General features: G+C 39.6%; 4 protein-coding genes and 2 long non-coding RNA genes across 7 annotated transcripts; 3 read left to right on the forward strand and 3 right to left on the reverse strand.

Moving 5' to 3' along the window:
- The first annotated feature begins 9219 nt into the window (after positions 1 to 9219).
- On the forward strand, positions 9220 to 44003 carry HMGA1 (high mobility group AT-hook 1). Its single transcript, XM_032218868.1, has 5 exons — positions 9220 to 9630; positions 20102 to 20210; positions 25225 to 25308; positions 35159 to 35212; positions 42684 to 44003. The coding sequence occupies exons 2-5, from the start codon at positions 20109 to 20111 to the stop codon at positions 42738 to 42740; spliced, it is 297 nt and encodes a 98-aa protein (XP_032074759.1). The 5' UTR covers positions 9220 to 9630; positions 20102 to 20108; the 3' UTR covers positions 42741 to 44003.
- Positions 44004 to 48810: 4807 nt separating this feature from the next.
- Positions 48811 to 67345, reverse strand: SMIM29 (small integral membrane protein 29). Of its 2 annotated transcripts, XM_032217288.1 has the most exons (7): positions 67253 to 67345; positions 67045 to 67134; positions 62880 to 63016; positions 60811 to 60981; positions 57974 to 57999; positions 52321 to 52426; positions 48811 to 49484 (listed from the first exon to the last, which is right to left on the reverse strand). In XM_032217288.1, the coding sequence occupies exons 4-7, from the start codon at positions 60919 to 60921 to the stop codon at positions 49422 to 49424; spliced, it is 306 nt and encodes a 101-aa protein (XP_032073179.1). In that variant the 5' UTR covers positions 60922 to 60981; positions 62880 to 63016; positions 67045 to 67134; positions 67253 to 67345; the 3' UTR covers positions 48811 to 49421. The 2 variants fall into 2 exon arrangements, with proteins under 2 accessions (XP_032073179.1, XP_032073178.1); XM_032217287.1 differs by lacking the exon at positions 62880 to 63016.
- A 396-nt stretch (positions 67346 to 67741) lies between these two features.
- LOC116508653 lies at positions 67742 to 74150 on the forward strand. The gene is made up of 2 exons (XR_004255392.1): positions 67742 to 67817; positions 68249 to 74150. It is a non-coding gene; the product is annotated as an uncharacterized LOC116508653 (long non-coding RNA).
- Positions 73590 to 114948, reverse strand: NUDT3 (nudix hydrolase 3). Its single transcript, XM_032217285.1, has 5 exons — positions 113651 to 114948; positions 91424 to 91534; positions 87797 to 87841; positions 87370 to 87454; positions 73590 to 77981 (listed from the first exon to the last, which is right to left on the reverse strand). The coding sequence occupies exons 1-5, from the start codon at positions 113747 to 113749 to the stop codon at positions 77809 to 77811; spliced, it is 513 nt and encodes a 170-aa protein (XP_032073176.1). The 5' UTR covers positions 113750 to 114948; the 3' UTR covers positions 73590 to 77808.
- On the forward strand, positions 114174 to 118028 carry LOC116508654. The gene is made up of 2 exons (XR_004255393.1): positions 114174 to 114260; positions 114942 to 118028. It is a non-coding gene; the product is annotated as an uncharacterized LOC116508654 (long non-coding RNA).
- Positions 118029 to 123527: 5499 nt separating this feature from the next.
- Positions 123528 to 129762, reverse strand: RPS10 (ribosomal protein S10). Its single transcript, XM_032217286.1, is given in 6 exon segments — positions 123528 to 123612; positions 124380 to 124435; positions 124809 to 124886; positions 128184 to 128355; positions 129614 to 129720; positions 129723 to 129762. Coding segments are annotated over 6 exon segments (495 nt in total). The 3' UTR covers positions 123528 to 123570.
- Positions 129763 to 142754: the final 12992 nt, after the last annotated feature.

Genomic DNA, 142754 nt, shown 5'->3' on the forward strand with positions numbered 1-142754 from the left:
GATGGAAGCAGTTAGCTTCCTCCCATAATTGGGGCTTACCAGGGGTTGTAAAAATCTAATAGATACTTTTCACCCTGGCTTCGCTGATAAACGGATAAGAGCCTGTGGCCTAATGGTTAAGATCTTTGCCTAGTGTGCCTAGTATGCCATATAGCCCAGGTTCAAATCCCAGTAAGGGTATGGCTAGCTGATGAGAGCTAAATAGCTTGAAATAGATCTATACTAGTCTCCCTTTATTTATTTATCAGCACAAATAAAAAAACATATATATATATATGTGTGTGTGTGTGTGTGTGTGTGTGTGTGTGTGTGTGTTATTTGTGCTGATAAATAAATAAAGGGAGACTAGTATAGATCTATTTCAAGCTATTTAGTCCAAGACTCCAAGAGTCTTGGACTCTTGTGACGAGCCGATTGACAGATTATGGAAGCAGTTAGCTTCCTCCCATAATTGGGGCTTACCAGGGGTTGTGACAATATATATATATATATATACATACATACATACATACATACATACATACATACATACATACATATATATATATATATATGGAAAGCAGGCTTTCTCCAGTATATTGGCCTTTAGATATACTTGACTAAAATTTCCATTATGTCCTGAATCCGAAACTCTTAGCCAATGTAAGTTTGGAGGATTCTAACTTAGGGACAATGATATGACAAATTACACTTTGTAATTCACTACTTCCCAATACTTATTATAGGTGTTAGAATAAATATATTAATGACTCTCCTTGTCCCATCTAAACAACTAATTGTGTTATAGAATTTGCTGATTTACAACAATGGAGAGGAGGCATTTGCAAACAGGTATTATTTTGGTGCATTATATTAAGTCAGGTCACAAATAAAATCAGGAGAATTGGATGAGTTGCATATTTTAGAACTAAAACATGCTCTAAATTCAAACATACGGTATTCATGATTCTGAAACAATCTACTGTTTAATAAATATCTAAAAGGCCTGTTTTGTTTTTGTAAAAATGAAGTAAGAAATTCTCATCAGTTTGTCAAAGACTTGCCATGTTTTTAAAAAGTGGCATAATGAGTAGAGCAATTAAAAAAACATGCCAAAACATGAAAGCAGACAATGACAAAATATGATAATCTACCAGTGTTAAACAATGCCTATCCCAATAACACCTTCAGAAATATGACGTTCTTTCCCAGGAGAAATTCCTACAAGGGAGCACACAGGTGTTAAATGGCAAACCATGGCTCCTGAGTAAACAAGCATCTTTGCCAGCAGCATTTGATCTTCACAAGATCCACATGAGACTGGAGATTTATCTAGCATGTTTGTGCATGAGAGACTGGCAAGGAAACAAAAAAGATAAACATGTTTTAAGGCGTAGTTTGCTGGGTTTACTTTTTTTTAAAAAAGATTCCCTTTACAAATTACCATTGCTCTAGTAATGGAAAACAACCCAGTCAATGACTTTTTATTTTTACCCCTTCTCACAATCTCCATGCCTTGCTTTAAATCAATTGTCTTTTGACCTACGGGAATATTAGAGAATTATTGGTACTCAGCTGTGCTTGACAGAAGGTCTACTAAAGTGCTGAACAACAATTTTATGTAGTTATAGGACAAATCTGCGAACTAGTACCCCCAACAGGACAAACTTATTCAAGTTCAGCATGAATGTATGTACGGTGAATGTGCTACAACGATAAAAGCCAGATATTATATAAAGATGCAGCTATTCAAATCTTCCATGCCATTCTCGCTATATAATACCATGGACATGATTGATGGGAGATTTATGCTCCATGGCCATAAAGCTACCCACTTACTTGCTATTCGTGCATCAACCAAGATTGAATTAAGTCCTTGGGGAAGTAGTTGTGTGAATGATTTTTAATGAGGTTCACCGACACATGCGCGATAGACTTTTCCGCGCCGACAGAACCGCAACAGACAAATGCGCGCCATCAAAATCGCTAATTGATTTCTGACAGTAGCGCGTCGACAGATGCACGCCGACAAAATTGTGTGCTGGGCCTTTAACCAGTGGAACAGGAGGAACGCATATGTTATAACGTATGTTATAATGCAGTCAGCACTCACCAACTGAATAATACGCTTTAGTTATACTGAAGCCATGGATATTATTAAGTCACAGAAAGGAAAACAACAACTGCTGTATGAAGGATATTGATATCGACGCGACAAGTTAAACCAAGATGGATCATCTTCGTGGAGGTGCATTAAAAGAGAGTGTGCAGGCAGACTTAAGAAGAGAACAGACGGGACGTTACAAAGAAGTACAGAACACAATATATCAGAATAATACCAGAAAAATCAGAAAGTCTTTTATTTATTTTTTTAAAAAATAAAAACATAAATTATCCTTATATATATTTATTTTTGCATATTACTAGACCAAAATCCTAAACATCAGTAACTTTTGAGCTACATGAATTAATAAGAAAAAAATAACATCATTCCCTAGGAGTCATACCAAATTCATGACCAAAAAATTAGAAATTATTCTGTCTTCTGCTAAGAGGGAACTAAAAACAACAGAGTACCACTGCTACTCTGCTATACAGTTGTTAGCAGGTAAAGCTTTTTCAGTTAAGAATGCTGGCTGATAGTTTGAGACAAAGTAAAAATCACAATGAAACTGTAATGATTATTTAATATGGGTTCTTTCTCTTGTACAGTAAGTCTATGTTTATAGTTTAACAGTGTACTCACATGAGGCATATTTGATAAATGACAAATGTTTTGGTGCACCAATTTCTGTTTTAGTACATACATTCTCAAAGTTTGCTGAGATAACTAACGTAATCTATTTCACAGTATTAACATAAAATTCCTGAAACAAAATAATGACTATAAATTAGCTGACAAGAGATGCTATTATCATCATAAGCAATTCTCCAATTCTGCATTTCACAAGCTTCAATTCTGAAATCTCATAGAGGAAGACTAAAATGATCCACATGATAATGAAAAAATATCCTTAAGATATACAGAGGCAAATTTACCTACACAGCTGTTTCTTTTGGCATCTTTTATTTGTTACCCAAAGTACATAAACCAAACAGTTCTGGGGGCTGTATAGTAACAGTACAACAGTGCAGACAATAACACTATAATTGACTAATCTGATTCTATGGGTATTATTACTGGACAAATGCCCCAAAACTCTAATTATAAATTAAGTATCACTGTTATCCAGGAAAAAGAAAATATAACATAGTTGCTCAAAATCCTCCTTTAGTTGTTATGGTTGTGAAAACCCTGTATTCCAGTGTGTACAACAAGATGTATTGCATTACATTAGAAACATATGCTCCTACTCCTACCATCAGGTTCTACCACTTTGTATTCACTCTATTGTCCCAGATTTCATACATAGTATGAGAGCAATCACACAGTTCTAGATAAAAACCATTGAAGACAATGCAATAGTTAAGTTCCAGTCTAGTTTTCAAATCAGGAAGATCCAATATTGATATCAAACAACCTTGCGATCCTGTCAAATTATAGAATTTATTTTTTTAATGCTAAGTTTTGAATTATGAAATTAAAGTAATCTAACATAAATATTGTTTTAGTATTTATTCTCAGTCAGATAATTAATGCTGACCATGGTTAGCAATAGCAATAGCACTTAGAATAATATACCGCTCCATAGTGTAGAAAATTTTGGTGTCCACAGAAAAATATTTGCATTTTTGCATTTTTTTATATTGTACTAAATCAGGGATCCTCAAACTACGGCCCCTGAGTCGGATACGGCCCGCCGAAGCAATTACTCCCGCTCGCTGACAGGATGGGGTCCTTCAGGCACTTAGCTTGGCTGCCTGTTTAGCAGCTCCAGCCCTTCTGTCCCTCCCTCCCTGGAGGTCCAGACGCTTCAGTGAGTGGTGCGTGAAACTTCAGCCAGGCTCCTCGAAAGAGTTTGCAGGGGGGCGATCTAGATCCGGGGCTGCCTGCAAGACAAACATTCATTCTTGGCCGTATTTGAGATTCCGAGCTGCAATGGGTAGCAAACCTAGGGTTGACCCCGGGCACTTCTCTCCAGTAACAGGTGGCCAAGCTAAGTGCCTGAAGGACCCCATCCCATCATTAATTCATATTAGTGGTCCACGGGATTTAAAATTATAAATTTAGTGGTCCCTGAGATCCAAAAGGTTGGTGACCCCTGCCTTAATCCACAAGTAGACTCTCATTCCCAAAATGCTCTTCCAAACAGTCTTGCATATCACTCTTTTCTTTCTCATATATTTTGCTCTTGATGTAGAGCTTAGAAGCCCTGTTTCTGTATCAGAATCAAAATCTAGATTTGAATTGTCAGAGTAAGTAGAACATGGCTCTACTAAAAACTTAGTACCAGGCTCCAGCATTTTGGAATGAAGTTGCCAGGCCCTTTACCTAGCTTCTATTCTTTCCCCGCCTTTTCTCAAGCCCACTTTAAAACACAAATGTGACATTTCAGAACTAAAAATACCTGGAAACCAGTGAGGTTCCCTCTCTACATTCTCCCAAATGAGACTCTTTGTTTATAATACACACTTTGTGGTTTCCAGAACAATGAGTGAAATATTAGCTTTAGTCAAAATGATTTTTACTCTCTGTGATATACTTTACCCAATTTGTACACCCTGTATTAAAATAGCAATTGCTGTGTAAGGTTTCCTTTTTTTTTTCATTTTGTCTTCCCAATATATCCACACGGAGGTTTTGTTGAAAGACAAGCGTCTATTTATATATCTCCAAGGCCAATATCCATCTCTGATGCCAATAGAAGCACTTGGCAAAAGCCTGCATGCCTTCTGGCCAGTATCTTTTTTCTTCTTACCCTCTCACACTACTTATGTCTTCTATTTTATATACAGCTATATTACATGCCCTCTAGCATAACAGCTGTTGGTTTGAATCATAGTTTTATTTTACCTTGCACAGAAGGACTCTTAAGAGATAATAGGATGCTACTGTAATGTTAGTGATGAACCAGTAAGTTATTAATTGCTGTGGCTAGGTACATCTGGGCAGTACATTGGAATAAACCCAAAAGCAGTTGCATTGTTTCCAAAAACTAGTCAACAGTAACACTCCAGGGATCTTAAGAAGTTTTTTCTAGTCAGCATTACATGCAAGAAAAAACTCAAAACTTATTAGGTCATTCCTTTGTTACCTAATAGTCAGGATATCTAATGTATTTACTAATGAGGAAAGGGGGGGAAAACCTGCCAGTAAAGAAAACATAAAGATCTACTTGTACCTACTCTATAACATTTTTTAATATAAGTTTTATCTCAGATATATTAAGTCTAAAGAAAATCCTTAGCACTCTAATAACAACAACACAGTTGTTTAAAGGGAAAATAAGAAATCTGAAGAGTTGTTTTTCTTATCCAAAAATCACCTATAAAGGACAAAGGGGAAGCCATACATACAGAAGGTCCTGCCTTCAATCTATGTCATCTGACTGATGAGCTTCAATAACCCTTCTGCAGGACTGCCTCTTCCCATCTAGCCACAGGTCTCCATACCCTACAGCCATTTCTGTTTTAACAGCTGCAGAGAACGTATTCTCACTTGATAGCCAAAGTGTTCCCTTTTTTTAGGGGTGGTAGAAATAACAATGAAGCATGTCCTCGGTTTATGACAGACCTTCCTACAGTCACACAACCACATTTTGCACAGGAAGCAAATGCCAGTTTTCCACAAAACCAGCCCACAGCATGGTTCCATTAATGATCACGGCATTTGCTTAATGACCACCACAGAAAAGGTTGTAAAATCAGGTCAGTCACTGGTGACCCAATTCACAACTGTCACAAGTTACAACTGCAGGCTGCATTAGGATTGTAACTCAATAACTATCTGTGTATCAGTCAGCAACATTCCAGGTTGCTATCCCACTCCCTCTGCCATTAAGGAGTTTTGGATGTTCCCCCCCTCCCCCCAGCAGTACTCAGAAACATCCAGGCCATTTTAAAACTCATTCTTTTATTTCACCAGCTTCTTTGACTATGCCAAACATAATTCCAGTGTGTTTGACAGATGGATGGATGGATAGGTCCCTATCACGTAAGCTTTTCTTAAACTCCATTGGGTTAAAAGTATACAAATATAATTTGCTTACAAAAGCCCTCCTGCACAACGCAGCATATTGCTCTATGGCCATATTGACTTTTCTTCAGTTGTCAACACCTCATTCAACGAATCAAATGATACAGTACTTTTCACCTTGTTGTTTTTCCATAGAAATAAGTGCCTCTATAACTACCAGGATGCTAAAAATATTAAAGATAAAGGAGAGGCAAGGCCCTAAACTCCATCAAAAGAATAGGTGAATTCCATTCAAACATTCCAAGTCTAGAATGGGTTACAGACCCCTTGCAGAGACTGTGAGAATTGTTATTTTCAGATGCTTGCTTTTGTATTGTTTGTATTCTATTGTTTTATATTATAAAGTCATAATGGAATGGAGGTACCTAAAATTTTAATAAACAAATATATTAATGAATATTTCATATGTTTATGAAAGCTAAGGGCTTAAATATACTTACTTGCATATTAGACATATTGGATTGGATGAAAATTGTTCAGGAGTGTACATCTATAGACCTGTGACGTAAAAACAGTAATTTAGTCACATTTACTCAAAAGCAAAATTATTAGTATCACTCATTTTAATTTAAAAAAAGGTAGACTTGGCACACATACTCGTTTTCCAGAATAAGTATAGTGAAGGATTTGTTTTCGATTATATATTACCATCCAGCTGCATTCATTAAATCACAAGCCAGTTCACATTTATTTAGAATTAATGGGAAATTTATTTTAATTAGCTTCAATCAGCACTTATTTTGCATTTATGGGATTCTTTTGATCCTATTTGATTCAAATCTTCCACCTGTATACTTTATTCTGTCAATTAATTTAGACTGTTCCTTAATCTTATTAGTACATATGAAGTCCCTGAAAGCTTTTGAAAGCTAGCTGAAAGAGTTCAAATGGCCTGTAAGTCTGAATGAGAAAATTATGAAATGTATCATCCTCCTCCTAGTGTTACTCCTACAGGTGCAGAATCCTCTTTTTGGATCCAAAAATGCCATCTTGCACAGCATCAGGGTCATCTCTGCATTTTGACAGAGATGGCTGTAGATCCATTGGTTGCAACAAAAAACTTGTCACATAGGCCTAATATCGGTTTGATTTATGTTTAGCTCAGCACTGTCCTGGCAGACTGGCAGGCAGGCAGGCAGTATCCACCGGCAGCACTAGAGGAGCAGACCTCACCACAGAAATTATATGAAATAATAAATTTATGATTTGGAGTAAAAATCCTGTTAACTATCACTTAAAAATTAAAACTTCTGGCCCACGCACATTTTTGTAGTGCAGCCTTCAATGTTCAAATCCACTAGTCACGAGTATGTGAAAATGTGTAGACTTCTAATAAAACTTATTTTTTATTTGTAAGAAAACCAGGGGGGGGGACTACATGGTTCTTGTCATCTCTTCAGTGCTATCAATAAAGTTCTTGCTTTCCTTTGCTCCAGATGTTTTCATAAAACCTGATGGATGTCACCCTATTTATTTACTTGTAAATTAACCCCATTATATTTAATGTAGATTCCAAAATACAGCATTTGTCTGAAGATATAGATTATGAAAACATGTTACATCCTCAAGGATTCTATTTAGAATGATGTAATATGTTGATATGTTGATGATATATGTTGGCCTTCCTAAACTGATCTGCACTTGTAGAATATGAAGGTAGGTATGGTAAAAACGTGGCCTTTATTTTTGTTAGAAAAATGGAATATAACATCTTGATAAAGGAACCTTTGGGAAGTTCTACATAAAGTACATGACCTAGGAAAAGTTAGTTTCTTAATACTTCATAATAACAAAGCATAATAACAATTATGCAATGAGTTGGCAGGCACATTTGGACTTTTCCAAGCTTGTGGTAGAACTCTCTCAAAATGGCTGACATCAAGGTCAGTTCATTACAAGAGCCACCTTATTGCTCTCCCCATACTCCCTACCAATAAAATACTCTGGGGTGCAGTTAGGCATCCATCATTTTATCTTCTAAGAAAGACCCAAGATTATTCCTGGAAATAAAATGTCAGAATGGCATTTTGCTCTGCTGCAGGCCATTTTTTTTTATTTCTCTTTCTCTACAGATAAACCAATCCCACTCCCAAAAATTAACAGCACAAGCTGCACCAAATGAGGTGCTCTATATTAGGCACAGAATTCAATCACATGCATTTGTGTGATACATGTGCAAGAAAGTATCCTTGCACATGTATCTCACAAAGATAAATCTTCTCTTTGATAGGTTTTAGATATTTTGCAAGTTGAAATACATTCAGAAATGTGTGGCAAGCAGGAACAGTATTGTTTACACTAATACCTCACTATTCCTGAGACTCATGGCATTAGGACTAGGTGAAGACTCAGGACCCTGAAATTTTAAAATCAAATACAAATATTTTTTTTAAAGCCAGTAAACTTAAAGATAAGACTCCTGGAAATCTGTAATTTTCTTCTTAGGGCGCCTGCAATGAACACATATCTCCAACCTAGAGTAGTTATTACCTCTCAATTTCTTATTTGAAATAAAAGATGCATCAGAAGTTGGGGGAGGGGAGATTATAGCTTAACCACGTTTATATCCCAAACTAAACGTGGAGTTCATCGCATTATACATTCCCACAAACAAGGAAAACCAGGACTTTTGACTCCCAAAACCTTAACACACCAATCGCCAACACGTACATCGTGTGGCACAATCTCGGCTAGATTTGGGCCGGCCCTAAATTATATTCCAAAGAAATCCTGTTAAATCAGCTTCAACCCTATTTAGGGTCATTGAGCTACTCAAATCACAAACTTATTCGCCCCCCGCCCCCGCCTTCAAATGAAGGAACAAAACAAGGGGGCAGGGATTTTTTTTTTTTTTTTTTAGTTTTGCAAAGCGTTCCCTCCCATTTGTTCCTCATCTTTTGGCGCGAGGGGAAAGGCAACAGCTACGGTAGCGCTCCCGCCGTTGTTTTCCTTTTGTTCTTCGCAGTTCAGCGCAGCCGCTGCTTCTCTTCCCCCCCCCCCCCCGAGCCCTCTAAGCAGCCTTTTAAAATCACCCTTGCGGCTTTCTTTTATATTTCCTCCACCCACAGGTGATGATGCAGACGCCAAATGGCTCCTCCTTCTTCCCCTTTACCCTCCCTCCCCCTCTTTCTCTCTTCCACTGGAAAGGCTAAGCTCCCCTTAGCCAGTCAGCCTGCCCTTATTTAATTTGGAGTGTGATTTTGCTATTTTTAGCTTCTGGGTTCTCTCCAGTAAGATTTAGAGGAGGCTTTTTTCCCCCTCTTACTTTTTTAATTCAGCAATTGATTTTGACCCAGCTTCCTTCCTCCTGGAACATTTTTTTAAAAAATTTATATAAATAAGAGGGGGCCTGTCTGCTTATACGCTGTTTCTCTCTCTTTTTTTCCATTGCAAGTCTCCCAGCCTTCTGCTTCAGATCTGCAATTGCAACCATCAGCAACCAGAAGGGGGGATTATTTTCATTTCATCACAACACACAAGGAAAAACGTATACAGATTCGCGAATAAGAGTAATTGTAAGTTGGTGATTTCTTTAAAAAAAAAGTTCCGTTAATCTTATTTTGCATTTGCAGAATTTAGAACCGGATTTTGCAAAGTCATTTCAGTTTGCAAAAAAAATGTATCTGTGCTCGGAATTTACAATAGGAAGCAAGTAAGGCATGCGGAATAAAATACTCTCCAGCCTTTTATTCTCAGCGTGCATGCAAGTAAGAGAAGGGTTATATGTGCGGGAAGGGAGGTCTTAGTAGAGCTCACTGGATTGGGGAAGGCGGAATGGCCTTGTAATTTGTGGCTAAGTAGATATGGTTTTTCTCAAGCACTTCGCCTTTAATGTTAAATTCTAATACACTTGATCCGGATTTTATTCAGGGTGGGAAAACTGATGGATGTTTTTATACAGATCATGGTTAGATGGTTAGAATTCCTTATCTTGTCTCTTTTATTTTTTTTAATTATTTTTTTAACGCCAGAAGAGAGTAGGTAGCGGTTGGAATTGCTTTGCTTATTGCAACTTGCTCCTTTTTGCGAGACTCCCATAACATTGGAGCTCTGGCGGCTGGTGTTTCAGGTTTCCCTGCCCCCCCCCCTTCTCGAGATCCTTACAAATACATGCACGCTGGGGCTGTATTCATTTTCAAATCGCGCGACACTACTTTCGTCCACTTATTATTTTTTTCAGTGGGTTTCTTCCAATAGACATGCAGATCTGGGGGGAAAATGTGTGTGTGTGTGTGTGCAAATAGCAGGTGCATTTGGTTTTCTAGAAACACCCCCTTCCGTTCTTTTAAAGGGGAAGATGCCAGAGCTTTCGTTTTCTTTTAAAGGAAATTGGTATAAGCTGAGCTATAGCTTTTCAGATGTTGAAATGATTGGTAAATTTAACTAGATTTTGTTAGCGGGTTTACTTTATTCATTTATTTGTAAAGCCTGTGTATCGTTTCTGGCTTACATTTTTGAGCAAAACTTTTGGCTGCTGTTGGGGGGAGGGTCCCACACTATTGCCCAAGATATGTATATTTAGTTTGTGAGCTGCAGCTACTGATTTTGAATGTTGGTTTTTTTCATTAAAGGCTCTGATTAGGCAGATTTAGATTCCAGTCTTGAGGTAGTGAATTGCTCAATTTGAAAATATTGGAGAACTTAAATAGAAAATATGTTCAGACATGAAAGTAATGCACCTAGCCTGCATATTATTAATACTTGGCTAACTGATGTTGTTAGAATTGGGGAAGTGTCTTGAAGAGGCATCTCAACCTATTTACTAATGGTTGGAAGAGAGAGTTTGGTTATTTTCCTCTTTCTAGTGATCAGGAGGGTTAGTTTTAGTGGAAAAGGAAAAGATGGAGTGTATAACTTTCCCCAACAGTGTTCTCTTATATAAAGCTGCTTGCTAACTTGAAAAAAAAAAGTCATTTATTATTTTTCCTGTTCATAAGGAGGATCATACTCTCCCTCCCCCCACAAATCAAGGCCTTGTGGGGACTGAACATTTGTGTCCTGTAGGACAGCTCTTCAAAAGTTTCCAGTTCTGTTAACCTTCCTGTGTGGCCCTCCAGCCTTCCTTATCACTTCCTTTTGTTATGTGCACTTCAAGTGGACTGGCTGTTTTTAATAGCCCATCTTCTGGGGCTTCAAAAGAATCCCGCTGGAATGCTCCATTAAGGGATCTCCCAAGCCAGCCTTATTTTCAAACAGCCTCTTCAAATTTATGATTTGGTGTTTATGTGTTTTCCTCCAGCATATTGTAAGCAAACCCAAGCATTTGCCCAGAAGGTGCCCCAGCTCTTGGGAGAACACTGTGCTGCTTGGATTTAGGCCAGCCATTTTGGATTGAGCAACCTGTTGTCTTTCAAAATTTAATTTGTTATTAATCAGATAGAAGCAAACAGTTGTGGTGCAAGCAGAGTGTGGGAACATGGAAGAAGAATTGGCAGAGTTCTGTATTTGAGGAGAAAAATAACCCCCGAAAATTGCTGTTTCTAAGGGTGACAGGTTGTGACTGCTGGCATTTAACTTCATTTTGAGGAATGAGTGATCTCTCTCACCCTAATAGCTGTCTAAAATAATATGTAATGATGGAGGGATGCTGCATAAGCATTTCTTCAGCCAGTATTTTAAAAAGCATTTTCCTTTTTTCCATTCTCAGTCTTCCCGCATTCACTATTTTAGGATGTAAACACATTATGATATACATTTTCCTGCATTCATTTAAAACTGGAGATTAACTTTCATTGTTGTATCATAGTGTTGGTTTTTTTGGTTTCTTCATGTTGGGATAAGACTTTCCAAAGTCTGAATTAATTGTTTATCAATTTGGAAGTAATTCTTGATGTACAACAGTTCATTTAGTGACCATTTGAAGTTACAACGCTACTGAAAAAAGTGACTTTTTCACAATTATGACCATTGCAGCATCCCCATGGTCATATGATTTACATTCAGATGTTTGACAACTGGTTCACATTTATGACTGTTGCTGTGTCCAAAGATCATCTGATCACCTTTTGCAACCTTCTGACAAGCAAGTCAATGTGGAAACCAGATTCACTTAGCACAGTGGTTCTCAACCTTTTCAATGTTGCGACCCTTTAATACAGTTTCTCAAATTGTGGTGACCCCCAACCATAAAATTGGTGTCTCGGTTCCTAAGACCATCGAAAATATGTGTTTTCCGATGGTCTTAGGCGACCCACAAGTTGAGAACCGCTGACTTAGCAACTGTATTACTAATTTAAAAACTAATGATTCACTGAAGAAATGGGGCAAAACTCTCTTACAAATTTTTCATTTAGCAACATACATTTTGGGTTCAATTGTAGTTGTAAATCAACATTTACAGCTTGAAAATCAATGAGTAGTTATGATCACCTCTCTCCCCTTCTCTCCCTCAGGATTTCCCCATAGAGGCCTCTCCTATCTTATCCCCTTTTCTCCCTCAGCCTTGCGCCACAGAAACCTATCCTATCCCCCTTCTCTCCCTCAGCCTTGCCCCACAGAAACCTATTCTGTCCCCCTTCTCTCCCTCAGGGTGGCCCCATTGATCCTCTCCAAATTCCCAGCCGGCAGGCCGGATGAGTCACACACGGGCCTTGCCCAAATGGCAGTTGGAACAGAGATCTTTTCAGATAGGCAGGTGGAGTAGAATTCCTTATCAGAGCGTGTTAATAATACCGTGTTTCCCCAAAAATAAGACAGGGTCTTATTTTCTTTTGACCCCAAAAAATATTGGTTGTGCCTTATTATCGGGGTGGGGTTAATGTTTTGGGGCTGCTGGGTGGCTGCTCTCTTGCAAGTGGGCACCTGTAGAGCCAGGCACAGCCTCACGGGCAAATGGTTGTGTTGCACTGTCGTAGCAGCCCAACACACTAGCCATGAGGTGACCACGCTCATGAGAAGCCACCTGGCAACCTCTCTTTCCAGCCAGGCAGAGTGCCACTCACTAATCCAGTGATATCCCAAAGGCGCTAAGCTGCGTGGTTCTCTGCCCTCCCCCCAGCCCCCACGGCTTGGCGCGCTCGGGATAGCCTTCTCAGTGCATGGCACTCTGCATGGCGGGAAAGGGAAGTTGCGCGAATGCCTGTTCCGCCCCCAGCTCGTGTGCCTCCCAGCCTCACCATGCCCTGGGCCAGCTCTCCCTGCAGGGCTAGGGTGCCACCACCATCGCGGCGTTCCGAGCATAACCTATTCTCCGGCTTCCAAACTCCGGAGATTCGCAGCCAAGTCTTTCGGCAGCGACTGCTCTGGGAGTACGCTCTATGGTTGTGGGCTGGCTGCCAGCAGAGCATACTCCCAGAGCGTACAACCATAGAGTGTATTCCCAGAGTGGCAACTTCCGGAAAACTCGGCATTCAACCTCCGTGCTTTGGAAGCCGCAGAAAAACCATGCGGCAACGTCAAGCAACAGGGAGAGTTAGGCAAGGGCATCGTGAGGCTGGGAGGCGCACGAGCAGGGAGCAGAAAAGCTGCTCGCGCAACCCCCCTCTCCAGCCAGCAGAGCCACATTCACTGACCTAGGAGCATTCCGAAGGCGCCAAGCCACGGGAGTCGGAGGGGGGCGAACAGGCGTTCACAGGGCTTGGCGATACCCCTAGCTCAGTGAATGGTGCTGTGCCTGGCTGAAAAGGGGGTTTGCTGGGTGGCAGCTCACCTGTGCAACAGCGCAACACAGCTGTTTGACCCTGAAGTTATTACCGAAAAAGGAAAACGGTGACTTGCAACCAGTTTTTACACTTACAACCATTGCAGCATCCCCATGGTCATGTGATTGGAATGTGTGTACTTGGCATCTGGCATATATTTATGATGGTTGCACTGTCCTGGGGTCATGTGATCATTTACAACCTTCCCAGCCAGCTTCCAATAAGCAAAGTCAATGGGAGAAGCCAGATTTGCTTAATGACATGATTCGTTAATTGGAGTGGTTCGCTTAACAACTGTAGCAAAATGCTTATAAAATGGGGCATAACATACTTAACAACTGTCTTGCTTAGCAACAGACATTTTTGGCTCCTTGTCATAAATGAAAGACTACCTGTATAAAGCATAATTCCTAAAAGTAAAAGAGCTACAGGCCAAACTATTTCTGAGTTTGAATGGTAGAATGACATATACATTGCAATTTATAAAATGCACTATAAGTTTCTCAGAACAAACATAATGTTCAATTCATGTCAATCTCTCTCAAGCTAGTATCTTCTACAGATATTAGACTGTAATTTCTGTCATTAGTAGGCAAGCTGTCTGAAGTTACACATCTGGATGGCACCAGATGGGGAAGAAGCCTAGTTTATAATCATAACTCCAAAAAGAGATTCACAACATAATAAAGCTATTGCCTTTATCTTCTTAAGTGTTTTCACCAATGAATTTCTTTTTGCATGCTGTTTATGAGATCTCACAATTTGTGTTATTTTAAATTATTTTAAATTATTTTCCTGTTCCCCTCTTCACATCTATTTCTCCCTCCCTCCCTGTGCCTCTGCCTCCCCCCCTGAGTTCCCCCCTCCCTCCACATTCCTGTTTGTAGATGATAATTTATCTACTGAATTGATAAGGCTTCCCAACTCAAAACAGTATGATTTTCCAATGATGTCATGTACAGTTTTCCCTTCTACAGTCTATTTTTGGTCTGATGGAAATTTGAATTAAAACTTGGATTGATAAAAATATTGTCTCAATGTAGATTTCACATTTTGTTAATAACTTGGTGAGGATGATTGCTTTTACATCCTCAATCATTGTGCATGAGAGTTTTCCAGTGATCAGAACTCAGAACCAGCTCTGGAATTCACAACCTTCTGCATTTTCCTCAGTGCATTGTGACAGGTTTTTAGAAGGGAAATGTATAATATTTCTTGAAAGTGTGTTGATTCTGTATTGGTTATGTTATATCCTGAGTGATTATTGGTACCAGTGACGTGCGGTGAGGTTGATACCTGGTGAGGCTCAGCAGGGCAGCGGTCAGCCTCGGCGGGGGGGGGATTTGCATCGCGGGAGCAACCAAGCACCCGGGTCTGCAGCAAAGGCGCTTGGTGGCTCCCGCGATGCAAAGTGCCCCACTGTCCCGGCCTGCGTCCACTGCTTCTCCATGTTCCGCCGCTGGAAGTCCCGGATCACCTCTGGGGGAAGGCTGAGTGAAAAACGGAGCGAAGCTTCTCTGCGGCCTCCCGGCGCTGCCCAGAGGCTCTTGCAGGAGCACGTGTCAGCGGCCAGCGGCCTGGAGCAGCCCCTGCTGTGAGACAAGGGAGCACTTATAGTAGCCGCTGCCGCCACCACCGCCCCGCTGGGTGAAGGAGGGGCGGTGGTGGCAGCGGCTGCTTTAAGTGCTCCCTTGTCTCACAGCCGGGGCCGCTCCAGGCCGCCAGCCACTGACACGTGCTCCTGCAAGAGCCTCTGCGCAGCGCCGGGAGGCCACAGAGAAGCTTCGCTCCGCTTCTCACCCAGCCTTCCCCCAGAGACGATCCGGGACTTCCAGCGGCAAAGCCTGGAGAAGCAGGTCGGGGCAGCGGGCGGCAGCATCGAGGATGGTGGGGCACTTTGCATCGCGGGAGCCGCCAAGCGCCCAGGTCTGCAGCAAAGAGGCAGCCTCCTCCTTCTCGCCCACTCCTCTCTCCTCTGAAGCACGCCCCGCCCAACGTAAGCATGCTCAAGAAGACACGATTGGCTGCTTCCAAATCAGGAGGCGGGAGAATTGGTGCCTTTTTTCCATCTGAACTTCTTTGCCTTTTAACTCTTTATTAACTTTTAGAAGGCGAAAAATTCCTTATGGAAAAGAGGCCCCGAGTTCTCTCGCCTCCTGCTTTGGTTAACACTAAGCAGACACCAAGCCACTGTGAGCTGGAATCTGGTAGCAACTATCTTGGCTTTAATTATTTAATAAAATATATTTAAATTTCTTTCTTTTTCCTGAGGAGACTGGTGAGGCTCCGCCTCCCTTGCCTCTAGTGACAGCACGTCCCTGATTGGTACATTCATATATTTTCTAGTTTGTGAGGTGAAGGCAACAATGTGCGCACAAGGTCGTTTCTAGCATTGAGATCCTAGCTAGCTTGGAGTAGCATTTCTTCCTCTTCCTTACTCATGAGGAGTAAGACTGATTTTGCCCAAAGTCTTGTTGCAGCAGGAATGCTACATGTGAGTGAGAATAGAAAAACTAGAGGTAAATTTGGGGAAATGGAACACCCTGAATAAAATACAATCTTAGTGGAATAAATTGTTCTGCTAGATGATATGAATGAGTGGGAATGAGATGAGAGAGTACAGAAAAGTGATTAGGCCATTTGGAGACTCAAGAATAATTGAGAACAATATTGTATATTCAATATTTGTTTAGAAAAGGGTCTGCTTTGAATTTGTGAATTGTATATTCATACATATTACAAAGAAACATAAATCTAAAAATATGGCTGGTTTGATTGTATATAATGAAAATTGGGAGAAATATACAAAACCCTGATTATTAAGAAATGGGCAACCATTTCTTAACTGGGACTACTGGGATGAAACTCAAGTGATGATGGTATGTTAGAAAGAATATTTGAGAAGTATACATGGAATAAAAGTGATATGTCAAAGATTGGAGTTGAAATGTTCTTAGTGTCCAAGAAACACTAATGAAATGGAAATAAATGTGAGAATCTTAGACTGAGAAGTAATAGCTGGTATCACTAAAGAAACATTAAAATATGGATGTGGATCACATGTATGAAGCCAACACCTGTGCCTGATATCTGGAAGAATGCCATAATGTTCTCCCACAGAAAAAGAAAGATAGCAAAAGTGAATGCTAAAACCACAAGGAGGATTAGAAGTGGCCCTAGGAACAAGTTTGTCAGAATTCTGATTCAAGGAAGAGGAGAATATAGCACAGTTACAGTCTGGACATGGGGTAGGCAGCCCATCTTTATTCTTCAACATATTATTGAAAAAGTAAAAGTATATGAGTTTATTTGGAGAAAACCTATGATTAAGTAAATATGTATGAGTTATGGGATATTTTGCAAGAGTGTGTTGAAAGTTGGTTTGCTGAATGCAGTGGGCATTATACAGCTGAAGTAAAATCTGTGTGAAAATGAATGTTTGCCAAAAGAAGCAAAAAATGGCTGTGAATAACAGCATGCTTTTTTGCCCATTTAGTTGTATGGAAGCGAGAGCTGGATATGTGAAGAGGAACATAACAATCACTTGAATGCAATAGGAACAGGATATTTAAGTGTGTGGCTACATCAAAAAGAGATGGGGTCAAGAATGAATGAGTGATGGATGACTGTATTGAATTCAAAAGTGAGTGACCAATATGAAAAAAAAACATTGGAAGTGGTTTGAACATACAGAGAGTAAATGAGGATTGAATTACAAAACAAATATATGAAGAACAAACAAATGACTTGAGAGGAAGGGGAAGACCAAGAAAGTTATGCTTGGGTGGAGCTGATGAGGTCTAAAGAACAAAAAGCAATATATGAATCAGAGTATGGGAGAGGCAGGGATGGTTTTCAAGGATAGGAAAATATGTTGAGTATAGTGAATAGTGTTAGTGTAATATAATTTTAGCTATGTTTTTTTCTATTCCATGTTAATTTCTTCAGCTTCTTTTCTTTTGCATAATTGTATTCTACCACAAAAGGGAATAATGTAATATGTATGTATGTGAAGATGTATTGATGGCTTCAGAATGTGGTTTGTGATGGTGGATTTTTAATCTTAGGTGAGTAGATCTATTTATGTCATTCATAAGGAATTGATTGGCAGAATGCATCTTTCTCAGCACCTCTTTGCAACCGCAAATTGAATGGGACCATTTTCCCTCTTTTTTTATTTTGATTGATTCAAGGGATGAAATATTTATTTATTTATTTATTTATTTATTTATTTATTTATTTATTTATACCCCACTAAATTCTCAAATATGGGCTTGAAAATTCTGACTGCACTTTGCAGTGGTAATACAACATTACTGAATATGCTTCATATAGCAGAAAGAACAGGTTTGATACCAAGATTGAAAAAGATTGGCCACCTTTAATCCTTATTGAAACTTGTGGCATGGGGACCATAATTTCATAGCAGTTCCTTAAAGACTACTATTCAGTCCTTAATACATTTATTCCAAAGTAAATCCACACTAAATTCAGTAAGTTCAACTCCACAGTAAGCATTTCTGAATATTATTTATAAGTGTCTGGCTCTTTAAAAAAAAGCATGAGTCACTTCCATAATTGAGTATGAGTCAAATTTTGTAAAAAAAGACTAGTACTCTCTGTGTTCAAAGTTCATAAATCTGTCTGGAGTATATATTTTTAAACAATGTTCCTAGAAATATCTACATCCTGCAGGCAGCTAATTCCAAGTCCAAAACAATCTCCTTTGGTCATCTCATAAAAACTCTCATAATTTTGTTTTCTTGGCTGAGTTTGTTTTATTAGAAAAAGTGATCCTTTCTCAACTTTTTGAATTTATAAGCTTTGAAGAAAAATTATTTAGATAATGTTGTAATCTAAAAAATGTGGACCTTTTAAACTGTATGCTAGGAATAAGGATAAAAACAGGCTTTGCTACTGGCAATATTTGTAAATAATGAAGCTTTATCAAGTATTGTATCTTAAAAATGCCTGATCCTATGAACTGTATTCTTCAGAACTTTGCATATGGGAAGCTTCAAGATGTCTATTTCTAATTGTCAATGCCACAGACTAAACTTCTAATGGTGTACGTAAGAGAAGGGGAAGGCACATTTTTTTAAATCTTTGGTCACATTTGGAAATTAAGTGGAAATTGTGGCAATATTAAGAAAATGTCTATCATGGGATGGGAGGGCCGTCATGTACAAAGGCAATCCATGTACATGGTGGCATTAGCTGGTCACCAAAACACCTATTGCCAGAAGAACAATTAGTGAAGTTGCTGCTCACTAATCCTCATAATACACTTGTCTACCACTTCACCTTATTTTTTTCATGGCAGGTAAGAAACGCATTTACCCCTCTTTTTTATTTTTGTATAAATATATAAGCTATATGGGCCACTAAAATGTTATTGTAATTGTAATTGGTATTAATTTCTCTTCATTGTAATTTTAACCCTGGCAGTGCTATGGTAGTTATAAGACTTAGACTCAAAACGATCTTCAGAGAATTCACCTTAAAATACAAGGGCTTACTATACAAAAAATGCCTGTGAACACAGCCCTCTTTTCCATAGCAGGGAACACTTTTTGCTCTGAGGCATCATTTAAAACAAACCGTATTCTTTTTTCATTCAGAACTTAGGTTATTCTTCTATCGTTCAATGATAAATTAATGAATTCATGGACTAAAGCTAATAACTAATTGCATATTTAATTTGGTATCAATTATTAAAAAAAATATTGTAAAAGCTGGATGATAATCTGTTGGTACCACAATAAATGTGAAGTGAGTTTGATTAACTTCTAAGAAGCACTGATATTCTTAGCCCAGTAAAACATGTAGCCTTTAATAAAAATCGGAAGTGTTCTAATTTCAGGCTTGGCAGGATGACGGAGTAGTGCAGCCAACTCTTCTAATAATGGTCATTCATGATATTTGTGTTAGCCTATATGTTGTACTGCAGTGAAGCAGACAGACACACATACATACACACACACACACACACACACACACACACACACAAATAAATTTAGAACAGGGGGCCCTTTGGATGCCTTTGGAGCATGCTGATCTGAATAGATCCATTTTTCAAAGCACTCTGCTTTTCCCTACTGAGGCAAATAGAGGGCATTCGCTCTTTGCTTGGTTAAGAGCACCTCTTGAAAGTGTAGACTGGGCTTTTCTTTTGCTCTCTGAGCAGGGAGAGGACCAAACCTTAAAGACACTCTGCATTATTCATACCCTTTCCTAAGGTTTGATATTGTAATAGCCAGAATGAAATCTACTTTTAAATCTACATATGTTGACATTGGAGAGAAATGAATTAACAGAATCATTTTATATCTGTCCTTTTTAAAAGAGAGAAGATGAGTGAATCCAGTGCAAAATCAAGCCAGCCCCTGTCTGCTAAACAAGACAAGGATGTTTCAGAGAAGAGAGGACGAGGTCGGCCCAGGAAGCAACCCCAGGTTTGTACAATATTCAGCTGCCCTTGTGTTATTAGGGGAAGCTTTTGCAAGATGTACTATGAATCTTGCCTCTGACTGGTTATTGCTTAAAGCAACTGAGTCATAGTCAAAGGGAAATGCAAAGCAGTATTACTATGGTGCAACCAAAGCTATTGATGATACACAGCGAAAGTTAAACATTAGTAGGTCATTTACTTTGCATATTTAATGAAAGCAACTCCTCTGGGAATCAGGGCATCCTGCTTTATGATGCTGGCAGTAATTGTGACAATATAACTCCTTTGTTTCTGGGACAAACACAGTTCTGTAGAGGAGTACTGAAGCAAATTCTGAATCTCTGCCCATTTTCATAATTCAGAAGTAACATATTTTCCTTCCTAAACTATCTAGAAAGTACTTCAGTAGCATCTAAAAAAGTTCAATGACTGGAGTAGCCTGGTATACCAGGACTAGTAGTTCAGCAATATTGCCTTAGAGTGGCTTATTTTGATCCCAGAAAGAATAGAGATTGTTTCAACTGAAAGTTTGGGAACTCTGTAGAATTGTATGCAACTCTGCAATATTGTCATCTGTAATACGACCAGAGCTTCAGTTAAGTCCTATTAATAAGTAGAGGTTCTCAAGCAGTTAATACAGTGTATTGTGTCATTGAACACACTGAGCACATATTGGGTTTCTAAAGAGTTTATGTTTTTTGTCTCACTACTATTGATCGTCAAAGGATTTTGAATCACATCCTTTATAATATGATCCAACAGAACATTTTGATAGGGAATCACTTCACAATTACTAGAACTTTAACCTCTGTCCTGATCTCTTTGCTCTGAATTTTCCTTTACAGTGAAAATTCATTTCAGTGAACTAATTATGGGAAGGACATGCCGTATTTTTTGGAGTATAAGACGTACTCTCCCCCACTTCTTAAAAGAGGCTGAAAATTTGGGTGCATGTTATACTCTGAATGTAGCTTTTTCGAAACTTTTTTCAGCCCTAATGAGGTGCTAACTGCGTTTCTCATTGCTGCTCCCTCCAACAATCAGCTGTGCTTTAGAAGCTATTTTTTATCCCCAACCAGGGGATAAAAAGCGCACATGCGCACTCAAAACCAGCAAACTTATGTGCTGAAGCTGACCAGAATAAGGACACTAGCCAGATGAATACCTGGTAGGCAGATTTTTTTTTTCCTATTTTCCTCCCCCAAAGCTAAGGTACATCTTATACTCCAGTACATCTTATATTCCGAAAAATATGGTACCTGTTTTTGAAGGCAGTACATTCAGCTGGAAAGTAGGGTATCATGGAAATTTATGTTATTTGCATTTTGTCATTACGCAGATGTCATCATTTACATCATTTCTGTAATGACATTTTAAAAAAACAAATCCATTGCACTGTAGTTTACAGCAACAGCACAGACTTAGGTTTATGAAAATGAGGCTTCTCTGCCCTACAATAGTTTTGTTCTTCATATGTTTAATGTCTATAACAGCGGTTCTTAACCTGTGAGTCGCGACCCCTTTGAGGGTCGAACCACCCTTTCACAGGGGCCACCTAATACCATCGGAAAAGACATATTTTCGATGGTCTTAGGAACCGAGAAACCTGCGTGCCAGTGTTTGGAGCCAGGGGAGTGGCAGCAATGGTGGTGGCAGCCTCTGCCTTGTGAAAAGGAGGGGCTACCTGACAGGAGCGGCGGCGCGAAGACAGCAGGCGCCCAGCCAATTGCGACATGAGGCACAGATGCGTTTGATGAGGGAAGGGGGGCGAATGGAGCGCCTGAGTGCCAGCAAGGCAGTGCCCTGAGAGGTGGCCGGGTCGGTCTCGGTCTCCCAGCAGCGAGGGGAGGGGACACCAGGAAGAAGGAGCCGAAAACCAAGGCAGGAAGGATAGTGACTATGTCCCTTCAGTCCACAGCCGCCGCCTCCTCGGAGGCTCGGAAGTTCATGCGGGCTCTGTGCAGCAGCTGGCTCCAGACGTTCAGGTTTTCCCTTTTCTGTAAAAACTTCTGTCCATTCACAAGGAGACCGCCTTTGTTTTCTTCCCGCGATATCAATGAATGAGTGGTTGGAAAACTTGGGAGCGAGAGGATTCCAGGAGCTTAGGGGCAGAGGCGAAAAAAGATAGCCGTTACAAAACATCTTCAGCAGCCGCTTTGAAAAAAAATAAAGCACTAAACCTTTTTAGTTTTAAGTTTCCATGCTTAGAATAGAATGGAATGGAATAGGAAAATGGAATGGGAATAGGAAAATGGGATGGGAATAGGAAAATGGAATGGGAATAGGAATAGGAATGGAATAGGAATAGGATGGAATAGAAATGTTTATTGGTGAAGTGTGATAAGACACACAAGGAATTTGTCTCCAGTGCACCAAATCATACTGTACATATAAACCGCAAGTAATAGGTCATAGGTCATAATAATAGTTACAATCATTAGCTACAAACAACAATTGATAAATCATAAAGAACCAGTAGGACAAGATGAAAAATAGGAGGGGATATCCAATCTAGTACTGTATTTCTCTTTGACCCATTTTTTTTTACTGTCTTCTCCATTTTATTTTTATTTTGTTACCAACTGAAATGTTTCATGGACTTTTTGTAACAAGGTTAGAGGTTATATTATATTATATATATTATTTCCATTAGCAAACCATTTCACAATATATAATTACATACTGTTTTTGTGATTAATCACTATGCTTTAATTATGTTCAATTTGTAATAATGAAAATACATCCTGCATATCAGATATTTATATTACGATTCATAACAGTAGCAAAATTACAGTTATGAAGTAGCAACGAAAATAATTTTATGGTTGGGGGTCACAACAACATGAGGAACTGTATTAAAGGGTCGCAGCATTGGGAAGGTTGAGAACCACTGGTCTATAAGCAACTAAGAAACAGATTCCATACAGTCTGTTCTACAAATGTGTTGGCCATGATCCTTTGTAAAGACAAAGTATATTTGTCTTTAGTGATATAGGCTCACTAAATAAGAGAGAAAATGCAGCTGTGCATTTGCAGTAACATTCTCACTATAGTACATTTGAAAAACATTGATTTTCCAAATGTACACTATTAATAGTTGAGTCAGTTAACATTTCTTTCCATATGTATAACTTAAAAGCATATAATCTGAGTAAATATAGGCCCGGATTATAGACATAACTATTTATCCAAGATACTGAAGTATAATTTTGATTTTGGATGACAGCTTCATGGTATATAATCTATTTTACCAAAAGCAAATATATGTGCCATTATTTTTAATTTTTTCTATATAAACTGGAATGCTATTTGAACCTCAAATCCACCTCCCAATGTAATGGAGCAGAAGCGTCAAAATGGGGGCTTGCGGGCTGGATGCATCACGCACAGGCTACACCCAACCCAGCTCCACAAAGAGAAAAATTGTCTCAATACATCACATGATGGCAATGTGACTCTGTGAGTTTGACACCCGTGTTATGGAGCATCACATGAGGCTCTCTAGTGATAGTGATGTCATTGAACAAGACTAGTTAATTTGAAGGAACTGTTTGTAGCATTTTAAGGACCTAAGGGTAAAACTAAAACTGTGAAGCCTTTCTTTCAAACTATTTTCATTCACATCCTTAAAGCCACCAACCCAAATAAAAATGGATCAAACTTGAAAATGGATCAAACCAAAATTTGGTAATTTTTATGCTTTTTGTTACATTTGGTCAAAGTGCTAAGGGGCTGCAAATGGGAGGCTGGGCTGTGGGTTTATAGTCACTGATCAAAGTCTTGGGAACCCTGATCCTTTGTACATGTATAAAATTTCTTTTACTTCTACAAGAAAAAGATCCAAGATCAGACCAGTCTAGGGGTTTTTGCTGACGTGAAGTATCAACTGACATCACCTCCATCTGCCTGAAGTAGTACAGTGACAATCTTTTTGGAGAAAGACTAATTGTGTTAGATCATTGGCTTCTACATACTACTACAATTTTTGTGTCTGTAATCTTTTAACTTGTTGAAACAGTGCATTATAGGGTAAAATTTCAGTCAAGATACTCAAGTTGACTAATTTGCAAAATGCTGGGACCTATTTCTCCTGAGGCATTGAAATTTGGGGAAGTTGTGGGTTCTTCAGCACAACTGCTTCAGAGTTGCCACAATCACTCACAGTGATCCTCATTTTCAACAAGTCCATAGGAGCACACCACACCATGCTCCCTTGTTCCATTCTCCACCCGGCCTGGGAAAAAGGGGAAAGGAAAGGAAGAAAGGATGGGAGAGAAGGAGAAAAGGAAGTGAGGAAGGAAGAAAGAGGGAGAGGAACAAGAAGGAGGGAGAAAAGGAAAGGGAACAAGGGAAGAAGAAAAGAGAAGAAATGAATGAGGGAGGGAAAGAACAGAAATAGGGGGGGAAAGAAGCAAGATAAGAGGGAGGAACAGAAGGAAAAGAATAGGAAAATGGGAGGGAGAGAGTAATGAAAGAATAGGCAGTAAGGAAGGTTGTCAAGGTTCACTGGCAGCTTTCCATAAAGAAACTCAGTGGGGAAGCCAGAAGCAAGCCAGAAGTCACTCCCACTATCACTTTTTTGCCCACCTGTCATCATTCTGTTTCTGTGTTTGAGTAAGGAAATATCTATCTAATGGGTCATGGATCGTCTAGTTTACAGCTATAAGTGGAATGTTATAGGAAATGTGAAACACTAGCTGTAGTATATATAACACTTGAACATTGTGTTTTATCTATATGATAAAATGAGTATAAGGAAAATGTGTAGACTACCACTAAACATATGTCATGGTGTTACATCTTTGAAATTTGTACTTTAATCACTATAGACTGTATTATGAACCTCTGTCAGAAATTAATGTTTCTGCATATCAAATTTTTAAATTGGCTGTATTGGTGGAACTCTTTTATTTCTTTCATTGTACCTTCCGGGTACAGAGCAAAATGCCCTGAGAGGATGTGCAAGCATTAACTACATTTATTTCTCTGTCACTCATTGTAATACTCTTTGTTTATAGCAAGAACCCAGTGAGGCACCAACACCCAAGAGACCACGTGGTAGACCAAAGGGAAGCAAAAACAAGGCCACTTCAAAGGGAAGGGTAGGTATTCTGGCTGCTGGATAATGAATTGGAAATCTTAGTCAATCACATGAACTCTTTCTTTCCTGTTATTTTTATGCACATGTACCAATTGACAGTGATTGTTAAGACTGATCTGGAAAATTGCTTCAACAGAAATAGCTATCCATGGAAGAATGAACCAGCTGTAGGTTAAATGAGTTTTGCCCCATTTTACAACCTAAACTGCCACAGTTGTTAAGTGAATCATTGCATTTTCAAAAGGCAACTGGATTTCCTTGGGTTTTCTTGAGGAGGTGTTGCTGACAGTCAGAAGTGAAAAAGCTTGGATGAGAAGCAACACATCTTCAAGGGGAAAAAAGTTGCCTTGTGAAAAAAAACACCTTGGGAATAACCATGACCTAGGTGACTGAGAATCTGGTTAGATGTGAAACTGCACTTGTTAAGTTAGTAATATGATTGTTAAGTGAATCTGGCTTCCCTATTGACTTTGCCCATCAGAGGGTTGCAAATAGGCCTGGAGCACTGCAACCATCATAAATACATGCTAGTTGCCAAGCATCTGAATTTTGATCACGTAACCATGGGGATGCTGTCGTAAGTGTGAAAAATGGTCATTCAGTGCTGTAACTTCAAACTGTCACTCAACAAATGGTTATAGGTCAGGGATGGCAAACTTTTTTGGCATCGAGTGCCCAAACCGGAACATGTGTGCATGTGTGTGTGCCAGAGCACTGGAAACCAGAAGACCAGCTAGCTGGCGTGCGCATGCCTGTTTTTTGCCCGTTTTTCGGGCCCTTTTTGGCCAGAAAAACAGCTTGCTTTTGGGGCAATTTTCATGCTGCTTTTCAGGTTGTTTTTCAGGCCATTTTTGGGTCAAAATGGCTCAAAAATGACCTGAAAATGCCCCCCCAAAACGACCTGTTTTGGCTGCTTTTCAGGCCCTTTTCCGATGCTCTGGCACCTGCAAAAACCAACTGGCCAGCGTGTTGGAAACCAGAAGAGTAGCTGGCAATGGTGCATGTGCCCACGGAGAGGGCTCTGTGTCGCATCTCTGGCACACATGCCACAGGTTCACCATCACAGTTATAGGTCAAGGAGTATCTGCAGGAAAGAACTGTAATAGTATGGGGGCTGCAGCCATGTCAGCAGTTGGTTAAAAGGCAGCTTAGTCTCATAATAAAAATGTGGGTGTAGCAAACTTCTCAGAAGTGATTCTCCGTAGTTTGGGGGCTGTGAAGACAATATGGGGAGGGGGATGTACTTTCAGATTAGGAAGATTGAAGTCAGCCTTGAAAAGTAATCCAGACAGAATAAAAGAATTGGAAGAGACCTTGGAGGTCTTCTAGTCTAACCCCTGGTTCAAGCTGAAAACCCTATAGCATTTCAGATAAATAGTTGTCCAATCTCTTCTTTAAAACCTCCAGTGTTGAAGCACATCCAAAAATATTTGCTCTGTCATTTGTAAGTTACATCAACAGAATCTTGCAAGTATGAAAGTACATTCTCCCGTCACCTTTACAGCCCAAAAAACTAGGGAGAATCGCTTATGAGAATTTTGCTACACTCAAATGTCCTTCTGCTGGCTAAGATGCTTTTATCCAACTGCAGCTTTTTCCTCCCTCTCAAGGTCATTTCTACCTACCATTATAAGATGAGTTAGGACGCTAGAAAAGTTTATTTTTGTAAGCCGCCCAGAGTCCTTCGGGATTGGGAAGCATATAAATGTGTATAATAATAATACTAATAATAATAATAAAAACTCCACCGTTGCCAGTCCCAAGCCCGGATGAGAAAGGAGGAGGGTTGGGGTCAGGTTGGCAACTGGCTCCATTAAAAAAAAACCCCGCCAACCCATACAATATGGTGAAAGAAACGAATAAAACTTTTATACTGCATCGGTCGTCGCGCAGGTTAACAAGGGCCGCGGCAGATGTTGGAGTCCCTGGACATCCGTCGACAAGTGGGCTACAAGTGGACCAGCCAACAAAACGACAAAAATATAGTGCAGATGAAAACCGTGCCATAATGGCCTGTTACTACAACTCAGAGCCAGAAAAAAGAGGTTATTTAAAGCGAATGTATGAATTATGGAAAGAACAATATCCAGATTCAAATGTTAGTGAACAACGACTAGCAGATCAAAGGCGATTTATTATACGGAATAAAGTGTTTAGTGAAGTTGAACTTGAGGAAATTCAGGCAAATTGCAAAACCAAAAAAACAATATCACAAGCAGAAATAACTGATATTCAAGACACAACTAAAGACATTATAGTAGAACTCCCAGAAGAAGCTCTCGGGGAGGAAATAACACCACCACCACTAGAACCAGTTATCACTGAACCAACTGATGAACTAACTCAAAAACAAAAAGAATTGAAGGATAAGATCATGGAGCATTTTCTGCTTAATGAGGAAAGGCAGCGTTTACCATCACTAAAAACTGTGCCTAAGAAAATTTTGGCCCCTATCATGAAAATGGTTAATGCAGTGTTTTCAACAATTGAATCGGGATCCATCTTGGAAACGAACCAGTTAATGTACAGCGCAGCTGTAATAATCACTAATGAACTAGGCATTAAAATCAAAGTACCTAGTCACACAACGGAAAAAGCATCAAAGTCAAAGTGGAAAATCCGATTAGAACAAAAAGTCAAAAAATTAAGGGCAGATGCTAGTAACTTAAAGAACATGCATGAGCAACGGCTTAAAAACAACAAAACCATAGATCGGCTAATCAGAAGATATAGATTGGATACAAGAAACATCAATGAAGCTGTAGAGATTTTAAAACAGCGGATAACAGCAACAGCTAGAAAAATTGAAAGATATGAGGCACGAATCATCCAATATAAACAAAATCAGCAATTTCGATCAAACCAACGGCATTTTTATCAAAGTCTTAATGTGAATGGTGACACCAAAAGTGAAAAACCAGAAAAGCAGGCCACAGTTGAATTCTGGAAAGAATTGTGGGAAAATGCAAAGGACTACAATAAGGAAGCAAAGTGGATACATGACTTTGAGAAAAGCATTGGCAACAAACAAATGCAAGTATTAGAAATAACAACTGAGATGGTCAAAAATCGAGTTAAAAAGGTAAAGAATTGGACATCACCTGGAAAGGACCAATTACATGGTTTCTGGCTCAAATATCTGACCAGTTTACATGCAATATTGGCCAGGCAACTGAATGAAATTTTACAAAAGGGCCAAATTGATGAATGGTTGACAACTGGAAAAACATACTTGATTCAGAAAGATGCAACTAAAGGAACAACACCTGAAAACTACAGACCAATAACATGCTTGCCAACAACCTTCAAATTACTCACAGGCATTATTGCAGATAACATGATGGATTATTTGGAAACAAACAACATCTTGCCAGTAGAGCAAAAAGGCAACAAAAGAAGGAGCAGGGGCACAAAAGATCAGCTCCTAATTGATAAAATGAGATTAGAAAATTGTAAGAACAGAAAAACGAACTTGAATATGGTCTGGATTGATTACAAAAAGGCATTTGACTCACTGCCACATAGTTGGATCATAAAATGCTTAGGAACAACTGGCATTAGCAAAAATATTACATCCTTTACTGAAAAGGCAATGAAACAATGGAGAACTGAGTTGGCAGTAGGGAATGAGATCTACGGAATGGTTAATATCAAGCGAGGAATTTTCCAGGGTGATTCACTTTCATCTCTTCTCTTCATCATCGCAATGATCCCACTATCAGTAATCTTTAAAAAAAATGAAATTAGGCTACCAAACAGCCAAAGAAGCTGGAAAAAATTCGCATTTACTATATATGGATGATTTGAAACTCTATGGAAAGTCAGAAATAGAAATCCAATCATTGACAAACACAGTCCGAGTATTCAGCACCGATATTTCAATGCAGTTTGGCATGGAAAAATGCGCCACTGTATCCATAAAAAGGGGCAAAATCACTGCATGTGAGGGAATTGAAATGCCCAATGGCCAATTAATTAAATGCAACAAAAATGAAGCCTACAAATACTTAGGCATTCTGCAGTTGGATAACATCAAGCATGGAGAAGTAAAAACTATTGTCAGGCGAGAGTACACCAACAGAGTTAGGAAAATTTTGAAATCTAAATTGAATGGTGGAAATACAATCAAGGCCATAAATACCTGGGCAATACCAGTTATAAGATACACAGCTGGTATAGTTAACTGGACACAAGCTGATTTGGACATTTTGGACTGAAAAACCAGGAAACTAATGACAATGCACTACAGTTTACATCCGCGTGGTGATACTGATAGACTATACCTGCCACGAAAATCAGGTGGCAGAGGATTATTACAAGTGAAGCAAACAGTTGAAGAAGAAAAACATGCACTGGCTGATTATTTAAAAGAAAGTCAAGAACATCTATTAATTGAAGTAAAGAACAAAAAATTACTGAAGGCCCAACAGACGAAACAAGAATACAGAAAACATGTGATAAAATCAAGAATGGAGAGTTGGCAGAACAAAGCACTGCATGGCCAATTTCTGGAAAAAATAAAAGATAAAGTGGACAGTGAACAAACTTGGTTATGGTTAACAACAGGTACATTAAAGAAAGAAACAGAGTCACTAATCCTGGCTGCCCAAGAACAAGCTATCCGCACAAATGCCATTAAGGCCAAAATCGAAAAATCCTCTGATGATGCCAAATGCAGACTTTGCAAACAAGCTGATGAAACTGTTGATCACATCCTCAGCTGCTGTAAAAAAATTGCTCAGACTGATTATAAATTGCGGCACAATTCAATAGCACAAATGATCCATTGGAATTTGTGCAAAAATTATAATATTAAAACAGCAACAAACTGGTGGGAACATCAGCCTGAAAAAGTCACCGAAAATCAGATGGTCAAGATCTTGTGGGATTTCCGTATACAAACGGACAAAATACTGGCGCATAATACACCAGACATCACACTGGTTGAGAAAAATAAGGTCACAATCATAGACATCGCAATACCAGGTGATAGCAGGGTCGCCGAGAAGGAACATGAAAAAATCACAAAATACCAGGACTTAAAAATTGAAATTCAACGACTATGGCACAAACCAGCAGTGGTAATTCCGGTGGTAATTGGCACACTGGGTGCTATTCCAAAAGCACTGGGATTACATTTAAAACAGTTAAAAATTGACAAAATCACCATCAGTCAAATGCAAAAAGCCTCACTGCTTGGATCTGCACGCATGTTACGACGTCCTAGGCCCCTGGATGGGGCCCAACTAGTAACCAATGCCAAATCTGGCGAAACAACTGGCCACTGTGATACAATTGTATAATAATAATAAGTTACGTATTTTCTCTTTTTTTCTCAAATGAACTATTGTATCTTCCATTTTGGTTTTTTTTCTCTTTTAAATATAACATTTTCCAATTCTTTATCTATTTGTGCATATCAGTTTGATATTTTTTAACATTCTAGGATAAAACTGGATAGCACAAGAAGAATATAAGAATTCTAGGTCTGGTTTTTCATCTGATAATAAAATAGGACCTAAAGTACCATAGGACGTGGAGGCTAAGATGCTGAACTTGCCGATTAGAAGGTCGCCAGTTCAGCGGTTCAAATCCCTAGTGCTGCATAACGGGGTGAGCTCCTGTTACTTGTCCCAGTTTCTGCCAACCTAGCAGTTTGAAAGCACATAAAAAAATATAAGTAGAAAAATAGGGACCACTTTGGTGGGAAGGGAACAGTGCTCCGTGCGCCTTCGGCATTGAGTCATGCCGACCACATGACCACAGAGACATCTTCGGACAGCGCTGGCTCTTCGGCTTAGAAACAGAGATGAGCACTGCCCTTAGAGGCAGAAACGACCAGCACGCATGTGCAGGGGAACTTCCCATGGGGTTTTGTCTCCTAATATTTGGAAAGTTTTTGAAAGGTAGAATTTGTAAATATGGGTGGAAAGGAGCACCCTTCTATTGATGTGAATTCTGCCTTATATGTTTTCCTCTTATCAATTTTACTAGTATCCTGTGAAATATTCAGATGACAGAGACACCATTTTCTGAAATAACATCTGCTTTAAACCTATATGAATACATATGTTAGGAAACAACAGTATTGAGGATCTCCAGATTTCATCACCACTCTTGTTAACTGTTAACTGAGAATGAGAAATCTGCAAAAAAACCAAACAAACCCACCACTTGTCGGCGTTTTCCCGAAAATATAACCTACCCCGAAAGTAAGTCCTAACTTGATTTTTTTAAACATGTGCCCAAAATAAGCCCTACCCCCCAAATAAGACCTAATTAAGACACCACGCAATCCAAGGTGCACAGGTAAAAATTAAAGCTAGGGTCCCAGCCCTACTCCTTACCTTCAAACAGTTGCAGCCAGGCCTCTATTGAGTTCTATTGACATCCAAATCTACGATTTTGAGTGAAAGATACTTGAATTAGCTGGACAGCTGGTGACATTTGCTTGTGAGTGTGTGTCTGTGTGCATGCATGCAAGTCTGTCTCCGAGCAGCTGGAGTTCGTAAATCTGTAAAGAATAGAAAGGGATATGTCCCACTCACAGAAGGAAGATTATAGTTTTCTGGATTGGGTAGCTTCTCTCTCTCCCATCCCCCTGAATATGGAAACCTTGACGATCTAGCTTTCTCTGTTATATGATTGCCAATCCTTAATGGCACATTGACTGTGCCATTTGCATGCTGGTTAGGAAGGAAGGCTTGATGTATATCAGGTGCTGTATGGCTGAAACTGAGTGAAGGTTGGGAATAAAGCAAGGAAATGAATAAATGATCCCAGAGCTGATAACCTGGCAGCTATTTACATATGCAATCAGAAATACTAGGCCTGATCCATACAGGGGATGGTCTTTCTTCACCCGCTCGCTCTCCAAGTTGTTCAAGTAGATACCAAAAAGAATCTTCATTGTTCCAGATGCTTTGGAGCAACAGATGCTTGATCCTGATTTGGCAGCCAAGCTGCCAAGGTTATTTCAGTGAACACCTCAGCTTAGCCCAAGCCTATCACCATCTGTTCAAATTATAAAATGTAGCAAGAAGAGATCATGAACCAAGTTCTGGAGACATTTGCTTCTGTTTGTTATGCATCTGGCTCCCTGCAGCCATTGTGTTTTCTTTTTCAAGAGTAACAGCAAGACCTTATTAAAAAGGGGCTTCCAGTTCCTACCGATATATGAATTACAAATGTTCTGTTCCGATTCTGAAGTGACCATAACGAGCCTATTCTGTGATTTGGAGAAAACATTAGATATATTTGCATACAACAATAGTACTCAGCATCATGCAGGAATATTTTTTAGCCTTTGCTAATGGGCAACCTCCTCCTAGCAGTCAGCTCTTTAACATTGTTGCTGTTACTATACAGAACAAGTATGTTCCTGGGGCCTTTTGAATCCAAAATAGCTATAACCATGCTCTTCAGTAAGTACAGGTTATTGTGAATACCAAGCTTTTGCTCTTGGCCTGACAGTGTCTCCTACAGCTGCCTCTCTATAGTTAAATGGGATTGCAACATGCCATGGACATAATGGATCTACTTCCCAAAGCACTTTTCTACTCCAGTATCCAAATGATCCAGTATCCAAGTGATAGTTCCTTATCTGGTGTTTGGAACTATTTCAGACAAGATGTTTGGCATGTGGAATAACCTGGCACTTAAATAACCTTCTGCTTTGAACTACACATCCAGAGTTTGCCTTACTGCAATTAAAGCAGAAAAATGGAACTGGGCTGTATACAGAGTAAGAATGTTTTGGGATGCTGTAACCAAAAGCAAAGACCTGGCAGTCTACTAACTATCTAAAAGGCCAGTCAGATTATGGTAAGAGGGCAGATGTTGGTCCTCTTCCTGACCCCTGCCTAGTATATAAAAATGCTAGGAAAGACTTTTAGTAGGAAAGAGATTTGTAGGTTTCATGAACACAAGTGTGTATTTGTATTTGGTTTCAAACCTCTCTTGAAAATATACGACTCATATCCTGCATACTCTGAGTCATGGTACTAGAACCCAGATGGCTCCTGTTGAAAGTAGCAGTGATGGTGAAGAATAACAAGGGAGGGACTAGTGGCTCTGATGCCAAAAGACAGGACCAAGGCCAACTGAAAAATATTTTTGCCAACCCAAGTATTCAAGTTTATGAATCACATCCTCAGATTATAATTTATATATATTTAAATATATATCAGCACAAATACAACACTATATATATATATATATATATATATATATATATATATATATATATATATATATATATATATATACACACACACACACACACACACACACACACACACACATACATACATACGTGTGTGTGTGTTTTCTGAGGTTTTCGCGGGTGTTAGTATGTAGGTCTCTAGTTATTTGGGTTTTCTCCCGCGTAAAATTGGAGGTGTCTTGGCGACGTTTCGACGAAGTCTCATTTGTCATCTTCAGGCTTGGTGCTTCCAGGAGCAATGTGAGATCTCGGCTGTTTCTTCCTTTTAATGTATGTATATGTGTATATATATACATATATATACATATATATACATATATACATATATACATATATACATATATACATATATACATATATACATATATACATATATATATATATATATATATATATATATATATATATATATATATATACACACACATACATACACATATACATATACATACATACATACATACATACATACATACATACACACGAACACAAACAAACACCTTAAAATCATCTTCCATTACAAATTGTAGAAAGTGTGTCAATTGGTTACAAAGAACGTTTGTGCATTTCTTCCACAATCATCACCTATGATTCATATCAAGTTATATATTTTACATCAAATATATTTATATATACAGCTATCATCATACCTCACCCTTCATATGACTATAGTTGTTTTAACGTCCCTTTATAACAAACATTCCAAAATTTAAAACAAAACCACATAATGGCATTCCCTTATCTATTTTCAGTATGATCCAGCCACATTATATCTTTGTAACACATTCAAAATAAAAATTAATTATGTTTAATAGACCACTTTTCTTAATCATTGTTTACAATTTATACCCAATTTCCCTTTTATCACATCAATACAAATTATTACATTATTATCATTATCAGTCATTTATTTAACAATAGTTTGAGTAAGTTTAACTTACTTTTCCCCCTTTTTTCACCATTTAAAATTTATACCAAATTTCCTCTTATCAAACCAATACATTTGTATACATTATCATTATCAATTATTTATCTAACTTTATCCATTATCACTACATTTTTAACATAATGCTCTAATTTTAACTAAATTTAACTAGTGTTTTATTATTATTTTTCATATCTCAACCTCTGTATTTCCAGTAATAGTGTAGTCCTATTTCTTTTGCCATTTGTGGAATTAGTCTTCTGGTTATTTCCTTAATCAAATTTGTTTGGACTTCTCTTTGTAACTTAATAGCCAAAGCTCTAGTATTTATATACTATAGTACCATATATAAAATAGTACCAAATGGTCACCAGTTCTATGACTTTTTCCTGCTACTCTCACACACTCAGATTGTGATAGTGGGGTTCATCCTACACATCTGGAACTTGCTAAGTTAAAACACTCTATTTTAAAATGAATGGTTTCATTTAAAATTTATTATTTTAAAAGAAACATTGCCAGCTACTGGTATTGATTTTTCATGGACTCCTTCTGAACAAAAGTGTTCCAATATCACAACAACCTTTTAATTAATAAAAAAATACAAACCAGTCTTAAAACCAATGTCAGTTTCATGTGGATGGCGATAGCTTGAAATGTTGGCCTTCTTTTAAAGATAATCTTTATGTCTTCCTTTTCCAGAAAGCTGCTGTAACAACACCTGGAAGGAAGCCTCGAGGTCGACCGAAAAAAACAGTAAGTTGATTTTGAAAAGAGGATCTATATAAAGGGGGGAGAGAGGTTGTTTTATTCTCTTGAATATCTATCTGTTTGCAACCAGTGGGTTACATTGGATGGGGGAAATTATTAGATTAAGAGAGATGAATGTAATTAATATTGTCATATTTAGGTTTGTGTATTGTTTATAGCTTTTGTTCACAAATCTGGAATTTTGCTAATGGAATTTTCTGACCCAAGCCTTTTATAAACTATGTCTTAGCTTTTCCACTAGTAAAATGTAATATAACCATAGATTTTTTTCCACCATTACTAGGCTGAAAAGTAATGCATTTTGGCCTACTTTGGTAGGGCTTGCACCTGGTGATGGAAATGGTGCATGTAGGAATAGGGACCAGGTCTGAAGAACAAATTGGTGGTATCATTCCCTAACACCAACTTTTAGTGCCATCTCAGAATATGAGTTGACAGTGCTTTTGATTCTTCTCCAATAGCCACTTTACCAAAATGTTCAACAGGAGACAGGTTTACCATGTCAGGTGAAAAATATATGATAAAAAGACAGATAAGAGGACTGAGACATTTTGTTGGGTTTATTCTAATTTTTGAATCTTTCTGTAACAGTATCCATTGAGATGCAATTCTCTTATGGATCTGATGAGTTTTTGAAACTCTTCCAGAAATGATTGATGCAACATAAAGAAACCTAATGCTTCTTTATTGGAAATTTCAAGAGTATGTTGCCTATCAAAGCCAAATCTGATTGCTTAGGTTTTCTGAGGTTTATTTTGATTTTAATCCTATGTTTTCAACATATTATACATGTTGTGTTTCAGTTTATAATTATTCCTCCTTGCCCTGAAGTGAGTAACAGGAAGTGGCTTGTTCTGTTAACTAGCACAGTGGCATTCTTGCAGAGTGAGTTTCAGTCAGTTTCATCTGGCCTTGATTGCTTAAAGCAATTGTTCTTTTTGATAATCCCTGAAGAGATTCTGGTCTACATTCAAGAATTTACCACCCAAAAATAAGGTTTTCCAATTGATCCTAATAAAATCATGTGCTCCATCTTTTGTGTTACATTTATACACCACAAGGCAAGATTGTCTGACTTTGCTATAATTGCTGATTATTTTTTCTTTCTGATGATGATTATGTTCCATTATACCCTCTTCATGCAGACAGAAGTATATCTTCTTAATGTTTATCTCTATGCGTCTTATAATAAAAGTTACAACAACAAAAAAGGCTAGATGTTCTTTGGAGAAATATTTGGCAAGTCCCTTTAAATCAGTGACTCACCAAGATTGGGATTTACCTTACAGGTGGCCATTTTAAATTTCCTATAGAGACCCAGATAAAATTCGACTTTGAAATGAGGACATCGTGTTAAATTAAAGTGGGAAAGCCAAATATACTTTGTACCAGATTAATTACTAAATTAGTTTGTCAAATATCACAAATTTGTGCTCAGAAATAATAGTAAATGAACCATTTCTGAAAGAATTGACATTTTTGATATTTTGATGTTTGGGGGGGAGTCATAAAATGGCTGTCAAGGAAGGTTTGCCCAATCACAAAGAGCACTTCATTGCATATGGCCTGTCACAAAACAGTCATTTATCACAAGACAAACTGAGACAAAAGCTTTTATCACACTTTTAAGCCCCTAAGACGTAGTCCATCAGTTTATTATTGTGTTATTTCTAGTCAGAGCTCGTGTTTCGAGGCACAGGTCTGAACTTCAGATTTCAACTATTCCGGTTTCTTTTCAGTTCAGATACAATATTTATATTTTTCTATTTTATTTTTGGGAATGTCCGGTTAAGCTATTCATAGAAATAAACATAATATTGGAAGCTGATAATCTGCTTTATAGGATGCTTGCCATATATTTTGATGGGAATTTCCCTCAATTTTAACAAAATAGTAGTGCATCCACAGGTGCATTCAGAATGACATTGCCAATAGTAGACTTCCATTCTTGAGGTCGCTCTAGGAAATTTATCTGGGACCTTATGGATGAGGTGAGTTGTGGAGAAAAATAGTCAGATATCAGTGTTACTGGATCTTGCCCAGGAATGCTGGATGTTGGCATTACATTTGTAGCCCAGCTATAAAGAGAATAGATTCCCTTTAAAATAAGCTAAACTATATCTGCAAAAGATTCCTGGCTGGGTAGAGCCCTTGAAAAGAGCATTTATTGAAGGAGTTGGGGATATAACAAATGTTTTTGTTACAATCCCATTTATTCTTACAAACAAATTGAAAATATTCAAAACAGGTTGTGCCATTAATTTAGAATGTGATGCATGCTGCTCACTCCATATCGGTCTGAATATCAAAAGTGGCTGATGGCTTTGCAGTTCACATTTGTCACCAGTTGTCAAAGTATAAGGAGCAATCCTTGCCAGAAACAGCTAATTGCAAGCTTTCTTAATAAGTAGATAGGCAGCATTTCAAAATGGGGTATCAGATTTGCAATGATCACTTTAAAAACCATTTCTTTTAAATCATGACATAGACAAATACAAAAAAATGTAATAAATTGCATATTTTGTCCTTAATTTTTTAAAACTTGGATGTTTGGCAATAAGAAACCTTATGCTTTCTGCAACAATTGCTAAAATGTCACACTTGCTACATTATGCTTGCCTTTCTGCTAACATTGATATTCAGCCAGAATATACATGAGTTCAACTATACAAATTATGCTGTTATTTTTGAAGCCCCTTCCTTAGAAGTAGGGTATGTGGGAAAGAACAATAATAAAGTATTCTTTGAAGAAAACTGCAGCAGGGCAGTTCATGAAAATTAAAATAGTAAACCAAAGAATATGGTCATTTTCTCTTTAACACTGACATTGGGTTACTTCCAAGAACTGTTAACTAATTTAGGATTTAATCTGCTCTGCCTCTATCTATAATATCATGTGGATGTATTAAATTCCACTAAAATAATATTTCCATTTAAATTGCAAACTTTCAAATGTTTCATGATCCATTCCACTTGTCTTTTGAGCTTGAGTGGAAATGAAGCCTTTATTTGTGTGTCGTCTTTTAGCAAGGAGAGAGGTTAAGTAGAGTTGATTATTTCCTTCCTTTGCTAAATGATCTCTCTTGCCCTACAAGTTGCTGAACAGACTTGGCAGGCACATTCCACAGTGGTTTAAATGTGTGTTTTTATGAATGAAACACAAGGAAGTCAAGATTGCTGACTCACACATGCACTCAAGTGTGACTCATCTCATTCCAATAGCATTTGTTTTAATTTTAAAAGAGCAGGCCAGAGAGACCTCCAGAAAGAAATCTTTCCCCTCATATACAAATAGTTGTTTATTTAGGCCTAGAAGAGTGTGGATATTAGGAATTTACTTGCTGGGTAGGATAAACTTTTAAGGAGACCGCAGAGGGAGCTTAAACCTTATTTTTTTGTTTCGTTTTTAATGCTGCTCTATCCCTCTTGTGGCAGCTTGAATATATGACAGCTCAAAAGTCCAAGATGAATTCTGTGTTTGAAGCAGCTCACTTTGTTAGGGGTTTGAGTGGAACATTATTTTATGCCAACCTCCTATCCATATGATCATTAGGTTTGTTTCACTAGTTCCATTGTGTGTTAATGTTGGTTAGGTCTTTCCTGAATACCTTTTGTCCAGGTCTAGGCCCTGCACTTAGGCAGAGACACAAAAAAGCTGGAGTAGCTTCAGAAAAGAGAGTATAAAAATGTTGCAAGATGCAAGAATTTGAGGTGGATTTGGATTACCAAATTGGGAATTGTATTATTAAGCAGTGAGATTAGCTTGGATGAAAGAATGGATTCTACTGAGTAATACAAGATTATTGACATTGGAAGGTCACAATTTGCAACTAGGTTGGCATGCTTTTTTGTGGTATGGTTAAAGTAAGGTATATGGCTATTTTCAAACACATTATGTAAGGAATGGATTGTTAATAATATGGGATAGAGTGAAAGGGAAATACTGTTTAGAAATACCAATATGGCTTTCAACAATGGAAGCATTGACACATCCAAATATTAGTAGTACGAAAAATATCATTACATATAAAGATATTTTATCAGAATGGGGGAATTAAAACACAAACAAGAATTAGAAAAAAAGGGATTGATATAGGATGGTTTCCACAATTGCAAATACAAGCAAGATATGAAAAAGATAAAAAGAAATACGGTTTTAAATTAGGAACTTCGGAGCTGGATGAGATATTTATGGGAATGAAAGAAAAAATAATTAAGAAACTATATAGCTACCTATTAAGAACTAGCTTAGAAGAAGAAGTGGTTAAAGATTTAATGTTAACTTGAGCAAAGAATTTTAGCCACACGATTCAGCTAGAAAAGTGGCAACAACTATGGGAAAGGAACTATAAATTAACCATGTCAACGGCCTATAAAGAAAACTTATACAAAATGTTTTATAGATGGCACATGACACCCAGAAAATTAGCAAAGATGTCTAAAGACAAATCAGTGAATTGTTAGAAGTGTCAACAAGCAATAGGTTCCTATTATCATATGTGGTAGACATGTGCAGAAGCAAGGGGATATTGGACTAAGATAAAAGTATGGTTAAAGAAAATGTTACAAGAAGAAATAGAATTTAAACCAGAGATATTTTTATTAGGTATTATCCCAGAGAAATTCAAGAAAGAGGATACCTATTTGATTATATATGTAACTACAGCAACAAGAATTGTATTTGCTCAAAATTGCAAATCAAATAAGCTACCAACAGATGAAGAGATAATAAAAAAGATATTAGATTATGCAGAGATGAATAGGTGGACAATGAAAATAAAGGATAAAGAGGAATCAGAGTACTTCAAGACATGGAGAAGATTCTATGATTGGCTAGAGAAAGGAAACTAGAAAAGAAAATAGGGAGAAGATATAGAACCCAGACGAGGCACTGTTAAATGGAAAGGGGGGGGGAGAAGGGGAAAACAGAAAAGAAAATATTAAATATATAAGTATACATCCAAAAGCGAGATATAAAGTGTAGGAAAATATAGCAAGGATAGATTAGCGAAGGTAAGGCAATAAGAAATTATATCAAATTATATTTGGGTCTGCGGAAATATCATCCCAAGGAAATATAAACTGAGGCCGGAAAGAGACACCGACAATAATAAGAAAGAAAGAAAGGAAAGAAAGAAAGAAAGAAAGAAAGATGGGGTAAAGAAGAAAGAGGAGAGGAGGATGGAAGGGAGGAGAAGAGAAGGAGAGAGGGTAGGAAGGGGAAGGGGAGTGGGAGAAAGGCAAGGGAAGAAGGAAGGGGAAGAGCGATTGTGGGTGCGCCTCGGTTCACCCACGTAACACCTATCCTCCGCGAGCTGCACTGGCTGCCTGTTGATCTCCGGGTACGCTTCAGGGTGCTAGTTGTCACCTACAAAGCCCTCCATGGTATTGGACCTGGGTACTTGAGAGACCGCCTACTGCCAATTACCTCCACTAGACCAATTAGATCCCACAGACTAGGCCTCCTCCGAATTCCATCAGCCGGCCAGTGTCGACGGGCGACTACCCGGAGGAGAGCCTTCTCTGTGGCTGCTCCGACCCTCTGGAACGAACTCCCCGTGGAGATTCGTACCCTCACCACCCTCCAGGCCTTCCGCATAGCCCTTAAAACCTGGCTGTTCTGACAGGCCTGGGGCTAAAGACTTGCTGCCCCACCTCGAATGGTATGATTGTTGTGCTTTTAACTATGTATGGTTTTTATGTTTTTTGTAACTCTGTTTGTATTTCCCCTCCCTTTTGAGTTGTGAGCCGCCCTGAGTCCCTTCAGGGAAAAGGGCGGCATACAAATAAATTAAACCTAAACCTAAGGAGAGGAAGAAGGAAGAAAGTAGGGGAGGGAGGGAGAAAAGAAAGGGAAAATGAGGTGGTGTTACAACAGGAAGAAGGGATGGTAAATAAAACAACCCAAACTGTATATTATAACCTATTGTTAAATGAAATAACAAATGTATAAGAATGATAAATGTATAGAAGAAGAATAACTATGTGAATGTATACTTAAAATGCTATGTAAGAGAGTAAAAAATAAAAAAAATTCTGGGGAAAAAAAAGAATAAGAGAGTCTGAAAACAAGCTCCTGAGGTAATCCTCAACTTATCACCACAATTGAGCCCAAAATTTACATTGCCGAGCAAGACAGTTGTTAAGTTGTTAATTTTGCCCCATTTTATCACCTTTCTTGCCACTGTTCTTAAATGAACTCGCAGTTATTATTGTATTTTTCGGAGTATAAGCCGGACTTTTTTCCCTCAAAAAAGAGGCTGAAAATATGGGTGCATCTTAAATACTGAATACAGCATTTTTTGCCTCCTGAAACCCTGCCCCCTTCACCAAAATGGCTGTGCATAGCCTTTAGGAGTCTTGCAGAGTGCTCCTGGGGAGGACAGAAATGAACGAAAAACTGGCCGTTTTTCACTCTGAACATTAGAAGGTATTTCCAAAGGGAACGAATTATATGCAGTCGAACTACTTGTCTAGAACAGTGAATGGACTCCCCCTTGCTGCAGGTTTTCAAATGTAGACTGGATGGTCACTTAGTGAGAATAGTTTTGGGAAATCCGGTTTGAACTTAATGGTTAGGGTTTAAGATGACTTCAGAGTCCCACATTCTGAGAAATTGATAATTTCAATTTCTGAAATGATCCCAATTAGTTATAAAATAAATTGCCTGTGTTCTGGAGTACAGTTATCCTCAACTTAACAACTGGTCATTTAACTATCGTTCAAAGTTATAGGAAACTCTTAAAAAGCTCTTTATGATCCATTCTCAGAATTAAAATTGCCATTACATGCATGTCCCTCCAGTCACATGATAGCATTTTGCATGCATTGCAGTTTGCTCACATTTCCAATCAGTTGCAGTGTCCCATGGTCAGGTGACAACAAATGCAATATGTTTTTGCCAGTTTTGGGCAAAAAACACGCATTTGGAAGAATGGATTTGTTTAATGACCACATGATTCATTTAACAATGTGGTTTGCTTAATCACATTGTTTTATGGCCACGGTAACATGCTTTAAGACTGACGTTGAAATGGTCATCAAATTGATTCCAGTCATATGATGCATTGATTTACAACTGCAACTGCTGACAATTGAAATTCCAGGCTCCATCGTGATCGTAATGGGAATAGACTTCAAAAGCAAACACTCTAGAACTTGGATGTTTCTCATTTTGTAAGCGCTTTGATGATGACATTATACAACAAATGAAGGCTAACAAAGAAACAGGTTTTTGCTTGGGCATACTGGTCTGCATTACAAAGGGAAGAGCAAAACCATTCCTTGAAATCAAAATCTTCTTTTGATTTCCACCTTCCTCCTTCTATAATTGTCAGTTGCCTCTGTGCAGCAATGAGGAATGGTGTTTCTCACTCCTGCTACAGTATAAGGATTAGTCTTAAAACAAGAACAATATAGCAGCAGATTTTCCCAATGCTATTTTCTTCCTGTGTAGGAGAAAGATGAAGAAGAGGTCAACATCTCCCAAGAATCTTCAGAAGAGGAACAATGAGAACAGCCAACTGATTCTACCTCACAGCTCAGTTTTCCTATTTCTTGTTGAGTTCTGGGACTGAGGAAAGAGCGAAGAATCCTCACCCTTTTCCTGACCTGATCTCTCCAACGTTCTCACAGTCAAAACAGCAACACTAGGGTACAGTGTAAAACAGATCAACCATCATATTTGATGTGTAATGTTTAATGGGAGAACTTTATATTTTGTTTTCCCCTCTCATTTGACAGGGTTAAGAGTTTAGCCTACCAATTCATGTAGTTCTCTATTATACCTGTTTTTTGATCTATTTCTCCAGAACACTCCTTATCGAGGAAGGGGTTTATAAATCTTTATAGTGACCACTTATTCATGTTGAAAAGAGTGGACAGCCTAGTTCTTCCTTATCAGTCCTAATTTCCACTTCAGAGAGACCATAATACTCTCCAAAAGGATAACTTGGCACTGGCAGAAAGTTTGCCGAGGAGGAAGATTTGAGAGCATTGGGATGGTTTGTTTTTTTTTCCGGGGAAATGAGTATAGTGTGATAAAGGCCACAACATTAAAATGATGGATACATTATTTTTCCCCTACTGTTAAGGTATTTGCAAGAATTATTGAAAGGAAGTTATCCTACCCTTTTCACCCAATTTCCAGTAGTTCAAAAATAATCTAGTGCTTTGCAATGGGTCTGTGTATTCTTGTTGACAACACGCTGCCCTCCCCCAATCAGCTGCCTTAAGGCCAGAGCAATTACAATTGCATAGCGGAGGTGTTTGAGGTGAATCTGACCTAAATTCTCATATTTTCCCCAATAACCAGAGATCCTTCCCCCCACCTTTTTTTTTTGCCCCCAACTCCATCTGTCCCCTTCTGCCAGTGCACAAATGGAGCGTACAACTGAAATGTTTTTTCACTTGGTGCTCAGTCATTCTGCACAGAAATTATATTGAACAAGACTTTGCCATGACCAAGGAAAGCAGGATGGCAAAATTCTCTCCCTTCGTGGTCTCTTTGGGTTTTTGTGATTTTTCTCCTTTCGAAATAGCACAGTTAGCAGTTGACAGTTGTTTTTCCAATATATATTGTCTGTCAAGGTTTTCCTTCTTCATTCACAACTACCTCTGGATACGTTTTGAGTTTCATTCTCTTAAAACATAGATTGCTGCTGTTTTGTTGCTGCTGTACTGATTACAAAGTTTTATTTCAACAGGTTCTGTCTGGTTTTTCTCTGAAACTGACATTTTACACTATATTGTGCTATTAAAAAGGGATATAAAATCTCTTATTTGTCAGACTGATGAATGATTGGGGAGAGGGAGTTTCTGTGAAAGTGGGCACTATTTTAAGTCAGCTATAAATACTAAACTCTACTGTGGAAACCCCAAATGACGAATAACATTTGTTTCTATCAGGGATGTGTGTGTGTGTGTGTGTGTGTTTTCGTAGATTTTCACAGGTGTAGGTATGCTGGTCTTGTTGTATTCGGGTCTTTTCCTATGTAAGATTGAGATTGTCTTGGCAACATTTCAGCGAGGTCTCACTCGCCATCTTCAGGCTGGGTTTTGGGCTTCATGCCGCCAGCCTGAAGATGGCAAGTGGGACCTCGTCGAAACGTCGCCAAGATACTCTTCAATCTTACACGGGAAAAGACCCGAATACGCCAAGACTTGCATGGATGGATAGATGGATGGATAGATAGATTGGGGTGGGGGGGAGAGCACTGTATATTAGCTATAAGAATTTCAAGACCTCATGGTAAGCACTCCCTAGTTAACAATTTAGCAGAAAGCAAACTGGTCAGAATGCTTCTCACCAACTCATTTTATACCATTCTAGCTTAGCTGTTCTTTATTCTTTGAAAAGCGAAAACTTACAAATCAAGCATTGAACTACAGTTACCCTTTGTTACTTTACCTTAGAATGCTGATATGGGATCAACAAACATTTCTAGAAATATTTTTGCATTTTTAAAAATATGAGGTGCTTGCAGAAGGTATCAAAGGAGACATTTACACACACGCTGTGCTCGTTGAAACTATATAGCCTACCCTACTGCCCATTCGCATTCTTTTGCTGCATCTATTTCATAAAACACACTCTTAAAAGGGAACACAATTGAGCTGGTTCATTGAATATTCAATATATTATGTAGGCAGTAACTGTTCTTCATTCAGTAAAAGACACAAACATTTTAAATAATGATTGCAATAATTCCTGAACTGTTCACTAAATTAAAATCATCAATCGGTCTTTAGCATCTGCCCAATGGATTGACATCTGTTCATCTTCCAAGATTATTACCACTCTGCCTTTTTACAAATATGCAATAGTGATTCGTTTTGAAACACTCAACTTTCTAGCATGAATAGCATAATTTGCACAACACCCGAACAATTAGTTTCAAATTTAAGGATTATTTTAGGCAATGATTAATAAAACCACAGGAATTTGTATTAATATTGATCCATCTAGCCCAATGTTGCCAAAGGATGACTGGAAATAAGATTTCAGCCCATTTTTCATTTGGATATGCCAAACACTGAAACCGGAGTTGTTGGGTTTTTTGTATGCATTACATGTCATGTACCCAGAGGCAAAAGATTTAACTTTGTTTGCCTGCAAATAAAGCAAACTTTGTTTATTAAATAGGCACATTTTTTTAGTCTTTATCAGGGCAATAGCAGAGTGTGAATTTTTCCTTCTCAAAAGGTTAGAGGAAATGTCCTTTCTGTAATGCTTGATAATTTTAATTATCAATAGTGTAGCTCTTTAAAGTGATATATGGCTTTGTTAAGTTGCAATGCAAAAGGATAGTATGATCAGTAGCTTAATAGTATATAAATTTATTACTAAAGATTGTGGTTTACTTGAATAAAACAAGTGATGTTTTAAACTTCCTTTCATAGCAGTAGACCAAAAATAATTAAACATGAACTCATAAGGACCTCATAAGGCACAAAGAGAATTCTTCTTAAACTTGCCACATCTGCCTTTGCTCCATTTTTAATGCAGCAGGCAATATTTTCCTTATAACATAAAGGTAAAGGTTCTCCTCACACATATGTGCTAGTCGTTCCCGACTCTAGGGGGCAGTGCTCATCTCCATTTTAAAGCGGAAGAGTCAGTGCTGTTGGAAGATGTCTCTGTGGTCATGTGGCCAGCATGACTAAACGCCAAAGGCGCATGGAACACTGTTACCTTCCCACCAAGGTGGTCCCTATTTTTCTACTTGTATTTTTACATGCTTTCGAACTGCTAGGTTGGCAGAAGCGGGGACAAGTAACAGGAGCTCGCTCTGTTACGTGGTGCTAGGGATTTGAACCACCAAACTGCCAACCATTCTGATCGACAAGCTCAGCATCTTAGCCACTGAGCCACCACCTCCCCTCATACTGTATGCTTAAACCTAAATAACATACTGTATGCTTAAACCTAAATGACATTTAGCATATATTTAAATGATATACTTAGATGGCATTCTTTTTCCTCTTCTCTTCCTTATCATGTTGGGTGTCGGGGGAAAATACAAAATTCTGGTTCTTGCACTTATGGCGACTTCAACCATTATTTGATGCTATTGTGTGTATTTGATGTCCTCCTGGGTCTGCCTCTTTGGCCTGCTCTTTTTATAGCAATAGCAATAGCAGTTAGACTTATATACCGCTTCATAGGGCTTGCAGCCCTCTCTAAGCGGTTTACAGAGTCAGCATATCGCCCCCACAGTCTGGGTCCTCATTTCACCCACCTCGGAAGGATGGAAGGCTGAGTCAACCTTGAGCCAGTGAGATTAGAACCGCTGAACTGCAGATAACAGTCAGCTGAAATGGCCTGCAGTACTGCACCCTACCACTGCGCCACCTCGGCTCTTTTTGTACATGCCTTGCATGATATAGAATCTCAAGACATTTAGTGGTATAACTGGAATTAAAGTTCTAAATATTGAACCAAGGGCTAGTCAGTCTTGCCATTTTCTGAAGCAGTTCCCCCCCCCCATGCTTTTGCTTCAAGCATGGGTTTTCTGGGAGGGGAAAAATCTTATTTGTCTATTCATTCCAATAACCACACACTCCACAAGTATTTGGGCCACAATATTTAATTAAAGAGCTTTACAATCCCTGCTTTCCACTGTGTTTAGAATTTTTAGATCTATCACCAGAAAAACAGCATTAAAAAATTGAAATTGCCAAACCTGCCTGAATATATTCAATTCCTACTGTGTGATGAAAGTTCATGAGCAGCAGTCTTGGAAATGGAGATACTGGGAAGGCTGCATTTGTATGTAAGTTTCAATAGTTGCATAGAGAAGTACAGCTGATGCAGTTTATTATGACATTACAGTATATTAACATAAAATAGTCTGACTTTATTAGGTCGGGTGTCATGGCTTTTATATCCTAAACAAAAAAAAAGATCTACATTTTAAAGAATTTAGTGGATACCTAACTCCTAATAATTGTAAGAATAATCAAATTTAAGGTACTTCTTTTAAGATATGTAGCCTATATTCAACAGAGACCCCTTCCCAATAAATAGCACCTGAATCCCCAGATGTTCTTTTTGTTTCTGAATTCCTGTTATCAAATAATGGACCACTAATACAGCCAATTCTAGAATTTTAATTTTTGCATCCAATGGATATTTACCAAAAAAGCACTTTTTGTTTTCCAAAAACAATTTGCCTCTCAAATGCTGCTCTGGGGAGACCTCAACTGTCTAGATAGAACAGGCTTGTTTGGGCAAAAACATCCTGACCTGATGCTCCTGGCGCTAGCTGATATCAACCAATTATATATCTAAATACAAATAGTGTACTGCATTTGAGTTATTTTTTTAGAAAGATCAAAACAGGAACTTTCATTTTGCCCAGCAGAAAATTAACTTCATCCAAAGGACAAATGAAAGTAGCAATCTAAGACTCAGAATGCTTCCAGATGAAGGTTACTCTTAAATCTATTCTTCAGTTGCTGTAGGGATGGAAATACATAATTAATCCGTATTTGGGAAATTTGTTTCTATTTTGAGACAGACAACTAGCAGTGTGGAAGTAAATGCAGTACATAAAGGAAAGAACAAGCATTCAGTACATTTAGGAACTAAATTCATGACTGGATGTAAATCATGACATTGCAGTTTTTTTGCCTGCAGACCCATAACAAAGCAAGGAGTTAATAGCAATGAGATATAAACCAAAGGCATACAGATGGGGACAACATAAAACAAACTACAGGGCACAGTACATATTGATTTCATTGGAAGATGATGCAGGGAATGGCAGAAGAATGCTTTTCTTCACGGTGGCATCAAACCACCATTCAGCCCATGCAGCTGCACCACCAGTTTATTAATCGTGTGTTTAGGAAGAGAAGTGATGGTTGCAATGTGCATTGTCGTGTGCATTCAGTCTTGTCATGGAAAAATAACTTTATTTCCAGAACCATAATCGTCACATTTTTCCCATTGCATTAGGAATACATTGTCAACCTCAAAAGGCATCCGATGTATGCAGTGTAAATTGCATCCCAATGTTCTTAAAATGTGTGGAACACCTCCAACTTTGCTAAAAATCAAAACTTTTTTTGGGGTGGGATACATTAAGACACTTTCTCAAAGTTACCAGTACAGCCTTCTACATTAAGTGCATAATCTGTGTCCATTAGCCAAGTTCAGCAAGCAATGAGTAGCACAAATTTTTCAGCAAAGCAGCAATAACATTGCTGCACCAAAATGTCCATCACAGATATAGCAATGGTAACAAGCTGTATTCACAAAGACAGGCATAACAGGTCATAGTACTGTAAAAGCTTGATGTTTTGCCACAGGTACTCCTAGTTGGGTTCAGTTTTATTTACAAAACAGAGATGATTTCTCAAATACCAAATAACACTGTCTGTCCCTGTTGAGCTCAAACAGGTCACCAAAGAAAATAGTTCTCATAACGATGGTCCTTTCTGATAGACATGCTAAGCATCTATACAAACTTCCTAGCTAAACTGCATCCTCCCAGCATGTAGCACACAAAATAATTCCAAAGCTGATGTCATGTAACCGTTATCCCTATTTCAAGAAGTATACCATCACTCCTCAAGCACCAAGTTACGCATTTGGCGATTTTATTCACTTTGCTCGCATCTGTTCAGCAGTATGTTACAGGAATCCAACAGCTTTAAATAATACACCCTTTTACATTCTTAGGCAAGTAAGGAGAGAAGGCAGCAAGCAATGTGCTGGGATATCACAGCAGCTGCATTCTGATGCTCTTTGTTCACAAAAGGAAATGGAGGTTGACTGCTTTGCTTTTTTTTTTAAACGAAGCCGAGCTTTTGAGGATTGATGCCCGTAATGCAAGAGCTATTCAGTGATATTTTACTCAAAATTTCATAAACTCCTGCATCTCATCATCCACATAAAATGCAAATTAGGAGATGGTTGATACGAAGAATGATGCCACATAGCAAGCTGTCCTAGTTCCAAACACAATTCTCCAACCCCCCCTGGGCTACTCTGTACCAGGTGCTCAGTGCCAATCTCCTCGACACGGCTGGCATCCATCACACCTTCTGTTACTGGAAGTCACGTCAAGAGGCTGTAGTACTGAAGTGTAAAGAAAGGCAGCAACGTTAATGGCATTCAAGTTGGCACACATGCCAGGTAGAAGAGGTCATCCATCTACCCTCTGTGATCAGTCCGAGATGAGTACCATCAAGCTTTCACATCCATAAATGAATTACGATAGGGCTGGTATCCTCCCCAACCTCGCATCATCTGTAATACACAGCACACATTTAATATTGCCTTCAGACATTTAGCAAGAGCATCTTTTCAAAGAATGGACATCTTCCACAGCTTATTTTGACAGAATAACCTGGCAGTTTTCATTACAATTAAGAGTACAGGTAGGCCTCAACTTTCAGCAGTTCATTTAATGATAGTTCAAAGTTACAATGGCACTGAAAAAAATGACTTACGACCATTTTTCACACAATCTTTGCAGCACCCCCATGGTCATGTGATCTACATTTGGATGATTGTCAACTGACTCACATTTATGACGGCTGCAGTGTCCTGGAGTCATGTGATCCTTTTACGACCTTCCGACAAGCAAAGTCAAGCAATGGGGAAATTGGGTTCACTTAACAACCATGTTACTAATTTAATAACAGTGGTTCACTTAACAACTATAGGACGAAAGGTCATAAAATGGAGCAAACTCAACAATCATCTCACTTAACAATATAAATTTTGGGTCCAATTGTGGTCGTAAGTTGAGGACACCTGTGTTGCTTCCCAAACAAAGCTGCCTGAATGGATATCCTCCAGTAAAGTTTTACTGCTCCCCCTGCTGTGCCAATACAGCATCGTTTTGGAAGCCACTTCAGAAAGCAAAAATGGAGACAATGATCTTTGTGAATAGAAAGGAGAAAAACCAGCTCCCACGCACTGGCTGTATGAAACAGCTAGGCATAAGCATGTTTATGCTTCTGTGACAAATTCACTTCCTCTTTTATGCAGCCATGAAAATGGACAGCCAGGGATCATTTCTTTCAACATTTGTCATTTCAACACTTAACAAATATAGCAGAAATACTGGTTACACAGATAGTAATATAAAAATAACTCTCTACATCTCTTAATTTTCTAGTGTGGTCCATATAAACATTCTATTTGTGATAGTCTTCAGTCAAATGTCCTAATAATATTTGGATTTTTTAATTATGCTCACATCTTTTTGTAATCTCGGTAATCAAGCAAGAGCTGCAATTTCCACTTTCTAATGTTGTCTGTGAGACTTCTCTTCATCCTTCCCTCATTGTGACTTATATCCCACACATCCCTAAAAGGGCCAGACAACCACAACAAAAATGTATTTTTCTTGAGCGTAACCTCCCTAGTATGTTTGTAAAAGACTGGATCTTGAAAAACATAAGGCACTTTTGGGTAGACCCCAAAATTGCTGCATTACATTAGAATGAACAATTTATCCCAGAGATGAACACTGCTGTTAGCTTAGCTCTTTTTTATGGGGAAAAATAACAATAATAATAAGAAAAATAAAATGTATAGAAAAGGGCTCCAGCTAACTCAAATGACGTTCCTAGAGGCAGTATATCTAAAATATGCAGCTCAAGAAAAAAAAGAATAGTCTCAAACTACAGGTAGTATACAACTTACTACCACAATTGAGACTGGAACTTGTCATTGTGATCTAAAGTTGCTTTCTTGCTGGAAATTCACAAAAAAGATAGCAGTCGTGACCGCAGGATGCTGCAACTGTAAATGCAAGCCAGATGTCAAGTGCCCAAATTGTGATCAAATGACCATGAGGGTAGAGCGATGGTCATATGTACAAATACAGGTCATTTTCTGAGGCTGTCATAACTTTCAATATCATTAAACAAATAGTCTTAAATGAAGGACTGCCTGTATAAATTGGAATGAAATTATTTTATTTTCTCTCTTTCTTGAATAGGCAAAAATATTCAGAGTTCACTGCTCACAATTCATGGTGTCCTGACACAACATAATTCAGGGATTGTTTTGAGAACATGTTGTGAGTGCGCTTGAAAAATGACTTGAGGGATTTGCCTATTCAAAACATGTGTGCCAAAACTGTTAGGAATATAATCTAACTGTTGGGTTGGCAATACATAAATCATGTAGCAATGCTGTACCTGTTTCTTTAAATCATGCTGTAAATGTGATTAGTTGCTGTTTCCTCAATCGGCCATAAGATGGAGCCAAAATCACTGTTAGATGCTGATCTGATCTGAGTGTTTGGAAGCTGGCTGTTAGAAGTGCTGTATAGTGATCAGCGTAAGCTATTGTAAGTTTTGCAACTGCTAGCAAACTTTGTGTACCAGACTGTTTGTATGATTATGGACTATGTTATTTGGATTATCCCTTAACTGAAAGACGTTGATAACTGACTGTCTTAACCGTGTATGATTTGGACTGTTTGATGGACTCTGATACCTCTATTTCCATGAAAGTAAAAGCAAAGCCTATTTAAACTGCAGTGTCTCTGTATGCTGGTTTGTGTGTTCTCCAACACCACTCTCACACCGCTTCTCTGAACGCACTCGTTCTCCTAACGGGGAGCTTACCTAACAAAAACAATGTAATCATTGGCAAATCACCAGAATATTGTCACTCCTTCTAGCTATCAATACCTACTTGATACACTCACTTTTTGGAAGGGTACCCTTCACAACAAAGTATTAGACTATAATTCTCACTATTTTGTTTTCTAAGGAAGTAAAGGCGGTATGTGGGCTATTATTAAAAAGAATAATAGTACATTATTTTGAAGTAAGACATTTTCTCTTTTGTTAATGATTTTTAAGTGTAACAGGTCAAGCAGTGCACCGTGAGTTCAAAAAGGAGGTGCTTCTGGTTATACGGCACCTCTAGGTACCATATTGAGTCAAACTGAATCACAGATAATTTGAATACGATGGGCAACTGCTTTCTTCCCTCCCTCTTTTTCAAGTGATAGTTTCATGGGCAAATCACATCTGAATACGCAACTGTCCATAAATATCCTGAAATATGGCTCTGCAATAGGTATGTAATGTGTAAAATATACCCCACGTAAGCTTACTTTAGTGTCCTCTGGCTCCACTAGGAGTTCTTGCTCAGCCTCATGTAGCTCCTCCGCAGGATCATAACTGTACATTGGCAACAAATGGTGGCGTAGTCGATCATATCTAGGAGGCAGATTTGTAAGAGTATAACCTAAAATTATCCTCAAGCAATTAAAAGCTGCTACATTTTTTTTCTCATGGCCTTGGCACAGGCTCAGACAAGATAGAGCTACATCATAAAGCATTGTCAGGGATGAACAACTATCATAATTTCAGTATAATATACATTTTGAAATTTTCAGTAGTTTAGTGTTCAAATGTGCTAGATCAATGTTTCTATTAGTCTCATGCACTAATAACTAATTCCAAGTAACTATGATCCAAATTTCAGTCACAACACTGGTTTATATTTTGATAATATACCAGAAGTTCCAATCATCAGTTGCCAGTCTTCAGCAACCTGATATTCCTCAGATGTTCTGAAAAACAAAATTCCAGAATTCCTAGGCATAATTCTCATTTGCCAAGTGAGCTGGGAATTCAGGAAATTATAGGTCCAATACATTAAGCAGCACAAGGTTAGATGCACTATAAGTAAGCTTTGCATCAAATATGTGTCTCTATTTGTCAGAGGAAAACTTTGGCAGTTTTACCCATACTCCAAAGTAACTAATATAGTAATAATATACACAGATAATTTACCAAATAAAAGAACAGTTCATACCATTATTGACAAACCACTCTGCACATTAAATGTTTATTTTGCACCCATCTAAAATTATATCACACTGACATTATGTTGTTATTTATCCGGAACATATAAATTAAACTATAGTGAAATGTTAATATAGGAATTATAATGAACTAACCATAGAGTATTGGATGGTTCTTCTAATTACAACCCATCTACCTTAAACCCATGATTAATGAAATAAAGTGTCAACTCTGTGTTGACATTCCATGCAGAGCTGCGGTGGAGCCAGATCTCAGATTACAGTAGCTGGGTTGAAATGAATGAAGCTATTGGTTAATGTGATTTATGACAGGCTGAAGAGAGGACAGAAACACGGGCAAAGTTCAAAAGCAGATAAAGAAAGCAAAAAAGATGGCTGCGAATAAGAAATGCCTAATGAAGAAGTTAATAAATTACTGCTTTTTGTATTACAATATTGGGTCGCTTATTATGAAGTAGGCATCATTAGGGTACTTTACAGACAGCCATCTTTTGCTTTTAAATATCGGGGGTGCCGAGGGGGAACTCAGAAGACCATGACAAAAGGCCAGCTATCTGAACAGAGCTGGAGAGCAGCCATCAGACATCAAAGCCGAGATTAGCGAAGCAAGAGCAGATAAGTAATCAACCCCTAAAAACAGCTAAAGCTGAGCCCCCACCCCACCCCTTTGCCCAGAAAAAGGGAAAGGTCCTGGGAAGAGTGGAGGGGATGCTGGACTGGAATCAAGCCAGGCCCCAAAAATCCCAAATGGAGCCCCCGGGAAGTTCCATAGAGCAACGGAGGGAGGAATTTGACTGGGTCACCTTCCATGAAGAAAGGCCATTATGCATGAGAGAGGGGAGGAGCAGTGGATCCTCTTGAGGTGACGAGAAGCACATGGGAACATAGCCCCACTTCTCCACCCATTAGAAGGAAGATGAAGCCAGTGCCTCTTTCACGTAGCAGGCAGGCTGCCCAGGGCAGACAATCTCCACCCTCCCTCCGAACTAGAACTGAGGAAGGGCACTGCTGACTGGACCACCCCAATTCAGAGGAAAGTTTGATGGGAACTCGGACCAGTTAGCCCTATTCCTTGACTCAGCTGAGGTCCACCTGGAATGCTATAGACACCTCTACTGATCCCCCAAAGCCATAGTGAATACTATAGCAGAGGGACTAGAGGGAGAAGCAAGGGAATGGCTATCAGCCCTCCACAAGAGGAGAGCCTCCCAACTGCAAGACATAGATGACTTCCTACGACTGCTAGAGGCCAGATTTAAAGAGAAAAAAGACGGAACTATGAAACTATGTGAGGACTTTCGAGGGATAAATGCCGTGTGCATACACAACCTATACCCATCTCCCCCTCATGAAAGATATGCTATCTCACTTGGCCAAGGGAAAAGTCTTCATCAAATTAGACCTCAGAGAGGCATACTATCAAATACGGATTAGGGAAGGAGATGAGTGGAAAACAGCGTTCAACTGCCCTCTAGGGAACTTCCAATTCAAAGTGACGCCTTTTGGACTACAGGGAGCCCCTGCAGTGTTCATGCAGTTAATTTATTGAGGTGCTGCATGAGCACTTCTACAAGGGGGTCCTCATCTACCTGAATGACATCCTCATCTACACTGAGACCATGAATGACCACATACCCCTGGTCCGCAAAGTACTGAAAAAACTTCTGGTAGTCAAGCTATCAAAATGTGAATTCCGTGAGCAGATAGACTACCTAGGCTACCGAGTGTCAAATGAGGGAATAGAGATGGACCCAGCCAAAGTGCAAGCCATCCTAAGCTAGCAACCCCCTTGCACCCGCAGACAGCTACAAAGCTTCCTAGGGTTCGCAAACTTCTATAGGCAATTCATCCCCTCCTTTGTGAAGATTGCCAAACCCCTGACAGACCTCCTGAAGACAGGGAGCCCAGGAACAAAACCTCACCGGGGACAAGGTCTACAGTGGGGCCTAAGCTGCCAAAAGGCATTTGAGACACTAAAAGAAATGTTTGCAAAGGAACCAGTGCTGAAGCATCCTGACTTGGAGCAACCCTTTGTGATCCAAGCAGATGCCAGCGATATGGCAGTGGGAGCGGTGCTACTCCAAAGAAACAACCAAGGAAACCCACAACCCTGTGCCTACACCTCCGGCAAGCTCACAGACAGACGATGGGCCGCATGGGAAAAGGAGGCTTTCACAGTGAGATGGGCACTGCTAATCTGGAGACACCTGTTGGAAGGGGGCCAGAAACCGTTCGAAGTCTGGACTGACCATAAGAAACTATCACTCAAACAAGTCCGATGGACTTAATATTTTAACCACTTCAACTTCATACTAAAACACATTCCAGGGCAGAGGAACTTCTAGCTGACGCCCTCTCCCGCATGCCCCAGTACAAATGTGAATGGGAGCAGGTGGTGGATGCCATCATTCCCTTTACCAAATAGCTGCCCAAGTGACCACCAGACGACAACACCGTGACCAGCACAACCAACCAGCAGGCAACCTAACCATGAGACTCAAAACTGAATTTCTAGCAGACCCTTGGTTCCAAAACAACCAACACATCTTGACAAAAAGAGATGACCTTGCATGGAAGGGGATGAAATTCTAGGTCCCGGAATCCCTACACACCCTAATTCTTCAGAGGAGCCACGATGCCAAACCGGCAGGCCACTTTGGATTCCTAAAGATGTTACACTTAGCCCAGAGGCAGTTCTGGTGGCCCAAAATAAAGAAATATGTGAAAAGTTACGTGAAAAGTTGCACCATCTGCGCCACAATGAAGAGGCGACCAGGAAAACTCCCTGGATTGCTGCAGCCAGTAGCAGAGCCAACGAGGCCGTGGGAGATCGCAACGGACTTTATAGTAGAGTTGCCAAAAAGTGGGGGAAACGCGGTGATTTGGACTGTAATAGACCTGCTCTCCAATCAGGCGCACTTCATAACCTGCAGTGGACTACCCTCAGCTCACAAGGTGACCAAACTGTTCCTGAAGCACATCTACCTGCATGGAGTACCTCGAAGAATTATCTCAGAGGGGTCCGGTTCACGGCTAAATTCTGGAGGGAGTTCCTGCAGTCCATTGGGTCATCCCAGGGCCTTAGCTCGGCTTTTCACCCAAGCACTAATGGAGGGGCAGAGGGACTGAATGCTATGGTAGAGCAGTACCTGAGGTGCTACGTGAACTATCAGCAGTCCAATTGGGCAGACCTTCTGACCTTCGCTGAGGTTGCATACAATAATGCTGTTCACAGCAGCACAGGACTAACACCATTCAAAGTAGTGAATGGCATGGACTTTGTCCCAATGCCTGAGTATCCAAGGGATCCTCCTTCCTCAGTCAGCTTGACTGACTGGATGTCAATGCTAAAAGCAATCTGGGAGAATGTGAAAAAAGCACTAGCTAGAGCAGCACAAACATATAAGAAACAGGCAGATAAACACCGAGCTCCACAACAACCATTCCTGGTGGGAGAGAAGGTTTACCTCTCTACAAAATATTTGAGGTTAAGACTCCCTAGCAAGAAACTGGGACCAAAATTTGTGGGACCATTCCCCATAGTAAAGATCATCAACCCAGTCTCAGTGCAACTGAAATGCCCCCACTGCTAGGGAAGGTACACCAGTATTCCATAATAGCCTCTTAAAACACGTGGTCAGATCCACTCTGAGACCACTGCCCCGGGAGCCCCCAGGCTCTGTGGTTATAGGGGGCCAAACCCATTATGAAGTGCAACGCATCCTTGATTTGAGGTGGCACAGAAGGCAACTCCAGTACTTAATTAAGTGGAAGGGCTATCCCTTGTCAGAGGCATCTTAGGTAAAGAGTAGAAATATCCAGGCAGATAGCCTTATAGATTCCACGAAAACAATCCAAACAAGCCTGGGGGGGAGGACGCAGCCTTGAATCCCATACTGGTACTCAAATTGTTTTTGCTTGCACAGATTGTCTTTGAAAAGTGAGGTGAGCCGGATGTCAACTATTTGTGTTGACATTCCATGCAGAGCGGCGGCGGAGCCGGATCTCAGATTACAGTAGCTGGGTTGAAATGAATGAAGCTATTGGATAACGTGATTTATGACAGGCTGAAGGGAGGACAGAAACACGGGCAAAGTTCAAAAGCAGATAAAGCAAAAAGATGGCTGTGAATAAGAAATGCCTAATGAAGAATGCCTAATGAAGCTGTTAATAAATCACTGCTTTTTGTATTACAATATTGGGTTGCTTATTATGAAGCAGACATCGTTAGGGTACTTTACATAAAGCATCATACAAAATGCATCCATGCAGCAACAATTCCTTTGGTTTTAAATAAGGACAAACTGTTACGGCAAGGACATTATTTTCCTTCCAGATTTGGGAAACTAAAATAATATCCTAAAATATTTCTGGATTTTACATGGGAAAATAAAAGTGCTAGAAAAGAAAATAGCTAGTTCATTTCAGCAGTTAATTTTAATTTTACACTAAAATGTTTAGCTATTTAAAATTTTAAAAAAGCTAAAATCAGTAATAGTACCATGTGAAACTGGAAGGAAAAGCAGTAAGCAACCTCATTCACCTTCTAATAAATTAGCCCATGGCTGCTATTCAATGCAACATAGACAGACCTTGCTTAATGGCTACCCTATTTAATGGCCATTTGAAGTTACAGTAGTGCTGACAAAGCAACTTTATGAAGAGGGTAGCATCCTTGTGGTCAATTATTAACAACTATTGCAATGTGCCAATGATGTGATCACTATTTGTGCACTTCACAGCTAGCTTCCAACTAATAGACTCCATGGAGAAGCCAGCAGTAAAATTAAAAGTTGTGGTCTTGTGATGTTTCACTTAACAATCATGTCACTTAACACCAGAGTTCCTGATCCCATCTGTGTTCATTAAGTGAGGATTACAAGCAAGAAGATAGATCTAAAAAGGCAAAGAGCCTCAATCTCCTGGAATTTCTTACCTCCTTTTTTTCTGGATATACATCATCTGCAATGACAAAGGGGAAGGAGAAAAAAATTATGAGAGGAATGTGAATATGTGTTAGGCATTATTTCTTCTAACTGGGAGTAAAAATAAAACGAAAAATACAAGGAATGTGAACATCAGGGTCAGCATTTGTATCATTAGTCTAGGTGCACTTCTCAGAAGCCACATAATGGTAACATGTGGCTGACCCAATTCATTTGAAATGCAACCTTACGTGTCAAATGATAAAGATACTGAAAGATGGTATATAAAATCTCACCAAAGTCCAGAGACCAACCTGATACCTTCTAGGACCTGATGGTGAACCTATGGCACATATGCCACAGGTGGCACACAGAGCCATTTCTTAGGGCATGTGAGGCATTGCCCTATCAGTTCCAGAGTGCATATGTGTACTGGCCAGCTGATTTCGGCCTTCATTTTTGGCCATTTTTGCCCTCCAGAGGGCAAAAAATGACCCAATACACAAACCGGAAGTCAGAAAATGGGCCATTTCTGGACTCCAGAGAGCCTGCGAGGGAGGGGGATAGGGGAGGCCATTTTCACCCTCCCCAGACTCCTAGAAAGGAGGGCAAAAAACAGATCCACCGTGCCATCATGCTCCAAAAGTGGAGGGGAAGGGTGGCGAGGTCGTGCACGCATGCATGGGGGAGGGGGCGCATACCCAGATGACCCCCACAATGCTCCCCTGCTTTTGGCATGCGATGGCAAAAAGGTTTGTCAGAGCATGTGAGGCCTTGCCCTGTCAGCTGGCCACCACACATGCGCATGTTGGCCAGCTGAGTTCAGCCTTTTTAAAAGCCATTTTCACCCTCCCCATGCTCCAGAGGCTTTATAGGAGCCTGAGGAGGGTGAAAAGAGCTTCCCCCCACCAGAGGCCCTCCGGAGGCTTCAGGAGCTTCCCTGAAGCCTCCAGAGCGAAAAAAAAACAAAAAAAACAACAACAGCCCTACGGGCAAACCGGAGCTTCAGAAACAGATTTCTGGTTTGCTCATAGGGCTGGTGTAAGCCCTCTGGAGCCTTCAGGGACCTTCATGAGGCTTCACTGAAGGCTCCAGAGGACGAAAAACAACCCAACGGACAAACGGAAGTCACTTCCGATTTGCTCGTAGGGACGTTTTTCGTCCTCTGGAGCCTTCAGGGAAGCCTCATGAAGGTTCCTGAAGACTCCGGAGGACTAAATGGCACGCGAGCCAAAAAAGGTTCGGCCTCGCTGGTCTAGGAACTCCATACTAAGCATCATTGAAAGCTATTGGAATTGTAAGGAAGAAACATTTTTGCTCAGTCTAAAAGGGAAAATATAATGCTTATAGATAAGGGAAGCCAAATTATTTTTATTTATGTAATCTATTACTTATTAATGATACCAAACTTCAGTCTCCCCAAAACAAGCATATCATCTTAATGCATTCCTACATCCAATAAAGTATTACCACTTTGACAAAAACAAAGCACAAACAGCAACAAACAAACCAGCTGCACTCTTCTCCCAGATATCCTGTGCGCTGGGACATAGTCCCAACACATCTGGAAAGAACAATAGTAGAGAATATTTTGTTAATATTTTTAGCAGATTTTTTATTATTTGTTCCCTTCTATAACACCTTCAAGTTATTATATCAACATTATTATGTCATCATACCGGTACATGTATATATTTCGCTTCTATATTTACAGACATTTATACACAGTTCTATATATATTTATATGTATTGTTTTTTTGGCTTAATTAATTTTATTCTTGTTTTGCAGCCATTTGTAGCAATTGTTCCAAATTTCATAATATTCCGACTCTTCTTTATCTTTTAATTTTAGTGTTAATTTGTCCATCTCTGCACAATCCAAAGTTTTTTGTATCACTAATTTGTCCGAGGGGGTATTATTTTGTTTCCAGCATTGGGCAAATGCTATTCTAGCTGTGGTTAGCAGATGTGTTATATGTACTTAATTGTCTTGTATATTTCCCTTTGATATTCCCAGGAGAAATTTGTATTTTATCTGTTCTCCTGTCATTTCTTGCACCCATTTCCAAATTTTTGTCCAATAATTTTGTGTTTCAGGCAGGTCCACCATATGTGATAAAAAGTCCCTTGTACTTTTTTACACTTCCAGCAGGTTGGATTCAAGTTTGGGTACATTTTAGCCAATCTTGTTGGTGGTAAATGCCAACGATAAAACATTTTGTACATATTTTCTTTAAGTGCTGCTGATCGTGTTAGTTTATAATTTGTGTTCCAAATTCTTTCCCAATCCACTAGATCTATGTTGTAACCAAAGTTTTTTGGCCCACGCTATCATCAGAATATTTTGTTAATCTGTATAGGATTCAGTCTGATGGTGATCTGAAAATGCTGTTGGTGAAAAGCAGAAACATTTATCAAGCTAAGTAAAGGACAACAGTTTCCCCCAAAAACCTTGATGCAGAGGGTGACTGCATAACATACACAAGTGACACAGACAGAACTCTCACATTACTTTTAAAAGGCTTAATTATATATTTTTGTGACTTAAATCACTGGCACTTCCTGAAATGCAGTGTTCACAAGTGAGCATTTTTATAATAATGGTACTCACTAACTGAAAAGACTGCAACTGTTGCAACAGAAACCATTGACTAAGAACTGATATTGAGACTACTCATCTTTTTTTTCCCCAAAGAAAAACTTTCCGGCATATTCCATTGTTGACATAAAAACTAGAGCAGCATTTCTCAACCTCAGCAACTTTAACATGTGTAATCTTCAACTCCCAGAATTCCCCACCCAGCAAGCTGGTCTAAAAACCAAGTGCTTCTGTCTTGAGTCCACTCACCACTGCCATGATGATTCCAACAATGGTGATAAGGAAAAACGGCACTAGAATGTAACCCACCAGGGAGTCATTGGTTGGCCCAGCAGAAGTAGGCATGGTGGTGTTATTCATGGCATATAAACTTGCTTGACAGGATCCGAGAAGCAGCTCCTGTCATCATTGGGAAGTCAACTTCACAACGATTAAAAAAAAAAGTTTAGGATTAAAACACATTCTTAACATTGCCATGAGCCACTCTTCTCCTTCTCCTCCCTCGAAACCCACTGCCATTCAAACAACTGCACATAAGACAGTCACAAGTATATCACATGCTACTCCTCACACTAGAATCAATGAATGAAATCTTTTAAAATATTTAGCCCTGAGACATGAATGACAGCTAAATGAAACTGAGAAAGGGGGGGTGAATGGGAAAGAAAAATAAGCCATTCCAAGACAAAAAGAGAGAAAGTTAAGAATATTGGAAATAATGCTGGCATCTTGGTCTAAGCTAGTATAGCTGACCTCTAATATCTCGCTTTCTAGATATTTCCCATAATGGAGAAAAGCAAAACTGTGCAACCCCTTCCCCACTGCACCCCAGCATATTCTATTGGTAATATTTAATATAATAGCTAAATTTGTTCCATGCTAGGCTCGCCTACAAAATCAAGTACAAAAACTTGTTTTGGTCTAAGATTAATAAACCTCTGGCCTTCCAGATGTTCACAATAGATTTCTCAATAGACATGCTCTGAATGGCTAATGGAACAATGCTGGAGTATACTGGAAAAATCCTATATTTCCCATCCCTTTAGATATGCAAATTTTGAATCAAGCAAAGATATCTGGGTTAATTAAAACAGATGTTTTTCTATATGGGACTGGATATCCATTGATGCTAACTATCCTGACTGTTAGAAGAAAATAGAAATCCATTTATTTTAGTAAATGGGCCAGAGTTGTGTGATAAAACACGTAATTCGCTTGCAGAATATCCCAGACACAATCCCCATTATCTCCAGGTTTTTTGGCAACCAGGTCCAACGATGCTGAATTAGTCCATAGTTCATATCTTCATATTTTCAAGATACTTGTAAATAAAGAAATAATCTTATAAAAATATTGGATAACAATTTTTTAAAAAACTTCTGAACTGGGACTATAGGTTTTCATTTTAAATGGAACTAAATACCATTTGTAAATGCAACAGGATACAAGTATAATCCCAAATTTATATTACTATGAGATGGAAGAAGCCAGATTGGACAAGTTCATTGTGGCCCCTTGCAATGTGGGAATGACCCTGAGGGAAGAGAAGAAGAGATGCAGCCTAGGAAACTATCAGATAAAAGAGAGAGGAGCCTGCAAATGCTTAATGGACAAATAAATTTAAGGAGGAGCCACCCTAACATATCAGACTTGTTAAGGGTTACAGCAGGAGATTTATGGTTTCTGTTCAAACTTGCAAGATTCTGTTACTGTAGTCTGACACACATAGCCTGGCTCATCTGGTCATGTTTTCGGTCTGGTTACCTGGGAGGGAGGATACCAATCTTGCAAGTCTCAAAATACAAATCTCTCCTGGTCATCAACTTCTTGTAGTCTAATACATTAGGGTGGATCCCTCTTAAATGTCTTTCTTTGCTTATTAAGCATTTGAGTAAGGTCCCTCAAATCTCAGATGGGAAGCCAATCCAAAGAACTGGGGCAGCTACAAAGGTAAGAGATGGCCTCGCAAATCTGACACTGTGTCATGTAGAACTTTAAAGATGATAATCAGCATCTTTAACTACACCCAAAAAGCAACTAGAGGCTAAAGCAACTGATGCAGCAGTAATGTAACTTGATGAACCATGCGGCACCCAGAATTAACATGCCCCAGTAGTCTCAGCCAACTGCAGCTTCTGAATGTTCTTCAAGGGCAGCCCCATGTACACAGTGCAGTAATCTAATCAGAAAGTGATTAATGCATGACTGTGAGCAAAGCCTCCCTGGCCAGGAAGCCCAGCAAAGGCCTCCTAAGCTATGGCTACTACTGGCTCTTCCAATAAGAGTTTCAAATAAAGGACCACCACCAAATTGCATACCAGTTCTGTCCAGGGGAGTGTTACCCCATCCAGAGCCAAAGATGTCAGCTCTCTTGACCGCAGGGGACCAAAATCCCACAACCACTCGCTAAGGTTGAGTTGCAGCCTGCTTCTCCTCATCTTCTACACTCCAGGCTCTGAGAAGGAAGTTAAACAGCTCCACTTGCTCAGCATGAGATAGAGATGCATAATATGGTATTGTTAACACACTGATAATATTAAACCCCAGCTAAGGCTGAATTTATCTTGAGCTAACAGACTGTGAAGAACTACAGAAACATGAGGCGGGGCTTAATGTTGCTATGACATGACATGCAATCTTGGGGCTCAAGGATTGCTGTCAATATCTCTGCTGCTGGACAATCCTTTTTGGATCTAAACCATTCTGAAGGAACGGTGATAGTGAAGGGCATGTCCTGCTGATCTCAGGGGCATCACAAAGCCCCTGAGTGATCCAGGAAAAAGCTTTTTGCTAGCTACAAGAGAAGCAGTCAATATGGCTGCAGAAGGTTGGGATAAGCCCCGGAAATGGAAGCAGCACAGGAGAGACAGTGTGTCGAAATGGTGAGAAAAATATTTATTATTAGAGAAGAAAACCCAAAAGATTTAAAATAAAATTGAAAACAGAAGGAAACAAGCAGTGAATTTACCCTGGTTTAAAACTATCGTGTTATCTTTTTCACTTTAAATTTGTTTTTTATGGACAGACTTTTTACAAATGCCTCTTACCTTTAAACTGGACTGGTCTTTTTTTCCCCCTTCTTCCTCTATACTTTTCTATTTTTTGTGTTTGTGAATTAAAAGCCTCTTTCCTCGCAAGGCTCAGCCGGATCGTAATCTTTAAACATTTTTTTTTCTCTTTCCGGAGAAAAACCCTTTCCGGAATTCGGAGTTTAGAAAAGAGAGCCAAAAACAGAGGGAAAAGATGTAACACTGCCATCTAGTGGCTACAGGCTTGGCAACATCTGATATTACAAAGCTATCAGCTTGGTTTACTGAAAGGGTCAGTGGAAAAAACTTCACTGAATTTGTTTGAAACCTAGCAAAAACCTTGGATGTTTTGGCAGTGTTTATAACTTGGAAAAATGGCACAATATGAAGAAAAAAAGGAACCAACATTGCAAAAAATTATGTTAGAAATTCAAAAACTCTTAATAACTAGAGAGAGAATTGAAAAGAATCTTGAATTTATAGATCAAAATACAAAATATCAAAACAAAGAAAGTATGGAGGGAAGAGTTGAGAATACTTATAAAACAACAATGAAATTTGAGGAGAGTTCAAAAAATTACAGAGACATATGAAAGTGATAAGAAAATTGTTGACATTGATAGCAAATCGAGTGTGGAGGGAAATGATAAGTGCGGAATACGGAAAGGAGAGATTGATGAACTGGAACTCTATCTCAGATGTCAAAACATAGATGAAGAAAGGGGAGAAAATTTGGCAGAAACAATTAGAGTAATTTCGGCAGAAGCACCAGTGATAACAAAAGACAAGCAGATGAAAGGAACAAATGGAGGGTTATGAATTCTTTTCTAAGATATCCAATGAACAAGTTGTCAAGAGAAGTCCACATAAGACTTATGAAGAAAACACTTAGAAAACAGATTCTACAAATGGCAAGAGATATTGGACTGCACTATTTCTGGAAGGATACATGATGAAAGAAAATGTCATAATAGAATTTAGTTAAATGTAGTTAAACTTTGAGTACTATGTATAAGATAAAGTAATAATAGCTATAGTCAAATAAATGATCAATAATGATAATAAAGTATTTATATATACTAGATTGATAATATGAAATTTTATATAAACTGTAAGTGAGGATGATGGAGATGATGTTGAAAAGCCTTTTTATAAAAGATAAATTATTCTATATAGAATAGAATATAAAGATGTAATATCATTGGATGATTTCTGGATGATGTAATGAAATGCCATAATATAAATTTACTTCAAATTTAATATGCCTCATATAAAAAGAATGTAATAATAGTTATGCTTAATGGATGTTTAACAATTATAATAATTTGTATAAATGTATATTAGATTGATGATATTAATGGAAAAAACATGGAATTGAAAATTATTAGAGAATGTTATTAATGCTAAAATAATAGAATGTTTATGAATAGAATACCAAAAAAATTCTTTATTATTGGATATATTGAAGATGTTATAATGAATCATAATATAAATAGATACATATTTAGAATACCTTGTTAAAAATGGTGAAACAATAGTGATAATTAAACAAATGAAATACAATAATAATGTATACAAAGATATCTGATTGACAATAAGTGATTTTTGATAAAGCTCAAGTGATGACTATGAAAAGGAAGGAGAAAGATTTTATAACCAATTGACATACTGTATGTAGTTGAAGAAGTTTTTATGTTATATGTTTTGCGTGTTTATGTTGTTTGAAAATAAAAAAATTATTTAAAAAAATAACTACAGAAACAAATGAGACTGTTTCACAGCTATAATTCAATACTGGAGAATCATTCACATATTTTAAAAGGAAGCTGAGAATTAAATGAAAGGTTGTCATCTATGATAAACACTTGTGGAAAAGAATCAACCCAACAACGTACAGAAGACATTTTTTCAGATACTTTCTGTGTCAATTCTTAAAAGCCGAAACACATAGCATATGCCACATTCTGGGTACTTATAGATTTACACATTCCTACTTATTCTGAAAGCCACAACAATTCAGATTTGCTGGCAGAGTGGAGATTTGAATTGGGGCCTTTTACCCTTTAATTGTTTGCAACCTGGCCCTTTCCAGATTTTCTGTGATCACAAGAAATCAAATTCCAGCAACCACATTCACTGATTAAGCAACAGCTACCAGGGCTAAACGGCAAACATTCAGATTATCACTAGATGAAAGCAAAGAGATACAGAACATTCTATCCTTTTACTGCCTTCTAGTTACTGCCTCAATCTTTGCTGTCTTGCTGTCTATATGCAGCAGTCCTATTAAATAATAGCTGTAATCTACCCAGTCAGCCAAACCCACAGTCAGCCTAATAATTTATTAGGTAAGGCTACAATTGGCTTGGAGAGTTCCATGGCACCCCATTAGTTCCATGGCATTCTCGACTTAAGACCACAATTGAGAAAGAATGAACAACTGAGGTAATAGGAGAAAATTTAGAAATTCATTTTTGGGTGGATTTGATGGGGCCTTGAAAAAGAGGAAGGTGAGAAGTTTAGAGAACAAAGATAAATATACGAAACAGTATATAGACATTGTGGAAGCAAGAACAGGATAGAAAGATTCCAAAAGGCATAATGCATGGCATTGGCATTAACAGACTTTTAACTATTTCACCTTCTTTCTCCTCACCTCAAATAGCATACCGGTAGTTACCCAGAAAGAAAAGTTATATAAACAAAACCAGTGTTTTGTTTTAACTGTCAAAAAAATCCTTTGACAATACTGATTTACTTACCCATATCTACTCTTTACATTTACATACATAACCCTTTCAGATGTGATTATTTCTCAAGAACTGGACCCTATGTTATATCCTATGATTCCACATGCTCCTCTGGTTTCTATTAAGTAAAATAAGAAAACCTAAAACCCCTATTAAAGGAAATCATAAAATTATCCCAATGCAGATTGTTTTTTTAAAATAATTATAATCATAATCATGAAAATCTGAATGAAGGCTATCTTGTTGCAATTATGTAGCCAAAATGCTCTCAAAGAACTTTTTAAAAAAAATCAAAGTTAACCACAGTGCTCAACTCGGTTTAGAAAAGCCATAGAGCAGTGTTTCTCAGCTTTTGGCAATTTTAAGACGTGGACTTCAATTCCCAGAATTCCCTAGCCAGCATTCCCAAGGAATTCTGAGAGTTGAGGTCGAGAGTCTTAAAAGTTGCCACGGCGGAGAAAGGCCCCACTCCACCAGATCTCGAAATGCAGAAAGCATCCTCCAGTGATCCAAAAGGCTTTCCTTCAAGGGGACGACAGATAATTTGGGGAAAAGGCCTATGTAACAAGCCCATCTCCATCCAAACCACAGAGCAGCGTCCTCTGTAAACTTAAGAATTCAAGCCGGCCCGTCTTATTCACCTAATCTCCAAACCGAGACTTAATCCCTCTCTTCCTTCTGTTTCCAGCAACGGCACCGCTTACCTCTTCGGAATTCCCAGGTTTACAACAGCATCTCCGTATGTAAAAGCACCTCCGCAACGCTCATCTTCTTCCCGGAAGTCTCGCCTCGAACTGGGGGTGGGGGTGGAGTGGAGAGAACACACGAGAAAAATCAATGCGTCTCCACCCCCCAGCCATTTCCCTGGTTCACTTCCCCATTTGCTTTCAGTGAGGCGGACCCAGCTCTTACCTCCCTTCCTCTTCTCAGCTCCTCCTTTCTCCCCGTTTGGTTGCTGCAAACAAACGCGCGCACCCTCCTCCCCGTCCCTGCGCACCTCTCCAACTTCACGTGCCCTTTCAAACACCGGCAGGAAAAGGCCGAAAGGCGCGTGACTGAGCCCCGCACATTAGAGGGGGGAAGAGCAGCAGCCAATCCGCAAACAAGGTTCCGCCAGGTAAACGCGCGATTGGCCACCGGGACAGCAGAGGGCAACCTCCGCCGGTTAAAGACAGTGACGAGGGAAAACAACCGTGTCCTCTTGGGGGGGGGGGGCATATAGAGGTTCGCCTCTGCGCCGTACCCGGTTATCATTTGATACTCCGTTGGGGTGGGGAGATGTTCTCTGAACTGCAAAGCGAAAAGTTCCGAAAATGTACTTTGAAACTAGGTTCTGAAAACGGTCGACAAGAAAACAAAATACAAGGTTGAAGTGGGTGGGCATCGAACTCTGGTCTGGCTGTGACTCATCGGTGTAAATATTTTGCGGATTTCACAGTTGTGTAACAACTGTCCACCGTCCAATGTGTGGTCAGAGGTAAGTTATGGAAAATAAATCCTAGGAATTAGCCGAAAAGGGATTGGAAATAAGGCGCCCTGTCTTGTGATGCCTTTATAACAGTGACTCAATCTCATATGAGCATTGCCTTCAGTTCTAGCCAATTTTTAGAGGGGAAAGTATCACAGAAGGGGGGGGGGTGTAGAGAATTCTCAGAAAGGCAAAATACCTCCTCTGGGAGGAAGGTTATTTTTGCCAAAAAATATAGTCCTCAGCATGGAGGCAGCTTTTGTTAAATAAGAGGAAACTATGATAATTTAAGGGTTGCTTGCGTGAATGAATCAACCCCATTTTATCCAGTCAAGATTCTTAATGGAGAATCTGTGCTATGTTAGTCAGCTCATTCATAGGTAAAAGTTCTGATGATCAGGTTGAGGATTATATATTTAACTCCAACACTCCTCGTTTAGGTACTCACATACAATGAACTGTGTGGAAGGATTGAAAAATCTACCTAATGGCTTTAACTTGATTCTAATAACAGCACAATATGGAACAATTACTTTCAGAAAGTTCTGGAGAAGGCAATGTATTTTTTTAAACTATTTGTTTTATTTATAAATGTTATTATCATCATCAACAACAACAACATAAATCAATCCAATACAGGATGAAGGTCTCTTCTTCACTACCACACTAGTCTAATGTGGGTTGACAGGTAAGACATGTTTTAACTTTCTGGTCCAGGGCTGCAAAAGAAGTGGTCCCAAGTCACACAGCTAGTTCTGTATCTTGTGGCTTTCACAGCATAGGCTAGTAGTGTAATAGGCACTTGTCACCAGTAAACCTGGTATAGATCAGCCCTGTGTAGGGAACAAAGCCAGGTTGCCCCTGATATTGCCTATGAATCATGCTAGGCATAAAGAAACAGCAACAGCCAATTCAACTGGAACAAAAGGATGTGAGCAGGCATGCAGAGAATATCCCAGTGAGGACAGAACAACCATTTATTATGGACTGGAAGCAAAGAAAGGAGCATCATCACAGCATCTGCATGCAGATATGAGGTCTACAATTCATGACACAAATTGTATTCTCAAGAGCAATGATTTCTATTTTCTTATAAAAGTTAAGGATAAAAGCTGGATATTTAAAAACACTGTAAACAATAATGACCAGATTTCATGAAGGGAAAGTATGCTAAAACTGATCTGAGTTCTACCATTTGGGAGATGGAGAATTTGAATATAAAATCATTTTTGTCCTGTCTATTTTAGTTTAACTTAAACGGAGCATCCTTTTGGATTTCCTAATTTCTTTCTGAGACCTAATCTTCTACACTCTTTATTATTTCCACTTTGAAGTGGGAGCTTAAATCAGTGAAGAAAAATGACTCTGTGCTAATGTAGTACAAGCTATTCAAATCTAGGATCCTGAACCAATAGTTATGAGAGATGAAGGAACTGCTCTTCTGACCACACTATTACAAATAAGTGGATGTTTTCATAAAACAAGCCACAAGTCACATCTATGACTAACTGAAAAATCCAAAACAGGATGTGAGACAAGAACCTTCTGTGGCTGTTCCCCTGCAGTGAGTATTTAGAGCTAAGATATTTAGATATACAAGTGTCCAGACTAGTACACACCAAAAGGTACTTATTCCATTATCTGCTGAAGCCCTCTTATAAAAGCTTATAAATTGGTATCTTCAAACAATTATGTTCCATCGTTTTATGTACACATTATAAAAAGAAGTATTTCTTTGTAATTCTTTTATTCACAAACCATCAAACTAACCAAAATTAGTTCAGTTCTTTCACTTAGCTCCTACCCGTTGTAATATCTAATCTTATCGTTCTTCCTCTTCAACCTATTATTCTCCAATTCTAAGATTACAGTCTTCCTCGTACTTTCATTCAGAAACCTGTGTCACTCTAGACTTGCTGAATATCGAAAATACAGTTAAACCTCTGCACCTCTCAGGAAGAGTATCAAGCCCACTAAGCATCAGTAGGATGGAGGCAATATTATGATGTATAAGGATTTCTTAAAAGGCAAACAAACTTGTACAATTTTTATTGTTATATTTTAATTGGCTTGTATTTATTACAAAGCAGCGGTTGTTAGTCTACATAATTGAGAACCTTGCATTCCTTGTGGGAAGAGTAGACCTGAATTTTTGAAGGTTGCCATTCTGTTTCTAGAAAATGTCATTATGACCAACGATGTGAATGGAATATATTAGAAGTTATAAAAGGCGTATATTAAAAAAATCATTTAAATCATTGCTCAGTGTTTGAGACATTTTTGAACAAAAATCAAAACAGAATTTAAAAGGGCAGCAAAAACACTTCTGAATGTACTCACTATTCATTCTTTGCTGTCTTTCTTGCCTAGCTGTAGATCTACCTTGTCAGCACTGTGTCTTGAGAGAGCTCCATGTCATTCTTCAGTTCAACAGATCATAAGAAATATAAATGGAAAAATTAAATGAAGAGGGAGAAAAACTAGGCCTGCAATGTTAGGCACTTACCTGAGAATAAATTTAATCCAGTTCAATAAGGCCTATTTCTGAAATGCATCAAATTGTCCTACAAAGACTAATATATATTCCTTGTATTCAATTAGGACATCAATAGTGGGATTTGAATAGTCTCCAGTTTCTTTCCAACCAGTTTGTACATTAGGGAGTTGATGCCAAGCAAGATGTCCACATTTTGTCTTTCAGTTCTCTGCATGGATAACTGATTTGAAATATGTTGGAAAGGATGTCAGAAATTATTTTGCTATCATGATAGAAAACCACCAAAATACAAGCCCTTAGAAAATCTCTCTGCATACAAATCATAAAAAATAGCGGGTGTGTCAATTTGCAATCCTATCTTAAAATATGGCAGAGAGTTTATAATACATATAAAACTGTATCATTTTTTTCTTAGTGGTTGTTATAGATTTCATGTAGCCCAAACTAACCCAGAACAATCAGCTTTAGAAATACCATAATGTTTTAAAACACATTTTTATTTATTAAATTTCTACACTGCCTAACTCAACTAGGTAACTGGGTGATTCACATTGCTTACACTTCTACTAAAAAAACAATCACCTGAAGCAGACACATTTGCCAGTACTTCTAACCCTGAGATGATATATTCATTTTTACATGCAAAATTGTAGCTTTTGCCAGGCAGGAACCACAAAAACACAATTATCTGTATTTAGTCTCATACTATTGTAATGAATCATAGAAGAATGTTCCTATTCTCTAAATAATCAACCCTATACCCCAATAGTGGTGATTCCTTCTCTCAGTTCATTTATTTAAATATGGAGATCGTGCTGTTTGAAAAACAGGGTTAGGGTTCAAAAGTTTGATTCAGTTCCAAGCATTCTACCTTTCTGTCATCTTTAAAGTGCATGGGTGAGTGGTGATAAAATAGCTTCTTTAGAGTTAGTTTCTGTAGTGAGTATAACACATGGCCTTGGAGGGGAAAGGGAAGACTTGTTAACTAAACAATAATTAGAGAAATGAGACTTGAAGTCAAAAAATAATTTATGAAAATGCCTCAAACAAGTTAAAAGCTAAGTCTTATTTTGCTCTAGGCTATTCCTAACAATATTTATTCTGTACTATCATCTTGTTACCTGAAACATTCTGGTCAAAGACTGCTTCATTTACAATATGCATCTTCTACCTGAAGCAGCTGCATTTTCTTTGGGAATTCTTAGTTTAGTTGTATGAGCTGTGTTTCATCCAAATTAACCACATCATATATATTTTGCAAAACAATGTGTGAATGTATAAAAAATGGGGTTTTATGTATTAGATCTTCTTTAATAGTAGGTTTATTTCTTTTAATATTTGACTATTTCCCAAGGAGGGGAGACTGGGTAGAATCCTCTATCGACATACCTCTGTTTTATATAGCCAGGTACAGTAGTAGCATTTTAGACTTTATTGCAACCTTTGAATTTTAATTACCAACAAAATAAACAGAAGTTTAAGAGATTTGCCCATTTCACATACCAGATAGGAGAAAGATGTTAGGTAAAGCACATCCTACCAGAGGAAACAGGAACAAGCACACCATTCTGGTGTAAAGAACCAGGATGATCCTGGGAGATGATGACTGAAATTTCTTGTGTTTGATCTTATGGGCTCACCTGTTAGCTATACTCAATTTTGAATATTTTTTCATCAAGGTACTGATAGTTGTAATAAAATTCATGGTCTAGAATTTCGAAATCTTGAGAAATACATACAAATAATTCTATTCTTTGCAGCAGTACAATTCTTGGACATTCAATTTAGTACTGCACTCAGGTCTAAGAGTAACTAATCAAATTGCCAAGCTTCTAGGGTAAAATGTTCAAGTAAGATCAGTTTAGTATCCATTATAAATCCTGCTTTATCTGAAATAATTTTAATTGAATATATTTATAAAGATGCTTCCATCCATATTTCCTTTTCATTAAATTGAGGAAAGAGAGAAGGAATACATATATAGTAGCAATTTAAAAGGAAGGATGTGCATTCAACATCCCGGCAAAATATTTGACGTTTTCAGCATGAGTAGACATTAGTGACAAGTATGCTGATAACAGTAACTATATTATTTACATTTTGAGATAAATGTATATGAGACTGCATTATGAAACAAACAAAATGTTAAAAAGTTGGGATATTTATATAGTTAGTTACCAAGCACATCTAAATTATATTAAAGTAACCAAAATATTTTTATAATCCCAAAGGCATGTCACAATTTTTGAGCACCCTTAATGTTTCCAAATAGAAAACTGAAAAATTTGACATGCCCTATAAAAACTGAGCCATATCATATCATTGGAATATGTAATCCAGTATTTTAAAGCAAGTTTACGAAATTGTCTTAAACACATCTTCTTGACTTTTTATCACTAGGATGCCTAGTGCCTAAATAGAAGTGTATGGGGTGAATGGTTATATTGGGGTCAATTTCTGTAATTGCTACTGTATATCTTATTGAAGACAGAAGGCAATTCAAGAGAATAAATAAAACATGTAAGATTGTGAAATAAATGTTCTTTCATCAACCCTAGGCATTTTTAGAAAAAAAGGATTAACTCAAAGTTACAAATGTGATCAATAATGCAGCACTTCAGCTGAAAAGCCTTTATAATATCTACATTCAGACATAGATAAGCAATAAGTAGAAGCAATTGTCTTGAGAATTTTGATATGAAGAAACTATTTTGATGATAATGTTCATGTCATTTCAGATACATGCCCAGTGACCAACTGCTTTTGTGAGTGATTGTGAAATTAGAGAAGATTTTAAATAACCATTAGCCTATTTTTCAAATGTGTGTGAAATACTAAATGTCATCATTTTACAAGAACTCAACATTCATGCCAAGCAATCACATTGAAAGTAGCTTCTAATAAAATCTGTTATCACAAGAGGTGGCAAAATGTACTCAAAAGCAGCTTCTTTATTACAGGGTTTGAAGTATACATACATACCCCTCCAGTGCAAAATAGTCCCACAGCACTACTGACTCTCAGTTCCCCACCCTTTCCAAAACAATACCCACTACCTGGGGACAGCTATAATGACAAACAAAATCAAGCAAGCATTAAGAAATATGCACAATGTTTGATATTATCTCTATTCAGGAGCAAATGTACTTTTAACATTAGGAAACAAGCAAATCAAGAATCACCACCACATAAACACTCCCAGAATTTTCACTAACACATGCTCTAATTCGAATTTCACTGCTTACGAGCAATTGCATGTAGTTGCTGGGCTTGTATTTTTAAGCTTACAAGTATGAACTTCAAGAGGTTTAGAATATTAATTGCAATTGTAAGAATGATCCTCCCTCCTCAAAATTGGATTTTAAGTCCAATTTTCTCTCTAAACACTTCCTCAATGTTGTTCTAAATATAGGCATACCCCAGACCATTTTTCTTCAATACTTCTTATGTTGTATACTTGGAGGTAGCAAGCTACACAAAGGAAGCAGGCATGGAAGGTGTCCCTTCCCAATCATCTGAGCTAATGTCTAAGAATCTAGTACAAATCAGAATGGGGAGAAGAGATCCATCCACTTATCCATTTCACAGAATACTATTGCTGCCTATCATATCAACAAAACAGAGTTGTAGAGAAAAAGAAATATTGGCATTTATGGGAATTATGTAAATTCAAGTGCCAAAACAATTTCACAAATGCAAATTAGATAGCTAACATATCTAATTGCATATTCCTACATAAGCACTAGCTAGGATAATACGGCACTTTATTTTTTTATTGGCAGATTTAAAAACAAATAAAATAAGCTTATTGAAAAAAAGGAGGCAGCTGAAGAGTGAGGAACAAAATTAAGAATACTGTTAACAAATATAATATTTTGAGTGGAAGAAAAACTGCTATTAAAATCATTGCAATACTTTTAGGCTAAACTCTTCAAAGTTGATCCACCACTCCATTTTCAGACATTCTAACTGATTCAAGGTTAAACTCAAAGGATAATTCATAGTAAAATACTCCTGCATATTCTACCACTACATCCCATACACTTTCTAATCTAGACATCAAAACAGAGAAGAATGTATTAGGTAATTACTAATGTATTTTAGGGCATGGGATATTAGATATGACTACAGAGAGCCTGAACCTTTGTCTTCCTAATAAGAAATTTCCATATTGGAAATTGTAACGTAAGTTGTGCATTTTAACTCACAATGCTACTGTTTCCAATTAACTATGCTTCAGTAGATACTATGTTCCAATTAACAGTCACAAACAAATTTTAAGTAGCACTGTCACCTGACTTAGAAAGTAAGGCTATACAATGCTTTAGATCTGACTCTTTAAAGAACTCTTCAGAGCACATAGGGGCAGGAAGATGGCAGCTGTCTGCAGCTCTTTAAAGTAGTCCCATCTTTCCCCAGAATCCTGGTAGCTGTAGAGGAAAGCCATGTGATCCCACGAAAAAATGCAACTACTTTAAATAGTTGCAAATAGATGCCATATTTATGCTCCAAAGTTCCTTTTCCAAAGGATATCTACACCAGTGTGCCACTCTATTAAGGGCTGGCATAGAGCACACATAACGCAAAAGCCCATCTAGTATTCATCTGATGAGAGTATTGGTATCTCATTTGAACTTATACATAACTACAAATCCAGAATACTACTTGCACTGTTCCAGCAAATATTTAAATCAAAAAGTGTGCAAGTTCAACTAATTCTGGCAAATGTTGAGCCTCTTCTGAAACAGTGAAGGACCAGAAATCTATACATAAAAATAAAACCCATGGCTAAGTAATACATTTTTTTTGGAGAAAATACCTGATCTCCTGAATATCTGATTGCCAAACATAATTACTAAACCATTTTATAGGGAAAGAACGATTTTCACATGATTTTATTGTTCCTGCCAGCAATTCTTAATTTCAGTATGTAAAGTTAAGAGTTTTGTAAATAAAGATCAAAACAATCTGCATTTTAATCGACAAATCCAGCAATCACTGAAGGATTAAAATGTTTAAAGTCCAATATGGTGACCAACTTGCCTACTTAGAATAAACTGTATTTGAAAATTCTCTTTCTTGATGCATGTTTTGACAATGTGGGAACTTCCAGTGTAATTAGAAATGTGAAAAAGTGAATTGATATAATGCATTTTCATTGTATTACTACAGCTTCTTGGCTTGTTTATTACAGAGTACCCTGAGATGCTGGAAAAGGTATGAATATAGTGCATTAAAAGGAGGTGTAATAGTGAATTTTAGTAAACAGGAGGAAGTTTACCAATAATCCAGACAGTTTATACCCCAGGAGACACATCTTCCACTTCCAGTTCAGAAGGCAAACATCAGCAACTCAGTGCAGTTGTATAAACAGCATCATTCATCCCACATTAAACTACTTTCTTGGCACAATTTATTTTTCCCAAGCAAACAAGAAATCACTATTAGAATATCATTAACAATATTCTATTCTAAAGTGTCAGTTTAACAGCCCTATAAAAACATTTTAGAGTTTTAAAAAAGTGTGCATGCTATAGATATTAAAACTGCAGTCTCTCCATCAGGAGTCTCAGTTCTCTTTCAGTTGTCTGTGTCCTAATCAGTTCAATGAGACACAAAACCTTTAGTTAAAGGCAATAGTTTGCTATCCTGGATAGTGTTACACGTATACTTAGTAAAATAAATAATTATTGTATTGTACGCTTCAAGACATTAGTCAAGCTCATTCAGCTAAATTTTATTATTTGTTAAAATGAAGGGCAATAAAGTGGCATAACATAATTTTTCATTTGTTCAAGATCAAGTTTAAGCCACTTGTTTCAACTGCACCTTTCAGCATGTACTGTGTATTGCTTTTGGTTTCAGTGATACCATATTAAGAAATCCTATCCTATTAACAGAAAGTAGGGAATTCAAAACTAAAAAAAACATATTATTGGTTCTATAGCAACTGTCCATTGAAGAAACTATACTAATTTATTTTTCATCAGGCTGTATGACTATTTCAGAATATTTTAAATGTATTTTAAGCATATAAGGGGGAGGGAGAATTATCTATTAAATTGGAGTACTGCAGGTTTAATTTCACATCTTAGCTATACTGTGACAAAGAAGTAGTCACCAAATATAGCAACTAGGTCCTGTCTCAAGCCAGGGATGAACTAATGCCCCTCCCCAAACTACCCAGATCCACCCCCTCCCACAGCCCGTTCCAAAAAAACAAGACAACACTATTGGCAAATCAAGACAGTATGAAACATCAACAGAAACAAAAATGTGATGTGTGCCAATGTATCAGGTTAACTATCCTATTAAATGACACAGATCCCCATATAAACAATTCTACTTGGGAACTAGCTGTACCTTTGCTGCTTAAGAAATTAAGTCTATAATTCTGAGTGTGCTCCATGATACAATATTACAGACAAAGGAGACTGGACACTTGAATTTTTCCCTGGGAATTCTTTTCAGGGACATAAAGTGACTGTCCCACCATGAGGTGACACTCAAAGTACAATCCAATGCTTTAGCACAAATTACAATATCCAGTTCAGTAAGATGTAAGGCATATGGACCAAAAAAAGACACCAGCAGTATGCAACAGGAAGATAAATCATTTTACACATTAGTGCTTGATGTTCCAGTTCACATTTTTAAACTCATTTCGAATCCCTGATTCCTATTTACTCAAATTAGAATTCATTAGGTTTCTGACCCCATATGCTTTTGAATGAATGATAACCAATTCTTTGTGATTCTGTCCATTGTTACATGACATAATGGTTGAAACTATAGAAAGAATTGAGCATCAGGGATGCTTTGCAAGTCTCCTTCCAGTCTCATTGTATTAAGTTTGGGTCAGGGAATAGGATGCAGGGAATGAAACTGGCTCAGCCACTAACACTGTCGTAAAGATTTTTTTTTTAAAGAACAAGGCAGACAAGTTTATGAAGCCCTCTTTATAGAAGCAGCTTGTGTTTTTTTAAAAAAAAATCTTGCAAAATCAGTGTTAGATTTCTCCCTCTAAAAAATGTTACGTGCAGATGTGGAGCAAGTGGCCACCACACAGACCTCAACAGTACCTTACAGTACAAAATCTAAGACATAAAGAATTGATCTCACATTTGTAGCCTTCTTTACTGAAAAGATAAGAGATTTGGCTATGGTTGGAATAGTATATACAAGAACATTTCAGAAGACAAGGCATAGATGAAAGTAATAGCCTTGCTGTTCACATTGTCAATTTTTTTTGTTAATAGGGAAGGGGCACTTCATGCACAAAATGTGTATTACAAAATACATATCCAAGAAAAAGCAAAAACAAAAAAACCCCAAACCACCCACTTTGCACTATAATGCAACACTCAAACATCTGCTCTGCCAAAGGCTGCTGCACATGTCTTGTTTACCAAAGAACGCATGTGAAAGCGGCGAGAAGAGGGGAAGAAAGGAAATCCAAGTTTCAGTCTATGTTTCAAACTTCTCTGATATGATTATCTTCAGTCATCTGATGTCGGATAGTGAGCTCTCCTTCGAGAATGAAGTGGTCACCACAGGAGTGCCATTATTAGCCAAATAGCCTTGCCTTAAGGTTTCAAAGTATGAAGCCTGTACAGGTTTGTGATACTGCAGAACTTTTATGGCATCATCTATCTTAAACCATTCCCTTTTCCTTCCTGCAGATAAAGAAAGAGGGGAAAAGGTTAGATTACAACAACTGAAGTATTTACAATTGTCTCCATGCCCAATTGTTTCACAACAGCAAACTGTATGTCAATTGCTAATAAATAATGAACTCATTAAGTAGGTTTTTCTTTTCAAAATGCAAAAAAAACCCTATTCACTTTCTCCATAGTGAGGGGGAAGGAGTATCCAGAATGGGTTGACCTTATCCTCTCGTGATTGGATTGAGTCAGATAAGCCCTTTGGGCAACGCCCCCTGGCACCAGGTATTCCCCAGTTTTTCTGACTCATACCGATCATGAGAGGTTGCCCATTCTGGATCTCCAGCAATTTACTAGGATTTAAAGAGAATTCATTTGGACCCGTCGAGTCTTTCCTCCCTGCACCGCGCACAGCCTCCTCCTGCAGGATCGGGACTGCCACTAGCTCCCCTGAGGTGGCACGCTGCCCTGGCCACTGAGTGAATCTGAAAAAACACAGTGAGGACCTTGGCCGGGCAGCAGGAGGATAGGGCACAGGCCTCCTGGAGGCAAGACCTAGCCGTGGAGGATTGTAAATCGCTGGAGTGCTCCGTCGCTCCCCTCAGGGGTTGAGCAACGAACCTAGGCTTCCCAAACGCCCCAGAGCGCCTGCGCTGCCTCCACGTGGCCAGAGGATTGTGAGGAAGCAGAAGAAGCCTTTTCTGGCCACAGCGGCATCGGAGAAGAGGCAGGAGGAAGAGAATCTGGCTGAGAGGGCGCGCGACACTCCCTGGAGCACAAGCCGCTCTTCAGGTACTTTTAAATTTCACACCCCTTTGCAAGCCGGGTGGCGCCATTTTGAAGCCGGGAGGACCCACGTGGTCTAAGATGGCGGCGCCCAGCAGCTACCAGGAACAAGAATCCCAGGCAGCTGCAAGCATGGACTGCAGCCCCACCGGAGGGGCAGAAGAGCAAGCATCCAGGTCAGTGGCTTCCCCAAAGACTGCCCGAGGGGGGGAAGGAAAGGCTAAATGTAAAAGCAAGCACCTCCCTCCCAGGGCAGATCCAGAGGAAGGAGGGGTCACAAGCCTTCTAAGCCCCCTAAGTACGAAAGGAGGAGGCATAAGGCTTTAGAGAGGCTCTGCAAGAAGGCTGCCAGCCATCAGGCCACCCCAGGCAAAGGGGGGAAGACTCCAGGCACTCCCTTACCCAGCGGAGGCACAGTGGAGAATCCAGCCCTGCCAGCAAGGATCCCTATAGACACCTCAGGACTTTGGGGTGCTACTCAGGGGTGGCAATCCCCTACCACTCCTGCTGTGGGGGCAGCCTTGCCTACTGGACTTCCCCTCTTGGGCATTCCCCCTGCTCAGGGGGGCATAGACCCCAGCCATACACCTCCCACAGGGGCCCCCAACTTTCAGGAAATAATGATGCAGGCATTTCAGCAATGCATGGCAGCAGCATTTCCACAGCCATGGGGGGGGGGCTCCCACCCACCCCCAGGGCTCCTGAATTCCCAGAAGCCCAGGCGGAAAAGATCCCCAACTCCTCAGATTCATCCCAGGAGGACAGTGACATGGAAAATGAGGAAGGCAAGATCAGGGAGGACAAGCTGTCAGAGGACGAAGGCATGCCTCCTCCTAAACCTACATTCACCGGGTTGTTCCAGCCCTCACTGTTTAAGTCCCTGCTCTTCAAAGCCAAGGCAACAGTCAAGCTAGGCAACAGAGCAGCGGAGGCCCCACCTCAACGCCAGGGCTTCTCAGCAGAGAACATCTTTGATGAGCAGGCCATCGAGGCAGACACCGTTCCTACGCCAAAGACCTTCCTCGACCTGGTAAGGCGCCAATGGGCATCTCCTACAACTGGTCCCTCACCCTCCTCTTCAGACAGGGTGTTCTTCAATGTGGACCAAGAGCTGGCTAAGCTACTGGCGCAGCTCACCATAGATGCTCCAGTCGTGGCTCTTCATACATCCACCGACATACCTGGGGAGCCAGAGGATGCCTTGAAGGTGGAAGACAAGAAGGCGGACCTCACCTTGCAGAGGGGTCATCAAGCAGCGGCCTGGGCTGTGAAAGCAGTCACCACAGCCTCCTTCATCAACAGATCACCTTGCTGTGGCTGCAGGAGCTACACAACGCACCCCCATAGCAGATGTCCGGTCACATCATGACATCAACAAGCTGGTGGCAGCCATCCAGTTTTCATTGGATGCCACCTTGGCTGCAGCCAGATTTGCTTCCAGGGCGATCGCGTCGTCGGTGGCATCACTCAGGCTGCTGTGGCTACAGCAGTGGCAGGCGGAGGTTCGTCACAAGTGGCGCCTGGCTTCGGCCCCCTTCACAGGGGACTCCCTCTTTGGCTCGGCTCTGGACCGGTTCCTGATTGAGAACAAGGACAAGAGGAAGGTCCTGGCCACTGCCCAGAAGAAAGGCAGCTTCAGGACGACTCCATACCCCAGACGCTCCTAGTCCCGGGGTCAGAACTCTGGTTCCTTCTTTCAGGGTCAGGACTCCTTTAGGGGGTCAGAGGCAGGATTCTCTTGAAACAGGCAGTACCAGGCGGGATTCCCTGCTAGACAGAGGTACCCAGACAGACAGCAGAGAGGCAGGCAGCAGAAGCGGCCTTTTCAAGGGGACGGAGGAAGCGGAGGGGGGCACTCCTTCCGCAAAAATTAAAGCTAGGTCCAGTGTTCTCCCCATTGGGGGGTGCCTGTCACACTTCGCCAACCGCTGGGACCTCACCTCCTCTGACAGGTGGGTGCAGAAGACCATCAGGCATGGCCTTTCACTTGAATTTCTTTCCAGTCCACCGAGCTTCTTCCGGATATGTCCGGTTTCAAAGAACCCGACCTGGATGTTGCTGATGCAGGAGGCCATCCAACACCTGTTGGAGTTCAGGGCGATCCAGCCAGTGCCTCCAGAACAACAGGGTCAGGGGCACTACTCCATTCTGTTTGTCATCCCCAAGGCCTCAGGGGGCTGGAGAGCGATCCTTGATCTGAAACGCCTGAACCGTTCTATTCATTATAGGAGGTTCAAGATGCACTCCCTGCACTCTATCTTGAAGGGGGTTAGGCAGGGAGACTTTCTCACCTCCATAGACCTCACAGAAGCTTACCTGCATGTTCCCATTGCCCAGGATCACCACAGGTATCTCAGGTTTTGCTACATGGGACACCACTATCAGTACCGGGCCCTCCCCTTCGGGCTGTCTTCAGCCCCAAGGGTATTCACAAAGGTAATGGCAGCGCTGGCAGCGCACCTGAGACAGGTCCCGGTGCGCATCCAATGTTACCTGAAATGACCTGCTTTTGCAGTCATCTTCCTTTAGGGGTGCCCCACAAGATCTAGACGTCACCATGACAGTCCTGAGGGACCACGGGTTTATGGTAAACCTAGCCAAGAGTCACCTCCACCCCTCTACTAGTCTGATTCACCTAGGAGCCAGAATAGACACCCAGACAGGCATGGTTTTTCTGTCGCCTGACAGACAGATAGTGCTTAGACAGCTAGGCTCCTTGATAGCCAGGAAGTGCAAGGTGTCCTTGCCCTGTCTAAACTGCTAGGCACCATGGTCTCCGCCATTGGCATCGTCCCGTGGGCTCGCCTCCACACCAGAGATCTCCAATGGTTCCTCTTGCCGTTCCAGCGAAGGTGCACAAGCTGTTCACAGACCAAGGTACTTCTCCCGGTAGAGGTTTCCTGCTCCCTGACTTGGTGGACGTCCCCAGCAATCACGAAGGACGAAACTTTCTGGACACCAGACCGCTTGACGGTAACAATGGACGCCAGTCTTAGCGGGTGGGGTGCCCATCTGCTGGCTCAGATGGTGCAAGGACAGTGGACTCAGGCAGAAGGGACTCACAACATAAACTGGTTGGAACTCAGGGCAGTCCGCCTGGCCCTGTTACATTTCCAGAACTCTCTCAGGGGCCAGCACATATTAGTCCTCACAGACAATATCACCATCAAGGCCCACATAAAAAGGCAGGGGGGGACCAGATCAAGAGCCCTCATGAAGGAGGCCAAACGTCTGGGACAGTGGGCCGAAAGGAACCTCCGATCTTTGAGGGCAGAACACATAGCGGGGGTGGACAACACCAGGGCCGACTGGCTCAGCCGGGCCAAGGTGGACAATTCAGAGTGGAGGCTGCAGCCAGCGATCTTTGAGGAGGTGGTCGAGCGCTTCAAGCGCCCGGAGGTTGATCTGTTCGCCACTCCCCTCAACACCCAGCTCCCGAGGTTCTTCTCCAGGTACCAGACACGGGGGCAGAAGGGACGGACGTTCTGCGGAGTCCATGGCCCAGGGGTCTTCTGTATGCCTTTCCTCCCTTGCCCCTGATCCCCAGGGTCATATGGAAGATCCTTCAGGAGGGGGCAGAAGTGGTTCTGTTGGCTCCTCACTGGCCCCGGAGGCCATGGTTTGCAGATCTCCAGTCTCTGTCTGTGGAGAGGCCCTGGAGAATCCCCCAGGAGAGGATATCCCTCAGCCAGGGGTCGCTGGAGCACCCAGATCCTCAATGGTTCCAGTTGACCACTTGGCAATTGAGCAGAGCATCCTGAGGAAAGACCTCTTCTTCCCCAGGGTGATAAGGACTATCCAGGCCGCCCGCAGACTTCCACAGAGCGCATCTATGGCTCCACATGGCAGGCCTTTGACTCTTGGTGTAACTCCCGGGGGTACAATCCTATCCAGGCTATGGTGCCACAGGTTCTGGACTTCCTCTCATCAGTTCTCCTGTGTGGCAGAAACCAGAGTTTGACGCACCACCCCATGGTCAGGCAATTTCTTAAGGGGGCTTCCAATCTCAAACCACCCACGGTACACAGGTACCCTTCCTGGGACTTACACAGGGTATTGGACGCTCTAATAGGCGCTCCGTTTGAGCCATTACGAACAGTTTCCCTTAAGTTCCTGACTCTGAAGGTGGCGTTCCTGGTGACCATCACCTCCGCCAGGCGGATATCCGAACTGCAAGCGCTGTCCACCAGGGAGGATCTCTGCGTCTTCCACCTAGACAGGGTGGTGTTACAGCTGGATCCGTCCTTCATCCCCAAGGTGTGCTCCTACTTCCATCGAGCCCAGGAACTGATTTTGCCCAACTTCTATCCAGACCCTTCTCACCCGTTGGAGAAGAAGTGGCACACTCTGGACGTAAGAAGGGCTCTGAGGATCTACCTCAGGAGAACCAGGCCAAACAGGAAATCTGAAGCTCTGTTTGTCTCCTTCCAACCAGGATCCCTGGGTAACAAGGTAACTTTCACCACTATAGGCAGGTGGTTGCGAACCTGCATTGCCACTGCATACCAATCGCAGGGCTTACAGACACCAAATCATATCACAGCTCACTCCACGTGGAGCGCAGCGACATCCACGGTCTGTGCCATGCAGGCATCCCTGGCCAAAATCTGCAGGGTAGCCACGTGGGCTTCCCCCTCTCCCTTTGTTAGGAACTATAAGCTGGACTCCTTTGCCTTGGCAGAAGCCTCGTTTGGCCGCAGGGTGTTGCAGGTGGTTCATAGGGCGGGGCCCATGCCTCAACAGGCTTGAGTGGAGGACATGCGGCCTCAGGGTCTCTCTCCCTAGGGACGTGCAGGCTTTGGTACGTCCCATTCTGGATACTCCTCCCCCCTCACTATGGAGAAAGGGCGTTGGTACTTACCTGATACGCCTCTTCTCATAGCAGAGGGAGGAGTATCCAGTCCCTCCCTGACTATGTTTGTACGACTAAGTGTTATGTTCATTGTTTATGAAGTTATATAAATATTGATGTTGAAGACAATAAAAGCTAAGAACTGAATTAAGAGTCTGGAGTGAATGGTGCAACGAGTCGGATAGAGCTCTTCGTCATTAAAACTGGGAAATACCTGGTGACAGGGGGCATTGCCCAAAGAGCTTATCTGACTCAATCCAATCACGAGAGGATAAGGTCAACCCATTCTGGATACTCCTCCCCCCTCTATGAGAAGAGGCGTATCAGGTAAGTACCAACGCCCTTTTTCACAATAAAGGTATATTACTGTATAGAGCAAAATATCTTCAGGGTACTAAGCACCTCTAAGTTCTTAAACATTTATGAACTTCACTCTAAATGAGTTTAAGAATATAGGACATAACATATCTTTAAAGAAGACTTTGGCACAAGCAACCTAACTAACCAATCTCCTTAAAATTCAATTACAGGAAAAAACTGGGTATTATTGTATCCAATGTTCCCTCTAATTTTTTTTCAGTGTGAGTGGAAAAGTATAGTGTTTGAGCGGCACAGTTTCATGCCTGAGCACCTAAGAGAGCCACAGTTTGAACTGCTGTCACGTCTGCTGGACATTTGCACAACATACCAAGCGTCAAGCGCCGATTGCTAGCGAGGTTTCAGCCTGATGAATGCCAGGCATGAAAAGTGCCACTCAAAGACTATACTTTTCCGCTCACCCTGAAAAAAAAAAAGGCTCTCTGCTCAGCTTTTAGATTGTTAGACTGGCTAGAGAGAGACATGGCACCAACAGGGTCCTGGGTCCTGGCATTTTGCAGGCAACCTGTCCTCTCACATTCCTTTGGAATGCAACCCATCACATTTGAATTAGATCTTGCCAATTATCCTATTAAAAGATAATCCTATTATTCTAAAATATGACTAACTCAATATTAAAAACTGTAAATATTTAATGCTGATAAATAATAGCAGTAATTGTTATTTAGTATGATTAAAATCAGTATTGATATATCAATATAATATCTATCAAAATTGACAATAAACACTAAATAACAATACAAATATATAATGTGGAATATAAATGTAATAAATATAATATATAAATGCAACATAAATGTAATAAAATAATTTATCATGAAACTCTCCCCCTTTAAAGTAGTAAGATCAATTAAATAGTCTAGCAAGTTTGGACAATATGCTATATGTTATGTTACTTAAGAATATATATACCTCAGAATCAGATACAACATCCACATCATTTCCAACTGAGTCAATAAAATCATATGCCATGCCAAAACTATTTTAAATAAAGATATGAAATTAATCAAGTATTGCATTTATTTTTCAAAATGAATGTACAATTTTTTTATTATTTAAGTTTTGTACCCTATATTTTCTAACGTTAACTTTAAAAAGACGTTACATCAGACTACAATACAAGTAATTAAATGAAGACTAAAATAAGTGTTTTGGCATATTGAGCTTTTTATATTTCTTTCTTATATTGCTTCCTTAGTTGAGAACTTGCTCCTCAGCTTACTTACGCATTAACTGTTTGTTGCTTTTATGGTTTATTCATTCACTGCTCCATCTTCAGTTTTTTTCACAGGGGGCAGGGCTTCCTTCCTTCCTTCCTTCCTTCCTTCCTCCCTCCCTTCCTTCCTTCCTTCCCTCCCTCCCTCCACTCCTTTGGCCACCAATTTTGATCCAATTCTCTCTCTCTCTCTCTCTCACACACACACACACACACACGTTCTTTGTGGGGGGGTTAATTACTCCGCCTCACTGCACAAAGTCGGCTCAGCATGTGTTCGGCCCCCACTTACGCCGAATCAAATCCGCGGCCGGCGGGACCAGGGGATTGCATTTCAAAGCCGCCAGTCCTCTTGCTTCTTCTCTTTCACCAGCAAAGCTCCCGCTGGCGCCTCTGCCCATGGCAGTGGTGCCACTCCCTCCACGCGGAGCCCCTGAGCTGGCTCCCGTGTTATCCCTCCCCCTTCCTCCTCTGCCGTGCTTTTGAGGCCGCGGGAGCTAGTAGGAAAGCGGCGGAGGTGGAGGCGGCAGCAGGGGTAACCCAGAGCCCAGCTGAGGTGGAGTCAGCTGGGCTCTGGGTTACCCCTGCCGTCACCTCCACCTCCGCCGCTTTCCTACTAGCTCCCGCGGCCTCAAAAGCACGGCAGAGGAGGAAGGGGGAGGGATAACGTGGGAGCTAGCTCAGGGGCTCCGCGTGGAGTGAGAGGCACCACTGCCATGGGCCGGGAAGCCAGCGGGAGCTTTGCTGATGAAGGAGAAGAAGCAAGAGGACTGGCGGCTCATCAAAACAAGACTGGGGAGGTCCTTTGCGGGAGGCCAGTTCTAGCCGCCTGCAAAGGACTTCCCCACGTTTGCTTTGGTAGAAATCTCTGCGCGGCAGTTAGAAACTTCTGCGCGGGGATTTCTTTCCATGTGCGCGGCCGCGCACGCGCGCACCTTAGAGGGAACAGTGATTGTATCACCTGTAAAGTTTGTTATATATTGAAGTAATTTACTGTAATTAGTAGCTGAGAAGGAAATAATTTGGTTAACAAATTTTCAGTCAAGTAAAAAAACAGTGTTTATTTGCTAATGAATTTTTTTCAGGCAAAAAAATAATAATTAATATATGATTAAAAGGATGTGTAAAATAGAATGTAAAATAAAAACCTGAATCATATTGGGAACTTGTTATATTTCTGCAAATTGTAGATGGGTAGTTGTTATTCAAGGATATAAAGCACTATAAAGTGGTATATACCGTATTTTTCGGACTACAAGACGCACCTTTTTGTCTCCCAACAGGGGGTGAAAATGTCTGTGTCTCTTATAGAGTGAATATTGCCGAAGCCCCACCCACCCACCAGCCATTTTTTTAGTCTCTGCATGCCCTGTTTTCAGGCCTGTTTTCGAGGCTTTTGGGCGAGCATTTTCAAGGCTTTTTTCAGGTTTTTGAGGCTTTTTTCAAACCATTTTTGAGGCTTTGGGGGGGGGCATTTTTAAGGCTTTTTTGGGACCATTTTTAAGGCTTTTTTCAGGGCCGTTTTTTCCCAATGCTGAAAATGCGACATGAGCAGGCCAAAACCTTTTGTTGTTGTTTTCCTCTTCTAAATTTAGGTGCATCTTATACTCAGGTGCGTTTTATAATCCGAAAAATATGTTAAGTCTAAGTGCTATTGCTATATAAACATGGAAAATCTAAGATTAGGAAAAAGCCATTTCCCCAAATCATGGACATTATAAAGTAAGACTGTTACCTTAACATGCACATGTACTAGATACATTTTTATCATTTTATCATTTTTCTACCTTTTGGAAAGGTCAAATAAAAAAATAAGAACTGGAAGATGGTAAGAATAGCTATTTCATGCATATTTCTCAGCATACTGCAAGAGTGAGTGGTTAACTCTTGGTTAGAAGTCCACAACTGATTCTGAAAAAAGGATCTGATACATGTACTATAAAGCTCTGAATAATACATATTTCCAAGATGTGAATATTTATGTGCTATTTTTATGAAAATATAAGGAACAAAAATATAATAAACTTTGTAACAACTGCAAAAAAATCTTCTAAATAAGATTTTTATTTTTTTTAACTCACATTTTATAAACCTTAATCTAAATAGGGGGGATTCAACTATTATCCTCCTAAAAAGAATCAGCGATACAAATGAATTTGTTTGCTTACCAATATTCACAGAATCCTCCCAATCTTCCAATACTTCTGTGACAATAAGTACGTAAACATATGTTCTGTGTTTCCTGTCTTGGTTCTGAAAGGATGGTAAATAAAGTTAATTTAAAGAAATATAACGACTGTAACAATGCTAATCTTAGCATTGAGTTGAGACAATACTTACAATATGTCTTATCAACAGCAATGCTCAATTATGACTTGATTTCTTAATTGAGATTCAGACACTACTAGTAAGTTAAAACATAAATAAAACTTCTTCAAGCATTTTTGTCCTACATTTGCAAGTGTTATCACACTTTGAAGAAGGTTCAAATCAGAAAATTTATCTTTTAACCTACCGTAATAGAACCTCTACATGTCTCCAAACTTTAATCACATATAAAAATGTTTTATCAATTCTGTTGATATTTGTACTTACCTCAAAAATTCCTACTAATCTTCCTAATGTCCCTTTCACTCCAGCCTATGATACATTCAAAGAAAAGAAAAAGGCATTTAACATAAGTCATAGCTCAAATTATTTAAAAAGTCAGTTGTAATTTAAATTATATATTTTACAAACTTTTAAAAATTATATATAATTATGTGATATGATTTACACTGTACAATGGTGAAAGTTTGTGAACTTTTAGAAAATTTCTTTATCAATATTGTGACAAATACAATATGATTTGCTCTGAGATAAAACACAGCTCTAATACACTGTAATCACTTTGAACAAGCTAGTACTTTTCATGGTGGCCATGAATTCACAAGCTGTTTCTCCCCTCGCCAGGGATTTAAGTTGAAATGTTGCTTGAACTGAAAATCTAAAGAAATCTAATACCAACTTGTGAAAACATTGAGCAGGCAGGGGTGAAGCTGTAGAATTTGAGAGGTCAGTAAAGTAGCATCATCTATAACATCTTAGCTTGTTTCTCAGGTGCAAACTCACAAAACAAGACCTCATATACAGTTATTGGTGGAACAATGCCTCTGGACATTGTTTCACCAATTGTGAATCATAATATTGTGACAAAGTCACAATAACAATCTCACTCCACCAACCTTCTCTACCTTAAGGCTACATCTGGATGAGAAAATAGACCTGGCATGTATTATAAAGATCTGAACAGATGAAAAGAGGAGTTTTCGCCGTTCAGAAATGTGGTGGATTCCTGAAAGGCGAACACTCCTCTTTTCATCTGTTCAGATCTTTGTAATATAGGTGAAACTCGAAAAATTATCTTGCTTTGCATGTAATGAGTCTTATCACATATATTAGTTTCACCTTTTAAGTTGCATTATTGAAATAAATGAACTTTTGCACAATATTCTAATTTTTTGAGTTTCACCTGTATATGCCAGGTCTATTTTCTCATCCAAGTTTGAACCATGAATTGCAGGTTTCTCACAGGTATACCTGGCATATAATGTCATTAGCCAAATTCCAAGATATAACCCTTAAGCTTCCTAACTCCTGTGCACCTTATATCCTGCTCTCACTCTCATTAGGTAAGAATAAGGCTTAGGATTATCATTTGGTTGTGGGGGTAGAGCTCTTGTCTCTCATTTAAGCAGAGGTCTGTAATGTCAGTTCGAGCACTTCCCTGGTTCTTTTTTCAGTCCAGGCAGCTTTTTTTTCAATTTTGTACTGTCCATTCTTAAAAAGTAATGGGCTTCCTTAAACATTCAGTGAACTCTAAAGCCAGTTCTCGCCTCCAATTTTGGAGAACAGGGAGCCCTCAATTTGATTCCTCCACTACCTCTCTTTGCTGAATATATTTATGTAAATAGTATAGGAATTGCCAACACTTATTTTATGGTTTTAGTGGTTTGGGGGCTTTTGAGCTTCTCCAGGTGTGTTTAAAGATGGGCGGCCTTATGGATGGATGGATGGATGGATGGATGGATGGATGGATGGATGGATGGATGGATGGAGGAATGATCGATCGATCTTATATGCCATGTTCCATGATTTGACATAAAAAATGTATATGAAAACTCATTTGCCAGATGTTGTATAGTGCAGAATTGGACAATTTACTACAGCCAAATTGCCACTGCCAACTCGCCACTGCCAAGTCATTGCAGGACAATTGCAAATAGCCAACTCTCCACAGGGAGAACCTGCCACAGGTGGACAGAGAGATGGCAGCACAAGCAAGCAAACAGGTGGGTGAGCAGAGTGCAGAGCAGTGGGGAAGCAACAGTGGCTGGGGACATTTTCACACCAAGCTCTGAGCAGAAGCTGGGAACTGTAGTAGCAGTAGTCGAGATGGGCAGCAGGGAGGTGGGAGCAGCTAGGGGTTTCCCATTTTCACATATACCCTGCTGATACGCCAGGCTCTGAGCTTGGTGCTGCAGCAGCTCTGAGCCTAGTGCGTCACCACTGATTCCATAACTAAACCAGGCTTGGCACAGCCACTGATGTTACTGCAACCATGCTGGGCACAAAGCTTCTGTTGCTAATATTGCCACCTCTGTGCTGGGTGCAGAGCCGCTGCTGCCAATGTTGCTGCCACCACACTAGGCATGGAGCCTCCACTATCAATGCTACCACTGCTGGTATGGCAGTGGCCATGGAGGCTGCTCCAAGCCCATTGCAGTGGCAACATTGTCAGTGGCTCCGTGTCCACAGCAGCAATGGTGGGGGTTGTGAAAATGGGAAGCCTCCAGCTGCTGCCACCTCTTTTGCCACCCACCCTGATGCACTATGTACTCTGCCCACCTATTTGCTTGCCCAACAGCTTTGCCTCTGGCTATGTGTGGCGATGTCCCTGTGGTGAGCTGGCCATGTGTTGTTCTGCGGCAATTTGGCAGCGAGTTGGCAGAGGTGATTGGCAGTGGCGAGCTAGCAGTGGTCAGCTGGCTGTGGCAAGTTATCCTAGACTCGTATAGTGATATGCCAGTAGTGGTGGCAAAAGCAATTTCTAGATAAGCTCACTGAACAGTCTAAACTGCCTGTCTACCAACAATATTAGTCTTCTTTTCTTTTTAGCATAAAGCACATGCAACATGCCCATCACCCTGCTAGACCAGATGGAATGAGTAGATGTAATAGGACAGATGCAAATTTATAAGGAACCTGGTCCCATGTCCTATAGTTTAATTCTTCTCAGGTATAAAATTTCTGGAAATTTTATTTCTTAAAGGCACTGGATGACAATTTGAGATAAATTTGAAAAGGATCACATTTAATTTTTTTTCCCTCAGAAAATTTTTATTTTTTTATTTTCTTATATACCATTTAAGTATACATTCACATAATTATTTTTCTTTTTTATATTTATCATTCTTATACATTTGTTATTCCATTTTATAGGTTATAATATACAGTTTGGGTTCACATTTAATCCTTCACAAAAGGATCACATTTGTAAAGTATCACAAAAGTACATAAAAGCAAACTATTTTGAGATGTTTCAACAAAAATGGATTTTTCTCTTCCTCTATAGGCCATTGTCATGAAAACAATATACTAGGCAATAATTTCTCAATGGGAAGGTTTTATATTTTTTTGCCACAATTCTTAACTACTATTGAAAACAGGAAAAGTAGGCAAATTTTGTTGCTCATTAACAAGCCTATAAAGAATATAGGTAGTCCTCAATGTATGACAATTGAGCCCACAATTTCTGTTGTTAAACAAGACAGTTGTTAAGTGAGGTTTGCACCGTTTTATGACCTTTCTTGCTACAATTAAGTGAATTGCTGCAGTGATTAACTTAGGAACATGGTTGTTAAGTGAATCTGGCTTTCCTATTGACTTTGCGTCTCAGGAGGTTGCAAATGTCTCCAGGGCACTGCAACTATCATAAATCTTAACCAATGCCAAACATCTGAATTTTGATCATGTGACCAAGGGGATGCTGCAACAGTTATAAGTATGAAAAATTGTCACTTTTTTCAAGTGCCATTGTAAATTTTTGACCAATTATTACATGAACTTGTAACTTGAGCTCTATCCGTACTATACAATTAATACTTGGATAATTTTGAAAAGTGAAAAGAATGAATAGAAAGAATAGACTATTTTGGATCCAAGCAGAATTTGAAAACATACCTCTTCGCAAACTTCCCGCACAGCAGCCACACTAGGTTCCTCTTCAGGTTCCATTCCACCTCCAGGGACAATCCATCTGTCAGGATGACGACTACTGCTAACTAACAGCACCTATAAATAACAACAGAACTTGTGTACATGTTTACACCTTACACAATTCTACAATTACAAGATGGTATCCTGCTATGTAAAATTACTAGAAATTTTTCAATTCCAGAGAGTATGCTAAGTCCACCTGTACTTAGATAAAGACAGAGAGTGGAACTTATATTTATTTACTTACTTATTTATATTCACCTTTATATTTATAAATAATTCAAGATGGCAAACATACCTAATACTATTTCCTCCTTCTACATTCACCACAAAACCCTGGGAGGTAAATAGGTTGGGAGAGAGAAACTGGCCCCAAATCACCAGATTTTTTTTTAATCACACCTTTATTACGTTATAAGTAACTCAAAGTGGCAAACATACACTGTATCTTTCCTCTTTCCCCCACAATAATAATTTATGAAATAAGATTAAAGTGAATTGATTGAAATATACGACCCAAAAAGTCAGGAACAGAAGAAGCAGGCAGCTTCTTCTTTAATATGTTAAAATACCAAACTTATTTGAAAACAGAAATAAATAAAAATTATATTCCCTTTAAGAACTAGCTTTGAGGCATGAGACAAAACAGTTTTTAACAAAAAGATTATTAATGTTTCAGACGTGTTGCTAACTATGACAAATACCTTCCCTTTCTCTCTGCATATACGCTACCCTGCTTTTCCCAAATGACTCAAAGTAAAAGGAAGCACAGAACCTACCAATCATCAAAAGGCACATATACTATAGACTATAATGGTGATGTCTAAGCTTTTCCAGACCAAGTGCCCAAAGTGTGCATGCACATACACAAATGCGCACCCGCCTGAATCCCCAAAATGCAATGCGCGCCTCTCCACGCATGAACCCCAATCCCTGCACATGTGCGGCAGAGACCTGACAACCAGCTGGCCAGCGGGAGGTGCTTGCACATGCACAGCAGAGCTAAACTGGGGCGATGGCTCGCGTGCCCACAGAGAGGGTACTGTGTGCCAACCTGTGGCACGCGTGCTATAGGTTCGCATCACAGGACTATAACAACAGCAAAAAATGGAGTTTTGAAACAAGTAGCATTTGCAAATATTTTGTAGTCAACCTTAGTTACATTAATCCAAGAATATTAGTAATTTAACAAAAGCCAAGCTGAATTCATAAATATGCCACTGTTCTAAAGAGCCCAGTAGAAGGCATTAAAACTACTGAAATTCATTCATTCAGACATTCATTTTCTATAGTCATACATCTCAGTTAATGACTCTGAGCTGTTAATTAAATTAAAAATACTAAAATCATTTAAAAAAAATAAAAATCAGGTTTTTTTCTATTAATGAGAAAATAAATAACTGTATTGTGAAAAAGAGACAAAGGAACTTTATTCAAGGACATAGGCAATGCTGACTGGAACAGACCACAAACTGCTCATCTTCCGTGTTAAGCTAAAACATAACAAAACAATCTATTTCCACATTATGATCTTGAACATATACCCACCATTTTCAAGGGGAACATCAGGAATTACTTTGAAGTCCTAAACCTCACATAGAGCACCAGAGAAATTGTGGAATACACTTAGTGACTAAGGAGGAATGAGAAAAGAGAGTGCCAAAAATGAAGGACATAAGAATGTAGATGCAGAACGAACTGTGGAAATTGCCAAGAGACAAAAATCTCATAAAAGAATTTATTAATAGGTTTTAGAGAGCTGTTAAAAGAGACAAGTAGTATTTCAACACCTGTAAAATTATACTGTACAAGATGGAAACAGACAAGGAAAAACAAGAAAAAGATCTCTGAACCCAAGAGGAAGCTCTAACATCAAACTAGTATGCCAAAGAGCACCAAGGGCAAATAGGAACTAGTTCAAAGATGATAAAACAACAATGTAAAGAGTATACTGAAATACTTGTACAGAGAAGTCAACATATAAGATATCTTAGAAAATATTATAAGAATCTCTAGTACTTGAAGTTATATCTGCACTCTGGTCATTTCCAAATTGGAAGGCTACAAAAATACATACAAAAGTATGGGAAGCAACAGTAAAGATTATAACCAAACTATGTTAGCAAATCTAGAGAATGATACAGTGGTGAACAGTTTGGAAGAGATCAATCTACATTTCAATATTTAAAAAATGAAATGTGATGGAATGTGCAAACTATTGTGCAATATCTATAATTTCACATACTAGAAAAATAATACTTAGGATTATCCAATGCAGATTAGAGCTTTATATGGGAAAAATGTCAGATGTTCTGGCTTTAGAAAAGGCAAAGGAATACAAGACATTATTGCTACTGAAAGCTAAATAATTAAGAAAGCCAAAGAATCAATGTTTCATTGATTACAGAAAGACCTTTGGTTGTGTCAATCACATCAAGCTACGGAATGTGCTTAGAAAAAAGAAGAATCCTGAATGTCTCGTCCTCATGAGAAACTTAGGCAGCCACAGAATATGGTTAAGCATACCAGCTTCAGATTGACAAAGGAGCACAACAAATACACACACACACACATCCCTTATTTATTCAACTCCTAAACTAGAAATATAATTAAGAGAAACTTGCAAGAAGATGAACATAGTCTTAAAACTGTAGGAAGAAACATCAATAACCTGTGTTACGCTGATAATTCTATCCTGATAACTGAAACTATCTGAAATCTCTAGTAATAAAATTAAGAAGCACAGTGAAAAAATAATAGTAGCAGAATTAAAAATGAAGACTGAACTAATGACAACAGATAAAATAACCACCCTTAGAATTGACAATGAAGATACTGAAGTAGTAAACAGCTTCTGCCTTTTAGGATCAATCGACAGCAAATGAACAAGCAGTCAAGAAATACAGGTAGTCCTCAACTTACAATAACAGTTGAACCCAAAATTTTTGTTGTTAAATGAGGCATTTGTTAAGTAAGTTTGGCCCATTTTATGACCTTTCTTGCCACAGTTGTTAAGTGAATCACTGCAGTTGACAAGTTAGTAACTTGGTTGTTAACCAAATCTGGCTTTCCCATTGACTTTGCTTGTCAGAAGATCATAAAAGCAGAATGTCTATGGAGAGTCTGAGTCATCCAGGTCATGGTTGTCCCAAAGGTGCAGAAAGTCCAGTTGCTTCTTGAAAAAGCACTTTTGGGTCATAAAAGGAGATTGCATGACCTTGGGACACAGCCAACAGTCATAAATATAAGTCAAATGTCCGAATTTTGATCACATGATCCTGGGGATGTTGCAAAGATCATAACTGAAAAACGGACATAGGTCACATATTTCAGTGCCATTGTAACTTTCAATTGTCACTAGACATACTGTTGTAAATCGAGTACAGCCTGTATGTCACAGATTAGCACTTGGTAGAGCAATCACAAATCTTGGAAAAGACATTCAAATGCCATACTATTAAAAAAGTTGAAAGACCAGGTTAGGGACAGGTTGTAATTTTTAAAAAAAATCTACATGGTCATTAGGGATAGGCATATAATAATTATCAATCTGAAAATGAAGCAATATTTTTCTTTGGAAAGATTTCATGAAATTTTACAATGAAATAATGTTATATTATTTTTCTATTTTTATATTAATAAATACAGCATTATGAGGTAATTTTTATGAGTGATTTCTATAGATCTAAAATATCTTCATGTACAGTACTTGCTCTGTCATTTAAATCTTCATTCTCTCTCTCTCTACATAACCAAACTACCTCAAACCTACTTCTTTCATATTGGCCATTCATTTTTGTATTCAGTTCATAGTAATTCAGCAACCATTCATTGTCAGCTCTGTTTTTCTTGTTTTACCCAAACATCTAAATATCCTATTCTTTACTTGATTGTTTATTTTTATATTTCTCCTGAATACCCTGCTCTCGCATCTATATAAAATGATGCAGAAACATGATTCCATGTACAGCGATTTTTAACTTTTTTAAAAAGCTAACATTCCTTTTTTGCAACAAATTACATGTCAACCACCACTTTTCTACCCAACTTTATGTCTTAAATTTTCTCCATTTTCCTATCTCCTATAAAGTGAATAAACTCATTTACATGTTCCAATTTTTCATCATTTGTAAAAAAATATTTCCATTGTGCCCTTCATTTATTTGATGGACACAATTAACTTGACCAATGAGACATTAATTTTCAGATTATTCTTCACTGTAAATATTCAGAGTCTCAAACACAGCACCATCTACAAACAAAACTGTATGAATGTGAACATTCCCAAACAGCATACCACTAGCAAGCATGTCTTATGAATATATCATTAATACAAAATAACCAAGGGATCATTACACATTTATATCTTACTATCTGCTCAGTGTTTCACTTATTCAAATGTGCACTTACCATATTAGCAACCAATCTTCAATTTCATATTCACACAAAATATTTCATAACTCAAGTCCATTCACTTTATCATAAGCTTTAAGTAAACAGATATACAATAAATATTTTCAGTAAAATGCTGAAGAGCAAAAAGATGGCCTGGACAGATCTTCTGCCACCATTAATCCCCACTATAATGCTCGCCTCTTCTGACTTTTCATTTAGAATAGTTTCAAATTCCTCCCTCTTATAATTTTTTAATTCACTATCTTTCCCTTTGTGGAGGTAACAATAACAGCATTCCTCCAGGCATATATACTTGAAATGTCATATAACCACTCCATCAGCAAACAACATCTGTATTTCAACATTTCTCCAGGTGCAACATTACCATTTTAAACATATTCAGCATTTACCTTTCCATCAACTTTTCTTGGATGTTAACATAACATTCATTTTAATTTCACTTTTCAATATCTCATTTCCATTCAATCTCTAAAATACTGCCTTCTATATGCCTTCAGTTCGATGCCATCCCACATCGTTTCATATTTTTTATTTTTAATTCAATTCACTGTGTGCCATGTTTTTTAACCCCAGAGTCAACGCCTACTTTATACTTAACACTATCATACTTTGCAAACCACAACGGCAGATTTCACAGAATGACAATTGGCTTACCTGAATGGTCGTTCTCTAGGCACTGCGGGAGTGTCCAAGCATAGGTTAACTTCAGCTTGCTGTCCAAGGAATGAGTTCAAAGTTCGTGTAGCTACGCCTCCTGCTCCTTTTAGAGGCTCAGTTTAAAAAATGAAGGTATGAGACCTAGAGGGATGCTGTAAGGAGTAAGCTCTATGCCATGGAGGTGATGCTTCACGCACCTGCAGGTGACCCCAGGGCGGGGTTAGACACTCACACAGTGCCTAGAGAACAACCATTCAGGTAAGCCAACGGTCATTCTCCTAGGCGCTGCTTGGAGTGTCCAAGCATGGGACATACCCAAGCTATGTAGTCTCAGGATGGGAAGAAGGAAAGTCCTGGTTAGTAGGAGCCGCGAGGACCCGCCGTAGGACCCTTCTTCCAAATGAAGCCTCAGCCGAGGCAAAGGAGTCCAGTCTGTAATTCCGAATGTACGGTGATAGCGAAGACCAGGTAGCTGCCCTACAGATCTCTTCAATAGGCGCTTGAGTCACCCAAGCGGCCGTAGTCGCAGCACTCGTGGAGTGTATTGTTATACGAGGAGGAACAGGCCTGGCTTGTTGTTCGTAGGCCAGCTTGATGCATGTGCGCAGCCAACGACCTATAGTGAAAGATGATACTTTCCTGCCCATTGAAGTGGGCTGAAATGAAGAACGATTCCAACTTGCGAAAGCAGGCCGTCCTCTTTTTCTACACCCGCACAACGTGGCGCACATCCAGTTTGTGCCAGACACGCTCCCTGTGATGGCTAGGGTGCGGGCAAAAGTTGGGGAGAATCACCTCCTGCGTTCTGTGGAATAAGCTGTTAATTTTTGGTAGAAAAGCTGGATCCAATCTCAGAATGACTCTGTCCAAATGTATAATACAAAGGTCCTCCCTAATGGAAAGTGCAGCCAGCTCCGAGATTCTGTGCGCTGAGGTAATGGCTACGAGGAAGGCAGTTTTGAGCAACAAATGCCGTAGACTAGCTGAGCGAATAGGTTCGAATGGCGGTAATATTAGGGTCTGCAAGACAATTGACAAGTCCCAAGTTGGGTAACGGTGTACCGTTGAAGAGCGTAAGATGGTAGCCCCCTTCAGGAAGCTGCGAACCCTTGGGTGTCTGCTAAGTGGTTGAGAGTCATCTCTGGAAAAGATGGTGACTAGGGCTGCTGTCTGCCTCCGAAATGTGTTGGGGGCAAGGCCCTTGTCCAAGCCCTTCTGGAGAAAGTCCAGGATTTGCGGAATTGTCACAGCTGTGGCAATGATTTGATGGGAGTGACACCAGGAGGAAAAACTGGTCCGTGTCACGTCATAGATCCGCACAGTAGAAGGTCTCCTGGACGCCTGGATGGTGCAGGTGACCTTGTCAGAGAAATTGTCCTGCCTCAGGAGCTCCCCTCAAGTGCCACACAGACAATTGAAGCCATTGAGGGTCCGGGTGAGGAATGGCCTTAAAAGGGCGTTGGTACTTACCTGATACGCCTCTTCTCATAGTGGGGGGAGGAGTATCCAGAATGGGTTGACTTTGTCCTCTCATGATTGGATGAGTCAGATAAGCTCTTTGGGCAATGCCCCCTGGCCAGCAGGACTACCCATATTTGACTAAGAGCTCCATCCGCCTCGTTGCACCATTCACTCCAGATTCTTAATTAAGTTCTTAGCTTTTATCGTCTTCAACATCAATATTTATATAACCTCATAAAACAATGAACATAAAACTTAGTCGTACAAACATAGTCAGGGAGGGACTGGATACTCCTCCCCCCACTATGAGAAGAGGCGTATCAGGTAAGTACCAACGCCCTTTTCTCCATAGTGAGGGGGGAGGAGTATCCAGAATGGGACGTACCAAAGCCTGCACATCCCTAGGGAGGGAGACCCATGAGGCCCCATGTCCTCCACTCAAGCCTGTTGAGGCATGGGCCCCGCCCTATGAACCACCTGCAACACCCTGCGGCCAAACGAGGCTTCTGCCAAGGCAAAGGAGTCCAGCTTATAGTTCCTAACAAAGGGAGAGGGGGAAGCCCACGTGGCTGCCCTGCAGATTCCGGCCAGGGCCATCTGCGTGGCCCAGGCCCTGGGCGTGGCTGCGCTCCGCGTGGAGTGAGCTGTGATATGATTGGTGTCTGTAAGCACTGCGATTGGTAAGCAGTGGCAATGCAGGTTCGCAACCACCTACCTATTGTGGTGGAAGTCACCCTGTTACCCAGGCCCCTATTTCGAAGGAGACAAACAGAGCTTCGGATTTGCTGTCTGGCCTGGTTTTCCAGAGGTAATCCTCAGAGCCCTCCTTATGCCCAGAGTGAGCCACTTCTTTCCCAACGGGTGGGAAGTGTCTGGACAGAAGTTGGGCAAATCAGTTCCTGGGTTTGATGGAAGCAGGAGCCCACCCTGGGGATGAAGGATGTAACCCCACTCTGTCTTGGTGGAAGAAGCAGAGATCCTCCCCAGTGGACAGAGCTTGCAGTTCGTATATCTGCCTGGCGGAGGAGATGGCCACCAGAAAGGCCACCGTGAGAATCAGGAACTTAAGGGAAACTGTTCGTAAAGGCTCAAACGGAGCGCCTAATGGAGCGTCCCCTACCCTGTGTAAGTCCCAGGAATGGTACCTGAACGCTGTGTGTGGTTTGGGGTTGGAAGCTCCCTTGAGGAATTGCCTGACCATAGGATGGTGAGTCAAGCTCTGGTTCCTGCCACGCAGGAGAACTGGCGAGATGGCTGAAACCTGTCTCCTAATTGTGTTAGAAGCTAACCTTCTGTCCCGGCCTGCCTGGAGGAGGTCCAGAATCTGAGGCACTGAGGCCTGGCTAGGATTGTGCCCCAGGGAATTACACCATGAGGCAGAGGCCCGCCACATGGAGCCATAGATACACTCTGTGGAGGGTGTGCGGGCCGTCTGGATAGTCTGCATCACCCTGGGGGGAAGAGGTCTTTCCCCAGGATGCTCCGCTCAAGAGCTAAGCGGTCAGCTGGAGCCATTGATGGTCTGGGTGCTCCAGCGACCCCTGGTTAAGGGATATCCCTTCCTGGGGGATTCTCCATGGCCTCTCCGCTGAAAGCGACTGGAGATCTGCAACCACAGTCTCCGGGGCCAGTGAGGCGTCAACAGAACCCCTTCCGCCCCCTCCCGAAGGGTTTCCCATATGACCCTGGGGATCAGGGGTAAGGGCGGAAGGCATACCGACAAGCCCTGGTCCAGGGGCTTCGCAGATCGTCCGCCCCTTCTGCCCCCCCATGACTGGTACCTGGAGAAGACCCTCAGGAGCTGAGCGTTGAGGGGCGTGGTGAATAAGTCGACCTCTGGGCGTCCGAAGCACTCTGCCAGCTCCTTGAAGATTGCTGGCTGCAGCTTCCGCTCCAAATTGTCCCCTTGGTCCAGCTGAGCTAGTCGGCTCTGATGTACCCCACCCCTTCTATATGTTCTGCCCTCAGCGAATGTTGTCTAAATTCATAGGCTATCTGAGGTGCTTCTGCGATCTCTCATAGTCGGGCATCCCATTCTGAGTTTGTGGTGGGTTCTGGCATGGGGACCAGCCTGTCTGACCCTTTTTTCCCCCGGCCATAAGGGTGCTATGTTTCTATGGCTAGGATTAGCGCAGAGATATTCTGAATGTAAACACAGACGGAGTTTAATGGGCGGCCACTAGAGTGCGTGTAAAGATGAAGTGAGGGAAGCTAAGGCTCACAATAAAGGCTTGCCACAAAGGTAAAATAATAATAATAACAAGAACCACCACAACAATAATAATAATAAAATAAAATACAAAAGGGGGCATCTTCCCACCTGATAAAACCAAGAAAAATTAAGGAAACGATTGGTCCCTTGCTGGGAGAAAGTGGCCCGAAGGTGACAAGCAGCAGGGGTAAAGCTGAACTATTTAACTCGTGCTTGGCATCTGTCTTTACCCAAAGGGATAAACAATCCAACCTATCAAGAACAGCACCCCAAATTCAGATTAGGAACCCAAGATAAGATAGGGAAGAAATGGTAGCCTGTCTATCTTAGGCAAAGTCCAATTCCCAAGACCAGGTGGGTTACACCCCAGGGATCTGAAGGAGCTGGCAGACGAGATCTCCAAACAACTGAAACTATATCTATCAGAGATCCTGGAGTACCGGAGAACCACTATAGAATTGCTGATGTGATTCCCCCCTTCAGAAAGGGAGAACAACCGGCTCGAGCGCCCAAAGCCAACATGGGTTTGTCAAAAACAGATCATACCAGACTAGCCATATTGCCTTCTTAGATACGGTGACAACCCTAGTGGACCATAGGAATGCCATTGATATAGTTAACTTGGACTTCAGCAAGTCCTGATAAGGTAGACCATAACCTACTACTAGATAAAGTAGAAGAATGTGGGTTAGACATAGTCACGCCAGGTGGCTTGGTAACTGGTTGACCAACCGCACACACCTGTACTCCTCAATGGAACTGCCTCTTCATGGAGGGAAGAGTGCAGTGAGTCCCCCAAGGCTCTGTGTTGAGCCCAGTACTCTTCAACATTTTCATCAGTGATTTGAATGAGGGTGTTAGGTGTGTAAGCTAACAGTTGGGTTAGCAAAATATATGCCATGATAGTAGTACTGTTTCTTTAAGAACTGCTGTTATCTCAAGCGGTCATAAGAAGGAGCCGGTATGACAGTTAGCTCTCTGTTTGTTAAATGCTGATGGGGGGGGGGGGCTCATCAGGTTAGCAGATGACCCCAAGCTGGCAGGAATAGCCAACACTTCAGAATACAGGCTAAAAATACAGAAGGATCTTGATACCCTTGAACATTGGGCACTACCTAGGAAAATGAGATTCAATGAAGTAAGGTTCCTCCTTTAGGCAACGAAGGTGAAGTGCACAGGTACAGAATACCTTGCTCCACAGTAGTAACTGTGAAGGGGATCTTGGAGTCCTAGTGGACAACCCTTTAATATGAGCCAGCAGTGTGCAACAGCTGCCAGAAAACCCAACACAGTTTTTGGCTGCATAAACAGAGGAATAGAATCAAGCCCCCGTGAAGTGTTCATCCCACTTTATAAGGCCTTGGAAAGGCCACAATTGGAATTCTGCATTCAGTTTGGTCACCATGATGTAGAAAGGATGTGGAGGCTCTAGGGAGAGTGCAGAGAAGAGCAACAGAGGGGATCAGGGGACTGGAGGCTAAAGCCTATGAAGAACGGTTGCAGGAATTGGGTAGGTCTAGTTTACTGAAAGGAAGGACTAGGGGAGACGATAGCAATGTTCCAATATCTCAGGGGTTGCCACAGGGAAGAGGCAGCCTGATTATCCTCCAAGGCACCTGAGTGCAGAACTAGAAGCAATGGGTGGAAACTAATCAAGGAGAGAAGCAACTTAGAACTGAGGAGAAATTTCCTGACAGTTAGAACAATTAATCAGTGGAACAACCTGCCTCCAGACGTTGTGAATGTCCCAACAGTGGAAGTTTTTAAGCAGCTGTTGGATGGCAATAGCAATAGCAGTTAGATTTATATACTGCTTCATAGGGCTTTCAGCCCTCTCTAAGTGGTTTACAGAGTCAGCATAATCAACTATAGTAACGATAGCCATTTGTCTGAAATGGTGTAGGAATTTCTGCTTAGGCAGGGGGTTGGGCTAGAAGACCTGCAAGGTCCCTTCCCCCTCTGCTATTGTATTGCATAGTATTGTATTGCATTGCATTTGCTCTTTGCCTTGTCACCCCCACCTTTGGAAGGCCTTGGGGGAGGGGGGTAATCTCTAACCTGATTGGAGGTTCTTCTGTCTCTCCCTGGGGGCTGCAGCCTCTAGCAGCCGGGCTGAATACTCTTCCCCCCTCTGTGTTTTCCAGGCTGCCGGGGCTGCCGCTTGGGCCACGTGGGGCCCCTCCCCCCTTCTTTCCAAATGGCTCTGCAGGGCAATTACCATAGCCCCGCCCTCAGAACTTAGCCACAAAAAAACAGCTTTTGCTAAGGAGCCGGCCTCCTTCTCAGGGACTTCTCGCCCCTCCCCCCTCCTTCTCCTACTCAAAGGAGAATGCTCTTAAGGGGGAAGCAAGAATTAGCCACCAAAAAAACGCAGCTCTTGCTGGACAGCCTCTTTCTGATGGCATTCTCGCCCCCAAGACTCTTTCTCCTACTTAAAGGAGAGTGTCCTTAAGGGGGAAGCCTTCTTCTGTTACTAGGCAGTTAGAAAGGGACAGAACAGGCTTTTAGGCAGGATTTCTGAAACACCGAAGCCGAAGGGGATCCTCCCCTTGGGGGGGGGAGTTCTCAGGTTGGGGGGGAGGATTCTTCGTGCAGTCTTGTGGCAGCTGCCTCTGTGATTCATCTAGGACGTGGACTTGGGGGGGGATTGATCCACCGCCTGCCTCTAACCTCCTTAAGCAGCCTCCTTTTGGCCCTTTGCTGCATCCCCCGCCCTTGGCTAATGCCTCTGCGATGGTTTCTCACCTTTCAAGGGCTCCACAGAGCCTCCGGTTGTGGTTGTTGCTGGAGGGCTGAGAGTTGGGCTTCTGCCTGCCTCCTCTGAGCTGCTGGGGGCCGCCATCTTGGACCACGTGGTTTCAAGATGGCCCCCGGCTCCAAATTCAAAAGGCTCCTCTTTGCTGGAGCACATGGAAATGGCTTTTGCCTTTGCAGGCTTGCCATGCGGCTGCAGCTCGCCTCCCCCTGCCTCCTGCAGCTCTTTCTGAGCCTTTCCGGCTCTCACCTTGTCCACTGGTGATAGCTGCCAGCACAGGTTTTCCAGGGTATTTTAACAACCCTCATGGCTCAACCCGAGGGGAGCAGAGGAGCACTTCTGCTCCTGATTAGCCTCTGCATCAAGGGCTGCCTCTAGGAAGCATATATGCCCTCTACTCCTGCCTGCCCGGCAAGGGTCCTCCCTGAGTGACTCCGTCTCACTCAGTGGTCAGGGCAGTGTGCCGCCCCAGGGGGCTTGTGGCAGTCCAGTCCTTGCAGGAGGAGGCTGTGTGCGATGAAGGGAGGCAGGATTCGCCGGGTCCAAGTTTATTTTCCTTAATCCTTTGTAAATTACTGGAGGTCCAGGGTGGTGCATCCTTTCCTGAGGAGGATGAGTCAGAATATGGGTAGTCCTGCTGGCCAGGGGGCGTTGCCCAAAGAGCTTATCTGACTCATCCAATCATGAGAGGACAAAGTCAACCCATTCTGGATACTCCTCCCCCCTCACTATGGAGAACATTGTAGGCTTAAATAAGCCAGAGAATGTGGGGGCGTCAGGGGCTGGGTTCTCATCCTCTGACAGATCAGGGGCGTCCTGTCCACCCTCATCATCATCATCAGACACCTCACTGACAGCTGAGGAAGCAGGAGGGGAGGCCCTGGAGAGTTGAGGAAGAACTCCAGTGTTCTGCACTCTGGGCTTGGCTTTGTTCAGAAAGTGCAAGGATAACCCCAGTTGTTGGATGCCATTAGCAATCCCCTGTGATATTGCCCGTTGAACAACCTCCTGCATCGCTTGGGATAACTCAGGAGCGTCCCCAGAAATAGGGCCAGTGGGAGGAGCCTCCTCTCCCATTAGGAACAAGCTTCTTCCACGTCTACCTCCTCCAGAGAGGAAATAGGAGACCTGGAGGAATGCCCTGGAAGGGTTGGGAGAAAATCCAAAATCCCCTTCATCCGCTAGAGATGGAGAACAAGGGAATGTCTGTAGGAACTGGAAGTGGAGGTGGTTCCCTGGCTTGCACAGTTTGTGCCTGGACACTAACTGCCTTTAGAAACTGTTTCTCCAGGGCCTTCTGTCTCATTTCAGCCAACCTTTCTGCAGCTTTTGAGACTTTCTTGGCTTGGGGCTGTTTCTCTTTTGCAGGGCAGCCTGCCCTGTCCCCCTTAGCAGCAGGGTTGGGCCTGCTGCGCTTGTTAGCGGGAGGTTCAGTTTGATCTCTGGCTTCAGACACAATCTTGCTGGCCATGGCACTCTTCTAGCACAGTCACAGCTTAGTTGCAATTTTCCCAGTATATGAAATAGTTCTGGAAGTATGCCCCTTTAATTCAGTCCAAGTTCTGAGGAAAACGGGGCTTGGCAGGGATCAGTAACAGTCAGCAATATTTTTGGCGCCAAAATTGGAAGTCCCAAGGTGCTGCAGATCTGTGCTGTGATAAAGCAAGGAACGGCCTGAGAAAGCCAAACTCCCTGCAACCGCTCTCAATGGTCTTTGCGCACATGCACGCCTGAAAAAACACCGGGGCTTTTGAGGAGCCTAACAGTCCTTGCAACGGGATCCATAGCTCCCTACCTGTCCCCTCGCCCTCTCTAGCGGCCGCTAAGTGAGACCCCGGCGTGCGAAGCTACAAGAAGAGCCGTGGGCCAGCAGCGCTCCAGGGAGCCTCCCGCGCAATCAGGAATTGAGGTAATTTAAAATGGAGCCAAATAAAGAAGAAATGAAAACTACACAACACTATCTAAGGAAAACACTCAAAATAAAATCTCTAAAATGAGCTACATTGAACTAGCATAAGGAATAGGGGGCCAGCTTGCTGTACAAGGCCTGGAACCCCAAGGAAAACGTCCTGTAGGGCGACTGAGTTTTTTTGAAACTGAGCCTCTGAGGCAAGCAAGAGGCAGAGCTACAATAATCTTAAACTCAGTCCTTGGGCAGCAAACTGAAGTTAACCCGTGCTTGGACACTCCAAGCAGCGCCTAGGAGAATATTCCTCTTCTTTCCTGTCCCCCTCCCATATCAACTCTCACCTTCTAAATGGCCATAGACTCACATATTTATCTTTACATCTTTTTTTACCCTTTTGTACATTTATCCTTTTTTACAAAAAAAGAAAAAGAAAAGAAAGAGAGGAAGATAGGCTTTAAAAAGGCTGGATCTCTCAGCAAAAAAATAATGTGATAAAGAGAAACAAATCAGGATGAAGCAACTAATTAAAGATTTTCATAAAAGCTGGTTAGATGACATAATACTTTAAAATACAAAAATGTACAAAGTGTACATTGTTCCATTACATAAAGGTCTTCTCATCTGATCAGCTATTAAGTGACATTAAAACTAAACTTTCTGAAACTGTTTCATTTTTCCCTCCAGTATTGTAACTAACATGTTTAATCTTTAAAGAACAGAAAACAAGTAAGACTTTTTTTTAAAAAAAATCAGTTTTTCATAGTTTTTCCAATATTTAGATATGCACCAGGTTCTGTTCTAGACAGATGAAATCAATGCAACTTTTTCCAAGATTATTAAAAAGACACTATTCAACAATTAAATCCTGAAGTAACTATTCTAATTAAATATTTATTCAGAAAAAGTCAAGGGGAAAAAACCAGAATTACATTCCACTGATTTGAACTAGAAAGGTTTAAATGGGTCTATCAAGTGCACGTTGAAGTTAAAGCTAAATGGTTAAACTAAAATATTAAGCATAATTTCAGAGAAATAATGTTCCATTGAGGAACATTGAGACAGAATTTTTTCAAACTTTCATGTAGAAGAGACATTTTTCTCCTATTATTTATACAACCTAATTAAACTGCTCAAATGACTTTTGGACAGCACAGTCAGGATTTATATCCTAAGACTAAGTGCATTTTCATGATCTGTCAACAAAAGGATCAAATGTCAGAGTGAAAATATGGATTAAAACCTCTACAAAAGCCTAGCAGCAAATGGCATTAGTATAGCAGGAAAAAAAGATTGATAGCTGTAAGGTTCTTCTATTTAGTAAAATCATAAAGAAGCCTTTCTTGGCTAAAGATGAAAATCTGATGCATTCTTCCAAACAGTTTTATCTATTATCATGAGAGAAGATAATGAATTTGATTTATTCATGAAGCTTTTCGCTACACACTTTAATTTAACTCTGTAACTACTCTTTTTGCTTCCTTTCTGTGAATCTTCTGGGAAGTTCAAATTCGGATACTATGAAATACAATTGTCAGCAACAGAATTAAAAAGGGAAAATGGCTAAATGTAAACTAGTTTGCAAATAGTTCTTTGTAGGCAAAGTAAGAAAGGGAGGGGGGGAGTAGATGGGATGTCAGTGCTCACCATCAAGTGCTAGTTAAGCAACAGAATTCACTGCAAAGCAAGATGTTCCCATTGTTGCCTTCTTCTCAGAAACCCCCCCCAATCTTAACAGGAACAAGTCATTTTATGGGAAAGTCTCTCAAACTCCTAAAATTCTTTAACACTTGATAATGAAATTAAATACTTCCATGAAATGTTTTATTAATGTAATGATCTTCTAACACTATCCAGGGTCAACATCTAAAAATTAAGGCATTACTTTAAAAATCAAGCATACCTATGTGACAGATATACAATTGCATGACAAAATTCAGGCATCATGGTCAAATGTTTCAATTAATTATTGACAGCAACTCTCACGCAGCAGATTTTCAATAACATTCAAGTCTGGGAAATTTGAAATGTATTATAAAAACCTTTATCTTGCTTTCCAATAAATATTTCAAGGTTGATTTGGAGATATGTTTTAGATCATGATATCTTCACTCACCTCACATTAACTTTAGATAGATAGATAGATGATAGATGATAGATGATAGATGATAGATAGATAGATAGATAGATAGATAGATAGATATAGATAGATAGATTTAGCCAAATTCATTACACACAGTATTTTTTAGTCCAGCAACTGCCACAAAAATCCCATAATAAAGCCACCCTGAACATAACAAGCTGTTGGCAAGTTTTAAATGCTTCACTTTTTCGTTCCAAATCTATTCTTTCTGGCTGTTGCCAAACAACTGAACTTAGTTTCATCAATCCAAAGCACTTCATTCCAAAATGTTTCAGGCTTATCAAGGGTTTGTTTTGCATAGTTTAGACAATGACTTCTATGATGAGATTGGAGAAAAGTTTTTCCTTCTGGCAATTCTCTCATGCACACACCACTGCTATATAAGCAAAGCTGTATTGTGACCTGGAGATAGTCCAGTATCAACTAAACCTTTTGGCACATCCTTTGCATTGATTTGGGTTTTATGTTTTGCAGATCTGATCAGTATGTGGCCAGTTCTAACAGATTTTTTTTAATCTTCCAGATCTTTCTTGATTTCTACTGTTCAGGTAATTTCCATTTCTTAACAATAAAAATTGCTAACTGGCGATATAACATTTTTAATACCATTCCTGGTCTATTTAACAGTGAATTACCTGTATTTTGATATGCTCAGACAGCCACATAGGATGGAGATGGTTATGGGCTCTTCTAAAAGACTAAGAGTTTAAAAGAGTCAGAACACTTTTTACCTGCAGAATTGGCTTTCCTGGCAAATAAAGCCTAACAAATCAATAATACTTCAAGCATTATCATCATTTTGCTTTCCTTTCAATTTTTTTCATATGCTGTAACAGTTACTCTATATATGTAGTTTAGTAAGGGAAATAACATGTATTGAATAATGGTACTGTATTTGTAAATTCACTGGCAAGGACCAAAAATAGAATAAAATTTTAGTTTTCCTATGTTATGAAACTACAGTATGATACAAAAATTACCAAAATTAACATTAACTGTTTTTAGTATGGAAGAGTGATATATTAATGTAGAAAAGTGGGAACACAACTATCCGACTTTTGCATCTGAACAATTACTGAAGACTGCAGAAGAACTCTGATGATTCAGATCCTCCAAATCCTCAGCATGTATTTTTTATATTTGAAACAAACTATTAAAGGCAAGCTTCTAAGACACACACGAAAATTTTATTCTCTTGCAAATTTCTCATTATATGAATGTAAAATATTGCTCAATAGAATAAAACCCTTTGAAAAAATTATATGCTAAGATAGTGTCTTAAAAGGAAATGAAAAAAGAGTCATTCTGCTTGTGTTTGAGGTATACAGAGAGTGTAGTGTTTCCTAGCATACAATCTAGGCCTAGAAACTTTTCCAAAGCATTAACATTCCTGAAATGCTACCTTATGCCAGCATTATCCAAGTGCTAAATACAAAGAGCACATCTCTGTAAATGGTGAACATTTATTAACTTCACAAAGCTAATATGTTGAGCCTGATAATGCTAAAGTTTATATTTAAATGCATAATACTATAGTAACACAAATATTAAGTACTTCTTTCTAACTTAAAATGTTGAAAAAATTAAGGAAAGAGGCTCAAGTCCCTGTCCATTTTTTCTGTCAACAGATTAATCTCCAAAACTGAAGAAATGGGATCAAATTTATTGAATGAAAAGAAGCCAGCAAAAGATAGGCTGAATCTGAAAATAGGTCTGATCCAGCTGGGGACCTGGGAAAAAATGATTCTAGAAAAAACAATCTTTCAATCTGTCAACGCTATGGGACAGGTATTTCGGCAGTAGTTTGAAAGATTATCAGCTCCTCTATTCTGACCATCTCTGTCCTTCCAGAGAGGTTTTATTAAGAAGTCTGAAAGATTCCCAGAACCTATAGTATTATCTTCATGATTTCACTGCCATGTTTTAAACAATGAAATAAGTCCAAAACCTCCAATGTTCCAGAAGCTCATCTGTAGAATTTCATTAGTAACAACTGAAAAGCATTATTTTGAACAAATCAGATGACTTACATCTGCAAAATTTAAATTCACAATATATATATATTTTATATCATTTTCAACACAGTAATTATTTTATAATACGGTTTGGCCTAGATCAGTAGTGTCAAACTCACATCATCACAGAAGCATCACGTGACGTATTAGGACCTTTTCCCCCTTCACTAAATTAGGCGGGGGTGGGCCAGCACGTGGTGCATCCGGCCTGTAAGCCGCAAGTTTGACACCCCTGGCCTAGAAAGAGATATAGGTTTTTAACAGGTACTTAAAAGATATAATAATTGGCACATTAGTTCACCAATTTCAGGGGGAAGCACATATTAAACCTAATGTGCCACCCGAGAAAGCTTACCTATTAGTAAGCAAAAGATATTTTGCATTTAAAGTACACACAATACATTTTCCCACTAACAAGCTCAATGATCAATCCATACTGCAAAGCAAACCATTAAGCATCTGTTGTTCAGATACATTATTAGGAAAACCTTGAACCTGCCGTGGTATAAGGATTATATTGCATTTTACATTTCTGTAAAGCACCTCTATTACAACATAGTTATATAAAACCTCTTCTTTACAGAGGTTCTACTTCTAGAAAACGTGTTCATTAAGAGATTAGCAGGTACTTCACTATAAATTCTGGAAACCAATCTGTTCTCTCTGGCCCTTCGTTAAATGATTTTAGTATTTTTTAAAAAAAATAATATTTGTTGTATCATCTTTTATAGCTATTACTAGATTATTTATTAAACAAACATATATGGTCTCTCAATTCATACACTGTGACTCCAGGTGGCTTACATTATTAAAAATCCACAGTATAAAATACCTAAATGCCTCTCCCCAACAAAGGCACTCAACTTGAGAGAAACTCAAAATTTATTATCGTGTTCATTTTCAAGTTCTTTCTTTAAACAGATTTGCAGTCAAAAGGACTATCAATTAAAATTAATTGATACACTTATTTTTAAAATGCCAAATTTGCTCAGTCATGTGTTTCTCTACAGAATTATAAATTATCATATAACACTTAAAATCATTTCTTTCTGGAAATGCCTGCCTGTGCACAGCATTCAGTATGCACTAACTACCTACTCATGCCAACTGAAGTGCAACAGATGCTCAGTAGGAGTAAGGCATTTTTTGTAGCGATAGCAATATTAAACATGTCCTTCCTATAAACTATGGAATTAAAAAGTTTCTGGAATTACTGATTTATTTTTACAGATCATCTGGTGTTTGTCAATCCTTATCCCAGTTTTGTAGTTTAATAATTATGGTGAAGAAATAATACATTCCTAGTTAATTGATAAGTGGTATTTAAAAAGTTATATTAAAACATTTTAAAGTAATGCTGCAATTTTTAGTTTATGTATATCTAAAAACTGTTCTGGATCATATCATAGGATTATAATAAATTCTTTCCAGTGGACTTAAAATTGAACATTAAATTAAGTCCTATTAAGTTCTATTTATTGAAATAAATAAGACAATAAATAACACTAAGTGATTCTGCATGTCCTCAAACACTATTTTCCATTTCATTCTCTAATAATTAATTAATTCTCTTTCCTTTCAATTGTAAATATAAAATAATAAACTTAGACAATAGTAATTTTTACAATAAAAAACAACACTTGCAACCTGTAATCTATTAAGGGTCCATGCACCATATTGCACGTGCTATACACAGGAACAGAAAGCTCCTTGTTCTCACTATTCTGCAGTGCCATCCTGCAGATAACCTCCAAGTGAACAATCAACTTCAAGCTTCTGAATTCACCCTGTGACACAAGCAAAGTTGCTACAGATTGCCCATGAACCTTCAAGAGGCTCCGGGTAATCTGGACTTACACAGTTCCTATTTAGGACCATCAACGTTGTTATTGAAAAAGTGACTTATGGCCATTTTTCACATGTATGATCATTGCAGCATCCCCATGGTCATGTGATAAAAATTCAGATGTTGGAAAGTGACCTCAAAAACTTGGGATCAATTGTGGTCCTAAAATTGAGGACTATCCATACTGTTCTTTCTGCTCCATTTCTCAACACAACATATATTTACTTCTGCCAATTGGTATACTAGATGATGAAATGCTATAGGGCCTTTACACAGAACTTCAGGAAGAACGTTCCCTCTACTATATGATACAGTCATATATGGTCAATGCCAAGGTGCTCTTTTTTTTTCATATCCCAAAGTACAAATGGGATATAACAATCCTTGACCTATTTATAAAGTTATTTTATAGGCAGGGGTGTCAAATTAGTGGCTGCAGGCCAGAGGCATCAGGTGTAGGCTATACCCACCCCAGTCCATGAATGGGAAAAAATGTCACAAATGTTACGTGATGACTAACATGACGCAGCGAGTTTGATACCCATGTTAGAGATTAATAAGACACAGTGCTTTACAAACAATAACCACACATTGAATTATATTATATACACACCACAGAATACTTTTTAATTTATAATTAAATAGTATCATTTTTCCAAACACATCTTTCTAAGAAATAGAGGTTTTTTTTAGTGAAATATTGTATGGCGCAACTGTAACATGTTGAATTCCAGTACTAATCAAATATATGAATGTATTCCTTTCAACAATCATAAAGAAAATGGTCAAGATCATGTTTCTTTCAAATGTTTCTATTGGGAATTCTGACCAGTCTTTTTTGACCTATTAAATCCAGAAATGTTATTTCTTGCCATCTCATGTAATATGCGCAAATGACCATGGAAGCAGGAGAGCTGTGCTAAATTTCAGATATTGTACCATATACATCTGTTTATATCAGCTTCCATTGCTATATAAGTAGTCCTCGCTTATAACTACAATTGAGCTCAAACTTCATGCTGTTAAGTGAGACAGCTGTTAACTTTTACCTGATTTTATGAGTTTTCTTGCAGTTAAGTTAGTAACACGGTTGTAAGTGAATCTGGCTTCCCCATTGATTCTGCTTGTCAGAAAGTTGCAAAAAGTGATCACATGAACCTGGGACACTGCAACGTCAGAGTCATCTAAGCATCTGAATTTTGATCACATGAGCATGGGGATGCTGCAATGGTAGGTTAAGTGTGAAAACCGGTCATGTCACTTTTTTCAGTGTCGTACTCCGTAAGTCACTAAACAAACTGTTGTAAGTCAAGGACAACCTATATTTCATTCTGCAGACTTTTATCTTTTATCTAAGAAAAACTCTTATTAGTACTAAACTCATCAACTTTCTTAACTATAAATTCAAAAATAGCTCTACTTGAAGAAAATTTATTTAGAAAGTTCTGGAAACAAAGATATAGTTTCTTTTTTCCTGTTATTCTAAACTAAAAACCTTATTCTTACTCCATCGAAAAGTGTTTTGTTAGTGGCTATTGCTGATTTGTAACAGCTATAAGCAAGCACAACTGTACTATAAAATATTGTGCATCTGATGGAAACAATTCCTTTGATGTTTTACATAATTTTAAAAGAAGTATTCCTATTCGTCATTCAAGCAGTCTTCACCATCTTGCAATCTACCTGTGGCATGTGTGTAACCAGTAACATTTAACAATTACAGTAACAAATTAAAATGTTTCCTCTTCAGCAGTTTTTTCTATGAATCACCCTTTCAGACTAGAACCAATTATGCAAACATATTTGGTGGAAAGTCCAGCTGAAACATATGGCTTACTGCAATCATAATAATCATACCACATATAAAGAATCCAACCGCCTATTTCTTATTGATGCTAAAAAGTATAATTAAATGTTAAAGAATATAAAGAAAATAATATAATTCCCTGATCCAATGCACCTCCTCCCTTATTTCTTCTGGGCAGACCTGTGACATTTCTGAAGAAGGGTGTGCACTTATAAAGAAGTCCTGCTTAAATAAAGTAATGTAATTAATGTAATGTAAAGCCATTACAGCATTTTAGCATTAACCCAGTTATCTCACTGTACTATAGAGGAGATCAATATCGTCTACAATGCATGCATTCCCGCGATGAAAAAAAAGGGGGGTGGGCAAACGAAATATATACACGGTCCTTTTACACAGAGCGTCGTTTTTAGGCCAAAAGTACTTGCAACCACCCACAAACGATTCACAAAGGGGAGAGAGCGCCAAAGGACTGTTGTGAGTCACTTCTCGCCTAGTAACAGCCGCGTGTTCTCGTACTATTAGCCACTCGGGAACTCCGTCCGTCACGCTCTCTCAGTAACCGCAGGTGTGCATCTGCAAGAGCCCAGACGGGAAATGGGAGCCGCTAGTGAGCTCGGGCCGCAGGGGCACCGGGGGACCATTCCCAGCCTCGCTTCCCGTTCGGGCCGACTAATTCTTCGGGAGCAGCCACCCTCCCAAGCCCCGCCCCTCTCCCCATCCTCAGTCGAGTACCACCCAGCGTCTCCGCCCCCCCCCATTTCTCCCCCTTCAGAGCCCTCCAATTCGTCACACCTCTCCTCTCTCCCTCCCTCCCCTTCATGTCGGGCGTCCCGTTCCTGCCCGAAACCAGCGCTGCCCGCCTCTTCTCCGCCCCCACCCCCACCTCGGTTTGGCAGCACCCCGGCCGTTTCTTTCCTCGGCTCTCCCCTTTTTCCAACCTAGCCTCCTACAAGCGCGCGGCCTCACCGACCTCCTCCTCGCTCTCGTTGCGGAAGCAGAGGCAAGCCGCCCGTTTCTTGTATCCGTCCCCGTCGTAGGTTCGAGTCTGGTTGGACTTGAGCTTCATCATCTCCGGTCGGGGAAAGGGTGGGGAGGCCCACTAGGGAGGCAGCAGCGAGATGATCCGAGAAAAGGGTGTCGGCTCCGCACGCGGGTTAGGTTGGAGGGTCTCCCTGCCTGAAGGGGGCGGAGGACCCGCTATCCCAGAGAGTCTCTGCCTCCTCACACAACAGCCGAAAAGGAGGGAAGCCCCCTCTGCACCGCTACTTGCTACAAATACTGTCGCCGTCCACCCGCCGCCTTGTTCCCGCTCTCTGCTGCCTCCAGGGCTAGGACCGCAGCTTCTGCAACGTTTCGGCCACCGCCGCCAAACGACGACGACCCGCGGCGCCATCTTGGGGCATACTACGTCAACGGCGCAGAGGCAGCGGGTGGAGAAAAGCGCTGCCCGGGATTTCTTCTTCGGCGCATACTACGCAAGCAGCGTAACCGAAGATTGGGAATCACTCGCCCCTTTCCGCTTCGGACACCCGTTGCAGAGAGCGTCTCCCAACGCGAGGCTTGAGCCCAGCCGCACTACTGTAAGTCAAGAGTGTCGAGAACACGGGGAGGGGTTACCGTATGTGCTCCGCTGCCGTTGCACTCTTACGCTATCACCGTATACGAAAGCCACAGTACTGTAAGCGAGACGTCTGGCGTAGCGTTTTGCTCACGGCCTCGGGCTTAATCGCCGGGCTGCGCAAATCGCGTACAGTGAGAGGAAACAATGCCCATCTTGTGGGAGCAGCGGCACGCCAAAAGCGTAGAAAGAAAGAAGTCTTGTTGCAAGCTTCGATAAAGAGAAGGGAGGGGTAAGACGGCTTCAGATGGACAGAATAAAGGGTGTCTCCTCTAGGATGACAAGGAAAAAACGGGAATGGCGCATTTGCAGTTACTCTCAAAGAAATGTGTACTTCGTATTTCGGCCAATGACTTAATCTGTTAGCTTTCGTGGGAAATCATATTTTCCGAGCATTAAAGCTGTGAAATTTTGTCACTCATTCTGTACAATGCCCCACCATGTTCGTCTTCATATCTTTTACCTTAAGGATATTCTGAAGCAAGTGGACCGATCATGATGAATATCATTGATAGGGCGGCATGTCTGCATAAGGGGAATTAGTTCCTTATTTAAAAAGTTGCCTCGACTGGCCCCACCCCCCCACCCCCACAAAAACATATGGCCTTTCTCCTTCCTTGACATAAGCTGCTTTCTTTCTCAGGTGACAGGAATAAGAGAAAGAAACTTCCTTCAGAGTTGACAGGAATGGGCTCTAAACACAAGATGTCTGCCAAAAGAAAAAAAAAAGCCTGTTTCCTCAGCAACAAAGTTAACCTCTGCCCTGTAAAGTTGACCTGCAAGGCAACTTGCCTCCTGACTAGCACTGTGAATAACATGTATAGCTGTTGTTTTATTAACCTGTAATCTGTGATAGTTTATTGTATCAAAATTTAATGAGAACTAGTATTTTACTTAGTGAGAAAGGAGCCTTATCTGACCAAAAGATAACTAGACCTTGAAAATGTTTGGCTTCTCATCCGAGAAGCTTCTTCAGTTCTGATTGGTCTGATTTGTCACTAAACCAATCCCTATACACAATATAACAGTTTGTAACCTCGCTCTTTTCATAGTCTCCAAGGCTGCTGGAAAAAACCATGTTTTAAGAGATTCATAGGTCAGTAAGGTGGGGACAAATCTTACCTCAAAAACGTTCCAGAGGATAGATGCTGTGGCAGGAAAGATCATATTCTGGTCCTGTCAGATGGAACCCATAACATGTTTCTCCTGCTAGACCTCATAGGATGGGTAGATATAACCAGGAAAAGGTAGTCACTGATCCCATACTATCTAGGGGTTTAAAGATGGGAATCCTGCATCTTGAATTGAATATGGAAGCAAACTGGTAACCAATGCAATTCATGTTGCAGAGGTATAATTGAGCAATCCTAGGGGCATGCATAATTGCCACCACATTTTGCACCAGTTAACCTTCTAGATACTCAAATACCTGGAAGCTTAACTGGCAAGTTCCATGTAGATCACATTACAGTAGTCCATTCAGGAGGTGACCAAGGCATAAATAAATATGAGTAGAGCATCATGATCCAAGAATGGATGCAGTTGGAGCACAACACGGATCTGGACAAAGGTCTTCTAGCCACAACTGCCACATGTTCACCCAACAGCTTTATATAGATGTTAAACAGGAGTGGAAACAGTACCAACCCCTACAGGACTCCACATAATAGGGGTCAAGAGTGAGAACTCTCACACTCAATGAACACTGACTGGTATTGGTCCCATAGAAAGGAAGCGAACAAGAACATTAATACTGCCCACTCCTCCCCATACAGCTAATCTCGAAAGATACTGTGTTTGATGGTATTGAATGCCAGTGAGATATCAAGAAGAACCAGGATGACTGGACTATTCCTATCCCGCTCATGCCAGAAATCATCCAAATGTCCAACCAATGTCATTTTCCTTCTAATGCCCAGGCTTGAATCCTGACCTAAGAGTCCAGATAATCCCAATTTACCAACTGAAGACTTTGTGTGACCCACCCTATTCACAACTACCAAAAGAGAGATTGGTTATTGGATGAAAATTATCCAATATGTTAGGGGTAGCAATGACTTCTTGAGGAGGGGGCAAACTAATGCCTCCTTAAGGGGCAGAATATTTTTCCTCTCTCAAGGAAGAGTTCACCAGTGCTAAATCTAACTATGGTACATGTCATCCCCAGGCAGCCTAGCTAGCAAGGAAGAACATGGATTTAATTAGCAGATGGTTTGAATCACATTCAGGCCGACTCTATTCAAACTATTCCCAGATAATAGGAAAGACTGGTCCCTGGGCATCTCAACTGGTGTCAAGACTGGTGAATACATTTAAGCAATTTTATCCAATAGATGCTCTGTAAATTCAAGCTGCATGACCTTGTATGTGAACTTCCAAATCTTTTATCTAAAAGAGTTCGGGTCACACTAAATGGGGCTGCCAGGTGGTTATCTACAGACATAATAAAAGAGTGGAAAAGTATTGCCATACATGTATGGTTTTTTTTAAGTATATGGTGGGCATGCTGTGAAACAGTTGCATGAACACTTGTTGGGATCTAATTTTTAAAAATTGTAACATACATTATGTCAGCTGAGCTGAGTTCAAGAATCAAGGTCTAGGGTTAGGGTTAGTATTGGAATTTCAATTCCAAACATGAAACATACTGGCTTCAAACATGTTTCACATGATATGACAAATTGTTGAATTGGCATATAATTTTAATTGCCTGCACACCTCTATTTATTTGAAAATAAATGTGGGTGAACTACAAAACAGTTTTGAGTAATTGCTTTTGTAGTAAAACTAGAATCACATTAGAATTCTACAGAGTTTATGCTGTTGCCATGTGCACAATGCTAACTACCCCATGTACAAACACTATGCTCAATCGAGGAGTATGTTTAATGGGAGAAGATGGAAAAGAATCTCTGAAATTTACATATAAATCCAGTGTTGTATTTAATTATGTTTTTTTTTTCAAAATACATCTCTACTTTCTCTTTTTTATTCTGTATAAGAAAATATATCCAAACAGTTCTATCACAGAGGAATTTCCATAGTATAACAGTTTGTTTCCCATTAGGGCCTAAATTGTACTAGACCAGGCGAACTGGTGGCCCGCAGGCCAGATACATCATGTCAGGCTACGCCCACCCCAGCTCCGCAAAGGCAAAAACATGATACGTCATGATCTGGCCGTGACACAATCGAGTTTGACACCCATGTACTAAACTATTACAAAATATCAGCAGTGAATCACTGTTAAGGGTCCTGAACTAACCATGCTGCATTTATTATTTTTAAATAACCTCTGTCTCGAAAGAGGCCTTCAAGATTAGTACTTACACCTGTTCATGGCAGGAATCCTCATACCATCCCATATAAATGGTTGTCACGCATTCCAAAAATCTAATTTATGGAGCACCTAGAACTCAGGAGGCAGACTATTCTGCTCTTGAATAGCTCTCTCAGATGGAAAATTTTCAAGTTTGGGTCTCCTCTAAAGATTTCCATTCAACAGCTCCTGTCCATCCAGGGACACTAGAGGATAAAGACACAAACCAGTGTACAACTGTTACTGTGTCTCCACTTAGCTTTTTATCTTTAGCATAAATGTACCCAGGTTCTTAAACCATCAGAATTTAGCAAATGTACCCAGTTCTTAAAACCATCAGAATTAGCTTCTAAGTTCCTCACCATCTTTATTGTGCTTCCATGGACCACATTTTCTTTTCTATCAAAAAAAAATCAATGCTGCCAAGAAACATTGGACAAATTAGGAAAATTATAAAAGGGAAAAAATGAGATGTGTGCTTGAAATCATGAAAGAAAAATTTAAAAATTGAAAGGATTCTGCTTGCTGGAGGTGACAAGAAAGTGCAAAGAATTTGGGGGAAAGAATTCCACTAAGCCAAGTATGGATTCATAAATCTGGCATTTATTTTGAATCCCATTTTTTTCATAATTTGCTTTTTAAATATTTTTTACCAGCCCCATATCGAAGAAATAACACTAAAATATTCTTTGTTTAGATAAGTAAAAATATACTCAGGTTATACTTCATTAATTTAGGGGTAAGTAATTCACCCTCTTCCTTGATTACAAGTAGTATGGAAAGTTATCTCCTTCAAGATTGAAAGTGGGATAGGAATAGGAAATTTCTGAGATTTAAAACTTTCATTTTCATGCTTAAAAATACCAGATTTGAAAATCTGTTCCAAATGCCAAAATTCAACCTCAAAGTGTATAAATTATTAAATGGGGCATGGAAGGGTAAAAATTCAGTTTGTCTCTCGGTGGCCTCTGACTTCCGATTATATCTTCAATTGAGAAAATTGTGCTGCTGGAAATAAATCATTTGCTTGTTACCCATGAGTTGCCAGCTGTGAATTGCATTTCTAGCTTATTCTGCCTAGATGTCCAGAGAAGGCTGAAATATCATTTCCGAAATGGATTGTACAAACTGAGATTCTTTTCCAAAATTAGCAGGATATTTCCAGTGCTGTATATTATTTAGGAGGAAACAGAGATAACAACATACAGGCAAAAGTACAGTAATGAAGCTTACTTGAAGATACAGAATTGATAATCCAATTTCTTGTGAATAAGCGTTATTCCATTTGAATAGCAAATAAAAATATTTTCTATTGGAATCATGAATAATATATATGAATATATAAATAACAGTATTTACTTAATACTATTAAAAATAGAGCTGCTGTTTTAACATTAGATTCAGTGATTCAATATATACCTAACTAGCCAAAGAAATCAATACACCATCAAAGGAAAAATCCATCTGTCCAAAACAACTGTTAGCAATTATGTCAGAAAACAGACAAATGTTGATGCTGTATCTGACTACAGGTAGTATTCAGGTAGTTAATATATACAGGTAGCTCTCCTTTAGCACTGCATTTAGCGACCATTCAATCATGTAATGATGAAAAAGTCACTTAACAACCAATTCTTTGCAGGTCTATAAATCGAAAGAAGCTGAAACGTAAGGTTTCATTTGACAGATGCTTCCTCTTAACAACTGAGTTGAAGATCCCAATTGTAGTCATTAAACTAGGACTACCTGTAATTGAATAATTGTCTAAAAATTACTATAACAGTTGTAGTTTTTGATTTATAATCGTTCATTTACTGGCAGTTCGAAGTTACAATAGCACTGAAAAAGGTGACTACCAACAATCACACTTACAATCATAGCAGTATCCCCATGGCCACATGACCTAAATTTGGGCCCTTGGAGACCAGCATGCATATACAATGGTTCCAGCATCCCAGGATCATGTGATCACCATTTGCAACCTTCCCAGATAGCTTCCAACAAGCAAAGTCGATGAAGGAAGCTGGATTCCTTAACAGCTGCAGTAATTTACTTAACAATACAAACGAAGAAAAGGTTGTAAAATTGGGTATGACTTACTTAACCACCATCTTGTTTTGCAACAGAAATGCTGGCCCCAATTATGGTTGTAAGTTGAGGACTACCTGTACTAAATTAATCTTGTTAGGAGAATGCTGTCAAGTTTTGCAATACTTAACTCCCACTCAGGCATCATCATGTTTTGTGACTAGGCAATGTATTCTTTATGTGATACCATATTCTGATACAACTGCAAGCTTATTATTTAGCCATTCATAATCACAATGATTAGGAAAAAAAGTGGTTAAGCTGCAAGACATTAGACCACCCATGCGTTGAGTCATAGAAGTACAGGTAGACCTACACTTACGACTGCAATTGAGCCCAAAATTTATGTTACGTGATAAATTTGTTGAGTTTATGCCCCATTTTATGATTTTCTCACCAGTTAAGTGAATCACTGTTCTTAAATTAGTAACACAATGTTAAGTGAATCTGGCTCTCCCCGTTGACTTTGTCAGAAGGCCGCAAAGGGGTCAAATGACCCCGGGGCACTGCATTTGTCAATGAGTCAATTGTTAAGTATCCAGTGTAAATCACATGACCATGGGGATATTACTATGGCCATTATGAAAAATGGCCACAAGTCCCTTTTTTCAGTGCTGTTGTAACTTCAAACTGTCACTAAATTGAACTGTTGTAAGTTGAGGACTGTAATTCTTACCTAAACTCACAACCATGACCTAGGGAGGACAAAGGAGGAGTGGGAACAAGAGCAACTTTTTACTTCCTGCCAGCTTCCTCATCTGTTTCCTTGTAGGAATCTGCCAGGGGGCATCAGAAATATCCCTTCCCAGCAAACAGGTTAAGTGGTTGCTGCTGGATGGGGAGAGGAATGATTGATTGCAAGACTGGCTGGAAAATACCATGGAAAATTGAAAAGGAAGATCATGTGACTGCAGTAGCAGCCAGAACTGAAGCTGTCACAACTTCCCCAAATTTCACTCTCTTGGGAATCATGGGTCCCCAATTTGGAGGCATGCTGTACTGTAAGCTTATTTGGGGACCTTGGTTCAAAAGTTGTTGCCCTATGCTGCACTTTCACTCAAAGGTCATGATGGAGTTTTGGTAGCATATAGATTATAAGCATTCAGCAGTTATTTTAGGTTAAAATCAATTCCAGGAACTTATTTCAGCATCCAACCTTTTGGTGTGTATGCTCATGACATGACATTTCTCCAGAAGCCACAGAAATCCTACAATGATCCTCTCCAGTGACTCAAATTTATAAAATATCTTGTAAACTAAGAGCCAATGCAGCGCTGCTTAAAAGTATAGGTACAGCAATGAGGAGATTTAAGTTTAAGCTTCCTCGTCAACCACTGAAATTCATTGGATGACTCTGAGTCGCACTCAGCTCAGCTTTTTTTTTGCTGTGCCATCAGTCAATGTTGATTCTTGGCAACTGCCTACATAGCTAGTCCCTGCAGTGTGTCCCAAGGTCACCCAGCTGGCTTCATGTCCAAGATAGAATAGAACAGTTCCCCAGTTTTTAGCCTAACATCTTAACCACACCAAACTGGCTCAAGTACTGACTGATAAAATTATGAAACTGAAGCCGAGATTGGATTTGCTAATTGTTCGAATATCTAGGAATTCCTTAAGTCAGAAATAACAATTATTAGAAACAAAATGGAGTGAACTATTTTGGTAACAATACCCAATTAGTGCTTTTGGCTGATTTTGAAGAAATTGAAAAAAAAGTACCCACAAATATTTTACAAAAGAACTTTAGGTCGGTTCCCATCTCTATTTCCCAGTAATACAGGTAGTCTTCAACTTACGATCACAATTGGACCCAGAATTGTACGACTTTTCTTGATACAATTGTTAAGTGAATCATTGCAGTTGGTAAGTTAGTAACAGTTAAATGAATCTAGTTCCCATTGACTTTGCTTGTTAGGTCACAAAAGGTGATCACATGGATCCCTGGGACACTGCAGCCATCATGAGTCAGTTGCCAAGCATCTGAATTTGATTATGTGACCATGGGGATGCTGCAATTTTCATGTGTGTGAAAAACGGTCGTGTCACTTTTTCTAATAATGTAAACTTGAACGGTCACTAAATGAACTGTTGTAAGTCAAGGACTAACTAGTAAGAAAAGTAAAATAATCAGGCCAAACAATTAACACCAAGCTCTGAACAACTCTGCAAGACAATTTGTATCAAGCCTGGAACCTATATTTTCATTTTTCAAAAAAATAAAACACCATTTATCTTAATGAGTGTTGACTAAAATGTATAATATGAATAGGTTATGCATTATTAACCAAGGATATCACACTATTCTTCTGGGAGGGGAAATGAATAGCTACATGGGATATTTCTAGAAACTGTTGATGCTTTGTCATCATAATCATCACCTGAAGTCCAATATATGTATGTATGTATGTAGTATACAAATAAAGTGTTTATGTCCATACTGTATCATAAACCACCTAAATCTCCATATCACCTGCAAGAGACTGTAAGTCCAGCCACATGCTTCATCTGGACATAAGAAGCCATTAAGCACAACGTATATATAAATTCCAGTATTAACATCATTATTATTGAACACTAGGCAGAAATTTTCAACGGTCTACTGGTAAAACGAATAGTGAACTATGACCACAGTTATGATTAACAGCTAGAATTGCATATCAGAGATCGTTCCCAAACGTTCCATTTTCAACAGTTAAGACCTAGAACAGGAAAAGTGTAGTTATTCAGTTTTGTGACTGGGATCAGGTTTAAAACCCTCTCTCAAAGGGTCCGAGCTCCAGACCTATACCAGTATTAAGTTGCCACTCACTTGGAGGCTAACTGGCTTATTTAGCCGGACTCTGGCACACAGTTCTAGCAGCAGCAAAACAGCAAAAATGCAAAGTCAGCACTGTGAGCGTTCACCTCCCAGCGTTTTATTTAGGCAAGCCATGTCCTTCCGCCAGCACTGGCCTGGCCCAATTGTCAGCTATGCATTGGCCTGGCCAGCGGGATATCGCCCAGACATTCCTTGACCTGGAACAGCTGGTCATCGCCAGGAGCTCCGAATCTCGGCAGGCTGTTTGCCTTGCGTCACCATGCCTCCCTGCTGCACAGCTGATCTTCGGCTTGCCCTCCATTGACCAGCTGGTCCCTGGCAATCGTTTGGCAACACTGCCGCTGCAGCCTCTCCTGCACCCATCACCGGTGCTCCATCACTGCAGTTTCCAGCTCTCCAACACCCCCATTCACCAGTGCTTCCACCCTGCCCTAGTATGGCAAATGCTGGGCTTTAGGGTTTGACACCCTCACTTAACTATAGAGCTAACCTGAATGACTTTAGACTAATCACACACTTTCTTAAGCCCATCTCACTTCACCCTGATTACTTTCTAAGATAAACCTAGCTGAGACCAACCTTCATGTGGGCCATCTGGGTTCATGGGATGAAAGATGTTGCAACATACTGAAACAATAACATAAATCAAAACCCCCAATGAAATGAGTCAAGGAAACCCACATTCAGGATCAGAATAATTATACACAGAATTTGTTAATTTGTACACTATATTTCAGCAAAGATATGACAATATCAGGACTGGTGCTATATGGCTAGGTAGTAAGATCGGGAATAATGGCTCCTACAAAGTCTTAATCAAATTGGAGACCTTTGCACCCATGAAAATTTGGAATGTACCTTTAAAATAGCCAACATTCCCTGTAATCCACGTTTGGGGTATAACTCCCACATATGAAATCAAGAATTAGAACCTTGCAGCTTATAAATGCATCCACATTTCAGCATGTTAATGAAATGATTCAGTATACAGTGATTTTTTTTCAACCTTTTTATTATACACAAGATGCAAATAACAGCAACAGTTTTCTACTGAGGGGGTTGACCACGCCCACGTCCAAATCCACCTCTCTGTAAATTAAAAAGAAAACATTACAAGTTTGTTACACAATTACCTCATGAGTCAAAGAAAAAAAGAGTTGACAGAACTTAAAAATAACTAGGAACGCAGTAAAGTAGGGTAGTGTGTAACGTTAAAGTAGGGTAGTGATGCCATCATTCAAGCTATAGGGCATTTGGACAAAAAGATTCTTAAGTTAATACCCCAAGTAGAAAAACTAAAGGACAGGGGCAAAATATGTCATAGCTCAAATACTCAAAAATATTTCCTTTGAATCTCAAGTATTTCAATCATGGTGCAACTTGGTCAATAACTAGCTAAATTAAACTTACTAAAACTCCAGGTAGCCTTCATATTATGCTTGGGAAAAGAAGGCAACTAAAGAGAACCATAGCTCACAAATTCTTTATTAGTAAATATTTCATCTATTTAGTTGCCATTATTTGTATGATGAATGAAGCTCCCTAGGTATACCACATTATTATCGCTGAAACAAGCCAAACACACAAAACAATATTTTACACTTACTGGCAATTAATATTTGGCCCTTTCTACCTGTACAGATGATACTCTAAATTCTATTAAACCAAACAGTAATATTTTTCATACAACAAGATGTTTCCTCTAACGAAGATGAACACAACTACATTCTCATGATTAATGCTTGATGGGATTTTGAATTACCTAGTCATCATGGCATGCTGTTCTTTCACTTTTATATTTAAACTACAGCATATTTTTAGCATGCATTAAACACAGTAAAATACGTCATACTTACAAATTGAAATTCAGTAGCTGACCCAGCACCAGCTTCTGCCTTTTTGTCTGCACCAGCTGATAGCAAAAAAGTATTAAGGTAAGAATGTGGTATATGAAGATTTCTATTTACACGTAGATATGCCTAAAATTTATTAGGATATTAGAAGTCCAGGTACAACTTATAGTCAGTTATGCAATTTTATTGCTGAAGTCAGTATATGTTGTTACCCTAGCAAGCATTCCTTTCCCTGTTTGTTAAGAACAACAAAGCTTGGATGAAAACTGTTTTCCATAATAACACTGTCCTTCTAAGCTCAAAATATTTCCAAAGCACAACAGAACAGGACAATTCTTCCTTTTGCAAAAGTTCATGGCCTATACTACGGAACATGAAAACAATGGCAAAAGCTAGTTAACTCTTCAGTTCGGCAATAAAGTTAATACTTACGAGGAGCTGCGCTTCTTCTATAGGTATCCCTATCAGCTTCTCCTCGTGTAAGACGAGCTGGACGTTCACCCTCTAAACCTAAAAAAATAAAAATGAAAAACCTCACAATTTAGTCTGAAATTAAAAAATAATCAGAATCAGATTAACAGAGTTGTATGGGACCTTGTAAGGTCATCTAATCCAAACAGGACCCTACCTATACCATTTCTGACAAATGGCAGTCCAGAAATGGTATAGAGTCTCCTGCTTGGGTGGGGGGTTGGTTGAATTATGATTCAGCTTGTATTTATAATGACACTAGATTCATTACTTTTGAAGAGAGATTTTAAAAGGTATGATATCAATTGTTTGATTAATTGATTGATTAATTAATCAGTTAGATGCAAATATTTTATCTACATCTTTCATAGAATTATATATATATATATATATATATATATATATATATATATATATATATATATATATATATATATATATATATATATACACACACACACACACACACACACACATATATATATACATATACATATACATACATACATACATACATACATACATACATATGATTCACTTGAACAAAGTGCAAATATAATGATTCTAGGCAGTTATTTTCTCCTCACATCAACCTTATTGATCATTATTTTAAGTTGCCCAAAAGCTATTCATTTCAGCTTTCTCTTATACTGCCCACCCACTGTGGTTCAGCATTCTAAAAACCAATCCTGTCAATCTAATTGGATAAACTATCCATCATAATGCCACCTATAGTAATAAATTCAAACTGTACCTATAGTTCACTCTGAATTAAATGACAAATACATCCAAATCTAATTAATACAATCATCTAAACATTGCAAACAGGATTAACTGAACTAGTCACCATGTCCCATCAGGACTAAAATTTTAAACAGCACTAAAAAAAAGTGCATGCCATTTTTCACACTTATCAACCATTGCAGCAATACCATGGTCACATGATCAAAATTTGGAATGACTCATATTTATGATGGTTGTAGGGTCCCAGAGTCATGTGTTCACATTTTGCGACCTTCTGACAAGCAAAGTCCTGGAGAAGTCAGATTCACTTAACAACTGTATTACTAACTTAACAACTACAGTGATCCATTTAACAATTGTGGTAAGAAAGGTTGTAAAAAGAGGCAAACTCACTTAACGAATGCCTTACTAGCAATAGTAATGTTGGGCTCAATTGGGTCATAATCGAGAACACCTATAATCATATGCAAAAGTCCAAAGATGCTTCAGGGGCATGCCACCCAGCAATACTTCCTTTTAAAAAAGTGGTATCTTTTCCTGGGCTAACACAGTAGCCATATAATCCTAGGAAATACATATTCAATTAAGGCACATTCATGTGAACTTTAAAATAGCTTGTGGCACACTATCATATCTTCTTAATTCAATAGTGTATCTTCCCGGCAAAGTGTGGATAATCGTAAACCTCGGAAAATACAGCTTCCTTCAAGAGGTGCCAACAGATGCAGAGGGCAAATGTCATTCCAAGACATTTTTTTTTGGCTTCAAATTTGAAGTATAGCACAAATTTAGTTTCTAACTGGTGAGCCAGAATATACCATATTTTTCAGAGTATAAGATGCATCTTTTTCCTTCAAAAGAGGCTGAAAATCTGGGCACATCTTATACACTGAATACAGCATTTTTTGCCTCCCGAAACCCCGCCTCCTTCACCAAAATGGCTGTGCATAGCCTTTAGGAAGCTTTCAGAGTGCTCCTGGGGCTGGGGAGGGCAGAAATGAGTGAAAAACGGGCCGGGTTTTTGCTCAAATCCCCCCCCCCGGAGCATTCTAGAAGCCTCCTAAAGGCTATTCATGCCCCTTTTTTGACATAAAATGGGCCATTTGTTGCTCATTTGGGGGGAGGCCTGCCCATCAGGAGCAGTCTACAAGCATGTAAAGGCTATTCATGCCTTTTTGTGACAAAAAACACGCCCATTTTCACAAAAAACTGGCCAATTTGGGAGGGTCTGCAGAGTGAAAAAACTTTTTTATTTGCCCTTCAAACCTTGATGCGTCTTATACTCCGTTGTGTCTTATTACTCCGAAAATACGATATATTTACTGAAAAGTGAACGATTTCAAATTGTCTCTTTTTATAATTTTACCTCTAACTTTTAACGGTCAATGAAAACTACCGGCCCTTTCATAATCATGTATTCCTACTATTACAGACACAATAATAAATCCCCTTTTCAATTTAATTATTTCTTTACAAGAAATAGAACTACTTTTCATTTCACCTGGCAACCATTTTAGAGCTATAATTCAGCCAAAGTGAGATTACTTAAAACAAGTGGCTATAATACAAAAACCTGGAAAAAAATTATATGCACTGTACTCTGTTCGCAATTATTAATAGTTCATGAGTCTTTTGAAACTGAAGCAGTACACAACTGAAATAGGATAGACCAAACACTTACCTACCTACCCTAAACATTAATTGAAAGTATCACTGATATACAAATATTTTACATTTTAAAAAATACTGTTCATGTGTGTTGCTAGAATAATGATCATGGACAGTTATAGAGAACTTCGAGGAATTTAGTATTTCTCTAATGAACTAATTTAAAAAAAATTAGAGCCAGGGAATACAAAGCTTGGTTGTCAATGTATGTCAACATAATCAAAACCAGAAACATTCTAGACCAAGAGAGCATTATTACACTAATGCCTAAAACACATGCTACTTTCTTTCTAAAGCAAAGATTAGCACTATGATCAGCAACCAAAAAGTTTGGTACACAGGTAATCCTCATGTAGCAACTGCAATTGGTTCCTGCAAAATGTCATTCAAGTCTAGGTGTGTGCACGCATGTATGAGAGAGGGAGGGAGGGGGGAGAGAGGGAGAGGGGGAGAGGGGGAGGGAGAGAGAGAGGGGGAGAGAGAGGGAGAGGGGGAGAGAGAGAGAGAGAGAGAGAGAGAGAGAGAGAGAGAGAGAGAGAGATGCATGAAATTGTAAGAAATATATATAGGTTAAATCCAATATACTTATAACAGCCCTGCTTTCTCATGGTATAATACTCTCTTTACTGAATGTGTAGTGTAAGCATTTGGATTTTTGTTTGGGAAATAGATCTCAAGGATCATTTAAATTTTTGTCAACTATTTTACAACTTAATGCATTAAAGAATATTTTAAATTAATGATTTGTTATTATATGTTTTGAACTCTTAAGACATGCAACATAAATAGTTAAGTAAAATTAAAGGACCCTTCCAAAATATTTCTTTTCTTGGCAATAAATACCAAATCCAGAGAAGAAATCAAAATTTCACTAATAAATCAAATTATCAAAGTGAAATTCTAAATTTCCAAAGCAAAACTCACCTTTGGGCCTGGGTCTGCCTGTTTCAGGACGGCTGCGACGCAAAGTGGCAGGCACAATTTCAGGTGGTAGATGGAGATAATCCCGCAGGTACTGAATGCCCTCATTGGTCAGATACCAATAAAAATGCCTCCAGGCAAACTGTTCCTTCACGTAGCCACGAGATTTCAAGGACTAGGAAGACACACCAATTACTTGTTGCAGAAAAGAATAATGTTTCAAAGACACAATTAAACCCAACTAAGTTTCTGTCCTGAACTGTTCAACCATGCTTCTATACATCCTGCAAAATTATAAACAGGTAATACTTTCTTTCTTCTCTATATATTTAAGAATTAGAAAAATACTGCTACTTCACAAAGTGCAACTTTTTCAAACCTAAGGTCTGCTCTTAATCCCAACCAGAGCTAACAACAGAAAAGAGTATAATGTTTGCATTTTTAAAATCCCACTTCAGAAGTTTTCTCAGGATCAGCTTGCCATGGAAGATTAAGACAGTATTGTACCTGCTGGAATTATTTCTACAGTGCTACTTAAATATAAAAGCCATGCCCTATTATTAACTTTTATTTCTTAAAATGAAAGATGTAGACTAAATGCCTGTGGCAATGACAGGTATTCACAGGTATTTATTGAAGGATGGTTAAGGATATGAACTTAGTACGTAAATAATGCTATACTGGTAGCTGAGATCCTGCCAAGGTAAACTATACAATGCAAGAATGCCTAAACATATTGAAGAACACAATAGATGTGTCTGACCTGGAAAATGAAGTTCAAATTATACATAAATGACAATATGTAGAGCAAGAAGATAAATCTGTATACTTAGTAAAATGCCTTCTTTAAGCAGGAAAATAGGAGAAATTTCAAGGAACTAGTATTGGCAGAAAAGTGGTTTCTGTAGTCTGCAGCAAGGAATGTTTGTCCAAAAAAAGTGAAAATGGCTACATGTTAAGAGTATAATTGTGCCCACTTTGCTATGTAGAAGGAAGAACTAGGTATGTTAGAAAAATATATATAAATAAATTGAATTAAGATGTATGTGTGGTAAAATATACAAGATATGATCAAGAAAGACTGAGTGCTGAACGAATGTGAATGTGATCAATACAAAAGTGAATTACCAGTACAAAATAAATATATTGCATTGGTTTGGCCATAAAGAGAATGACAACAGCAAAACAAATATAAGACAGATGGAAAGGCCAATAAAGTGGGGAGTTTATGAAACTTATGAGCTACTCCAAAACAGTTTAAAGAGCAAAAGAGAATATATGTAGTACTGTATGGCCATAGGGGAAACAAGAGGGGTTTGCAAGGGCAGAAAGGTTTGGACTAGTATATTGAAAAGTGTTGGTGTAATCTAAACAATTGTGCCACCAAGGCGATTCAAAGATCAGTTTAACTGGCTGGTAAGATAAGCATTTACCTGCATTGCTTTCATGACATGGAGGTTGGGCACATTTTTGTCTGCTAGTTCTGGATGCTTAGGCATGTGGACATCTTTCTTGGCCACCATCACACCCTCCTTAAAAGGAGTTCATAGATTGCAATACGATTTTTCTTAGGCATCAACATCTGTGGGAAATAAAGATTTTGTTGTCACCTGCAGTCTCTTTTCCAGTTCAAAGTAGCAATAGTTGTCAAGAAACACCACACAGGTTAACTTATTGCTGTGCCAAAAACCTGAAAGGTAACGTACATACTTGTGTATCCCAACCACTACAAAGTTAAATAAACTTCAGAGGAAGACCACCGTTAGCTTAAGATTATTTGACCAGTGGCCAGTATAATTTGCTGTGACTGGATTAGTCTCAGGAAGACCCCCGTTATGTCCCATGTTTTAACCGGAAGCAGAAATAATTACATTTCAAATCACCAACACGGAGACATATTTTTCTCCCAACAAGTAGCAATAACTAGAGGATGGGACATGGATGGAAGCTTCAATGAAACTAGAAATGCTTGGCAGTTTCTATTCACCACAAAACATCAGGCATAATAACATGTATCTTTTATAAACTCCAGCATACACTCGCATAGGGATCAATTCTCTTTATAGTTGGCCTCTAGTGAAGTTTTCATCTTTATTCATAGCTTTTAACCATTCCGGGTGGGAGAAACCTCCACGCAAACAGGACCACACAAACTGCAGATAGGCCTACAGTATGTTCCAAAAAAGAAAAAAAAAGTTGCGATGCAGGGGACGAACTGTATTGCTAGAGCCCCACAACGTTCCCACGTTCTCTCTTCAGAAGACACGGCCTGGATTAATAAAGAGCCCGCCTTCCAAACGGCGCATCCCAATTCCACCTTTTTTTCTCGAGCCTCGATTCTCCCCGACCAATTCGAGTTCAACGAAAATAAACAACAGGGTGCCTAAGAGCGCCAAGGAAGAGTACCGGTCAGTGCAAACGTAGGATGCGGACGATGCACGGCGGATAGACTAATAAGAGCCAGGCCTTACCGTGGCGGCACTCTCAGGACGAAAGCTGGAAAAGAAAGAGCATGCGCATTACGATCTCTTCCTGCCTCGGAAGGACCCTTGGAGAGTTAAGGAGTCGGCTAGTCTACTGCCTTTCAGCAAAGCCTCTAGTATTGTAATCGAGCAAGAGCGTCAAAATTAGCTATCCTTCAGAATCTAGTTTCATTTTGATTACTTTTTAAAATTCATTTTACATTACTTTGTTTTGTTACATAATTTTATACAATGAGGAATGAATTTGCTACATATGTTGTGCATAGCCAGCTTTACAAAAGTGGTACATTTTGCTACATTGCACTTTTCTCTTTCTTTGTGTCTTACGACTACCCATATTTCTTACCCAATGGTATTGAGACACATAATGTTTCTGACAATTGCAGGAAATATATAGCCATAATTGGTAAATTGAGTTAACACAGTTTGATTTCCTGGGCTTAACCCAAAACGTGACAGGTCTGAGAAGCTCATAAACAAATTTAATAGTATTGGCTTTGGGCTTTTTTCAATGGATGAGCTCTGTGTCATGGCCCTCATCAGCTGTTCTATTTAGAATAAAACCATATTATCTGCATCTGCATAATATTTCAGGTTAAAATAGGTTTGGTTAGTTTGTGTTTGTGAAAAACAAAGGGTCATAGAATAAATTGATTCAGAGTTCTCTGGAGACAAAAATGACCAGACTCAAAATTATCAAATTTTGGATACATTATGCAAAGACCTGATCCCTTGTGAAATCCATAATCCTGGGAAAGAAGAAAGGAAAGAGAAGGAGCGAACAACTTGATTGTACATAATTAATGTCATACCCATGTGCAACATGAATTTATACTATATGTCAGGGTTGTCAAACTCGCATCATCATGGCAGCATCAAGTGACATATCAGGACTTCCCCCCCCCCCCTTCATTCAACTAGGCAGGGGCGGGGCAAGCACATAACACATCTGGCCCGCAGGCCACAAGTTTGACAGCCCTGTTATAAGTGTACAATACATGGAAACTACGAATGTCAACTGAGCAGTGATGGACTAAATACAAGCTGAGTTTTGACAGCTGAGGGAAGAAATAAATACATTTGCATAGGCTTGTGGTTTGGGTTAAACTTAGCATTTAAAGCCTATTACAGTTAAACATGGCCCCCTTTGCAAGCATCTCACTTTCTACCAGAGATTGTCCTTTAAAACTATATTTAAACTGGTTACCAGATCTGGGCTAAAAACCTCAAGATGACAAATAGCAGCAAAAATATACAGATAATTTAACTGTTTGCTTATTTCTGGATATTTGTAGCCAGACTCATTATACTAAATTCAAGGCTGAGTCAACCTTGAACTGGTGAGAATCGAACTGCCAAACTGCTGACAGCTGACAGTCAGCAGAATTAGCCTGCAATACTGCATTCTAACCACTATGCCACCATGGCTAATGGTGCAATTAAGGCATTACCCAGCATATCTGTATATGCTAGACAAAAGGGGTGGGCTTTGATTTAATCTTTGCACTCATCCTGACTTTTGACACAACACATACACACACCACACACACACACACTGAAGGAGGGAGAGGAAATTCAAGATTATATAAATTATAATCCTCATTGCTATCTATTCACATTTTGGCAACCCGGATCCAATACACCTAGCCTATCCCATAATAAAATCAGTATATAGTAGACCTGCGTACGTGTCATCAGAAATAGTGAAATTTGGAGCAAAGCTAGCTACAGACAACTGACAGAAGCCATCTCTCATTCCCAATTTAACACTAGGCTTTTTTTTGTAAATCAAGACTAGCACCCCTTTCAAAAGATTACTAAACCAAGTCTAAAGCAGCTTTAATGCACTTCCAGATGACTACTAAACCCAGATATATAAAAAACCTGTGTAACACCTGGTCAAGTATTATGTGAGTAGTTATGGAAACCAGATGTTTGATCTTAGCAGTAGTCCAAGCCAACATGATCATGGAGGACAGTGTCCAGTGATTGGATGTGAGGGGTTTGCCTGCAACAGCCTAAAAATCCAGTAGCATGAGAGATCCCCAGTCCTTAATCATGTTGCCACTGACTTCCTAAATGAGTCACCATCACAGATTGTTAAGAAACATGATTATTTCAGAAAATGATGGAAACCCCAAACTTTAAATTAGGTAGATAAATACACAGTAGAGTGGGTATGTGTGGAAGCCAATATCATGAAGATGTGTCAAGTAAAACTGAGTAATCTTCATGCCTGGTTAATGAAATTTGAGGAGGAGCCGAATGGTTGGATGAGTGTACAGAAGTTAAAAACCCCAAGGAGACAACCTGCACCAGTTCTCTCTGAACTTGAAGACCCACACACAAAACAGAAATAGGTAGCTTAACTTGGAGAAGGAAAAAGCAGATCAAACAATAGTTCTGAAAAAACTAGTTATGCTATTATACTAAAAGTGGAAACCCTTCCTAAAGAGAATTGATTTGGTGATTTTACAACCTTTTTTGTGGCAGTTGTAAAGCAAATTCAGTGATTGTTAAGCACACATCCCGTTGTTAAGTGAATCCATTTCCACAATAGGGAATTTTTTGCTGGAAATTGAAATGCATGCCAGAAACTGGCGAAAATGTCAAAAATCAGAATTATGTGACTGTGGAACACTGTAAATGACTGTAAATGCAGCCAGTTGCCAAGTGCTCAAAACGCAGTCACTGATCATGGATTTATATGGCCATTAGAACATTGAAAACAGGTCATAAGTAATCAGTGGGGAGGTCCATTGTAAACTTTCACAGGTCACTAAGCAGCCAGTCATTAAGGTGTACCTGTATTTTTCTTTCTTCCTCTGCAGCAAACTTTTATAAATATCATACATTAAGAAGACCACTGGGAGGCAGTATGCTTCCTAATATAACATTTAAATGCTAGCACTTCTCCCTAGGATTGGCCTCAAAATTCTTGAAAGGCAATTCTGGAAAAAAATATGATCTGTTTCAGTTACTCTACACAGTTTGTGTCTTGCTAGTTTCATTGGGTGAAGGTGGTTGGAAGGGCCGTACATTCTCTGGAAATGATTTGGTGGCTCCGATCTCTTATAACAACTCCAGCTTACTCTCCCGATTGACTAGGCATTCTGGTTTTTGTGGGAAAGTCAATCTGCAATATTATATCTTCTGCCTATTAGGAGCCTCAGCTCCCACATTTCCTTGCTTTCACTGCTGAGACATATGACCTTGTGGATACCGATCACTATATAGGGTCCTAATTAAGAACTTCCTGTTTTTTAGAAAATAAACATTCTGGATCTTTAGACTTTGATTTCAGAATTAATGAGTATTTCTGCTTACTTGTTAATTGGGCTTCTTACTATCTACCTCAAAAACTACAACATAAATTTGCATTGTATACTATTATTTATCACATTTCTACAATGTCTGTCTCACCTAAGTAACTGTGGGTGGTTTAGAATAAAGACATCAAAAGTGGTATAAAAGCATAAATAAAAAGAAAGATAAACAGAAATAAGAACAAAAAAAATTAAAACTAAAGCATGTAGGAAGCCCCCTCCTAGAAGAATGAAATATTTGAGGAATATTAAAAAGGCAGAATATTATATTTCCCTAAATGAGAAATGGAGAAATGTTTTTAGAGATGCTAGCACTTAAGAGGTAAAGAGCTTGTTGAAAGAAGAAACCAACTGTCTAGATTAAGGGGACCAGATGTCCCGATTTCAGCGGGACAGTCACGATTTCTAACAATTTGTCCCATATCTGGGGCGTTTTTAAAAAGTCCCGATTTTCTGGCTTCATGTTGAAAGGCCAGTGGATTTGCTTAAAATCCTAACCGGGGCAAGACAAAAGACACCCTATCTAATCCCTCTCTCTGTCTCAGTACTTTCATTGAAGATATTAAAACATTAAAGCAAAAAATGGAAACCTCCCGCCCCTTTACCTCATTTTATAGAAAAATGACCAAGTACCATAGAGCTGCAGGAAATACCTGGCTAGAGAAGCCGGGAGTGTTCCTTCCTGGATTTTCTGGAGGGGAGGAGCATGGAGGTTGGAGGTCGGCTCATGTGGAAAAAATGGTAGCAAAGTTTCTTTGAAAAATATTTCCCTGACTAATTTCACAATTTTAATTTGCTCAGTTCTTTGTATTAACATCTACATCATTCTGGATTGACTTGGAGTGCTCACTTGTGCCTGTGGTAAGTGAGCTGGGTTTTTTCTTTTATTTTTTTAATTTATTTTAAAATAATATTTTATTTATTGTGCATAGGATTTTTTAAAATTTATTCTGTGTGGATTCTTTTTTTAAATTGTCTTAGACTATTTAAAAAAAGATTCTATCCAAAATAAATTGAAGTGAAACCATTTTTAAAAATTCTATGCACAATACTTTGAAATATGTTGTGCATAGAAAGAATAGTTTGAAATGTTTTACTTCAATTTATTCTGTGTGGATTCTTTTTTAAATTGTCTTAGGTTATTTAAAAAAAGATTCTATCCAAAATACAAAATACCAGCTACAGTTATTCACTTAAGAACTGTGGCAAGAAAGGTGGTATAATGGGCTTAGTGACCAAAGTTACAATGGCATTGAAAACAGTGACTGATGACCATTTTTCACACTTAGCGACCATTTTCACACTTAGCGACCATTGCAGCATCCTCATGGTCACGCGATCAAAATTTTGATGTTTGGCAACAGTTACAATTTATATTTGTAAATTGTAGTTATGTTGAAATAAAAAAAATATATTCCAATACTATTTTTGCGTTATATGAAAATTTTTGTTGCTCCGTATAAATTTTTTAATCAACCCCCCCCCCCCTCCGGTCAAAGATGTCCCTCTTTACCAATCTGAAAATCTGGTCACCTTAGTCTAGATCAGTGGTCCCCAACCTTTTTATCGCCGCGGACCAGTCAGCCTTTGATAATTTTACCGTGGCCCGCTGAGCGCGCGCAGGAGTGGGGGGGCATTGTTCACGACGACACATTGATTGTTTATATATCAGATTGTTTTGATTAAACAACTTTTATTTTATTGTATTTAAACATGCCTTACAAAATAAAATACAATTACATAAATATAAAGTGCTTTAATATGCCCCCCCCCACCCGGACAGACTTATGTTCCTCAAAGACCATCCTGAAACCTCAACCCGGACCAACCTTTCTGCCCTGCCCCTCCCCCTCCCCACCACATCGGCGGCAAAGAACAGAGCGCGCGTGCGCGAATGCCGTGGAGAGAGAGAAAATAAATTATATATAAATATATAACTGTTTGGGAGTAAAAGCGGGGAGGCGCACCCGGCGGGGGGGGGGGAGGAGAGGAGGAGGGGTGGGAAGGAAGCTGGCAAGCGAAGAACAGAAAGTAATTAGCAAGGATTTAAAACGACCTGCCTGAAAAAGGAGAGGGGAAAAAAAAAAACACCAGATCCTGACGGCTAGTGCAGCCTCCACCGGAGGGGCTGCAGAAACACACACCGCCAGTCCTGTCCTTCCTTTCCAACCAGTCGCTCTCCGCGCCGCGCGATACCACACACACACCACACCACACAAACACACACCAGCCGGCAGATATGCACGCACACACATTTTTTTTTTTTTGCAATTGGCAGAACTACGGTTTTCTTTCTTTTAAAAAAATATTAAATGGAGGTGGGGGGTGTGTGGAGAGAAAGGAGAGAAGCGACACATAAAACCGAGCCGCACTCTCGAACCACAGCATGCATCTGGGTGACAGGGAGAAAGCAGGAAAAGCCGAGGAGAGAGCTTTAGGAGCTTTAGCGGAACAAACGTGGTGGTGGAGGGAGGAAGAGGGTGGCGATGATGATTGGGGGAGGTTGAAAAGCAGATCCAAGCGCAAAAGTTACTGAGTCATTTCAGCGGCGGCCGGAACAGTTTTCCTTGACTCCCTCCCTCTCTCCCTCTCTCTCTCCTCTCTCACTCTCTCACTCTCTCTTTCCCTGGCGATGGATCGGTGCGGGAGGGGGGGGAGAGAGAAGGGAGGAGACGGCGAGGGAGGGAGGGAGAGAGAGCCGAGGGTGGGACCAAAGGGGGGGGAGAGAAATGCATTTAAGAGGAGCGGATTTAAAAGAGCGATCATGGCCCCCGGCCGCTGCGCAGCCCGGTGCCAGGTACTCCGCGGCCCGGGGGTTGGGGACCACTGGTCTAGATGGCTCTATTCATAAGCAAAGCAAATACTGCAGGCAAAAATCCATTCAAGACAGGATATTTCAAAACTCCTTGCAGTAAAGTTTGATAGCTAACAAAAGCAGAGTGATAGGATTAAAAGCAGCCCCTCACCCAAGATCCAACACAGGATGAAAGTCATTAGCCACAATAGGAATTGCCCAACAGCCTTTCAGAACACAAGCTCCTTCATTGCAACATCTCAGAGCAGACCAAACTTCAAAGTCACAGAAACCTGATCAACAATAAGCCAGAGGTTGACCAGATTTGCTCAGACAAACACCTAGGATTTGCATTGCCCCTTTTGCTTATAAAGCCAGCTATAACCCCTACATGACCCCCATATGAATCTGATAACAGCCAATAGAATATTAAAGAACATGTTCTTGCATGGGAACAGGAAGCTCAAATACAAAGCACAAGGAGGTATAAGCCCGCTCCCCTTAACTTCATTTTGTCAGCTGCATCAAAACCATAGACACTTCTGTTCATTATTAAACCATCTTCCCAATCAGCCTCCAGTTTCCAGTGTCTTTCTCCCAGCTTGGAACTGAGCCAGATGGATTTTTCTTCCAACAGTATTACAAATTTTAAAGGGCTAACTAAAGTTCTTAATCCAGTTTCTCCTATATTCTTTTAATCTGTTCTTCCTCTGTTTTAAATTTCAACAAAATTTATACATTTTAGCAATTACATGTTCGTCATCAGTACACACACAATTATAATTCACATATTATCTTACTTTGCTTACTAAGTCTTTGTGTCCATTTTGAACCTTTTTAATAACTGTAAATGAAAAAAACCACTAAAAATGTCCTGCTATTAATTGCTCTTTTGATTTAATTTTAAATTCCCCTTGCTGGTTTTCCAATAATCCCAGAACCTCAATCAGGTTGTCTTTGTCTGCTATTTCTCTTCTATTAAATGTTTCTTGAGCTCAGATCCATAAAGATGTTTTGGGGCATAATTTGATTTTATATCTGTCATACATATATGACATGTCTAATGAAAATATTTTTTGAAATTCAAAATTGGGATCAAGGTGTGCAGATGGAGAACCTTCCATTTTTTGCCTGGGATCCCAGTATGACCTGGAACTCACAATATTAATACTAAGCAGCCTGCCACAGGCAAAAACTGAAGTAAAAGTCATGATTCCTAGTTTGTCTTAAAGGATTAGGAAAGGATGATGGTGGGTCAGACTGATAGGAAAGTAAAAATAATTGAGAAAAGGAGAGAGAAAGCTAGAAGATGTGGGGAGGCCACATCCAAGGTCAGAGAAAAGGTCAAGATGGCAATGGAAAAGGAATGAAACATGAAGGAAATCCCAAGAAAAGAGAACACCCCTGATGCTTTAGCTTATTTTCTGCTTTCTCTGCAGTAATGTGTTCACCTTGTGCTGTCAGCAAGTCATTACTCAGAGCACGGCCAGGGATTGGTTGGCTAAAAATGCCTCCCTAATCTCTGGGTTGATCTTTATCCCCCCACCCCCCACCCCATCTGCTGTGACCTTCCTTCAACGTGCACAGGCTAGAAAGAAAGGAAGAATCTTGCCAGGCAACTGGCATCCTAGATTACAAGTGAGCCAGGCAAGGTACATTGCTGCCAACTTGACCACCCGTGGGATACTGCTTTTCTGCCAACATCTGATGGTCACTGCAGCCCCTCTAGAGAGGTACATAATGAGCAATCCTCTTATCCTTTTAGGGATGGCTCCATTTTATGTCATCTTGGAATTGTACTCATGTTTTGCTAGGTGATCCAGAGGACATTTGTATGTAGTTTATGCTTTGTATGTTTTAGGTCAATCTGCTATGCATTTTTATGAGCATTAGGCCTATCATCTTCTATCAGGGCAAGATAGCATCAGGTAACTGCTAAACATGATTACACTTTTAAGATTCTGTTTCTTATTACTATGCTGCATTGCTCTATTTTATTCATGCTTCATGGAAAATATATTGTATGGAGGCAGCGCCACTTCACACAAAGATCTCTCTTTGGTTTCTGTAGCATAAAGTAGTCTTTTGTTTTTGAATGGTTCCACTCTCAGCAGTTCAAATTACTTGAAATGGCTATAATTTCACTATTTCCTTTTCTGTGCTTTCCTCCTAACAGGACCAAAGTGCAGGTAATTCATTAGATGCTATCAGATGAACAGAGCAGCATCATGTATATTGAGACTTGTGGACTAAGAATAATGTTAATGGATGAATTGTGTTTGTAGCATGTTGGGAAGTAACCATCAGCCAAAGTTGTTATAACACGCTGTGTGTGGACTGCAAAGTGGCAATAGTACATTGATGGCATTATAGATGAATATGTATGTATGTGGATATATAGCATATATATTTAATGTTTGTAGAAATCCATTATAATTATTGAGTGGCAGCTCCATCGGTATAATGCTTGGATACAATATTAGAGAACTATTTGACTTGTCACTCTGTTTGCTCACTGTCTCCCTGGAAATAGACTACTGGCACTATCCTAAGATCAGCTGTTCCATAGCTTTAAAGCTCTGGCCCATTTATAGTACTTCAACACTATCAGCTTGAATCCTCTTGGATTTAGCTTTATACCTTTTTATATGGCCAACTATTTCTGAAGTGGAAGCCCAAAGGATTGAAAACAGATTATGGTAGAGAGAAATGGTCAGCTGCTAGATTGTTTGCCCCCATCTCCCTCAGGACAATCTTCCCAAGAGTTCTTTATATAATAAGGCTGCTCAGTCTTGCTAGAGTATAATAACAGCTCTTCCATCCTGAATTTCAGTTATTTGAAAACATGTAGAGAACCTTTAACTATAATGTGCTTTAATCCAGAAAGTAAAGTAAATTATTGTAGTGTTCAACAGAACTATTCCTTAAATAATGTTAAATTCTACAATGTTATTGAATTGTTTTCGTTCAGTTTGTTTCCCTGCTAGTATTCTATGAAACATATTTTATGTTATTAAAACAAATTAAATAAAAGAAGAAAAACTCTATGTGTGTGACAAAGTATTAACAACATAATTATCCTTGAAGTTAATAATCATGATAAAAAAGTGTGGATATCAAAACAGTATGTTATTAAACAGTGCAACTCCAAAAGTGCATTACTGTATATTGATTAGAAGTCTTCTTCCTTGCTTCTTCATCAAAAATATACACATAATTCAAATGTTCACAGACAACATGTAACAAAAATCTATTGCTACAAATCAGACTTCTCTTTCAATGTTATATTTTTTAAATTAACCCCATATCTGAAATAGTTCTTGATAGACTCCAAATATATGGAAAATAGAGAAGAGTAACATATACATGCTTAACATATAGTGACTGAATCTTAATAACTATCCTACTGATTTCAATCCAAAATGTGGCAATTATAAGGCTTGCCTAGAAAAAATGAGTTAATGTTCATAGTACAAAGTTTATCCTTATTTTAATTCAGGCAGCCATCTTCAATCTTGTGCCCTAGATGGTTTGGGGATGCATCTGGCTGTAAATTCTGGAAACTGCAATCTTATCGTGCTAATCTGTGACAACTATACACATTTTTTAAAGAAAAAAAGTATATTTTTCATTAGTAAAATCAAAGCCAAAATAAAGTTGCCTGGGCCACGTCTGTTCACTTCTATCGATGCTTTCCTTCATATCTAAACCTTAACTTTTCTAGGAACTGCTACAACCACATGCAGATCTAATTTTTATTATAGTGCCTAAGCTATGTATTTCATAATATTTACTTCCTTCTGGTATCTAAGATGCAATATGAGGAAAGCATCTTTCCAGACAAGGCAATTTTTTTGATCAACCGTACCTTAAGTTGTTCCATCTCTCTTCATGAAGACAGCTGGGACAACTCCAGATGCTGCAACTAAAAGCACAAACGTGTGAATTGCGTGTCTGTGCAATTGATAGTTTTGTTTTCTCTATTTTGGTCATGGATTAGCTTGGCATTAATTCTGTAGTCCCATTGGTGATTGCTGATTTAATGGTTGAAAATGTGCACACATATCCAGAATAAAAGAATGGATAAAACCATGTTTAATTCATTCTCTGAAATGTTTTTTAGAAGTCATGACAATGGGAAAAAGAAAAAAAAGGAATGTCTACTATCTCCTTAAACCACCATATTTTGGTGGGGGATTGCAAACATTTTTCAGAGGAAGTAGCCAGCTGTGTGTGAGAGGGAGTGAGGGAAGGAAGGGAAGGAGAGAGGGAGAGAGGCAAAGAGAGAGAATGAGTTTCACATCTTAAAGACTACAGATTTCTTTTTTTCATTAGTTTTTTTTCATTTTCATAACATATAATCACATGAATACTAATACATAACCAACATCATATTGAATTATTAAATGTTTTACATCAATTCATCTTCTAACAACTCCCAAAAACCAATTATTGGCTCTTCTGCTCTCCATAAACCATATTTGTACTTTATCCATCCGTCCTACTTCCCCTTCTCCTCCCCCTCCCTACCTCCTTTTCCCTCTGTCGTCCTTCCCTTCTCTGCTTCCTCTTCCTCTCCCCTTCTCTCTTCCCTTTCCACCTCTCCTTCTCTCCCCCCTTTGCCCTCTCTCCTATTTCTCTCTTCTTTCCTTACCTTTCTTCTCTACTTCCCACTCTTCATCTCATTTACTTGGTGTATTTCAGCTTCTGAACGAGCTCCATTTATGTTGATGGTATTTATAATTCCTTTTCGATATAACATTTAATTTTCTCCTTTTTAGTAAAAAAAAAATATAACAGAAATTCTGTATCTCTATCTATCTATCTATCTATCTATCTATCTATCTATCTATGCTATCTAGTCATTGTGCTTTTTAAAAAAAAACCAGCCACATTTTCACCGAGATGTAGCCCTGATTACAATTCCTCACTATTCTCATCATTATCTTATATAATTATACATCCTTACATGCCCCCCATTAGTGATTCTGTCTTTTTATCTCAATAGTTTCCCATTGTAGGTATATTTCATGTTCCCTCTTCATTTTTCCATATCTTGGATTGGATTACCCTTAATTTTCTCCAGATGACAATCTTCGCTTGTTCAATGTTCATTACACTGTCCCTTAATCTATTATATAAAATAACGAGTGGTAAACATATTTGACCCATGCTTAGTTGTCCTTCTATTGTCATATTCAACCAGTTGGCACTCAATTTAATTATCATGTTAAAAAGTTGGATCACAAACCTCTGCTTTACCACCTCCCCATATAGTTTCATATTTATCCATATTCCTTATATTTTAACCTTTATTTAGCTATCTTTCCACTATCATATTCAACCAGTTAGTAACTCCATTTTATTATCACAGTTTAGGAATAAAGTCCTTATCTTAACTTTATATTTTCCCATTTAATAGTTTCTAATTATCTGATTTTTTCCTAGTAAGTCTTTTGTCCCGCTTCTCTGTTCCTGACTTCACCCTTTTCTTTATTTTGGCACATCAATTCTCTTCAATTTTCCCCAGGTCAAAAAAATCCCGATCTGACCATCAATATTATTTATGTTCTCAAGATTTCTTTGCCTTTTCCAGGTTTGATTTATAGTTGTGGATTAGATAAATTTTCTTACCGGTCTTTTCTGTACCCTCCTGTACATTTGCTTTTCAAAAAAGTCAGCATCTTATCAGCCATGTTGCAGACTGCCGCTCCGACAGTTTTCATAAGGCAAATCTCCAACCTGCGAGGGACCAGTTGCCTCCCTCTGGGTCTGATGAGATGCTGCCCTTCTTCACCCGCACCTCCAGTGGGGATTCTGACCCAAAAAGGATCTCAGAGATGGTTTGTCAGACAGTGTTAATGTGAGGCTCTTAAGAGCCCACACCCCTCACATCTGTCCAGATGAAGAACTTCCTGTCGACTCTCTGACTAACAGATTTCTTATGATATCAACCTGCATGAAATATAAT

The sequence above is a fragment of the Thamnophis elegans genome, chromosome 5, assembly GCF_009769535.1.
Source record: "Thamnophis elegans isolate rThaEle1 chromosome 5, rThaEle1.pri, whole genome shotgun sequence".
Lineage (NCBI taxonomy): Eukaryota > Metazoa > Chordata > Lepidosauria > Squamata > Colubridae > Thamnophis > Thamnophis elegans.

Bases quoted from the DNA above. Each gene is read 5' to 3' on its own strand.
- NUDT3 (XM_032217285.1), bottom strand. From the start codon at position 113,749: ATGATGAAGCTCAAGTCCAACCAGACTCGAACCTACGACGGGGACGGA. The intron at 91,535-113,650 runs GTCGGTGAGGCC...TGTTATTTATAG, and splicing joins GCAACGAGAGCGAGGAGGAG to GTGCTGTTAGTTAGCAGTAG. The intron at 77,982-87,369 runs GTAAGCAAACAA...CTTTATCTGCAG, and splicing joins GGAGGATTCTGTGAATATTG to GAAGGAAAAGGGAATGGTTT.
- SMIM29 (XM_032217287.1), bottom strand. From the start codon at position 60,921: ATGAATAACACCACCATGCCTACTTCTGCTGGGCCAACCAATGACTCC. The intron at 52,427-57,973 runs GTAAGAAATTCC...TCTGCCTCCTAG, and splicing joins TATATCCAGAAAAAAAGGAG to ATATGATCGACTACGCCACC. The intron at 49,485-52,320 runs GTAAGCTTACGT...TGTGTATTACAG, and splicing joins TGGAGCCAGAGGACACTAAA to ATGATGCGAGGTTGGGGAGG.
- HMGA1 (XM_032218868.1), top strand. From the start codon at position 20,109: ATGAGTGAATCCAGTGCAAAATCAAGCCAGCCCCTGTCTGCTAAACAA. The intron at 20,211-25,224 runs GTTTGTACAATA...CTTTGTTTATAG, and splicing joins GGCCCAGGAAGCAACCCCAG to CAAGAACCCAGTGAGGCACC. The intron at 25,309-35,158 runs GTAGGTATTCTG...TTCCTTTTCCAG, and splicing joins AGGCCACTTCAAAGGGAAGG to AAAGCTGCTGTAACAACACC.